The sequence below is a fragment of the Mauremys mutica genome, chromosome 2, assembly GCF_020497125.1.
Source record: "Mauremys mutica isolate MM-2020 ecotype Southern chromosome 2, ASM2049712v1, whole genome shotgun sequence".
NCBI classification, from domain to species: domain Eukaryota; kingdom Metazoa; phylum Chordata; order Testudines; family Geoemydidae; genus Mauremys; species Mauremys mutica.
In genome coordinates, this window is record NC_059073.1 from 24,257,597 (window position 1) to 24,401,775 (window position 144,179).

At 43.1% G+C, this 144,179-nt stretch overlaps 1 protein-coding gene across 1 annotated transcript; it reads left to right on the forward strand.

Annotated features, from left to right (window-relative positions):
• Positions 1 to 23,336: 23,336 nt before the first annotated feature.
• Positions 23,337 to 71,527, forward strand: TMEM65 (transmembrane protein 65). The gene is made up of 7 exons (XM_045007178.1): positions 23,337 to 24,031; positions 44,520 to 44,564; positions 49,655 to 49,722; positions 50,972 to 51,026; positions 52,655 to 52,697; positions 62,848 to 62,953; positions 65,987 to 71,527. Exons 1-7 carry the CDS (start codon positions 23,695 to 23,697, stop codon positions 66,080 to 66,082), a joined length of 750 nt encoding a protein of 249 aa, XP_044863113.1. The 5' UTR covers positions 23,337 to 23,694; the 3' UTR covers positions 66,083 to 71,527.
• The last annotated feature ends 72,652 nt before the right edge of the window (positions 71,528 to 144,179 follow it).

Sequence of the window (144,179 nt, forward strand, 5' to 3'; positions counted from 1 at the left end):
CCCTGAGCCATTAGCTGCTTTTCACAATCCTGTTTTATCTTCACCCAATAGATCTGAGGATATTAGACTCAATCTACTGCTAGCCATTTCAGGAAGTGGTGGGAGCCAGCAGCTTGATTCAGTTTTTAAGGCTTATTCATTTTATTAGAGGACAACTTTGAAGGGACACTGCTGTGTTACTGGAAGTGAATACTCTCCCTTTTCACCCACCCTTGACACACTTTACGAGGAAGCATGGTCTAGAGGTTAAATCAGAAAACGAGGGATGAAATCCTGGCCCTATGAAGTCAATGGGAGTTTTGCTATTGGCTTCAATGGGGACAGAATTTCACCATAGGCATTAAAAGATGGGTCTCCTTCCACTAATTTGCTGTGCGATTCTGAGGAAGTCACTTAACTACGCTGATGGGTAAACATGGGTGTGACACTCTATACCTCAGGGGAGCACCCTGTAACCTCCATATTAATCATTTATATATAATTGTGATATTTCATATAAAGCATGCCATGTAAGCCATAGGTGCCATCTTTATGCGTTGCTGGGGAGTGCTTGACCCCCCACTCCGCCCCAGGCCCATCCCCCACTCCACCTCTTCCCCCAAACCCTTATCCCCCCTCTGCCTCTTCCTGCCCCTGCTCCACCACCACCAAATTCTGCCCCCTCCCCCGAGCACGCCCTGCCCTGGCTCCTCTCCCTCCCTCCCAGCACCTCCTGCATGCGCTGAACAGCTGATCTGTGGTGGGCAGCAGGCACTGGGAGGGGGAAGAGCTGATCAGGGGGGCTTCTGGTGGGTGCTGAGCACCCACTATTTTTTTTATGTGGGTGCTTCAGCCCCAGAGCACCCATGGAGGTGGCGCCTATGATGTAAGGAAAGGTTATGATCTGCTGAAAGCCATTGTTCTATCTAACTATGTATATTATTAGTGCATATGAAGTTATGAGATTGTTATGGTTTGTCACTAAAATATGTTGTGAGTTAGGGAATTGCCCAGAGACAACAAAAAGGGAGGTAACCAGCACCTGAGCGGGTGTTGAACAACCATCAACAGCCATTGTCCAGCAAGGGAGTTACAATTCAATGACTCGCTTGTACAAGGCCATACCAAGGGAATTGCTTTGCCTTGCCTGGTGACTCAGCAATGCCCACCAGACATGCCTGGACTTGTGTTCTCCAAGCACATGAAATGAGGATATAAAATAGAGGACAGAGGCTGCATGGTTTGTCCTTTCTCCTCTCCCACCTACACTGAAGGCAATGAGAATGCTGGAGCTGAGGAGACTGGTCCTCAAGCTAACAGGGAGAGCCTGTGTATGAAAGACTGTAACCAACTTGCAGTGTCCAGTAGGGTGAGAAAAACTGCTTAATCCAGCTATTCCAAGTCTAATAAAATTGAGACTTTAGACTGCGTGCTTATCTTTTATTTTCTTTTGGTAACTACTCGGACCTTTTGCCTATCACTTATAATAATTTAAAATCGATCTTTTGTAATCAGTAAACTTATTCTAATGTTTATCCTTACCAGTGAGTTTGACTGAAGTGCTTAATAAATCGTCTCAGGTTACAAAGGCTGGTGTATGTCCACTATCCATTGACAAAGTGGTGAACCAATTAATAAACCTGCAGTTGCTCAAGAAAGGGTCTTGAGAAGTGCAAGACGGTATATTCCTGAGGTATAAGGCTAGGAGCTGGTGGTGGGAGGAGGGAATTTGGCTAGTGCCTTTCACTGTGTGTTTCATGAGTGACTCTGGGAGCGTTCATGAAATCTAGCTGGGTGTAGGGCTCCACATGTAGTTGTACTGAGTGGTAAGAGCATCTGCAGGGGTTTGCTGCTTGACACCAGTAAGGCATTGTGAGAGACAACCTAGATTCGTCAGTTAAAGGGGCACAGCAATCTCACAGTCCCAGATTGCACCCTGGGGATCCCGTCACAATGGGAATCCATATTTGAAACTTGGGAGCTTAAAGCCTTCCTTTGGGTGCTCTAACCACCATTTACAAGGGTTGCCTAAAAGGGCATTTAGTGTCTCAAATGCTTTGTAAGTGCTCAGCTGCAGGTTTTAGGCACACAACTATGAAAATTGAGTCCTGTCTGAACAGGAAATAGGTAGCAAAAAAAAATGAACTGCTTGAGTTGAATATGAAGAGAAGATGGGAAACAGACAGCTGTTGTTTTCTGAATGACATGATTATATTCATGACAGTTATTTTCAGTGATTTAATATAGTTAAGGGCAAGGTTTCCTGTTTTTGGGAAAATTATTTGTGTGTATATTGGTGGAACTTCTCAAAATACTTGAGCTGCTAGTGGTACACTGAAATGGACAGGCAGGTGTGTGGAAGCTGCATGACAGATATTAGGAGAATGGATTTAATTGGTCATATATGATTTCTGTTTGGAAGCCAGGAGGATTTCACCCCCATCTGTCCTCAATCAGAGGATCTGATAGTCCACAGCAAATGTTGGTAAATTTGCCTCCCCCTTTTCCCTCACCCCTGCCAGGAGTCATCTCACAAAAGATGATCATGTGGAGACTAGAATAAAACCGCAATTTAATTTTCACATATGACCAGAGACAGGACTTGAATTCAAGTGATAAACTAGTGCATTAACTAACCCCCAATGCCATATCAAGAATTAAAACCAAGCAATCAGCATTTTAATAGAACATCCCTGATTTCTGATAAGGGTCCAAAAAGCACTTGGCAACCAAGGTCCAACATTAAAATCAATTCCAAGACCAGGAAATTTACAGGAAAGCAAGCTTGCATCTACCACACAGTGCAAAAATTGGGCTTCTGAATCAGTTACTGCCTCAATATGCATAAAAGAAGTAGTCACTTTCAACGTATTGAGATAATTACTCTTCTGTGCTCAAAGACACAAATGTTTAAAGACCGATATCGGTAAGGATGCATGTCACAAACTTTCACAGGAAAAACATTGCCAGTAGGTTTCACTCCTCCTCCCTATCTTCCCTCCTCCATAATCAGCTAAAATAACATGAAATGTCAAGCGGAACACCAAGACTAATTCAAGGGTAAATCGTTCCCAAAATGTTTATAGAAGCATAAAAAGTTACATTTTATTTTATTGTGTGAATTTTCATATCATGCAATGACAGCTATTGTGGCAGATTCCATCCAGTTATTGTGAGTGATCTTAGTGTAATCCAAACATACACAAAGACCTAGTCTGGGACCCAAAGTACTTATATTCTCAGAGGGACAGTCAATACAGTATTGCCACAAAATCCACAAGTTAGCTAACAGAAACCCCCAAAACGAGGAAGATGGAGATTCCTTCTGTAAGATGCAGTTATGAGTAGGGTTCTGTGTCCATCATGGAGGTTGCGGAAGTCACGGTTTCTGTGACTTCCCATGACCTCTGTGGCTCTGGGGCCAGTTGCTCAGGTGGTCCCCAGGACAGCCACACCAGCCACTGCTCCGGCGGCCCCATGCAGCAGTCCCCGGCTGGCCAGCCGAAGCAGCCTTGATCTGTTGGTCCTGGCAGCGATCCCCGGCCAGCCAGAGCAGTCCTGTTCCATTGGCCCTGGCAGCGGTTCCCAGCTGACCGGCTGGCTGGCTGGGGCAGCCATGGTTCACTGGCCCCGGCAGTGGTCCCTGGCTGGCCGGCCGGAGCAGCTGTGATATGCTGGTCCTGGCAGCAGTCCCTGACCAGCTGGCCAGAGCAGCCTCTCCCCACCCCCTGCGGAAGCCCTCCCACCCCCCAAGATTTAATCACAGGTATTTTTAGTGAAAGTCATGGACAGGTTACAGGCCATGATTTTTTGTTTAATGCCTGTGTCCATGAATTTTACTAAAAAATACCTGTGACTAAATCAGAGCCTTAAATATGAGATATGAATTGTGGAAGTATAAAGAGACAAAGGAAGTGGTTAGGTGGGCCAGTTGGTGGAAAGACTGCAAAAATGTAACCTGAAGTGGAGTTGTGCAGGGTCCTGAAGCTGAGGACAAGAAATCTGAACTTAATGCAATGGACAGTGACAAGATGTAAATAGGGGAGTGACATAATCACACTGGTGAGAAGATTGTTTTCACAGCTGCATTCTGGATGGGCTGGAAGGTGGCAAGGTGAAAGGTAGAGAAGCCAGAGAAGAGAGGATTGCATTAGTCAACACCACAAATGACTAAGGCAAGGGCTACCATGTTAGCTGTAGGCATGAAAAGGAAAGGATGAATTCTGGAGATGCCTTGGAGATAAATACAACAGTATTTGGCAAAGGTCTGGATTTGTGTGTGTGTGTGTGTATGGCAGGCAGAATGGGGAAAGGAAAGAATAAACAAATGACATCCAGTTTGGAAAGCCAAGGTGGTGGAATCATTGACAGTGATAGGGAAAGGAGGCAGATGGAAAGGCTTGAGAGGAAAGATAAGGAGTTCATCTTCTATCATATTGAGTTTCAGTTTGTGGCTAGTCATCCAGAATGAAGTATCAGAAAGTCAGCCAGTGAAAGAATTGTATAGTCTGTCAGTGGGAGAACCTTGTCTTTATTCATGAGTTGCAGAGTCCTTCAGTAGAAAATTTTCCATGCCTCTTATATGTGGGTTGATGGATCTATAAATCTGGAGCAGATAAAATAAACATGAGAAACAAAAGTTCATGTCAGTTAATATTATATAAAATGTATTGCTGCAACATGTCACTGAGTCCAAGAACTTAGCAGGCTACAGAGAAGAATTAAACATTTATATTGATAATGTTACATTAAATAGAATAAAAATCGAGGGATATAAATCCTCATGCTTCAGGGTGCAAGCCAACCATTGGTGACCTAGGGTTAAAAAGAAATTTCTCCTGTGGACAATTTGTTCCATAATCATCTCTTTCTTGGAAGCAGTCTGGCATTGGTCATTGTTGGTGACAGAACTAGGTGGACCACTATTCTGATTTGGTACGGAAATTCCTATGTGGCTTCGGAAATGAATTTATTGACAGTTTTTCATGTTTACAATTCCATCTTGGAAGTTATGCAAATATTAAATTAAAAATATATCATAATTCCATAATCAGCTTAATACCAGTGTTCCCTGTCTTGAATGATTGCTGTGCGTGAAACACACAAAACATAAAAATTCTGCATTTAGAATGAACAGATTTAGTGGTTGGATGTAACATAGGTATATTCTAAATAAATGATTCTTAATCTTTGTATTCATCCATCTAGTCATGAACAAAATCTCACTGTATCCAACTTTTAGTTCTTTAGCTGCAGTGGAATGAGGATATCTGTGCACAGAAAGCACTTACTCTCTGTGAAACAATGTAGACTAAAGATCATTTCTTCCATAGATGTTAGGACGGTTGTGGTTTACAAATCATGATCATGACTATACAAAATAATTAAATGGAAATTCTTGATTATCAGCAACACATGTTCTTTCTCTCTAGAATACTGATGAATAAAAACCACCCTCATCTTTACTGTAGACAAAACAAATAACAGGCAAAAATAGATTCCTGTATGTTAGAGGTTTGAAGAAGGGGACTTATTTATTTTCATTCATTTTCTGCCTGTATTTTCCAAACATTTTGCCAGACAAAGACATGACGGCAGGAGGCATTGTGTAGTGTGTTGCACCCACTTATTTGTGTCTTTTATAAGACACAACTTTTTTGGTAGAGGATGGCCTATTGGGAGGATAGACATTTTGTAAACACTCTGATATTCCTTATGTGTTAAAGAACAACCTTCCAGAAGCAGTGGCTGTATGGCTTATCTTGCCCATGCCTCCCATATGTCTATGAAAGGGTTTGATGTTGTGTATCGTGTAATAAAATGGAAACTAGAATTTCACTCTGAGGGTGGAATTCACCTCTGTGTGTAAGGCTCTCCAAAGCGCTTAAGTCTTTGGGCTGCACTCAGAGGATTTGGTGGCCATGTAGGAGTTAATATGCACACCCTGTTGCCTCAGGAAGTGTCCCCACATTGGCCCTATACAGGCTAGTGAGGAAGGTCACGCTGTGGTTGGACAAGAGGCAGAATGGAGAGGGGCCGCAGATCTGCATTTTCATGGCTCCAGTGGCCACAGGGCTTGTTTAAACCAGTATTCCAGCCTATAGATAGATTTCACCTCCATAGTTTCCCCATGCTCCACCTGCACAGAGAAATACTATCCAGACAGAGTGAATTTCTTTTTCAGTCAGAATGGTACCATGCACATTAACCTGTTTTCCTGTTAAATAAGATTTATAGTCATTAAAATATATATTGAATGAGCTGTGTTTAACATCAGTATTCATTATATCAAATTATATTAATAGAAAAAATTCCTACTCTTACATACAATATATATGCGAGTGTTAAAAATAAAGTGAATGGAAGCCTTTTGAAATCTATTCTCTATCAGAAACGTAATGCAGTATACTTGACTTACTCCACTTCCTTATAGTGCAAAGGTGGCGGCATTTAGTGCACTAAACACAGGCCAGAAGCAATGAGCCCCAGTAGCAAAATCCTGGTCCCACTGAAGTAAAGAGCAAAACTCCCATTGACTACAGTGAGGACATGATTTCACCCCTAAGTTCTAATAACAGCTCTTACAGGTCTGGTGTACAATGGGGAAATTTCCTCCCAAATTCTAACTGGTTTTAAAACTAGGTCAGCTAAACAGATTTTAAAACTGGTGGGAGCTGAGGTGTAGACCAGGCTCCACTGTTTTTACTGATGTTGTTCAAAACCACCCTAAGCAAGTTTTGAATTTGGTTCAGGCTGCCTGGACCCTGACCTATTCTATGGCTCCAACCAGTTTCAAAATCTGTTTAGCTGAACTGATCTTGAAACTGGATAGAGAAAGTGTGTGTGTGAATGCGTGTGTGGAAGGTGTGGGTGCTGCTAAACTTCCTGTCTCAATATTTTACCTCAGGCAAGTCCTCTGGCAAGCTGCCCCGCACTACCTGGCTCTGGCTTCCTGCCTCCGACCTGGCCGGGGGCGGGGAGAGGAGATGGTGGGAGGAGGTGTGGAGCTCTCCCCTGGACTGCTGTGCTCTTGCGCTGCAGTTTGGGGAGGAGAAATGCCCTCCATGTCCCCAACTCTGCCCAGGGGCTCAGGGCTTCTGCCCCACAGGGAGCACCAGGGCTCAGGGATCCGGGCTTCAGCCCTGTGGGGGGCGCTGGGGATTGGGATTTCAGCCCCGCCCCCCCCCAGCTTCAGCTCTGCGGGGGGCATTGGGGATCAGGACTTCAGCCCCACGCCTCCCGGCTTCAGCCCCATGGGGGGCACCGGAGATCAGGGCTTCAGCTGCAGGGCCCTGCGGCCCCCTTGAAAGGGGTCTGGGGGTCCGTGGACCCTGGTTGGGAACCACAGATCTAGATGAGTTGGTGAACCCCCTGGAAGACCTCTGCTTATCTCCCAAGAGCTGTGTGTGTGCCCCTGGTTGAGAACCACTGAGCTAGAGAGACTTTTAGAGATGTCAGTAATACAAAGGTCTTTCTGTACTCGGTGAAGCATAGGAAGGAAGTTACAGCTGAAGTGGAGGAGGGACAGGCTGAGATCTGTTAATTCTGGAAAAGTGACAGTCTGTCATACTAGGAAGGAAAATAAAAGTAGCTGACGGCCAAAATGAAAACTATAAACGTCTATGGGCCTGGTCTAGCTCCAATTGACTTGAGTGGTGTTGGGCCAAATCTCCGTGCCGGAAGCTTACAATCAAAACTAGATGATCTAGAATGGCTGGAAACAGAAGAGGACCACGACATAACAGGCAATATTAACATCTGATGAAAAGACAAAGATCATTGTAATCCGTGGTTATAAATTCTACAGGAAGGGCAGATTATGGCTGTTCTCAATCTTGGTAAAAGTGGTCAGATTTAAATGGTGCACATTGGAGACAAGACTTTTGTGCAGAACAGGGGCCTGGATTTCTGTTGTTTGCTTCTCGATGGTTTATCAAAGCTTAAACTGGTTGATCTACAGGGCATCATGCAAGAGCTACCTGAATGTATTACATATGGATTTGAGTAAATTGTATTTGTGGTTCAGGGTGTTTTTATTTTTTTGGTATTTTTATGGTACTAGATAACACAGGCGCTGGCTTCCTCCTTTCCCCAGGGGTGCTCAAGCCCCACTCAGCCACCGGCCCCACCCCGCCATAACTTCACATACAATGATAGCACATATAACTTAACAGGATATTAAATGTTCAACAGATTAAGACTTTTACAATGATACTTAAAAGGCATACTCTGTGCAAAATATATCACAATTGTACGACAGTGGTGAGTATGGGAGTACGAGGGTGTTGCTTTGGGGTACAGAGGGTCACACTTATTCTACTTATTCACTAAATACAAATTTATAAGTAATACTTAAAAGGAAAAAAATGCCTTTGAGTGTGGGTGGATGTGGGGGCGGGGGCGTTTGTTGGCTGTTTTTTCTTTTGGCTAGCAAAGCTCTTCATGAAATAATCCTTGTGTGGTGTTATAGTACATTGGGAAAATAGGCCATAAAGCAATCAAAATGCTTTTAGTGTTTTTATAGTACTTTCTGTGAAATGCATAATTTGCCCATATGCATATTCAGTAGGTCTCTTCACTCCATGTTTGAAAAGAAGGGAACGAAAATGAATTTTCAGTGTAGAGAGAAAAATACAAAAGCACAACAGTGCTGTACTACAGGTGGAATAGACTAAAACTTGATCTGCCATTTCTTCACTAATAAACAACAACAACAAATGGTGACAGCTTTCAGTTCCAAAGAAAACAGGTTACTTTTTTCAGTACCGCTTTCCCACATGTTATTGATGTGTTGAAACGTAGGCAGGTTACAAACAAGACAAAATGCTCAGACTTCACAGGGGAAATGGAAAGGAGGAGCAGCAAGCCTTCCACTCTATCACACAGAATTGTTTATCAGTTTGTTCACCTGAATGGAGAGAACCCCTTACTGAAGGCATTGGAAACAATGGAATTGCCATACTGGAGTAGAGCTAAGGTACTCTGCTACAGATAGGGTCCTGCACTAGGCCACTGGCAGGTACTCCAGAGAAAGGTGTGAGAATCCCACAGTAGGCAAATGTGGCCTAATCTGCCCCCATCATTAGTTCACTGCCTGGTCTCTAATAGAATGGTTTAAGACCTGAAATATGACGTTTCGTAGTCTTTCTAAAATTTGTTATAATTAATTATAACTGTCCAATTAAATGTCTAATCCTCTTCTGACTCTTGGGTGGGCTTGGTGAGTTCTGTAGCATGGCCTTGGGAGTTTATGGTGGATAGGCTTCATAACCCCTGCAATGCCCTCTGGTGGCACTCTCCACAGCAGAATAGAGGAAAGTTAGAGGCTAGAGATAAGTATGAGCAGTGTGGCCAGTGAATTCAGGATTCATTGGCCGAAACCCATATTTGGCAGCATACACAGAACAGTGGCTCTCAACCTTTCCAGACTACTGGACCCCTTTCAGGAGTCTGATTTTGCTTGCGTACCTCCAAGTTTCACCTCACTTAAAAACTACTTGCGTACAAAATCAGACCTAAAAATACAAAAGTGTCACAATACACTATTACTGAAAAATGTCTTACTTTCTCATTTTTACCATATAATTATAAAATAAATAATTTGCATATAAATATTGTACTTACATTTCAGTGTACAGTACATAGAGCAGTATAAACAAATAATTGTAAGACATTTTAGTTAGTACTGACTTTTCTAGTGCTTTTTGTGTAGCTGGTTGTAAAACTAAGCAAATACCTAGCTGAAATGATGTACCCCTTGGAAGACCTCTGTGTATCCCCAGGGTACATGTTCCTCTGGTTGAGAACCCCTGACATAGAACACTGGCGATGTTCCACCCCACCTTTGAATCAAGAAATATTTCATATCCTCCAATCCCAGCCGCCAGCATTGGTCTCCTATGTAAAGGCTGTTCACTCCAGTTTGTAAATTGGACTGGATTTTGCCCATTGTATATTTTGAAAATGCAATTTTTTAAATTAAACCCTGTAAAATATGCTATGAACAGTATAAAATAAGTGCAACTAGTATAAGTATCTTGTAACTGGTAGTGAACATTTTAATATCAACTTCCCTAAGGTCTCTTTAAAGTTGGTGCTCACAAAAGTTTTGAGGTGTATATTTTTGGAATTCCCTTTTTATACACAGAATTGGTACAGCATGGATACTTCTTCAGTGTTCCTTAACAGTGACCTCAGGAAACCACATCTGAAGATGAAATAATACTTCAAGTTTCTATCTCCATGTACATTCAGTTGCAACAATCAGCTAGGATGCCATTGTGTCAGCTAGGCATGAGCTGAGACTGTCAGTTCAGATACTGAGATGATGAACCCAACATAACAGATTTCACACAGGCCACTTGTCAAGCTGTCTGCAGTGACTCAAGAGTGTGAGTACTAACCTCAGGACAGACAGTTAGGGAGCAACAAACCCCAAATTGGCTCTGAGTTCTATACATAGACTTCACCAACCAATTATCAAGTGTAAACTCCTCAGGCACTCTAACTGCCTTAACATGGAGTCACAGGTAGTCCTCCTGGATTCTCCAATCTGTCTTGTGATAGATGATGCCTTACACCAAGAATCACAACAATATTCAGGTTACACTCTGTCGCAAAAGACCCATCACTTACCACAGGTCTATCGCACCTTAGATCTCACACCAAAGACTATGTTGGTAGCTAATCCTATAATAACTATATATAGATTTATTAATAGGAAAAGGAAATGAGTTATTTACAAGGTTAAAGCCGGTAAACATATATACACAAATGAATTACAATATTAAGTCCTGAAGATAATAGAAGCTTCTGTAATAAGCAAGCTCTGTATGTCCTTTAGGGTTAACCCAGGCTAAACAACTAGGGACCTCTTGCTTATGCCTAGAATACCTTGCTCTCCAGAGACCAAGCAGGATAGAGATACAGTTTTTCTTCTTGTTAGGGGTTTTTATCCTCTTCCTCCCTTGTATTCTAAGATGCAAATTCAGCTGACGGGAGGAATCCACTTGCATGATTCATCTTTATGGGGCGGTGATAGAAGAACAACAAAGTCTTTAGTCCTCTTTAATGTCGCACAATAATCCATCTCTTGTTGAAGGACCTTCCCTATTCGGCAGGATGTAACACATTCTGTTGGAGACCAGCACTTCACAATAGTTAATGTCTCTTTCCTGTCTGATGATGATTTACAGAGGCTTACAATACAAATGCTCAAATATTAGCTTACAATATGGAATACAGATGTTATAAGCAGGGATCCTCGTTTTCCATGATAAAAAAACCCCAAATTCGCTAATTAATAATGCACAAATCCATGTTTTTCTGCGATTAAAATGAAATGCTGAACTTTAGTGTCCCTAGCCACATTGTATAAAGGTATCAGTTGAACACAGTGTTTTGTTGATATATTTACAATTTCAAAGCAAGTTCGAAGCCTACTAGTGCCATGAATCATTATAATAAAATAAAATAGAATGATCCAGTGACAGTGCATTGTTTCTTTACTGTTGTCGATGACCCCACTGTTTCAGCCTCTTGTTTTCATTTCTTTTCATTGTTTGTTTAGCACTTTCCATGTTTTCTACAATTGTCTGCCTTCTAACATAATCTACAGCCTTGCTGCATACAGCACAGCACATTACCATCAATGTGAAATTTGTCCTTGCCAAGCTCAGTGACACAGTCTTTAGGGGTGATTTTAAAAGTTTTCAGCATCTTTTCATAACTTTAATTACTCATGTCTGGAGGCTGAAGTGAAATTTGAGATGCATTAAATAACCTTTATCTTTACTTCCTGTTTGTATGCACTAAAGCGTTGTTTCAAAATATTCTTTTTATGGGAACCAACATTGTTAAAAGAGCCACCAAGCTTCCACTTAGAGGTGCATAGTGTTATTATGAGATGTCTACAGAGGAGACCATATTCGGGTGGTTAAAGTTACCTTAAATGGAATTACCCACACAGTTCACAACACTGAATTCATTTTGATTAAAGAACAAAAAAGTTTATTTAACTACATAGAGATTTTCAGTGAGTACAAATATTAAGGCATTAAAGTCAGAAATGGTTACAAGAAAAATAAAGAGAACACGCTTCCTAGTACTTAACAAACTAGACTTGGTTCAAGGTAACATTTTTACCACATGATCTCAAAAGCATTACTGACCAGTCTTCAGGTCAGGATCCCTCCCAAAGTCAAAGAGCTGGATTCTTTTGTCATCTTACATTCAAGAGAGATGGGTAAGAAGAGAAAACTTGGGGTGTTTTTGCCATTCACTTTTATAGCTGTCACCCTTTGAAATGCATTCCCTGAAAATGACCCCTAGATAAAGTTATTTTTAGCTGACAGCAAGGAGACATGGAGTCTCGTGGGTTGTTGGTTTGATGCTGTCCCCTCTCTCCCCCCTGTTGGCTAAGATGCAGATTTTCTTTGTCTTCTTCCTTCTTTTTGCTGTCAGGTCTCTGTTTACAGCTTATATGCAAATTGAGGTAAACACACATCTCTTTGTTTAAGACAGAGGTCGTCAACCTTTCAGAAGTGGTGTGCTGAGTCTTCATTTATTCACTTTAATTTAAGGTTTCGCGTGCTGGTAATACATTTTAACATTTTTTAGGTTTCTCTCTATAAGTCTGTATATAATATAACTAAACTACTGTTGGAGGGAAAGTAAACAAGGTTTTCAAAATGTTTAAGAAGCTTCATTTAAAATTAAATTAAAATGCTGATCTTAAGCCGCCGGCCTGCTCAGCCCACTCCTGGCCTGGGGTTCCGTTCACCTAGGCCGGCAGTGGGCTGAGCGGGGCCAGCGACTGGGACCCCAGCTGGCAAGGCGCCAGCAGCCAGAACTCCAGACTGGCTGTGGGCTGAGTGGGGCCGGCACCCCAGGCCAGCAGCGGCTCACGGCAGGGGGCTGGAGGGATACGCCCCACTCCTACCCCCCTTCCCCAAGGCCCCGCTCCTGCTTCCCTTCCCCACTTCCCTACTGGTCTGAGCAGCAAGGGCACTGGGGCTGCTCTTCTCCCTTCCCTCGCAAGGGTCATCGGCGGCAGGGAGGGAGAGGAGGTGGGGCTCAACGCAGCACCCTGGGGGAAGAGGCGGGGTAGGGGGAAGCTTGGCTACCGGCGGAGCCTGCACTACAGCAGCAGCTGGCAGGACCAAGCAAGCCAGAGAGAGTGGTAGGCGGGGGGCGGAGAAGAGCGGGCTCGGTCGGGCAGCGTTTTTAATGGCACGCTGCTGCCTGCCAGGGTCTGGGGTTCAGCAGCAGGCTGAGTGGGACCCCAGAAGGCAGCAGTGTGCCATTAAAAAATCAGCTTGCGTGCCGTCTTTGGCACACGTGCCATAGGTTGCCAACCTCTGGTTTAAGACATGCTTGATCAGTTTTACTTAATCAAGGCTACTTGAGTTTGAACATGTGCCTTTATCATCATACAGGGGGATTTTATAACTTTGCACAAGAATATTGCTACATACCTTTTCACCATGGTATTGTTGACTAGTGAATTATTAATTTTCAAATGGTACCCTTGAAAGCATATTTTGTACAAAGATTATTACAATAGTGTGTAGGGCATGAATACAGGTGCATCTGATCACAGTATTTCAAAGAGGGAGCTTACCAAATTTGTCAGTTATTTACTTGAAGATTTGTAATGGTGCCTGGCATTACACATCCCCTCCACCTCCCCCCAAAAAAACAAAAACAAAACCCTCCAGCTTACTAACAAAATACTTTTCAAAGTAAAAGGAAACATTGCAGTACTGTTTTCTCTTATGTTTCACATACAAAATTGATGGCTATTTCAATTTTTCAAAGTGGCCACTGATTGGGGGGTGGGTCTAACTTGAGAGACCTTAAATCTGATTGTTTCAGAGATACTGTGCATCCACATATCTTGCTGATTTCAATAGGAGCTGAGTGATCAACTGCTCTGAAAAATCAGATCCAAGGTCTTTCAAGCTGGGTACCCAAAGACAGAGACACCTAAAATAGATGGACGCTTTGGGACATATTGGCCATAATGTAGAAAGAGTATAGAACCCAAAAAGTATACAATGCATAAAGGCAGAAGAGCTTCCTGAGTTTCATTTCCTTTGTTGCATGCATTGGCATTGCACAGACACAAGCATGAAAATATTAATACATTTCTATAAACAGGAAGTTTTCAAGATTTCAAGAGCGTTTTTACCTTAGGAGTCTGCAACAATCCAGGCCGCCATTAGAAGTCTCCTTATTTCATTATTGTTCAGGGTGAGTAAAATATCACTCTTTCTCATCATAGTAAAGAATGGGCAATTATGTTTTGTGCCTGGGCTGCTAAATGTTTAGACAACTGAGCAAGGCTACTCTAATATCTCATTCCCCTTTTAGTGCTTATAAGTATATTCTTCATACCAACATATGAACTCTGACACCGTAAACTACCCCAAATATTCTAAAATGTATTGCTACGACCCTGTTCTTACTTCACATGGTTGCACCTCTGGCAATGTACATAGAGATGTACATAAAACCTTTCCTCTTCTGAAAGACTGTACACATTAAGGCCCTAATCCTTTTGTTGTATGTGAGCAGACTGCTGGGCTCTGTGCAGATGCAGCAGTTTGCCCACACAAAACTAACTGCAGGATTGAGTTCCAAGTTTGTTAAACGAGCAAGATCCTCTTTGGGGATGCGATGCAAAGAAAGACAGCTGTGTATGCCTCACCAGAAGACCTTTAATTATTTTCATAATGTGTAATTTCTTGCAAGTTAGATGTATACAAGTTTAAATATCAAAAACAACAATAGAGATTCTATTATATTTACAGATACATTCAGTACCGAATCAGAAAAATGTACCCATAACATACATAATTTCAAGTTATGGTGTTATAAAATATTTTACGAAGTTATGTTACAGTTTAGGGTCTTGGTCTCTTTTCAGCTAACATGGCTTACCTTTACCTACAGCAGGCATGATACCACCCAGGAATTCAATTTTGTAAGTGTAGCCAGCACCGTCCAGACTACTACTGCTGCTCAAAATAAAAGGTCCTACAAACTTCTGGATGGACTAGGGAAGGCTAAGAAGAGGAACCAATCCTGTCCTGCCCCAAACCCTGGCTCAAATTCACAAAAAGAGCACTTCTTTTAGCTGTACCTCTTAGAGTTGGCTATATGTCAAAGCTGTAGTACTTTCATGCTGGCATTCTGTGGAAATCTTTTTGCACTTTCCAATATATTTTAAAATAGTCTTCAGACCTTTTCCGAGTGATGAAAGGTAAATTATTGACACTGCTTTATCAGTTCTCATTTGCTTCCTACATAAACACTTTTCCCACCTAGGTGTTAGGCCTGGACACTGCTTTTTCAGCTGCATTATTTTAAAACATCTCCACTAATTATGTCAACTGTTATGTAAATCAGCGTTCATTGCGTTGGTCATTCATCAGTTTTTCCCTGTTATGAGAAAATTAAGCTATCAGAAAGGAAAAAGGAAATAAAAAAACGTCTTCACTTTTCAAAAGGCTGTGAGACTAGGATGATGTGAGAATAGGATGGAAAGTCCAGTCGAAAAGATCTACTGACCAGACACCCAATGTCTGGTTACTGTGAGCAGGGGAGGCAGAGAAGCGGTGAGTCATCACCCGCACCTGCCTCTACTCAGCATAGGCTGCCTCCTACCAGTGTCGGGCAGCTGCAGCTCCTAGCCCAGGTAAGTCCCTGCTGACCCGGGCTGGGGGGTGGATGGGAGGTAGGGTTGCCAACTTTTTTATTGCCAAAACCGAACACCCTTGCTCTGCCCTGTCCCGCCCCCACTCACTCCAGCCCCCCTCCCTCTGTCGCTCACTCTACCCCACCCTCACTCACTTTCACTGGGGCTGGGGTGCAGGAGGGAGTGAGAAGTCCAGCTGGGGGTGCAGGCTCTGGAGTGGGGCCAGAAATGAGGGGTTCAGGGTGCAGGAGGGGGATCCAGGCTGGGGCAGAGGAGTGGATGCGGAAGGTGGTGAGGACTCTGACTGGGTGTGCAGGCTCTGGGGTGGGGCTGAGGAGTTTGGGGTGCAGGAGGGGGCTCAGGGCTGGGGCAGGGAGGTGGGGTGCGGGAGAGGGCACAGGGCTGGGGCCAAGGAGTTTGGAGTGCGGAAGCAGGCTCAGGGTTGGAGCAGGGGGTTGGGGTGTGGGAGGGGGTGTGGGCCCTGGCTGGGGGTGTGGGCTATGGGGTGGCATTTGGGAATTTGGGTGCAGGAGGGGGTTCCAACTTGGGGTAGGAGTGTGGGCTCCAGCCGGGCGGCCCTTACCTCAGGCAGCTCCTGGTTGGCGGCGCAGCAGGGCTAAGGCAGGCTCCCTGCCTGCCCTGGCTCCACGCTGCTCCCGGAAGTGGTTGGCACGTCTAGCCCCTAGGCGGAGGCACAGCCCCCGCTGGCACTGCCCCCACAGCTCCCATTGGCCATTGTAACCAGCCAATGGGAGCTGTGGAGCCAGCACTCGAGGCTGGGGCAGCGCACAGAGCTTCCTGGGCCACCCCTCTGCCTAGGGGTCATAGGGACATGCCAGCCGTTTCCAGGAACTGCGCGGAGTCAGGGCAGGCAGGGAGCCTGCCTTAGGCTCGCTGCGCTGCTGACCAGACTTTTAACAGCCCAGTCAGCGATACTGAGCAGAGCTGCCAGGGTCCCTTTTCAACTGGGCCTTCTGGTTGAAAATCAGACACCTGGCAACCCTAGTGGGAGGGGAAAAGCAATGAGCAATAGTGGGGAGGGTGGAAGAGGGGTGGACAGCATTATGGGGCCTTGAGGGGGGGAGGAGGGGGGGTAGGGGAAGAGGCGGGGCATGTGTGGGGCCTCAGGGAAGAGGCTGGGCAGAAGAGGTTCTGGTGCTTCTGCTGGAGTGTCTGTTTTGTAAATACTACCAAGTTGGCAACTCTGTGTGAGAATTTACCTTTGTAGCAAGCTCACAGATCCTGCTGGAGTCTCAAAGGTTAATCAGAGTTACTATACATCACGTGATGAATCAGGTTAAAAATAAGGTCTGGTTAATCAAAATGTCTGCTTGCCAAAGGCTTCAGTTCCACTTTCTCTTTAAACAAAAGTAATAGCAATGAAAGATATTACATCATTTGGCCCATTCCTTGCCAGTGCAGGATTGTTGCCTTCAATGTTTTTATACTGAATTTATCCTATGCAGTTTTGCATGGAACCACTGCTATTCCCTTGAGAGACTCCACAATGTACTATACTTTCTGACTTTGAGCTATAACTTGATATTCAACAGAAGATTTTTGTTTTCTTAATGTTATTATAACATAACTAGTTTAATCCCCTTGACTTCTCTTTTGTCTCCTGGTGTTGTGTTTATAGATCTCAACTATCTTTAGGCTGTTATGTCTATCTCCTTAAGATCCCAATCCTGCAATGAGTTCCACGATTGAACCTCCATTGATTTCACTGTTGTGCTGCACAGGGCTCTGCCTGTGCGTGGCTTTTCCCAGGATCTGGGTGCTAGATTGTGAGTGCCTTCTGAAGAGAACAGACACTTCTTGAATGTTTGGAAAGCCTCAACCACATTTGAGCTCTGTCACACCACACCCAACCATCATAAATAATAATTGCAGGAAAGTTTGAGCAATACTGGGAGTTTTGCAACACACTATAGAAAGGACTGAGCCCAAAATCTAATCAGTTTTCTCTGGTAGATCATTCTATAGCAGGGATTGGCAACCTTTGGCACACAGCCCATAAGGGAAATCTGCTGGCGGGCCGGGCCTGCTTGTTTACTTGCAGCGTCCGCAGGTTTGGCCGATCACAACTCCCTCTGCCCGCAGTTCGCCACTCCAGGCCAATGGGGTCTGCGGGAAGCGGCGTGGGCCGAGAGATGTGCTGGCCGCCGCTTTCCACAACCCCCATTGGCCTGGAATGAGGAACTGTGGCCTGTGGGAACTGCGATCAGCTGAACCTGTGGACGCTGCAGGTAAACAAACCATCCTGGCCTGCCAGCGGATTTTCCTGACGGGCTGCGTGCCAAAAGTTGCTGATCCCTGTTCTATAGTCAAGTGCTCTTCATGGAGCATTCCTTATCTCTAGCTCTCAAGTCTCCCCTCATAATGGTCACTTCTCCAAAGATGTGACATTTGGCTGAGTAAATCCTGCTCTGGTACTCTGTTGCCCTCAAAATTCTCAATTTCTTCATAAATTAAAGATAGAAAGATGCCTACAAGAAGAAACAAAGGGCCAGGAGTTAGGGCTCCTGGGTTTGTTTGGTTCTCCCATAGTGCCGACTCAGCATCCACTGGTAGTGCCCCTATCAGCACCTCCCCCTCCAGCACGGATCAGCTGTTCCGCAGTATGCAGGAGGTGCTGGAGGGGGGAAGCAAGGGCAGGGCGTGCTGGGGAGTGGGAAGAGGCAGTGTGAGGGGGTCTTGGGGGAAGGGGAGGAGTGGTGGCAGAGCAGGGGTGGGAAGAGGTGAGACAGGGTGGGGCATTGGGGGAGGGAGTGGAGTGGGGGCGGAGCAGCCCCTTGGCACATTAGATGGTCGGCGCCTATGGGTTCTCCCACTGACCAGTTCTGTGACTTCAGCCTCTCTTCCCTGTCTGTTTCCTTATCTGTAAGATGGGGACAGTACTTGCCTCACAAGGGTGACATGATTTAGGACTCCATCCTACAATTAAACCCATGTGGGTGGATCCCTGCACCTCCATGAAGCACCATCATATTCAGTAAGGCTCCTTCCAGGCACAGGGGTCTGCCTGCAAGAACTCATTGTAGAATCAGGACCTTAATTAGCACAGCTAGTTGGTAAATATTCTCAGGAAAAGGAGAAATTATAAAAAATGGGGAAAAATTGTCAAAATTCTTCTTCAAAAGTTCTTAGGATTTTGCAAAAAACATACACCCCCCCAAAATGAAACAAAATTACGGTAATAATTGGAGATATACCAATCTCCTAGAACTGGAAGGGACCTTGAAAGGTCATCGAGTCCAGCCCCCTGCCTTCACTAGCAGGACCAATTTTTGCCCCAGATCCCTAAGCGGCCTCCATAAGGATTGAACTCACAACGCTGGGTTTAGCAGGCCAATGCTCAAACCACTGAACTATTTTTCTTCGTTTTTTCATTTTTCATCTGAATTTGTTGAAGTTTTCACTTTCTTGGCAACCCCAATTTTCTCTTCACCCTTCAGAAAAAAATTCCTAATATGGGCACTTCCTATGGAAACTTCTGTTGTGGTGAAAAAGCTATTTTTGGCTGAGAAACATTTTTGAATAAAAAAAACATTGACCAGCTTTATTAATTAGTTAATATTAATAAAGATCTCTATATGTGTAACATCGATTTCAGCATAACTCACCAGATAGTTATGTTTTTAATAAGGCACCACAGATACTAAAAATGTGCAGAGGCTATCATCAAAAGCTTAAGTTTTCTGGACCAGGAATAAGAGCTAGGAGAATGGATTATAGAACAGTGACATTTTTCTTGCGTTTCAGACATGAGTTAGTGCTCCAAAACCAGTTGACTGCCTGATAAAAACATGGTCAACTGGAAATACAAGCCATCTTTTTCTCTCTGTGTTTCCCTTAGCAGGCTGAAAATTACAAGCAGTGCATCATATATTATATATGCACTGTAGAAGAAACCTCACTTATTGTGACATCTTTGTCTCAGAACTTGATATTAATCCTCTGCAGCGGCTGGGCAGGACAGGCAAATGCTGCTGTTGCATTTACAGTCACATGCTTCTAACTTCTCCCCAGAGTGGATGGAGAGAGGAGTGGCCTTGGCACTCTCCCCAGGAAAAATAGCAGATACGATGCTGCACCATCTGAACTTGCTTTCACGTTCCATAAGTCTTTGTTATTCTTTCAATTAAAAGAACCAGCAGCAATATAAATAACTTTATAAATAAACCCCTTGTAGAGGAGGTGCTTGAGATCCTGCACAACTAAAATGTAAAAACCACTAATTGCAATAAGTGTGTCATTTTTTTTTTTAAAGCAAGCTTAACAACTAGGTTGCCACCTGTCAGGGACTGGACACTCCTGACTATGAATTTTGGCCTGGCACTTTCTTTGCACATAAATTAATTCCCAGGACAATAAAAAGATCAGATTGTGTGTTAGTGTATTTAAAAAGCTTCCCAATTCCTTTAAAATTTTGACACATTTTTCCTAGAGTGTTCTGTTGAAAAAGATTGCACTTTAGGATCATATTGGATAGTTAGTATTAATTTTAAAAAAATGTATTCATTTGCGAATTTTGCAAAATCTAATTGAAAATCTGAAATCTTTGTGTTTATAAAAAAGAGCAACTATCTTTAAATTTAAAAAGAATTCCCCTGCAGTGATTGCAATCCAAATGTTGAAGCACTGTCCTGTTGCATGGGGGGAGGGGGGCGAAGGAGGAGGGAAGAGAAAAGGGATGAAAAAACCAAAGTGAAACAGTTTGTTTTCCACTGCCTAAATCAGTGGTCCCCAACGCGGTGCCCGCGGGCACCATGGCGCCCGCGTGGGCATCTTAATGCGCCCGTGTCCTGGCCCCCGGGAGAGCACCTGCCGGCATTTCGGCGGGGACGCCTCTCGATGACATCACTTGTCGGCGACAAGCGGTGTTGTTGGTGTCACTAGGCATAAATCTAGGTAACTTGGGGGGAGTGGAAGACCACACGTGTCAATGAGGCCCCTGCTCAGGGTCTAAGTGAGCCACAGTAACTCCATTTTGTAAACTTTAACCAACCTACATGCTAACAGCCTAAAAGCAGAATATGTAAAAGTCAGCTTTTCTAGCAGACAGCTGCAGTCCTGCTTAAACTAGGAAAAGCAGTAGTGATAAGAGGGGGAGGAAAGGGGGAGAAGTCTTCATGTGCCTGAGCTGACAAGGCCAACAAATAAACATGCGGATGAGAACTTTTCTAACACGCTATAATGTAATGTTTAAAGTAACTGCTGTTGGGAAAGGAGGGGTGAGGGGGAAAACAAAACAAAAGGCTTACACAAACAGCTTAAGATATAAATACTGGGACCCCGCCTGCGCGCGGGTGTGCAGGATTTGAGAATACTTTTTTCTCCCTGGCACCATTTTTGGGCTCAAATAAACTTGGTTTGCTTCTCCACCCTGGTGTGTTAATTAGTGTGACGCACACCGGGCAACGAACCCCCGCTGTTGCTCCTCCTCGGTCCCTTTGAGCCGGCAACAGTGTCATCGAGAGGCATCGCCCCCGAAATTCAGCAGGTACGCCTCTCGACGCCGCTTGCCGTCGACAAGTGATGTCATCGAGAGGCGTTGCTCCCGAATTTCGGCGGGGACGCCTCTTGATGACGTTGCTTGTCGACGGCAAGCGGCGTCATCGAGAGGTGTCCCCGCCGAAATTTGGCAGCATTTCGGCGGGTGCTCCACCGCTGCAATGGTCCTTTGGCTGGCGCCCACCAGCCAAAAAGGTTGGGGACCACTGGCCTAAATGATAGGGTCAGGGCCAGCTCTAGGTGTTTTGCTGCCCAAGCAAAAAAATTTTTGGCTGCCTCCCACCCCAGCCCTGGGCTCTCACCCCCCCCATGCCGCCCCAGCCCTGGGCTCTCTCTCCCCCCTACCGCACCCCCTGCCGTCCCAGCCCTGGGCTCCCCCCCACCAGTGCTGACTCCGCCCGCTACCCCCTTGCCTCCAGCTGGTCTAGTGCTGGCAGGGTTGGGGTAAGCAGCGGGGCTCCTGGGCCGTGCCTCAGCCCAGGGTCCCTCCAGCCAGGGCCCCCGCCTCCAGGACCAGCCAGGACCCAGGAGGGCAGAGCCAGGGGACTGCCCCGGCAGGGGGCTGAGGAGCCGGGGCAGGGTAGCCCCAGAGGGAGCAGAGCCCTGGAGAGCGGGACACGGGCCCCGCACGGCAGCGCCCTGCCCTCTATGGCCCCGCTGCTGCTTCTGGCTGCCCTGCCGCAGTACCTGGACGGCTCGGGCTGCTTTGCCCAGCTACAGTGCTGGGAGGGGCAACCGCCCTGCAGCACCTGCTGGCGGCTCCGTGCTCCCGGTGGGGTGGCCCCCAGTCTGCGTGTCCCCAGCTCAGAGCCTGCCCTGCCCAGTCACAAGGTGCTCCCCTGCAGCGCTAACCACAGCAGCCCCAGGGTGCCCCCCAAGCACGATGTGCTGCTGCTGCCAGCTCTAGGCTTTTGCCACGGAAAGCAAAACAAAAAAAAGCCACCCCAAGCACGTGCTTGGTTTGCTGGTGCCTAGAGCCTGCCTTGGATAGGGTATTGGTTTGCTGATGTTTGTAACATGTTTTGATTATGTAAATCAATGTTAAGCTATTACTTATCAAATGTATTAGTAATAACAGGAAATAATTTTTTTTTTTAAATCTGGTTTGTATCTGCCAGTTTTTAGTTACAACGATGACACTCTTCCGATGATTCATGCTTGCCCAGTAGCATGGGTTTCGGAAATTCAGAAACCACGTGCCTAAGCCTGGCACACCGTCTCTCTGTGTAATCTACAGAAAACAGAGAGCACAGCGCTCTGAGCCTCGCTGCCTGAAACTAGTTCTCCAGACTCCTCCCCCGAGGGAGAGAGGGGCACCCCATGAATGTGATGGGTAAATAGCCTCTTAACTCAGCCCCCGGGGAGAGCCTGCACGCAGAGCTTTGTCCCCCAGAGCACGTGTCAGGTCACGCAGATCCCGCCCCTCCACTAGGGACAGCCCCACCCGCTAAACAGACGCGAACTCACCCGCGATCCCGGGGAAAAGGCACGAGGGTGCCGGGATGACTCCGTGCTATGACACCCCGACACGGGGTAATGACCCCCACAAGCTGCACTAAGAAGCTCTTTCTATTTTCCGGCCCCGAGCTTTGTATCTTTACATGCTGGCAAAGCTCGCCGTGCCCACAGCAAGCCCCGCTCCCACTGGGTCCGGGCTCGCTGCAGAGACACACCCGGGCTGCCCACCCAGCGCTTCCCCGCAGCAGCGGGCGCTTACAGCGGCTCGCTCCCCTGGCGCTGGCGGGCGGGGAAACACCGCGGGCAGCGCCCAGTCCCCCCGGAGATGGCAGAGGTAGAACCGGGCACTAACCCGCTCCTCGCAAGGGACTGAACCAAGGGAGCCGGGAGCACTGGGGCCGGAGGGGAGCGTGCCCAGGCGGAGCCCGGCGGGAGGAGCCCCCTGGGCCTGGCTTGGTGCGGGGCTGAGCGCCCCCACTCGCGCTCCGGAGCAAGGCCTGGGGGTGGGACACACACGGGGGGCGGGGGCCGGGCCGTGTCCCGCACCGCCTGGCTGGGCAGGGCGCCTGCCGCTCGGCTGGGCGGGACCCTCCTTCTCTCCCGCTGTCGCTCAGGCATCGGCCGGGCGCCTGCGCGGAGCCGCCCCCTCGGCTGTCCGCGGGCGCCGCCGGTGTTTGTGCGGGGCGGCCGGGGTGTTCCCTTCGCAGCCGGCTCGGGGGCCGTAGGCTAGTGCCGCTGCCAGGAGCCTCCATGGGGCGGCGCAGGGAGCTGTGACTGACTCGCCCTCCCCCAGCCCGGAGCCAGCCGCAGGAGGCGGCTGCGGAGAGAGACCGAGCGGACCCCCCTGCTCCCCGGCCGGCAGCCCATGAGCAGCGCGTCCCGCTCCCCAGTCTCGGTCACCGGCGCAGGAAGGAGCCGAGCCCGGCCGCGGCGGCTCGTTTCCCGGCTCCCGGGCTCTGCCCTGGATGGTGCCCGGCCCTGCCGCGCGCGGGGCTCCCGGGCGGGGATCGTAGCTCCCTAGCGCCGCTCCCTGCCTGCTGATGTCGGCGTGGCTGAGCCGGGCGGCGCTGCTGCTGGGGCGGCCGGGGGGCCCCGCCGCCGCCGCCCCCTTCTGCCTGGGCTCCTTACGGGCCCCGCGCTGCTGCCGCCGCCTGGCCACCCTGCGCGGCGGGGCCGAGGGGCTGCGCCTTCCCCCGGCCTCGGGGCTGGCGCCGCCCGGCCGCCCGCGGGCGCTGGGCACCCACCCGAAGAAGGAGCCGATTGAGGCGCTGAACACGGCGCAGGGCGCCCGCGACTTCATCTACAGCCTGCACTCCACCGAGCGGAGCTGCCTGCTGCGGGAGCTGCACCGCTTCGAGTCCATCGCCATCGCGCAAGGTGAGCGGCCAGCGCCCCGCTCCCTGCCCTGCCCGTGTCGGGGCCCAGCCTGGCATCGCCGCGCCCTGTAGCCCCCTGCGCTCGGGGGGGGGGAGGCAGGGAGACGCCGACGCGCCGCCCTCCGCTAAACTCATCCTGGACCCGGCCCGTGCCGCGTCCTGCCAATGCACCTGGGTCTGCAGCTGCATTAGCCACGGGGGCCAGGCTGCCACCGCAGCCGCTAACGCCTTGTTAGCGTGACACTGCCCCCAAAGTAAGCGACATGGGATGGGTTCCCCATCGCCTGCTCCCCCAGCCAGGTGTCCCGAGCAGCCGGGCTGGGGTGATTGTGGCGGTGTCACGTACTTCAGGGTGCCTTTGGTGAGCCGGGCTGTGCAGTGAAATTAGATGCTGCACAGGGCTCAGTGTTACTCACGGAAAGTTTTCCGTAAAAAAAAAAAGTAGGAACGACACGCCTAGTGGAATGATTACTCTCTTGCCTATCCCTGTTCATTGAAGAATAAAACCTATTTTGGTGGAGGAGGGTGTGTTTGAAGAGCTTTAGGAACAGGAAGGAGAGAATCTCCAGAAGGTATTAGGAAGCAGAAGGGTAGAGCAGAGGTGGTCATACAAGTAGACAAGATCAGTGAATGACTTGAAAACAGTCCAGCATCAAATTGGGGAAAGGTATAGTGAAATAAAGATGAAAGCGGGCTGTATGCTGACCAATTAAATTAATACTAGCTTGAGGTTGTTGGTAAAGAGGGACAGGGAGAAAAAGCAACATCTTTACCATATTACAAAAACAAACTTAATGCAAATAGAAGCAGAAAATAAAATGTTAAAACTAGGACTTGCTATTATATTCTAGACTAAATTGTCTATTTTGATCTTTTTTAATTGTGGTATTTAAAGATTTGGCATGTCAGATTTTAGAGAGGCTTCTTGGAACTCCAGGAAAAGAGATGGACGCAAAATGACAGACTATGGAGAAAAGGAATAAAATGATTCCAAGGAGCCCTTTTCACACTCTAGTTACTCAACTTATGAGTTTTCTGGATGTTGATATAATTTATTGATTCAATGAAGCATTCAGGTCTGACTTAGTAAGAATTCAGCCTTTTCTCCCTCCTATGCATTAGGCTAATTGAATCCTTAAAAAGCAATAGAGTAAATAGGAGACTCATGTAAAATGTGACCTCAAAAATGTACTAATATATAAAAAAATATAAAAATTAAGTAAATTTGTCTTTGTTATACAGTAGCAGTGCATAGGGACAATGTCCTCTGCCTTCAACACCCGGAGCTCGGCAATTCTTGGACAGCGTTATGTTTGTGTTTGTTAAACTGTTATGGAGCTAGAGTTCATAAGCTTCCAAAGATGCCATAGCTTTGGTCTCAAAACTTGATGTAACACTAACTAACCAACCAACCTATTAAGCCTAGTACTGAATTTGAAATTCTGACTCTTATAATTTAACCTTTTTAGGTACCATAAAAATTTTTTTATTACAAATACTCAAGATTCTGTAACTTATTAAAGAAATCCACTCATATTTGAGGTAGGCCTCTTTGTGGTTTCAGTAGTACTGTAATATATGTCCTTGGAAAGGGCACTTTTATGGCCTGTAGCTGTACAGTGCAAGTCTCAAGGAAACATTGCAGTAAATGGAAAACAGCTACAACAGTCAGCCCTAGAAGCACTGTTTCACTGAAGAAATAATGTGCTTTTCTTATCTTTGTTATGTAAATGTGTAAATGAATGCTATATTTATAATATACTATTCTCTGATAGTAATCTTTTAAAATGTCACTTGCTTTCTATGTGAATATCTCTTGAGAAAATTCAAGCTTTTGTGGAGCTTTACTGCTAGCTTTTGAGAAAGCAATACATGAGTCTGAATAGTTGTATTCTTTAGCATAGTTGCCAAAGCACCTTATTCAATGATAAATAGGACAAGAAGAAATGTTGTTGTTTTTTTATTTCAACATAATGTTTGAGGATTGATACAGAGATAAACAGATTGCAGTTAAGTAGTTTCCTAAACTACTGCTAGATGCATTCCTCTATAACTGCATTTCTATAAAATCCATACTCTGCATACCTGTTACCTGAGTATTTAGAAGACTAAACAGAAACAAAACAGTCAGGCCATATTAATCTTTATTGTATTTGAATTATGACTTCTTTATTACAGATCTGTAAAATTACCAGGGGCACCTCTTATACTCTTGGCACTCATGAAAATTAGTTAATAGCACAATTAACATGAACAGAAGACTCAGCAGAAACCTCACACAGTATGACCAAAAAAAAAAAAAGACCGTACAGTATAGATAAAATAGCTACTCCATCCTCAGTAAACATTACTCCTCAAATAGCATTTGTCTCCAAAAATCCCCCTCAAATTTTTTGGAGACTCTCCTGCAGGTCAACATATCCAGGCTATTTTGAGTTGGGTGTGTGTATTCCAGAGGAAAGGGTCCCTCACCTAGAATGCCCTTCCAATTTAGTGACAGGGATCTTTGGCTGGAGTGTCTCCACAGGTCTCGACTTCAACAATGTGGCATGTAGAGAGAGGCAGTCTTAAATAGGCTGGTCTTGAGTCATTTAGGGATTTGTATATCTATAGTACCTTCAGCTCCACCTGGAAATCTGCAGGCAGCCAGGACAGGCCTGCTGTAACTAACAAACTTTCTCCTCCTTGATGAGAAAATAATAAAAGGTGTGCATAGTTCTGTCGTCATATACACTTAAGCTTGGTTCATGTCTGTGGTCTTCTGATGTGTCCTGAAGCTTCAGCTCTTGACACAATGCACCTTTATGGAAGAAGAGCCTTTAGTATGTGCCCCTTTTGACCAAGAATTCCTAGTTAAGGTAGGTTTTTGTCTCCCTTGCTGCACTATCTCTTTTGTGCCCTCGCCGAGACTCTCATTAGTTAGGGGAGACTGTGAGCAGACAGGAGACTTGTTCACATCAAGAACCAAAGGAGGCCTGTTTCCCAATTAATTACCAAGCCCATGACCAGAAGAATATAGTCCCGTCTATGTCCACCAACTGCCTTACAGCTAGATAGGGCAGGATGTCTTCCCTGCAGCTTCCACTAACATCAGAGGCTGAGGAATAACCTACCTATTGTCACCACTGCTGCACTGAAGAACAATTGTCAGATAGGTGAGCCAGAGCCACCACTCTTAACATTTAGAAGCCACCAATCCGAACAGGTGGGCCTGTGAAAAACGTTTGTATCTTTACTATTCCAAAACATAACACGTTCCTGTCCACCGTGATCATACAGCTATGCACAGGGATGTGCTGAGTGTATAGGATAATTCCTTCCAAATATAACTGATTTGTTTGATGTTAGGTGTTTGGTTGGAGAACTCTAGGTGCCCTCCAGCTCCCTGTTGCTGAAGTGGATCCCAAGTTCTGTTTGGTTTACACTGGTTGACGTTATCAGGCCGATCTAGAAAAGGGCTAGAAATGTACTTTAAAAAAATAAAAACAGAAGTTCTCCTTTATACTTTTAGTCCTCAATCAGAAGGCCTGTGTCTGTGTGCTTGGCAGTGCCCTGAAGGGAGCCACATCGAGCTGTGGTTCTCAACCTTTCCAGACTACTGTACCCCTTTCAAGAGTCTGATTTGTCTTGCATGTCTCAAGTTTCACCTCACTAAAAACCTACTTGCTTACAAGATCAGACACAAGTGTCACATCACAATGTTACTGAAAAATTGCTTACTTCCTCATTTTTTATCATATAACTATAAAACAAATCAATTTAGAATATAAATATTGTACTTACATTTAATTGTGATATTTGAGCCTGTTTTTCACTTGAGAGCCTTGTCAGAAGCCTGAGCCCCAGGCAGTGGGTCTGAAGCATGCTACTTAGCTTTGCAGGGATCCCTGTGGTGTGAGGCCCTGGGCAATTGCCCTGCTTATCACTTCTTAATGCCGGCCCTGCACTTGCAATCCCCCTAAACCTGTCTCGTGACCCCCCTGATGGCTTCAACCCCCAGGTTGAAAAACACTGATCTAGATGAGCTGAGTACCCCCTGGAAGACTTGTGTGTACCCCCAGGGGTACATGTACCCCTGGTTGAGAGCCACTGACATAGAGGAACCTCTCACAGGAGCAGTGGAGTGAGAGCATGTAGCTCTGGGTGGGAAGACTGGGAGGAGGATAAAGTAAAGAACTGGATTTTTGGGAAGTGTTGTCAGGATACTATTTTACCTGACGATATGTCCTGCCAATTGAGGTAGAATACATTTTTTTAAAGCGTTCCATGTTAAAATTTTGACAATACATCACTAGATAGTGTGCTGTATCTACAACATTAATTTTATATTTTTTCTTGTAACATGGAAATCCTTTGCAAGTTGTTCTCAGACAGAGAGGCTTGAGGATTATGTCCCTGAGTTTCTATTCTTCCTGGAAAATATAGTTTGTAAATAGAATGCCTGTCCCTTACAAACATTATCTTAAAATCATACAGATGGACTGGACTTGCATCATGTTTCACTTCCTCCCTTTATAATTCTAAAAGCACTAAGTGGTGGGGCTGACAAATTCTTCTTTTTTTCTGTTTTGAATATATCTGAAATGCTTCCAATTTTGCTTTATTTTCTGAGTAAAAGGGGTGCCCCTGGTAAGCTTTGCTTAGCAGTGGGACAGAGTTAATTCCTCCTCCCTGTCCCCTCCCCCCCTTTTTAAACATGGTCAGAGGAGGAAGGTGTCACTGATTCCACAGTATTGGAAAAACTTACAGCTAGTGTGAAAAATCTCTTTACACAGAGACTCATGTACACTTCTAAATTTTCTTTTATGTAACAAAACCATCTTTTGATGAAAATTAAGAAGTATCTTTGTAGAAAGAATTTGTTTTCAGCGAAAAGATTGTTACATTCAGGTTTTCTTTCAGTTTGACCAAACTTAAATTTCTAAAGTGACTTTTATGAAAACACCCTTGCGCGGTGTACTAAGGCATACCAACACCAGTGGGTTTAGTGCCACTCTTTGACCCGGTGACCACTTACATGATTCTGCTGGGATCATTTCCTCTGCAAAATAAGCTGCTTTACTGTGTTTTTGTTTTTGTTTGTTTAGACTAATTGATCTACTGTGGGGAATATTCCTGACAGTGTAATATTGCAGATAATGGTTGAAGCTGAAGAGAGGAGTCTTCTGGCGTCCCTTTATGGCTATTGTGTATATGTGCAGGTGAATTTTGAGCTAGGCATAGATGGAACCATCTGCCTCCTGGCTAACTCTTACATAGTTTAGTTTATTCAGTGGGAGAATAAATGGTTAGTTTCATCGTTATTTTGATAATTGGTGATTGTGCAGATTTTGTGCTTGTGCTGCTAAACATTCAGAACATTTTTGCAAGAGTAAGCTGCTTTGACTAGTGCAAACAGTTCTAATCCAATATGACAGCAAGCTCTTTCAGTTGGTAGGTTTGCAAAACCCACTAGTGAGTGCAAAAGGTTAATTCATAGAATGAATGAGACTAAGATATTTCAGATGGAAATATACATTTCCTCCACCATCCCACAGTGCTTTTTCTTTTCAGACACTGTAAGACTAGTGTCAAGTCTCTGTATAAAGGAGGCATGTACAGCAACTGCTGTATAGCTTGTCTAGAATGTTAAAAGAAAATACAAGCAATATTGACTTTGAACTTCGGTCAATCTTACTTGTACTCTGAATGTATTTTACACACAGCATCAATTTATGGGAATCTAAGAATTACTATTTATGATAGTTTATGTTAATATTTCTGTGTAGAAGATAAGCAACATACATTAATGCTAATGGTCTTTTGTGGTTGAGAATATATTTGGTAAGTATTTACACCAGAGTAGAAAGTCAGAAGCCTTTCATTGCTATTTTCTGTTGACATGTACAGCAGTTAGCTCAATTATCAGCAATACATCATATTAACTTTAAAAAGTTTGTTCAGTTTTATGTTTAAATACATTCTTTGATAATTTGTTCAAATAGCAGAAGTTGTGGGTGATAAGATGTGAATAATATACATGGCCTTCTTGGCAAAAGAGAATGTGTGTGTATATAATGCATGCAAACTAGCCCGACCAGGGGACATTCAGAGTTAAGTGTTGCTTTATTTCTTTGATACAATATTTGGCCTGAGGGAAAAATGCATTTTCTTTGTCAGAATCATGAGACTGTTCATCCACAAAATTGTCACAGCAGCTTTTGAGTCAAAGTATTTAATGAAGTAAGTTGCTGTGCAAAGCAGATATGGCTTCTGTTGGTCTGACCCAGCCACGCCCCTTTCTGATGGCTGGAACTGTGGATTCTGCCTTGTTTAGATAGGAACTCTATTGTGGAGTTTAGCCAGGGAGAACTGAATGCTCAATTGAGCTTAAAAACTCCACAGTTTTAGTATATAGAGGCCTGGGTCAGATCTCTCATCAGTGAACACCACAACTACCCCACCAAGTAAATAGGGTCAAAAGTTGGATTTCTTCACTCTCCTGATCCCTAGATGAAACTATTTTGTCTTGTAAAAATAGTCTGGATTAGCTTTCATGCTAATCTTTCCCCTCCACAAATTGGGTGGCACTAAGGTTATAGCACCTCTGGTAGCCTGCAAAACAATCAGCACCAGATAGATGCAGGTGGAGCAGAGAGAAAAGATTGAAGACTAGGCATTTCATTGGATACCTCAGTTATGACCCTTCTGAGCTGAGAACTTGAAAAATATTAATCTACAAAGTTAAAAAAGCTTTAACATGTACTGCTCTTGAGGAGTTGAAAATCGTAGTTTCTAGTTGCATAACGACCTTTGGTTGCACTACGGAGCTGCACAACTCAGCAATTCTTCACTTAGTTTTCTTTATTCCTGTATTCCTCTACATTTTTAATCTTTATTTAAAAAAATACAAAACCCTATGTCAATCCAACAATAAAATTGCAAATTCAAATAGTTGGGAAACTCAATTTTAAATTTCTCATAGGAATGTTATCTTACCCTCATTAACATGTAGTGTTTTTGCTAGATTAAATGTTTACCTTAATATATATGTTGTGTGCCATATAGGCAAGTTAAAATTGCTATGAGAACTTTAATTTCCTGACTTGTTCTGTATTTAAACTTGCAAACCTAACATTGTGTTGATTTTGTTTAGGACTTGAACTTGGTTCCACGTGTATAACCTGTGAAAACAGGAGCTTCTTGTAGAAAGCACTCCAGGGTGAGGCTGTTGATATGTTAGAGTACCAAAAGTGGGGTAGGGTTTAATAGTCTAAATTACAAAGGAAGCATTTAATAATTTAAAACGGAATTAGCCTGGAATTTGTCTCAGAAAATGGCTAAATAACATATAGCTGTCCATTTTTACCTTAGATTCAGCAACAAACTGTTTAGTGCAATTTAACTTGTTTTATGACTCATTCACCTGATTTTGCTTTGTGCTCCATTCTGCAGTGTTCTGTCAGTATGTTTTTATGAAGACCACTTCTTTAATTTGATATTGCATCTATTTCTCTGTTCTCAGTAGTTCTCTATGTACATCTAGAAATTCTCAGCGCCTGATGCTGCAGACTTTACTGTCACAAAAACATCTTTATTAAAGGCAATGATGCTGCAATCAGTGGGAGTTTTGTATATGGGATTAGGCCTCTCCATCAGTTATAAAGGCCCTATCCTTTCTGGCAGGTAAATTATGGTAGTTTGGAATGGTTTTAAATAATATAAGCTACTAAAGAATGACTTGTTCCTGTTTTTGCTTTTTAAAATGTTTAGCATCCAGATACCCAAAACCACTGGTACCCTTTGAGAAGGCAATGAAGCAGGTAACATCACCAGAGACAACTAGTACTTCTGGTATGGTAAAATCTCTTATGTTTGCTGGCTTTATGCAGCACGAAAAATGTAGGGAATTATCAGTTTGACATACTTCTGCTTGCTTGTTTTGAAGCAGTTGGCATGTTTTGTTAGCAGGAATAAAGTTTGCAGTTCTGTTTATAATTCAAGAATGTCAGCTAGGCCCAAGAATTATTATGGGAATTTTTTATCTCAATTTTAAAAAGTTGTTCTTTTCCTTCTCCTTGTGGAGAGGCTTATGAACTGTATCTTAACTTTTAGTTAATGCTGAAACAGGCATGCTTTTTTGAAATAGCTCTGTTCACTCTGTAAACATTGGCAACATGTATCTTATACCATCAGCATCACTTTGCTAGAAAAGAGCTACATCTGATACACTAAATGTTCAGTACCCTAGTACTGAACAACTTTCACCGCTAAAAATATTGTTACTTATTTTAAAAAACAAACAAACCCCAAAGCAGTAATTACCGTTCATAGGTGAAATGAAATGGAATATTCTAATTTAGATTAGGCCTAAATTTTCAAAATTGTGCATGTGCAATTTTGCATATATATTTTGTGCCAAGTTACTTCATAAATTATGCTTGCACACTTTTACATGCATGTCTTTACAAATTTGAGCCTTAAGGCCTGGTCCTGCAGATGCTTACTTGTGTTTTAACTTCAAGTATGTGAGTAGTCATGTTGAAGTTAATGGGATTACTTAAGTTCAGTATATGCATAAGTGTTTGCAGGAGTGGGGTCTAAGTTTGAAAATATATGTAAAAGTAGTAATCTTATATCTGTAAAAGGAATACATTTATACCTGTAAGAAGTAAGATTTTTAACTAACTTTTCTAGAGGAAAATATGCTACTTTTTGATATAGTAAGACTTTTAGGAGAGATTAACATTCTGCTAACACTAAATGTGTAGTTTGATTTTTACAGTTCACATTACTATCCTAGTTAAAAACACTTTAGCAGCCATAAGCGGTATTCAAAGTGTGCATATGCTCAGTTCCTTTATTTTCTTCATCAGAGGCTTAGTTCTGGTGTGTCATCTAAATTAAAATAAAATAAAATGTGGGGTTTTACTTAAGCAAGGAGAAAAGTTTACTCTGTATTGCCAGCTCTTAGCCACTGCTGATTTTATTTAGCCAAAGTGTACTAGGTGCTGTACAGAAGGAGGAAGAAATAGTCTGTGCCCTTAGGAATTTACAGTATAAAAAGACAAAGTAGACAATGGGATGCAGGTAGATATGGTTTACAAGGAGAGTAGTCAGGGCAAATGTCACAAATCTTGTTGTTAGTTCGATTTTTAAAAATATATAGAAATGGCTAGATTAATAGACAGTTGAAGATCACTTTTTAAAAAAATATCATGGAACTGTTTCCAACACCAAAAAATATCTTCTTTTAGTTTACTCTTACTCTATGTGAAACTTTCCTTCATAACAAATAATATGCTTGCTTGAGTCTTGGGACATGTACTAACAATGCTTGCAATTAAACTTGTCCTTTCATTTCTGATGGCTTTTTGAATTTTCAGTTTTTGTCCCCTATAAACCATATTTACTTGGTTCTAAAGGCAGAAGTTCAGAAAAATGTTTTATTCAATGGATGTGATTTTTTTTTTTTATCCAAAGACTCTGTCAATACTATCTGAAAGAAGTTGACGGTACTTCCGCAGTGTTCATTGCAATACTTTATTCTTTAGATAGAGATATGTGCTTTTTAATATATAGCCCAGGTTTTGCTAAACTTTAGCAGAGCCATGGCACATGTCAGCATTTCTAGTTTATTAAATGGTGTTTCCTCAGCCTGTCTGCCACATTCCGTTGATCTCTGATAGTCTGTTTACCCTCTGTTCTTTAGATTCCTTTGGAAGACATGTTTGAATTATTCATTTTGTACTGCTTGTTTTTAAAATGGTGAGGATAGATGTTTGTTGTGCCTTGGGGAAGGACGCACTAAGGAAAGGCACTCTATTTGTAAGTCCTTTAAGAAGAGGAACCAGATAGTTAGAGACTTAAGATTGAAGCAGCGCCTTCTCGAGCAGGCAGTGAAGCCTGCCTAGACACTGGGGACCGCTTTGGAAAGTCAGGCCCCTCAAAGAGCACCAGAGCTGGGGCATCTCAGCCAAGCCCAAATTACTCAAGCTGAAGCAAGAGGGACCGCTCCCTTTCATTGGGCTATCTGAGAAAAAAACCCTCATAAGACAGCCCAGGGCTATTCCAGAGGTTGGACTTGACTTCTCTGCCTAAGAATAGTACTGAACAGCACTGGGAGTCTCCCAGTCCACAGGTTAGAGTGGGACTGTTAACCCACTCTTCAGTACCGAGGTGGGAGCAAAGAAAGCCTGTACTGTTGACTCAGTACTGCCTCAGGCACTCATTGAGACTGTTGGTCTCCTCCCTGACTGTACATCAAGCAGCAGCAGATTTTCTGTGTCTCTCTATCCCTGACTCACCGCTCATTCAGGACCAGTTGACTACAGTGCTATCATCCTTGGCATCCTCAGATCCCACCGTGGTTTGGTGGCAAACTTACTATTGTTGCTGATGCCATCCTCGGAACTGCAGTTTACCCTTGGTGCAGGGTTGTTATCGACTTCCTGCTTGGCATGAAGATCATTGTTGATGTGCATAGAATCTTTGTTACTGATGCCGTCTACAATGCAGCCTGCATCTGTTGTCCTTGGATGATCTTCGTTTTTGGTAACGATGCCTCTTTTGGGACCCACTGTGAGGTTGTTTGATGGCCCCGTTGAGTGACCCCACTGACACCGTCAAGCTATTTGGAGGGATCCTCGCAGTCAAGCTCAAAACATCTCCCTCCCCTTTCCCGTCGCTCTCTATCTCAAAGGTCATCAAGACACAGCAGGAATCACAGTCGATACTGGGTTCGGTACCGTTCCTGCAGTAGACACATGAGACCTTGGCTTAGTTCTTTCTGGTTGGCAAGGTATTATCCTTATTCACAGTGGCCTCTGTGGAAGTCCTTTGTTTGGAGAAATGCTGGCTGTCTGTTCACTGTAGAGTGAGTTCACCTGTACCTACAGTGGGCTCCCTGCCAGAACCACCTGGCCTGCAGCCATCGGCTCCCTCTGCCATGGGGTATCCTGAACCATTACGGCAGTCAGATGTTATTTCTCAAGGGATTCCATTGGTCCCAACTATATTTTTCTCCTCATCACCAAATGACACAGAAATACTGAGTCCTTATCTTCAGTGCTGGATGACTTCAGATTGTATCATGATTAGCTTAGGTGCATGGCATCGGCCTTAGGAATTCAGGCTGAGTTTGTACAGGGAAATACCTACACATAGGTGGCTATTCTCCATCAGTTCCTTGGATAGTTGTTCTCCCTATAAACAAAGCAATACTAAAGCCTGGTAAAGCCCTGTGTAATGCCCTGGCTTTGTTAATGCACACAGCAAAGCTCACTGTCAGAAGATACTGTGTGCCAGTGCAGGGCTCTGAGTCTTTTTTCTGTCATCCAGCTCCAAATTCTCTGAGATAGTGTCAGTTGAGAAAGTAAGACAGGGAAGATATAAATCGCTGCCTACAGAAAGAGTCCAAAAGGCTGGATTTGATGGGGAGAAAGATCTACTTGACTCCCACTTTGCAGATGCACATTACAAACAAGTAAGCTGTGTTATTGAAATATAATTTAGTGAACTGAGATGCTATGTCCAATTTTGTGGACAAATTGCCAGAATCTTCCAGGCAGGAATTCAAGGCCTTTGTTACGGAAGGCCATTTAGTGGCCAAGACATTCTTACAGTCCGCCCTGGATGTCGTTGGTGCTTCCTCCAGGCTCAGGGCCTTTGCGTAACAGTGAGAAGAAATCATGGTTACAAACTCTGGCACAGCTCCTGAGGTCCAGCAAACCATAGAGGACTTGCCATTTGGTTGCTTCCTATTCTTGGAGAAAACTGAGGAGACATTACATTCTTTCAAGGACTCCCAGGCCACCCTATCCTCATTGGGGATTTATATGCAGGCCTCAAAGAGATGTCATTTTGGGAACCAACAGCAATATCATCCTCAGTCCTCCCACCCTGTGAGGCATCAAGATTTCCCCAGAAAGGGGTACAAATCATGGAGAAGGAAAACTTCTGCGTCTAGTTTTTCTCAAATGGCCCATCCGCCCACTCTTTTGGCTAGACATGTTGTTTGGGCATTTTGAGAGCAGTGCCTCAGTTGTCAGCTATGCTGGGACAGGCTTTTTCACTTCTGCGGTGCTTGGGGGACAGTAACTGTGGAGAGATGGGTCCTCAGCACCATGAGATTGGGTTATATCATTCAGTTCCTCTCCATTCCCTGCTCCCATCCCACTACCCCATCTGTCTTCAGGGATCCCTCTCAGAACTCACTGCTGTCACAGCAGGTATGAACGGTGTGTACTGGGGAGGGTATCAAAGAGGTTCCTCATCACCATCACAGAAAGAGCTTTTACTCCTTGTACTTCCTAATCCCCATATCCAAAGATGGGAATGAGACCTATTCTCGATCTTGTGCTCTTAAGACACATCAAGTACATTAGATTTTTGCCTGGGTACTCCGGTTACCATTCTCCTGGCTTCGAATCACGACCTGTTTGCTGCCCTCGACGTCCAGGATGCTTATTTTCACGTGGCAATTTTCCCAGGCCACAGGAAGTTCCTCAGATTCCTTATTGCTGGCCACCACTACCAGTATATGGTCCCTCCCCTTTAGCCTATCATTAGCTCCCGTCATGCAATTTTACCAAATGCATGTATTGTGCTGGTGGCCTTTCTCAGGAGGATGGGACTTCATATCTTCCTGCACTTGGACCGATTGGTTACTGAGAGACTATCCAAGGAACAGGTCCTCAGTCTTGTCAACTTTTCATGCTAGACTTTTTTGATCGTCTAGGTCTGTTCTCAAAAGGGCAAATCAACTTTGCACCCACCTCAGAAAATCATGTTCATTGGAGCCTGACAGTTTCTATGAATTTGAGGGCCTTCCTTCCATCTGAACAGTTCCAGTCAATTCAGCAACTTCGCTGAGATCTCCAGTTGCACCCTTTGACCACAATCTGAGTATGCTTGAGGATACTGGACCATATGACCGTATGCACATACATACATGCAGTATGTGAGGTTGCGCCTTTGCTCTCTTCAGTGGTGGCTGAAGTTACTCTATTGCCCAAGCTGCAGACATGGGGCACCTTTGTTGAGGTGCCTCCAGAGATACTTCACTCTTTACAACGGTGGATGGAATATAACGTGGGTCAGGGAGTCCCCTTTTCCTGCCCTCCGTCAATCAAAGCAGTGGTTACCGAATGCCAATGCAATAGGTTGGGGAGTGCGTCTGGGAACATTTAAAATGTGGGGCTTTTGTTCAGAAGAGGAAGCTCCCTCGATGTCATCCTGCTGAAACTTCGGGGGATATACAGTGCCTGTCGGCTTTTCGGGATCACATACCTACTCAGTTAACATCATGGCCAGACATGTTAAAAGGTCAGGCTGTATCTATCCAGAGGTTATCTAAGTAGGTGACTAATTGCATTAACACTAATTAGAAATAATCCGTTTAGATCCTTCGGTTCAGATTAGGGCTTATTCCATTAGAGCTCAGGCAACTTCTGCTTCCCTGAGAAGCGTATCTGTTTCTGAGATTATTTTTTTTTTAAAGTGGCGATGGGATTAGTCCATACCATTATGAGATGTTGTTTCTTGGTTGAGGTTTTGAGATCTGATGGTTGTTTTTGAAGAGTTGGATGGCAGACTTTATATAAATTGACTATGAGCACCCTCCTCGTACACATCAGATTACTGATTGAGAGTCACCAGAAGTGGAATACATATGGACAGTTGCACCAAGAAGAAAACTGTTACTTACCCTATAATAACAGCGAGATGTTGTCCATATGTATTCCATGACCTTTATTGCACCTGGATTCTGTATTGGCAAAGGAAACTGAGAAGCTATTAGGACCGCTTTCCCCTCAGTATGGGAGTGTGAGGGCACAGCTCGAGTGGATGCTGTTGACTAAAAGATTTCAATTGCAAATGCATGGGGCTCATGTGCACCAGAAGTGGAGTACGTATAGACAATACAACTTGAAGAACCAGTTAATATAGCGTCAGTAAAGGGTATTTGGTATAAAAATCCAGCATATTTGTTATGGATTTCAGTGTTGAGAGCTTCTTTCTTCATGGTTGCATACTGCATTCTATTTTATTAGGCTTCGCTCCTCTCAAGGAGCCAAGGAAATTGTTTTAAATACTTCTGTATGACCAAATTCTATTGAACATATAAAATAGGCTTTTTAAAGAACCTGTATAATTTTAAGGGTATGTCTACACTACCCACTGGATCAGTAGGTAGTGATCGATCTATCGGGGGTTGGTTTATTGCATCTATACTAGATGCGATAGATTGATCCCTGATCGCTCCTCCGTCAGCTCCAGAACTCCACCACTGCAAGAGGCGGAAGCAGAGTCGACGGGGGAGCGGCAGCAATCGATCCCGTGCTGTGAGGACGCGAGATAAGTCGATCTAAGATACGTTGACTTCAGGATTCTCGTAGCTGAAGTTGCGTATCTTAGATTGATTCCCCTCCCCTAGTGTAGACCAGGGCTCAGACTAAAAGAATGAGATATTGCATATCAAAGCTGGCTTCCATTAGGCTGGCCTTCTAAATTAATTTTTCAAAGAATATTCAAAGTGTGGTTCTGCACTGAAAAATGAAATGACATCTTCTGACTTGATAACAGTTTCCGGTTGGCATTTAGAGTAATATTTGCTTCCCTTAATGACAAATATAAGATTTACTCCTGATGCTGAAGGGCTACGAGGGAGAGAATAGAATCCAGCTCCTTCTCATGAAGCATCAACAGAATTGTTAACTAATTTCCAATTGCCATGCCAATATTTGCCCTCTTCTTTGTGCGAGCTCATGTATACCACAGAAGCTGAATTTATAATGATGCATGATGCAGAAAGAAAAACTTGATTTTTCAGAGTCCAGGTTGTCTGCAGCACTGGCAGTTAGAAAAAAAAACAAAACAGCCGCTGTCTATATTTAAAACTAGCAGATGTGTTCTGGCTTTGGAGACATGAAAATGGAAGCATATGATGCCACTTTAGTTACTTGTCATAGTGAAACCATGCATTAAGTGCACATGTCTTAAGAACTGAAATGCCATCAGGCCAAACCTGACCTTAAAAAAAAAAAAAAAAAAAAAAAAAGAAACAAACAAATCCCCACTCCCTTAATTTACCTTCCAGCTTTCTCAGCCTACCCTTTAATTACTTCCCTTTCCGAAATAAATGTAAGACAAGGGAGGCAATTGTCTCACTCTACTCGTCACTAGTGAGTCTCAGCTGGAGTCTTGTGTCCAGTTCTGGGCACCACACTTTCAGAAAGATGTGATAAATTGGAGAGAGTCCAGAGGAGAACAACAGAAATTATAAAAGTTTTAGAAAACCTGCCCTGTGAGGAAAGATTGAAAAAAAAAAAAACTTGGCATGTTTAGTCTTGAGGAAAGAAGGCTGAGGGGAGCCCTGATAAGTCTTGAGATGTGTTAAGGACTGTTATAAAGAAGACTGTAATCAGTTCTCTGTGTCTACTGAATGTAGGAGAAGTAGTAATGGGCTTAATCTGCAGCAAGGGAGATTTAGGTTAGATATTAGGGAAAACTTTCTAACTATAAAAATAGTTAAGCACTGGATTAGTCTTTCACAGGAGGTTGTGGAATCCCCATCATTGGAGGTTTTTAAGAACAGGTTAGACAAACATCGGCCAGGGTTTACTTGGTCTTGCCTCGGTGCAGGGGGCTGGATTAACTGACCTTTCGAGGTCCACTCCAGCCCAACATTTCTATATTCTGAGATTCTAAAATAAATCTGTAAATTTAAGGTACTGAAGTAGAGTTAGACGAGAGAGGGAAAACTGTTCCATTGTTTTAGGTGCTAGCCTGGGATTTGGGAGAACTGGCTTAGATTCCCTGCTCTGCCTCCTTGGTAGTGATTTGCCCATGATCAAGTCTCTCTCTGTGTTAGTTCCTCATCTGTAAAATGGGGAAGAATAGCAGTAACCAACCTCATAGGAAGGTTGTGAGTGTATATATACATAACTGAAAAAAAAAAAGGGAGGTACTAAGTTACTTTGGTAGGGCACATCATAAGCACTGATGATAGAAGTCGGTACCCAAAGCTCTGTATATTCTGTAGTAATATACAACATTTGAATTTTGTGTGTGATTTACAGAAATGTGCAGACTAATGAGTTTCTTAATCCTGAACTATGTTTGAGAACATGACATAATGTAGGTTTTTTTCAGGGAAGGAGCCTTATGTTAATGCATATGTATGAGGTGCCAAGCACACGTTTGTCACTACCGTGCATAAATATAGAAGCTTGTTGCTTTTCCTTGTGTAATCACCCTACATGGTGTGACTGTCTCCTTCTAATGGCTAGTCCACATATATGGGTTTGTCTGCTACAACCGTTCAGTTAAGGAACCTGATTCTTTATCTTAGCCAGTAGGGACTCAGGGTTTTAGTTCTGGGTTCAATCCCCATCACTTATATGTAATACACTTATAGTAAATATGGGGTGTTATGTTGTTATTACCTTAAATGTTTTTGTTCTCATTGTAGTGCGTTCTGTGGAGATTGTGCAAAACGTGGACCAGTAGCACTGAAGGCAGTTTAGTTTAAATATTTATTTTTTAAAAATAATCCTCCTTGTATTGTATTATACAAAATTTGATATTCAAATGTAAGAGTGGGATCAAGTAAACAGAAACATTGAATAACTGTAGAAACTTCTCAGATTTTGAGGGAGGGATGAGGCACTCTCTTGAGATGTAACTAAAATTCTCTGATTAAGAGCTCTGTGTATCTCGAAAACATGTCTTTCTCACCAACAGCAGTTGGTCCCATAAAAGATATTACCTCACCCACCTTGTCGCTCTAATATCCTGGGACTGACACGGCTACAACAACACTGCATATAGAATTCTCTGCAGATTTCCATTATTTCGGTTGATTGTTCGCCTTTATCTGAACAGCACCTCAAATATGCAGAGTATTTTATGGATGTAAATATCTTTTTCCAGTGGTGATGTGGAATCACATATTTTCTTATGTTCTGTGTATCATGTGAATACTTTGCTAAGCTTTTTTGCAGGGTGGGGGGGGACGTAACTAAATAGTTAATATGGTACAGCATATATTTAGGCACAGGGGCGGCTCTAGGAATTTGGCCGCCCCAAGCACGCTGGTCCCGCGGCTCTGGGGGACCTCTTGCAGACGTGCCTGTGGGAGGTCCGCTGGTCCCGCGGCTCCGGCGGACCTCCCGCAGTCATGACTGCGTAAGGTCCGCCGGAGCCGCCTGCCGCCCTCCCGGCAAAATGTCGCCCCAAGCGCACGCTTGGCGCGCTGGGGTCTGGAGCCGGCCCTGTTTAGGCATTTCACTAGTCAACATCCTTCCATGCTTTGACTGGTATAACAACTGGAAATCATTTATATTATGTACAACAAGTGGCTGAAGTTTTTTGTTTCTAGATACTGTCAGCTTGTGTTTTGGCTTTTCCTGCCTGAAATGTCTAAGATAACCACTGGAAAAGCAATGAACTTGTTCACTAAACATTAGAGTCAAAGTGTTTGCTGTACTTCCATCTCATTTTTAGGTTTTAGAGATCTTCATACTTTTACTGTCTCATGAGGCTATCCCAGTGAGTTAAATTAACAACTGGTTATCTGTCTTGCCTTATGCTTAACAGTTATTGTATAGAATCCACCTCCTTCAGGATTCTCAAGTAAGTGTTATCTGGTTTCTGTGCATCTTATCCACCAGTCCAGAATTTTTCCCTAGCATAGTCCCTTTCCTCTTCATGGATACTTCTACAAAGGACTTTAGATTACCTTTCTGATAGGAAAATACTTTTGGTTCTTTTGTTTTGTGTGTTTAAAGCCCTCACTGTCCTGATGGTGATTATCTTGGCAAGTGATTTGCTGGCTTTGCCTTGACAGGCAGGTCGGAGAGAACCTTGTGTTCTGGATTGATGGATCTGAGGCACAGAAACTAACTTCCAGGTAAGAAATTATCCTTCACTCTGCGTATGGTAGGGGTACTAGGTCCAGAGTATTAGTTTTTTCCTTGATTGTTCATATTATTTCCTCACCCTTTCCCAGCATCCACTGTTAAACGGCTGACAATGATTTCTTTTCTGTTCTGCTTTGGAGGAGACAATTAAAATATGACCTGTACAGTATCTGAAATTATTCTTTCTTACAAAATGTGCTATTTCGATTTTTAACACTTTTACATGGCTTGATATTGCCCAGCTGTATCTTATGTATTTATGGGAGCATCCATCCCCATATCAAGTATCACCAATAGCTGATTGCAGGATTGTAGTAGTAGAGATTGATTCTAATATTTTTGTATAAAATTATAAGACGTTATGACTTGGATTACCAGTAGACCCTGTGTATTTCTTCAAGGCTGCCAGTTTCATTGTATCCTTATTTCTTAATAGTTTGTTAATTTACTAATTTACTGAATATCCCCAGCTATCACTCATCTAATCATTTTCCTTTCAGATGCAAGGAAAAAACCTGGATCTAAACTGCTGAATATTGCTTGAAAGAGTATAAATCAGCCCCAGTCAGCAGATTTTATGTCATTTTGCTGAACAAGGAACAAATTGGAAAAACAGTGCTGTATTAGCATTCGGATTTATGTCCTTCAAGCTTAATCCTTTTGCGATTAAATCTAATTTTGTTTTAAAACAATTTATCAGTTATAAACATGTAAAGATTTTAGATTTGGTAAGTTGTTGGGGAAAAAAACCACTTCCCTAGTTAATTGCTGGGCCTCAGTTATCAGAAAATATAGAATGCCTTCCACTTCCACTTCTACAGGTTATTCCAATGGCATGCTAGTAAGGTTCTCTTTCCATTTCATTCCTCCTGCTGCAAGACACACTCTGGTGTCTCCTTCAGTTGTGTGCCTTAGCCAGAAGATCTGGTGAGATGCTCTCTTGAGACCTGATGCCAGGACTGCTTTCATTTTTGAGACACACATACTCCCTATTTGTGTATTGAGTTTATAGTATGATGGTAACTCTTAAAACTGAAGCTTCTGCATGAACATTCTATTGAGGTTCCAGGAGTTACTGGGGTTTTTTAATGGGGAAAATTAAGGACCCTTTGCTTGTTTTTCCTTTAGTATTGATATGTAAGGTTTCAATTTGTCCCTTTCTAGTTTTAAAAAAATCAGACAGACCACAGCTTGTATTCATTATGCTAAAGCCTTGAAAATTCAAAAGGTCAAAACCAGCTTTTGTATATGAATGTACTGTGAAATATATTTCAAGTTTTTAATTACATCTAGAATTTTGGTCTTTCAACTGTTGGGACTATCTTGCTGATAAGATAGTGACATTAATGTGGTTACAGTCTTACAGTTTCTGTGCTTTAAAGCAGTGGTTTTATACACTACAAAGTGACTCTGCAAAAAATGGTATTCTGGAGTTTCATGGCTGTGTCTCAATTATTCTAGTTCAAACTTGCTCATTGTTAAAAGAATATTTTTTTTCTGCCAGCCTTAAACTCAGACGTGGGCTCTGAGAATAAAGCTGGGTTCTTTCCTTCTCAAGCATCGTCATCTGTAATAAAAGTACTGCAGGCTTTAGCCAAAGTACAGGTGTGCATGTTGGAGCATGATTGGGTGATCAATCAAGAATTCCCTTGTGCTTTCCTATGAAATGCAATTCCTGCAGGCTTGCTGTAGCAATCTGTAGGAGAGAGCTTTAATGTCCAATGCCTGGATAACATGCCCAGTTTCAGGCTGTGTCCCTGATCCTGGCAGAGGTAACATCAGGGTGGCAGTGCCTGCATATTCTGAGGGTCAGTGGTTGCTGATCTGCACTTAATTTCCTGGGCTTAAGTCCACATAACACCAGTTGAATACCACCACCAGTTTCCTTTGGGCCTCGCAATCCAAGGTTGGATTTCTTTTCATAACCTTATCATCTTGGTCCTTATCTTCAAGGTTGTTAATGGTTTGGGCCCAGGATATATAAACGGAACTCAGGAACTCAGTTGCTGCTGCCTGTGCCACTATAGTATTGTTTACTTTTAATCTTGCATCAACAATGAAAAATCTATGCTATTTATTAGATATTTCGAATATCTGTATACAAAATGCTGTCTGCTATATACTTAGAGTATCTTTTTTTAAACGTACTTCTGTAAGGGATTCACTGGTGCACCATGAAATGTACTGTTGTTTATTTATATAGACATATTACTGCCTTATTGCTATTTTCCAGAACTTTCCTCCCTCAATTTTAAAACAAAGGTGCTCATCAAATTTTTTGAATATAGGCAAATTACTTTGCATAATTTTGATATTTTTAATAATGATATGGAACTAGTCTAAGGCTTTCCTATTCTATATTTAAAAATTACTAGAGAGCATGTTAGTCATGATATCTTGAATCCAATTTAGATGTATCCTTATGTAATATATTGATGTATGCCTGTATTTTCATTACTCCACTACAATCACATTTCTTTATATACCCTAGAAGGCAGAAAATAGAGAGATACCGTAAACGTTTTATATTGCAATGAAATAAGTATGATTAGACTAACTTTCTAATTTCTTTTTGACCCTATCTAGAGAAGTTGGAAGTTGCACCACCATCCCCAGGACAGCTGAAACACGGTAAAAGAAAAAATATACTTATTGAATGTAGTTAATAGTTGTATATATTCTTTGATTCCTCATACTTGAAATACTTTGTCTTATTCTCAGAACTGTGCAGATTTATTCTAACTCCTCCTTTCATTAATGGGAGCTATCTACATAGTTTCCTTAGAGACTAGTGAGAGAACCTACATCTGGAGTGCACTGAGGTATTAAAAAAGTATCTGCAACCGCCGTTCTGTTGTTTCATAATATTCTAATTGGAGAAATGACCAGATATTTTTGATGTGCTTATTGTCCTTAATGTCTAGTTTACCCAAACACAAATTATTACTGCATAGGAAAAGAAATTCAGAGCCAATACAGAACAGTGTATTGGTTCTGAGCTGTGTTGATGCAATAGCTTTTTTCCCCTTCTTTTTTCAGCTTCTTATCCCACAGAAGTAGATTGTCATCTGCGTGTGGAGCGGTGGTGGGAGACTAGAAAATAAAAACTATAAATATAGATGTTGGATAAAATTTCTGAGAATTTAGTAGTCAACACCTATATTTATAGTTTTTATCCAACATCTATATTTATAGTTTTTATTTTCTAGTCCCCCACCACTGCTCTACACACAGATGATAATCTACTTCTGTGGGATAAGAAATAATTTACTCAGACACCACTTCCTGCCAAAAAAGAGATTCATTGAATCTTAACACCTAACATTTTTAGCCTAATCCCAAACCTACATCTATAGGAGAGAACACTGTGCTATAACCAGGCTGATGTGGATAAAATTTCTAAGTCAGCCTGGTTATAGCACAGTGTTCTCTCCTATAGATGTAGGTTTGGGATTAGGCTAAAAATTTTAGGTGTTAAGATTCAGTGAATTTTTTTTTTTTTTTTTTTGGCAGGAAGTGGTGTCTCTGAGTAAATTATTTCTTATCTCACAGAAGTAGATTATCATCTGTGTGTGGAACCGTGGTGGGGGACTAGAAAATAAAACCTATTTGTATATACTGGGTTTAAATATTTTAATTTTTTCACTGTGTTTACATCTGCTTAGTGTTGATCTTCCATAAACACTTTAGCAAACAGATTTACTGGCAGGAATGTTTGCCAAAGCAATTTATATTTAAGCAAATATTGCAGTATATTAATGGAAAGGAAATTTCAGATTATCAAAAGTATTCATGCTGTTAACCTGGAAAGAGTTAGTCGCATGCAGTGGCCGAATTGAGTACTTGAAACAGTGAACAAATACATAAAAACTTCATTTTCATCACAGATAATTCACGAACAGGGAAAAAACCCACCCCACTCCAAATTATTATTGACAAATTATGTGTTCAGCTCTGTTTATTAACAGAAAGAATGTAAGTACCTTTTTCTTGTATATCAATGAACAAACACACTTCTATACCTTTTTCCCTTTTTTCAGTTGTGTAAGTTGTTTGTAGTGTTACTCGTTCAGGGACCCAATCTAAACCCTATTGAAGTTGTTAGAATCTCATTGACTTCATTTAAGAGTTTGATCAGGCCTTTGCTACAGATCCATAGTTGGCAATACAGATCTTGGAAGGCACTGCAGTGTGTCACACTTAGGGTACGTCTACACTACGGGACTATTCCGAATTTGCATAAACCGGTTTTGTAAAACAGATTTTATAAAATCGAGTGCGCGCGGCCACACTAAACACATTAAATCGGTGGTGTGCGTCCACGGTTCAAGGCTAGTGTCGATTTCTGGAGCGTTGCACTGTGGGTAGCTATTCCGTAGCTATCCCATAGTTCCCGCAGCCTCCCCCGCCCCTTGGAACTTCCGGGTTGAGATCCCAGTGCCTGATGGGGCAAAAATCATTGTCGCGGGTGGTTCTGGGTAAATGTCGTCAGTCACTCCTTCCTCTGGGAAAGCAACGGCAGACAAGCATTTCGCGGCTTTTTTCCCTGGATTGCCCTGGCAGATGCCATAGCATGGCAATCATTGAGCCTGTTTTGCCTTTTGTGACTGTCACCGTATGTGTAATAGATGCCGCTCACAGAGGCGATTCAGCAGCGCTACACAGAAGCATGCTTTTGCTTTTGCATGACAGCAGAGATGATTACTAGCCATACTGCACCATCTACCATATCATAAATTGGTAATAAGATGGTCATGGTTACCAGTTCTTTTGCACTGTGCCATTTGCTGCTGTCATAAGTGCCCCTGGCCGATCAGCCAGGGGCGCAAAAGCCAAAATTGGGAATGACTCCCTGAGTCAATCCCTCCTTTTTGGTATCTAAAAATAGAATCAGTCCTGCCTAGAATATGGGCAAGTGTACTAGAGAACCACTGTATCATAGAGCCAGAGAGCACAGCTGCTCTGTGTCAGATCCCACAGAAATTATGAGCTGTATGCTATTCACAGGGGGTGCTCCTGCAACAACCCCACCTGTTGATTCTGTTCTTCCCCCAGCCTTCCTGGGCTACCATAGCATTGCACCCCCACTTGTGTGATGATTTAATAAAGAATGCAGGAATAAGACACAGTGACTTGTTAGTGAGAAATGAGTGGAAGGCAGCTTCCAGCTGCTATGATAGTCCAGACAGGACAGTAAGGAGTGTGGAGAAGAGGAGCCCAGCATCCCTCTGCTAGTCCAGGGGCAATTGAATCTTTTCTTTACACATGAAGGGTGGGGGCTGATGGAGCTCAGCCCCCTGTTGCTATTATGAGGATGGTTACCAGCCATACTGCACCATCTACAAGGAAAAATTAGGGCCAGGCACCCTTGATTGACCTCACTGATGCTAGTCAGCATCGTTACCAGCCCTTTTGCACTGCCCCATGTGCCAATAGACTGATGACGAGGACGGGTATCAGTCGTATTGCACCATCAGACACCCACGGCGGGGGGGGGAGTGAGGATGTTAGTGTTGACAGCTGCAGCATCGCGTCTATCTGCAGCATTCAGTAAAGATAGGGTGACATGTAAAAGAGTCAAGAGAGGATTGTTTTCCCTTTCACTTCTGGGGGTGGGTGGGGGGGTGCGTAAATTGCCGAGCTATGCCCTGACCCACCGCGGACACAGTGTTTGACCCTAGAAGCATTTGGAGCTCAGCCAAGAATGCAAATGCTTTTCGGAGACTGCAGGAACTGTGGGATAGCTTGAGTCCTCCAGTCCATGAGCGTCCATTTGATTCTTTGGCTTTCCGTTACACTTGTCACGCAGCAGTGCGCTGAGCCCCTGCTATGGCGTCTGTCTGGAGATTTAAAAAAAATGATTTTGAATTTCGTTTTCTGTAATGGAGCGCTGATAGAACAGATTTGCCTGCCCTTACAGCGATCACGTCCGCATGGTCCATGCTGGAGCTCTTTCTTTATTTTGATTTTTAACTGCATCGCCACACGTGCTGATCGGAGCTCCATGCTGGGCAAACAGGAAATATTCAAAAGTTCGCGGGGCTTTTCCTGTCTACCTGCCCACTGCATCCGAGTTCAGATTGCTGTCCAGAGCGGTCAGTGGTGCACTGTGGGATACCGCCCGGAGGCCAATACCGTCGATCAGCGGCCACACTAACCCTAATCCGATATGGTAATACCGATACTAGCGCTACTCCTCTCGTTAGGGAGGAGTACAGAAACTGGTTTAAAGAGCCATTAAAATCGATATAAGGTGCCTCCTAGTGTGGACGGTTGTGGCGTTAAATCGGTTTTACGCTCCTAAAACCGATTTAAACGCCTAGTGTAGACCAGGCTTTAGTGTTTTCTATCTATTGCCTTTTTAATGTCCTCAGTGTTCAAGCTTGCTAACATACCAGATGTTTACAGATCACAATCCACTACACATTTTCAAATGCTGATATAAAGAGAGAGAGTTTTTACTGTCATGTAGAATAGTTCCAGAATTCCAAACTAAACCTTAAGTATTTGGGGGCAAAAAAAAATTTATTCAAGTATGGTATTTTAGTTCCAAAAATTGGATTATACCTAGGTGCCTCTACTGGGTAGTATGAGTTGACTGTACCATTCACATTTTTATTATCCGTTCGGTTTTCCGTCAGTGTGAAATCAATACTCATGGGTTTTCATTTTTCCCTTCTTTCTTTCTCTGTCTCTCCCTCCCACATGTGGTTGTTTGTATGTTTACAAAATAGTGTACATTTTAAAAGAGCATAGATTTTAAGATACTATTGGGGGGAAAAGTGTCAAAGGGCAGAAAGATTGAGAATATGCCAAAAAAGATGTTAAAATGAGTCTATTCCCCACATTTGTGTTTTAAGTTATATGCTTTATTCTTCAATTCCCTATTTAATATTTATATTATAGTAGCACCTAGAGTTTCTGATCAGGACTGAGGCTCCACTGAGACAGGTGCTGTATAAATACATACAAAGACGTACTCCTTTCCCCAAAGTGCTCACAAACTAAGAACTATTGGGGCAGAACAGATGGGAATGATAGCAGAAAGAAAGAATTGTGCTGTAATGAAAGCCCTTGCTTATTGAAGGAAGCTACTCATGTCATAGTCCATACCAAGTTACCACAATATTGAGTTATATCAATTTCTTGAACTATCAGAGGAAAGGTGAGAGGTAGAGAAAAAGGGAAGGATTGGGAACGCAGAAAATGGAGCTGAAGCTCAGTTCTTCAAGCAGGAAAATGAGGAACAGATTTAAATGTAGAAATATTAGCACTAGCCAAGAAACATAAAGGAAGACATACTCCTTGATCTGAGGAGTTTACAGTCTAACAAAACACAGCTCCAGGAACATGCTAAGGACTCCAAGATAATGTAGATAACTATAGGCCCTCGCAGGGTCTCCGAGCCTGGGCTCCAGCCTCAGCTCAAATGTCTACAGTGATAGTTTGTAACCCCACAGCCCAAGTTAGCTGACCTGGGATAGCTGCAGCCATGCTGTGGGTCTTCTACTGCAGTGTGGGCATACCCAGTGAAAACAAAAAGGTCAGGACAATGAGACCAAGCTATAGAAAAGCAGCTGGGAAAAGACACACACATGCAGTAGTCTTAATTTGTCTTTTAAATCTGATGTCTTGCAATTGAAGAACAGTTGAAACTTAGATTTATTTAAATTAGTGAACTCAGCTGTAGATTCTTACCTCTTATTACTCATTTCTTCCAGTGTTCTTCCACAATGCAATACCTTTTGTAGGGTTTGGATTCTTGGATAATGCAATTATGATAGCTGCGGTAAGTTTGTTTTTCTGTCTGATTTTGATAAAGGAACTGTAGTGTCTAGGATTAAATAAACATTTATTATGATTTCCAGAAGACTTTTTTTCTACCATGTTGCTAACTTCAGTCCCATTTTAGTACTTCCACTGGCAATATTTTCACATTTTATTTATTTATACAGAATATTTTCAAAATTTTTTTTTTTTTTTTTTTACTGTTCAGAATAGTGATGTTCATGTCTGAAGGGGCAAAATTAGAGCTGATCTTATTTTGGTTTGGTTTGAAAAGAACTTGCTTTTTTTTCTGCTCTTAAAGATCCGTGCAGTGTGAGCAGTCTTAATATGTGAAGAATCCTTCATTCTGTTGACTGACACTGGCTTGTCGTGTGACGTTAGACATGTCATGAAACATGTCTGTCTTACAAAATGGTTATAATACATCATAACACACAGGAGTGATGTGATGCTTAATGTTTGTAAAGAATGTTTGTGACTTGCTGATAAATGGTCCTAGAGATATGCTGTAAATGCTGTTGCTTCTTTTTATTACAGTATTTTATTAATCTAGATGGGTTTAATTGGAATAGCACTTTCAAATATTTCTACGTAGTTCATAGATTTCAAGGCCAGAAAAGATCATTCTGAACATCTGTATAACATAGGCCATAGAACTTCCCCAAAATAATTCCTAAAGGCAAAATAAACTAGTGGAGTGGGAACAGGAGTAGAGGCCAAAAAAATCTTTCTTCTAATCTTGATTTTTACCTCTGACCCTAGGGGGTTGGGCATGCTACTTAATTGCATTGTGTCATCTTCCTCATTTGACAGTTAAGGCCCTAAGTAGCTCATGTGGTGCTGACTACTTACTATTTTGATTAGCATTTGAAGATGTAAAAGTGTTAGAATAATTATAACATGCATTAGTTTTACATTTAGCTAAGAGAATTAAAATAGGAAATTAGTGTGCTGAGATTGGGGCTCTTGTTTTCCGATGTCCGGTAGGTAGCCACTGTGAAACAAATATATAGGAGTTACTAAATATATGAAGCAGGGACCTGTATTTAAGGGAATGGGAAAGGCTGGAAGGAGATGTATTGGTCAAGTAGAAGCTATGGTATTACCTACCTCTGTACTTCTAAATAACGAAGCAAGCAGCCGTCAGTCTGTTATGTTAAGTATGAATGTTCTTAACTTGTTGGTTTCAGAGAAGCTTGTGGCTGACAATTAATGCCTCAAATAATGACAAGACAAACTTTTATTTTCAGGGAACCCAAATAGAATTATCGATTGGAGTTGTCCTGGGAATAACAACTATGGCAGGCAAGTAATATAGACACAATAATAAATGTAAACGAAAATGGCAAATTCCTTCAATCTAGACTGAAAATGAGCCACATGGATTTGAAGTAGCTGCTCGTTGTTCCATAATTGAATCTTGGTTATAGAGAAACAACTCTCAGTTGTTAAAAGTAAGTATTCCATCTACAGTAATGGAATTTTCAACCGAAATAGCCTCTAAAGATATTGATAGATTGCAGTTGTTGTGTTACTTTTTTTTTTTTTAAAGTGGCATTTGTGTAGGACAGCTGTAACTCACTAAGGGCCTGATTCTACAAGCTGCTATGTGCCTGCAACTGCAAAGAAAGTACACAGGAGTTGAGGGAACTCACCTTGCAAAATCAGACCCACAGTCTATAGCTCTTAAGTATGTTTAAATGATCTTGTCTGTTTACCAGTATTTGCAACACGTTGTTTAATTCTGTCATACTATTGGAAAGAAGACTCTAAAGTTCCAATTGCAGAGAAAACGGCACTTAAATGCTGACATGAAAGTAGGGCTGACTTTGTCTTGTATAAATCTAGATGTAATTCTTTTGCAAAATTCTGCTTTACTACAAAATTATCAAAAGTTATTTATTTTTGTTTAACTCAATAACGGTGGCCAATGCCAGATGCTTCAGTGTTAATGAACAGAACATGGCAATTATTGAGTGATCCATTCCTTATCATCCAGTCCCAGGTTCTGGCAATCAGAAGTTTAGAAACGCCGAAGGCATGGGATTGTATCCCCAAGCATTTTAGCTAATAGCCATTGATGGATCTATTATCAATAAACTCAAGTAATTCTTTTTGAACCCAGTTATACTTTTGGCCTTCATCCCGTGGCAAGGAGTTCCACACATTGACTGTGTGTCGAATGAAGAAGTATTTTCTGTTGTCTGTTAATTTCATCGGGTGAACCTGTAGTTTTAGTATTTTGTGAAAGGGTAAATAATGCTTCCCTGTTCACTTTCTCCACACCATTCATGATTTTATAGATCTCTATCATTTTGGAATGCAGAGTGTATAGTTTCTCCATCTGGGTGTTCTCCTCAAATACTAGTTAATAGGACATATAATGAGTAGTTTCCTTCTCTGTTTTTAGGAAAATACACATGAGCAACAGGAATTTAGTTATAAATCCAATAGCATTAGCAGACCTTTTTGAATGACTTTCTTACGTGGCTAGTATAGACCTAGAAAGAATGCTCAGTTGGAAAATCAGCAAAGAATCCTGTGGCACCTTATAGACTAACAGACGTTTTGCAGCATGAGCTTTCATGGGTGAATACCCACTTCTTCAGATGCAAGTCAGTTGGAAAATGTCAAACATAAAAGCCACAAAAATGTGACTAAAAATAACTATGGCCATTGTTAACTACAGTCTGAAAATTTGTTATGCCGTGTCCCAGGTCTGAGTGAATTTCCTGAATTTAAAAATTCAAGAAAATAGGTGCACCACCTATGATGTTAAAGCTCTGCTAGACCTATTGTTACAAATTGTGCTGCTAAAAGAAATCCTAGTGTAAGAGAAGAAACTTAATTCTGATACTCATGCTATATATCTTAATTACTCTTTTGTCAGTGGGTTTTGTAAAATAATGCTTTTCTGTTTCTCAATTTTTCAGCTGCTGCTTTGGGAAATCTTGTTTCAGATTTAGCTGGACTTGGGTAAGTTTGGGTTTTGCTGTAAGTATGTTATTGCTTGATCTCAAAAAAACAAAACAAAAAACCCCACCCAACAAAGCTTAATACACTGTAGAAATCCCTTTGGGTGTTTCTAATTCTTGAAATATGTATTAACCAACCAGATACCCATAAAGATACCAAAATAATTGCCCTTCTCTCCTTGTGTTGCTCAGAAATAAAGCTGTGTTCTTTGAATTACTGCATATGTGGCTCTCAATTATGGTGTTCATGTGCCCCAGCACAGGGGTTTGGAACATTTTCAGTAGCAGTGTCCAGGAGGGGGTTTCCTGGCATGCCCTCATGCTCCCATTCCCCAAATACATAAAGGGCACAGTGATCCCAACTGCCACTCAGTTCCTTCTAACTGCCTCAGCCAGTGAATCAGAACAACTATGGGTGTGTCTACACTGCAAAGAAAAAAAAACCCAGGCCAGCAAGTCTCACCACCCAGGACAACTGACTCAGGCTTGCAGGGCTCACGGTACAGGGCCAAAAATAAAAGCTAACAATTTCTGGATGGGCTTTGAAACCCAGCAGAGAGGTGTGGGGGAGGCGAAGGGAGGGGTTGTGTCTTAGAGGCTCAGCCGGAGTGGGAAAGTCTACGCTGCTGTTTTTAGCCCCTTAGTACAAGCCCAAGTTGGTTGACCTGGGTTCTGAGAATTGCTGGTGTGCATTTGCTTCTCCCCACCAGCCCTCATGTAGTACGCATAGTGTCCCTTTGTAACCATTTTATTATTTAGTAATTGGTCTGATAGTTAAGGGTTAATTTGTTGATAGTTGCTTTGTTTATATTTGTGAGTATATTGGTTATCCTTTCAATTAGCTTGTTAGCAGTAGTTGTTTTTTTAAAGGCAGCAGCTTATGGCAGAGCCCAGATCTTCAGGCTTCAAGCCACGTCTCTCCTGGGGTGGGATCATTCCTCTGACTGACACCTGCGATAGATGCCTTTACTGTCTGAGTGAGGAACATGGCCATGCTGAGTGTGTGATTTTGCAAGTCTTTCAAGCAGCGCACAAAAAGTAGAGGCAGTCCAGACTTTTTCTTATGGTCTATGAGATCTGTGTTGGATGTTCACAACTTACCTCTCCAGTGCTCCGGTCAGCTGAAATGTGGCACCTAATGCAGGAGAAATTAAGACATAAGAGACTCAGAGGAGTCCCTCAGAGCAGCCAGGGACCCCTGCTGTCAGAGGACTAAGGCCAGGTCTACACTAGGAAATTAGGTTGGTATAACTACTTTGCTCAGGGTTGTGAAAAATCCACATCCCTGAGCAACATAGTTAAACTAGCCTAACTCCCTGGTATAGACAGCGCAAAGTCAATGGGAGTATTCTCCATTTGACATAACTACAGCCTCTTGGGAAGGTAGTTTAACTACACTGACAGGAGAAGCCCTCCTGTTCACTGCAGCGTTTGAAATGTAGACTTGCTCTGAGTGACTCTGACTCTTACGGGCTGGTCTACACTAGAAAACTGGGATTGATCCATCTATGTCACTCAGGGTATGAACAATCCACACTGCCGAGCAATGTAGTTGAGCCAACCTAACTCTCTGTATAGACAGTGCTTCCCTTCAGTTTTTCCATTGATGTAGCTACTGCCTCTTGTGGAGGTGGATTACATATGCTGACAGGAGAACCCCTTCCATTGGAGTAGGTAGCATCTACACTGAAGTGCTACAGCTGTGCCACTGTAGCATTTCAATTGTAGACAAGCCCAGGGGTGCCATGGCACAGCTGTACTGCTGCAGCACTTCCATGTAGACACTGCCTACACTGACTGAAGGGGTTCTCTCATCGGCGTAGTTAATCCATCTCCCAAAGAGGTGGTAGCTAGGTTGATGGAAGAATTCTTCCGTTGACCTAGCACTGTCTTCACAGGGGTGTGGATGTTGCACCCCTGGCTAGTGTAGTTAAACTGACCTACTTTTCTAGTGTAGGCCAGTTCTCAGTTTCGCAGCATCGAATCCTGTCTCTGTGGCTGGGAGGGCAGAGGAGTCCTTCAAAAGAGCTGTTCTGCCAGTGCTGAGAGTGTAGTGGAGGTCTGTTGTGCTGCAGCACAGCACAAAGCTGCGACAGAAATCTTCCTCTTCAGCTAAAAGATCTCAAAGGAAGAAGAATTCAGACAGTCGCCTGTTTTTCTTCTCTTCAGCACGGGCTTCAGCAGCACTCTCCCTTTCAGTGTCAGAGTGGTCAGGACAGTCTTCTGCAGTACTTCCCTCGTTGGCACCGCAGCTTTGATCAAAGCCCCTTCTGGGCAAGTGTTTCAGCTGCTGAGGAAGCTTCAGAGCAGCGAGAGGCATCTACAACACCCTCACTGCAGGGACCTTTCTACAACTAAATTTGCAGTTCCAAAAGCTTCTTTTGTGTCTTCGCCAAACCTCAGGGTCACTCCAGATCCTAAATCACCAATCCTGGAAGTTCCCCGATCTTGGTACCAAACACATCCCCTCCTCAGAACGAAGCCAGGGTACTGCTAAAGAAAATTGCTTTGAACCAGCATGTCAATACAATTAAGGATTTAAGTCCCACTCAAATCCTTCCACCTCCTGTTATGGCTTCTGCATTAGAGGTTTCTTCATCCAAAGACTCTGACTCCTCTTCAGACTCTGACAGGAATCCTCCACCAAAAAGGAAATTGCATGAACGGAAAGAAAAAAGTCTTGGCAGACATATGGAAAAGACCTTCCTATTTAACCCAAGGATGCTAATTATTACTATGCTCCTTGATTCCTTCCACTTCTTTCCATGTGGTCCACAATCACGGCCATATTTGTCCCTCAGGGCCTCAATAGTTGCAGTTTTGAGGAACAAGTTCTCCCACAGTATATGAAATCTATTCATGGGTCACCTGCTACAAACTTTTATAATTCTGATCACTCTCCTCATTAAGTTCAAGATGCAGAGGAACAACAAATTGTAAGTGATGGTGAAATACTAGCCCAACAGGACAAATCTTCTGATCTTCTTTCTTACCTGATGAAACCATTTCATAGGCTACACCACTTTCAGCTGATGATCTTAACATCTTTGAGGAATCATTGAAGCATATGACAAAAACACTAGAAGTTACTATGGTGACTTCTATGGTGACTTCAGGAAAAACATAAACTTTTTTATATTCTACAGTCAGCATCCCAAAGCAGGTTTGCACTACCTATTAATGAAGGAATATTGGATCCAACAAAAGATCTCTGGGCTACCTCTGTTTCCATTTCCGCTGTTGCAAAACATGCTGATCATAAATACCGGGTGCCCTCCAGGATTTGAGTATCTTTGTCACATCATCATCTTGCTTCGTCACCACTGGTGGTTGCTGCAGCCAATGAATGTTCAAAACAGACTGGAAAATCTATCCCTAAGGAGATTGGATTTTTATTTATTTTTATTTTATTTTTAAGAAAATTTACTCTTCAGCATTTTTTCGGATCAGGATAGCAAATTATCAAATCATGCTATCTAAATATGATTATGTCCAGTGGGTAGACTGTCGGAGTTTAAGGACAAATTGCGCTCAGAGTAGAGATGAGTTTAGAGCTATTTGTGAAGAAGAGCAGCTTATTGCTAAAACCTCTCTCTAAGTTAGGTTAGATGCTGCTGATTAGAGTGCTTGTTCAGTGGCTACAGGTATCATGATGCAATGCTCACCATGGTTCTCTGCATCAGGTTTACCAAAAGAAGTGCAAGTGACAGTTGAAGATTTGCCATTTGATGGTCAGAATCCATTCAGTGCCAAGACATGAATCTCTGCATTAATTAAAAGACTCAAGTTGCACACTCAGGACATTGGGTTTATATAATCCTCCTTTCAAAAAGAAATTAGTTTCATCCTCACACGCATATAGGAATGCGCAGTATCCTTCTTTTCCATGTTCCTGACACCAAAGGCCCTTCTGAACAGTTTAGAAAGAAATCTAGATATCAGAAGTAGTAGTCAATTCCACTACCCTCTTCTAGAATTACTCAGTTGGGTCAGACACAAAGACATCAAATTTGATCCTCTTTTACTCCACCCTTTGGCTCCCATCTATTTTATTTCCTGGCGGCTTGGTAGCAATCACCATAGATTGATGGGTCCATTAAGTAATCAGGGATGGTTATGCCATTCAATTTCAATCCTTGCCTCCTTCCCAGTCCCTTTTCAGGGACCATTCTTACGCGAGTGCCATGCATCAGGAGATGGACGAAACTGCTCAAGCTTGCAGCAATAGAGTTAGTTCCTCAGCAGTATATGGGAAAAGGCTTCTATTCTCCCTGTTTCCTCATATTAAAAAAGAAAGGTGACTTGCGTCCAATTCAAGATCTCAGGAACCTCAACAAATTCATTTGATATGCAAAGTTCCAGATAGTAACTCTTGCTTCAGTTATCCCTGTGCTGGATCGGTTCATTATCTTTGACTTACAGGACACTTATTTTCATGTATCAATACACCCAGCACACAGAAAGTGTCTGTTTTGTGGCATTAGGGAGTCATTACTAATTCAGAGTACTACTTTGGAATTTCATCAGTGCAGAAGACATTTACAAGATTCCTGTCAGTAATGCAGCCCATCTCCTCAGAGAAGGGTTGCAAATTTACCATTACCTAGAAGACTGGCTTGTGTGGGGGAAGTGACGAACACAGGTCATAGTGGCAGCAAAGAAAGTGATTTGTTTATTTTCATTCCTGGGTTAAAGGATCAACTTTAAAAAGTCTACTCAGATTCCGTCACAATACATAGAGTTCCTCAGAGCTCTCTTAGACTCAATAGCAGTGAGACAGTCCTCACACCAGACAGATTTCAAATAATAAAAAAAATCTGATTCTTCACTTCCATACTTACCCTCCGACAACAATAAGGATATGCCTGAAGCTTCTAGGCCCTATGACTTGTGTACATTTGTAATCCCATTTGCCAGGTTATGTCTGGCTGTTTCGAGCATGGATCCGAGTCTGTTTACAGACCAGCAATCCACATTGTCAATGAAAGTGCTGATCCTAGATCAAATTTTATTCTCGATGGAATGGTGGCTGATACATGGAAATGTATGTGCAGGAATTCCATGTGCCCCTCTGATTGCATCCAAAACTTTGATAACCTATGCATCCAAGATGGGCTGGGGAACACACACAAATCAAGACCAGAGGCCATGAGTCTGAATATATCTAGAATCCACAGTTCACATAAATGTACTTGAACGAAGGGTGGTAAGCTTAGCTTGCAAAGCATTTCTACCTGTCATAAAGAATTATTAAATCCAAGTTCTCATGGACAATTCCATGGCTGCCTATTACTTAAACAGACGGAGGCACAAGATCAGGCCTTCTTTGCCAAGAAGCCATAAAACTTTGGGAATGGTGCATTCAGAATCACATCAGACTGACAGCTCTTCATCTCCCAGAAAAGAAAAAAACGGTCTAGTGGCCTCACTGAGCAAGAAAATGTACTTATCTCACAAATGGGAATTTAAAAAAAATGCAATAAAAAACTGATTTTTTTCAAGGGTGGGGACTTCCCCAGATAGACTTGTTTCCATCAGTTCAAAATAGGAAATGTGTGATATTTTGCTCTTGAGCAGGAAAGAATCTGGAATCTCTAACAGATGATTCATGATTTCTTGGTCACACTGTTTGATGTATGCTTTCCCTCCATTTCCACTAATTCCAAGAGTGTTAGACAATATAGCAAGAAAAGACTTGAGTTATACAGGTGGCTCCGGCTTGACCTTGCCAGTTTTGATTCTCAGATCAAATGCTACTGTCATCACTTTATCATCATATCATCAGTTTATCACATTCACAGTTCTGGAAGGCCTGTTACCATAGAATCAGGGTCTGATTCTCCACTCAAATCCAACCTCTCTGCCTTTCCCAGCCTGGATGATATCTGGATGTCCTCAACAGACAGAGCATTCTTCAGACATACAGAGCATTCTCCTTCAGAGTAGAAAAATATCCATTAGGGCTAAATACCCAGCCAAATGGAAACATTTGACTTTATGGGCAAGGTTTAAAGGTTATGCTCCATCTCAGTGTTCAGTTCCAATAATACTAGATTACCTCTTATCTTTAAAGCACTCAAGACTATTTATCTCTTCAATCAAAGTCCATTTGGCAGTGATACCTGTATTTCATTCTCTAGAAGAGGGAGATGCATTTTTTTCTCATAAATCGGTGAATAGATTTATTAAAGGGCTTGTTTGCATTTTTTTCCTTCTGTGAGAAAGATTGTTTCAATATGGGACTTAAATTTAGTGCTTTCTTCAGTTAATGACATCCTCACTTTGAACCTTTATCAAATTGTCCAATTCATCTACTAACGTTGAAGGTAGCATTCCTGATGGTTGGTAGAAAAATACCAACATCAGTTGGTATTAACTGTAGCATTCCTGGTGCCTTCATAGATAGCGTGCTTAAGTCAGGTTCTAATGTAGAACAGCTACCAGGTCTTCAGCACACACATTTACGAAACATTATTCGTTAGTTACTGATTCAAGATTTGACCCCCATTTTGGTAGAGCTGTTCTGCAGTCTCTTTTCTGATCAGTCCCAGCTCTCACCTCTTACAGGTAACTGCTAGCTAATAACTATAAGTGGACTCCACATGTGCAGTACCACGGAGAAGGAGGAATGGTTACTTACTTGATATTAACTGTAGCATTCCTGGTGCCAATTAACATCAGTTGGTAGAAAAAGCATATTTCAAGCCATATGGATTAATCCTCCATACACATTTTTTCACATGGATAGAGTAACTGAGACTGCATCCATCTTTTATTTCCAAACTACTATCAGATTTTCATATCAATCAGTTCATGCATTTACCAGTTTTCCTCACAAAAGCCTCATTCTTCACCTGCTGAATCTAAATTACATATTTTAGATGTGAGGTCCCTGTTATATTGCCTAGATTGTACCAGATCTTTTCATAAAATGTCAAGATTTTTTCATTGCTTATGATGATAAATCAAAAGGGATGGCTATTTCATCACAAAGACCTTAAAAATGGGTATAGCCTGTCTTAGAACTGCAAATTTATATTAACAAGAAGAGACATCTGTCAGGAATTCAAACCACTCCACCAGAGCATAAGCTTCATAGATAGCGTGCTTAAGTCAGGTTCTAATGTAGAACAGCTACCAGGTCTTCAGCTCACACATTTACGAAACATTATTTGTTAGTTACTGATTCAAGATTTGACCCCCATTTTGGTAGAGCTGTTCTGCAGTCTCTTTTCTGATCAGTCCCAGCTCTCACCTCTTACAGGTAACTGCTAGCTAATAACTATAAGTGGACTCCACATGTGCAGTACCACGGAGAAGGAGGAATGGTTACTTACTTGATATTAACTGTGGCTCTGAGATTTTCTGCACATGTGGATCCTGTGATACACCCACCATCCCCACAGCTTAAAGTCTTATAAATGAGGATTCTGGGTGGCAAAAGGAACTGAATAGTGATTGAGGTTGCTGTAACCTTTGTGCCTTTGGAAGGGGCAGGGACACGAGGGCATGCAGGGCACATGTGTGATGCCTACTGGACATGGCTAGTGAAAATGTTCCAAATTCCTGTGCTGGAGCACATGGACCCCATAAATAGAATCCACATGTGCAGAACGTCTCGAAGAAGCGCAGTTACTATGAGTTAAGTAAGTTCTTTATCTGTTTCTTACAGTAGCTGGAATTACGATATCTTTACTCACATTGGTTTCTTTTCCCGTTTCGGAATGTATTTTAGCCTTTGCTCCATTCCGAAAATATAGCAAAGTAGCTAAAGTTGAGCTTTAAAAGTTTTGCTGTATTCATTAAAAGGTATATTCACATACCTTGCAGATAAATAGAATTTGCACCCATTATTGCAAACAGAACTTGCATTCACAAGACCCATTCATTTCAGTGTGTTCTGTAGATGCAAATATGAAATAGTTGCCTACTGGTAAGGGTTAGAATTGTGTTTGCACGAATGTTTGTACTTGCAAAATGTGGATCCATGTTTGTATGCATATATGTGTGTTTGTGCATGTCTAAGTGGAGACTCAGTAGAGAACCAGCTGAAAACTTGACCCTAAGGTTAGTTCATTAGTGTTCAAATTACATTAATGTAATGAAATGGCCAGAAAGTGGAAAAACTGTGTGCAGATAAGAGAAACATAACTAAAATGCCATAAATCCAACATTTTAATATTTTTCATGCTGTTTTTTTTTTGTTTGGGTTTTTTTAGAGCAGTTTCTTAAAAATGTCCTTGATCATCTCAGCATGACATACATTCTGTGCTAGAATATGAAGTTGCCACCAGCAGTGTGTAGGGTCAGTATTTGAGACTTTGGGCAAGATCTTTGGATAGCATCATGTGCTGTCTTAGCCTCAGTTAGTTCAACACTGTCTCATTCTGGAAGAACAAAGCCCATAGTGGGAATCCTTTAGTGTTAGTATCTTCAAATAACTTTTCATATACAGGAAAAAATATGGAAGTTGTTATAAACTGTTCAGTCCTAATCTATAAACTTGACTTTATAGTATAGTTTGAATAGACACTGCATCTGTCAGTCCATCTAATGTAGTTTACTAGTGTGCCTAGACAGATGAACTGGAACATCCCAGTCTGCCTTCAGGCAGGTTTGTTCAGTTGGCCTGCATCTGTGGAGTACACTCCTTTTTATGGTGTTTATTTCCAGAGGACTTGTGCAACCTAGAGCCCCCATAACTATTTTCTTTGAGGCTTATTTGTCAGGCCAAGTGCTTCCCAAACTCACTTCCACCACTTTTACTGTGTAGCAGCCCACTATCTGCACCTAACCATAAAAGCGAGACTAACCTCCAGGTAGATAAGTTGGTTAAGAGAGAAAAAACTTTCCTAACTTGCATTCCTCTTCAGTGGGATAACACTGCACTGATAATACCAAGTGTTCTCCAGCAAGTGGCTATAGTTCCAGACAAGCTTTGGAATATTGCCCAAGCTTTGACTAGCGGCAACAGGTTTTTAGAATCTCTACATAGAGAATTTCATGGTAATAATTTTCTCTTTGAAAACTGAAAAACCTGAAGAGTTGCATATAAACTAGTAATTCTTTGCAATGACTTAGCTATATTGGGAGGGGCAATCGACAAAGACAGGGCCTCATACAATTTTAATATATTTTACAAGTATTAATGTGCCTTGAGAAGTACAAAAGTGATAGTGGGTGAGGTAATATCTTTTATTGGACCAACTTCTGTTGGTGGAAGAGACAAGCTTTCAAGATCTGTGTAAACACGGAAGCTTGTCTCTTTCACCAACAGAAGTTGGTCCAATAAAAGATATTACTTCACTCACCTTGTCTTTCTAGTATCCAGGGACCAACACAGCTATAATGCTGCAAAAGGCTAAATAGATTAACTCTGCCAAAAACTTTTCTCCGAAACCCTTATTTTTTCAGTTCCATTTAAAAAAAGATAACTTTTGTTTGCCATGTAGTTTCTTGTATAAGGGTTATGGTAAATATGCTGAACACTCAGTATTAAAATGTAATGTAACTTTTATTTTACAGTGGTACTGTTACATTTTAAGAAAAAGGTATATAAGAGGGGAAAAGATGCCTTTAGACTCCAGACTTGAGTAGTTATCAATGGTAAATTAGTATGTGTGAGACTTTTCGGCTTTCTTTTCCATAGGGAAAAAAACATATTGAACATTAATTTCTGCCTCAGCAACTGATTATTAAAGCACAAATATATGATATGATAGAATGTTCCATGAATAATTGTTGAGAGGAAAGCTCTTATGTATGTACTGGATTTTTTTCTAGTACTGAAAAAGACGTTGTTGAATGGTGAAATCTTTTTTTCATAAATGTTACTGTAAAATGTGTCAAACTACAATAATGTCCAGGTCTTATTACATGAAGGTTTGTTTTTTTTGGAAGGCTTGACTAATTAGGGAGTGAATTAGTCAAAAGTATTCACTTACCATGTAAATGTGAACTTTCAAGTCTGAATATTTTCTTCTATATGCCAAACTGGTGGGTTAGCAGTACAGCATGCAAGAAGAAAAACTTTTCAGTATAAATTAGTATTACTTTTGCACAAGTAATTTAACTTCAGTTGTGCGTTACTCCAGCTAATATATTTTCAAATCCAGAAGCCTGAGTACTAACATGTGGCTCTTTTTTTTTAGTCTTGCAGGCTATGTTGAAGCTCTGGCTTCGAGAATGGGCCTGTCAATTCCTGATCTGACACCCAAGCAAGCAGATATGTGGCAAACACGTCTTAGTGCACACGTGGTAAATATATTTATGTATAGTTTGTGTGTACTTTTCACTGGTCATTAGCAGGGATGGGCAGAATCCATTTTTTTTAAACTTTTGACAAATATCAAATATTTAGCTTTTGGTATTTGGTAATTACTAAATATTGTTGTGTCAAGTTGAGGGGAAGCAGATCTGGGCCAGGGAGCGGGGGCGGGGAGGTAGATCTGGAGGAGTTTGGATGATTAGAGGCAGGCTGCAGTAGGGATGATGGGGAAAATAGCCGCGCACACTGTGTATATCTGTGAACTCTGGCTGTGATGGTAAGATTAGGTGGGTGTCTGTGAAGTTAGTCAATGTGATGGGTGGCAGTACTTGTCCTTTAGAAAGTTTGGAATTCATTGTCCATGTCAGACTTACTAAATGCTTTCTGGCAATATATCTGTAGTGTGTACAAACTAATTCCAATCCTTAATTTATATATAAATCTGGATATGAAAAAAACTTTCCTCTAAGTAAAATGTGCATGTTAAAGGAATATCCACTACCTATTAGGATAGAAATCATTTTCAGAATTAGTAGATATTCATCATCTTTGGCTATTTTATTTTATTAAAAATTGAAGTGGTTGATATTGACTCATTTAAAATGGGGGGAATTAATTGCCACAGAAATAAACTGACTAATTTCATTGTGATGAAATAAATGGTACAGCTGCAAGATGAAGGAAATATCCAAGCAAGAGCTGAAAAAGTAATGTAGGAATAGTTTACCTTGGTAGAAATTAGGGTAAAAAAAAAGTACAGCATTTATCTAGGAAGAGTAGTTATGGAGAGGTGTGTGTTTGTATGTAACACCACCAGCAGCAAAAGAAGCAATGAATCCTCTAGCCTTATGTACAGGTACTAAACGTTTTCAATGGCGCACTCATCAGCCTCTAGCATTTAGGGTTTTCCTATGCTAATTGCTAATCCCAAATGTTAAAATTGTGAGAGTCTGACTCCTGGAACTTTAAACGAAGTTAACTGTAGAGTTACTCTACTGCTCTTCCTACACATCTTTTTGTAAGATCTCATTCATTCACATAGATTCAGCTTCCATTCTCATGCCGATGACTCTCAAATCTGTCCTTCTGCGGTCTCCCTCTAGCCAATCTGGCTTTACAGCATCTCTGTTTGACAGCATCTTCTGGGTCTCGTACCATTAATTTAAACCTAAAATGGCCAAAATTAAACTCACTATTTTTCCTCCCAAAACCGTCCCACTCAACCCTTATTTGTCACTTCACAATATGACCGTATTTTTTTGCTCAAAGATCTAACCTACACATCACCTTTGACTTCTCCTTTGACCTAGACATGTGGGTCCAAATCTTGCGCATGGGTGCCAAGTTTGTAGAATTTTTGGTGGTGCCCAGAACCCGCCCCCCCAACTCCGCCCCCACCTGCCTAAGGCTCTGGGAGGGGGCTTGGCGGGGGAGGTCTGGGGTGCAGATCCTGGGCTGGGGATTAGGGTGCAGGAGAGGTGCTGGGTGCAGGCTCGGGGCTGGGGCAGGGGGTGGGTGTGCAGGAGGAGGTGAAGGGTGCAGGCTTTGGGATGGAGTTTGGGGTTGGGAAGGGGTGTGTGGGAAGGGGGAGGGGGTGCACCTTCTGGGGAGGGAGTTTGGGGATAGGAGGGAGTACAGGGGTGAGGGCTGTGGGGCTGAGGATGAGGGATTCATGATGCAGGAGGGGGCTCAGGGCTGGGGCAGAGGTTAGGGTGCGGGGGGATGAGGGCTCTGGCTGGTGCTGAGGTGTTCATGATGCAAAGGGGGCTCAGGGCAGAGGGTTGGGGTGTGGGGCTGAGGATGAGGGGTTCATGCTGTGGGGGGGGCTCAGGGCTGGGGCAGAGGATTAGGGTGCGGGGGGATGAGGGCTCTGGCTGGTGCTGAGGTGTTCATGATGCAGGAGGGGGCTCAGGGCTGGGGCAGAGGATTAGGGTGCGGGGGGATGAGGGCTCTGGCTGGTGCTGAGGTGTTCATGATGCAGGAGGGGGCTCAGGGCAGAGGGTTGGGGTGTGGGGTGAGGGCTGTGGGGCTGAGGATGAGGGGTTCATGCTGCGTGAGGGCTCAGGGCTGGGGCTGAGGATTAGAGTGCAGGGGGATGAGGGGTTCATGATGCAGGGGCGCTCAGGGCTGGGGATGAGGATTAGGGTGCGGGGGGATGAGGGCTCTGGCTGGGGCTGAGGATTAGGGTGCAGGGGGATGAGGGCTCTGGCTGGGGCTGAGGATTAGGGTGCGGGGGGATGAGGGCTCTGGCTGGGGATGAGGGTTTGGGGCATTGGAGAGGCTCAGGGTAAGGGCAGCCTGCCTTGCCATTAGTGGAGGGCAGGCACTAGGACCCTGGGGCAGCAGACCGCCGTTCTGCCGGGAGCCTCTGACAGCTCCAGCAGGCAGGGGAGAGGCGCGGCTGCTTTTTGTCAGGCAAGGACGCGGCGAGGGAAATCTGACCTACTTCTTTGTATACATGCAGCAAAATCTTACAGGCCCTCATCTCCCATTCTGATTACAATAACCTCCTCTTCTCTGTCCTCCCTACTAAGATATCTTCCTTGCCTGTCATGACCATGCCACCCCTTTTTTGAATCTCTCCACAGTTGTCATCTTTTCCATCACAAGAAATTCAAGTTCTTGGGCTTTGGTTCAAGACCCTTCACAGTTCTGCCCTCACCCCCCCACTACTTATTTATACTCTCTTCTTTTTATTATGGTGTGTATCCAACTCTTTGTGCCTTGCCACTGCCATCCGTGTCCACTTGCACATATATACATGTCTCTCCACCACTCTTTGTATGTTGCCTGACTTGGGGCAAAAAACCCCAACCCACTGAATTAATTTGACATGTTACCCTGATTGCTGTCATTGCACGTTCATATCTTTTTTGTCTTCCTATATTGTAAGCACTTCAGAACAGGGTTGGTTTCTAATTATGTGATATTGCAGTGGCTAGCGTAATAGGACCTATTTCCTGATTGGGGGTAGCAACTGGACTATGAAAACCCTGGTAATTTCTCTCCATTTTTTTCCTTAGGGTAAAGCTATTGGAGTGACCATTGGCTGCCTTTTAGGAATGTTTCCTTTGTTCTTCTTTGGAGATGAAGAAAAAAAACTGGAAGAGAAAAATTAACCTTTTTACAATACAAATAAAAATGTAAACTAATGTACCTCAATTATTCAATTATGCTGTCAGAATATTTAGGAATTAACTGACAGTAACAATGTATAGACTTGGGAACAAAACATTCAGCATGTTGTTTTATGAATAGACTAATTTATTGTAGCTGTGTCTTATTCAGTACATCTTTTTATAAGATACCATTTAGCTTTTTATTTAATGTAAATTGTTGAAATGTTTTCACTTATAGTAGCAACTGACGTTTACCGATTCCCTCTCACCTTCATCCTGTAACAGGATTATTACTTAATTGCCTGCTCTGGATGTACTGTGCAGATTTTGGGTTTCCGTGACTGCTGCCTAACTTGTAAGTGCATGCCAAAAAGGGTTCTTTTGCTGCTGCTCAGGTCCTCCAATCCAGACTGTCAATGGGGCCAGTTGGCGAGTGATTTGGAATGATGTCATTAAGCATTCTTGCAGTTACTTTTCCCTTTGAGCTGCCATTTCACATTGCCCCAGGATAGACCTGTTTTAGCTACCCCCCACGGTTTGGTTTGCACTCCTACACAATTCTAGCTAATATTGCTTGCAAGCCATCCATTACACGCCATCACTTCTTGAGGAGGTAAGTATTTATTTATAGTGGTGCCTTGTTACCAGGTTCATCCTTCAGTGTTTATACACAGTCACCCAATTTTTTTTTTCCTGAAGCAGTATTTTGAGAATCAAGTTTAAAGTTAGTTTGTGGAATATCCCTTCTTTCATCTAACCACCCACTCAAGTTACAGCACCTACTTCCAGTGAGCATAACTTTCCTCTCTGCCTGAACTTTAACCAAACTCCAGGAATTCCAGCTGAGCCCCTAATGGAGTAATTATGTGCTACTGGCAACTGGATCAAAACAATAAAACTGTGTTTTGTACAGAATAGCAGATAGGTTGAGAAGAGCTGTAGACAAGGGGGGATGTCTTAAGATGAAATTGGAAAAGGAGAGTTATATTTGAGGTGATGATACAGGAAGTCTTTTCCAGATGAGTGCACAGGACAAAAAATGAGGTTGCTCCCTTATTGTTTCGAACACTTTGTGCAAAGGGTATGAACCAATGCTGTGTTCTGTCCGAGAAGGATATAACTTGAAGATCGGTTTCAGTCAAATTAAATCAGATTCCAGTGTGCCAACTCTGGACACTTTCCAGATCTGCCAGTTCTACATGCTTCCCTGTAGACTACAGATTTTCAAACCATTATATGGATTTGTGGGGAAAACCTCTAATATATGGGGAAATAGCCTCTGTTTGGTTGCCTTTTCCTATTCATCTGCATCATGGGGAAGGAGAGCCAATTGGAGCTGCTACACAAGCTGATGGATAGTCTGTGGAGCGCACAAGAGCTCTGCTCCGCTATCTGTTAGCTGGTGAAATGCTCAGCTCTTTGGTTTTAGAACTGACTGGGGAGTTGCTGCTTCCTGCCAGCTCTGCAGCTCCCCATGTCCCCTTGACCTCCCCCATCTGCCTACACGCATTTGCCCTCCCATGAGTCTCTAGCCACTGACATCACCCTACCCACCATGTCCCCAGCTTCTCTCTTACTTAGGTGTCTTCTGGGACAGGCCCTGATGGCCTGCCCCTCCCCTCCATAGGTCTTAGTGCGGTACCTGGCTGACTCCCCACCTCTAGTCATTGGGAAGCTGCAAACAGGGAACCCATTGCCTCCCAAATCCCACAGAGTTCCACGGCCTTTAGAGGCAGGGACGTAGCCTCCCAGGCACTGAGCTCTGCTGACTTCAATCATACTAGCCAGGAGTAGCTCTACCCGGGGGGGGGGGGAGGGTTCCACCTATTGCTGGCAAACTCCCATAGGGGTGGAACTTTCTTCAGCAGACAGGGCTGGAGCCATCTGAACTTAATGCCTGCAGAGCCAGGGTGTGGATTAGGCAGTGTCCCCCCACTTGGCAGTCCCCCAAACACGGGAGAGAGTGGGTAGCAGGTCCTCCCAAAGGCACATAGGTGTGGGAGGCCATTGGGGGAGTAATGGGGGAGAGAGGAAAAGAATAGGGAATCATAGGCCTGGGATGGAACTTCCACGCATGGAATCCCCGTTCTTACCCTGGGCTCTGTCTATGAATGGTGAAGCCTATGGTATGCTTTCCCTCCTCTTGTGTAATGTGGGAGCTGGCTTGGTGGAGGGTTTTGTGGGTGATGGGATGACTGCATGGACTGAATTGGGTATGAGGTGCAGGGGTGTGTGTGTGTAATGGATGGGTGATATTGTTCAGCACGGGTGGGTGGAACATACATGGGTGTGTGAAGTGGGCAGGTGTGCATGTACAATTGGAGGATGTGGGGCTGCATGCATAGAATGAGTGGGTATTGTGTGCGTATGCCGAATGGGTGAAATGAATGGGGGGGTTGGTGGAGGAGTGAGTTGTCTGGGTAGTATATGAGTAACGACGTTGGGTAGGAAGATGGGAGGGAGTGAAAGTGGGTTTGAGATGTATGGAATGAATGTATGAAGTGGACATGCATAGAACAAATGGACACATGTATCTGAATTTATGCATATTTATGCATGTTCATGCAACTATAGCTAAATTAAAATCTACTGGGTTTTTTATTTGCAAATGTTTGCAGGCATGGTTTCCTAATTTAGAAACTCAATCTGGTGGTCTCTCAATCTTTCTGTTGAAAGCTGTTTTAAGATGAATGAGTGCTCATGTCAAAAATGCTTAACGGGTGGTTTCTCTGATCGTCAAATTGGAAAAAAAAATCAGTCTGGATTAGTGGATCTGATTTGCAGAATATAATTCACAGTTAAAACTAGACCTTTGTTTATTATTTTCGCTGTGAAGGCATTTATTGGAAAAGCAGATTTGTGGGTTTTTTCCTTTTTTGCCTTATTAATTTTACTTATTTGCATCCCTGTATAATTTTTTATGTTTGTTGGTGATTGATAGTTGCAATTACCATATGAAATATTTTTAATATTTCAGTATATGACCCATCTGTACTATAACTATAAATTCCTAATAGTTGCTTACAAAGGAGAAGATCCTCTCTATGTACAATATGGAAGAAGATACCAAAAGCAGGGTAGATCTAGGGCACTTTATTTTGGCAGCTCTGCATCCTTAGATGAGTTTTTCTAATCTGTAGAAAAATAGTAACAATTACGTTAAATCCCATGAAACTAAGTGTTTTGTTTGCTGTTGGAAAGACTTTATTATTGCAGCCCTTATTTGTTTAACATGTTTGATTAGCAGCTCACCTCCTTGGTGGTAAATCTGATCCCCCTCTTGACCACCTCCAGAGGCCCTGCCCCAGCGGTACCAGCCCTTTAATCCTAATGGATGAAGAAGGAACAAAGAAATGCTATCAACTTTTTAATAAGCTTTGAGATAGTACTGCTAAAGCAGTGTCTCAGAATTGCACTTCCCACAAAAAGATGACTTTTCATAAACTTTGTTAGTATCCCCTTAATATGTAGTATCAATTCAAATGTCCCTTGTTGTAGGATAGTATAATCTTCCTTCCAGTATAAGTTTGTGTTTTATGTTGTGCTTGGATGCTTTAAAATTGATCATCCAGTAGTAGTTGTCTTGCCTGGAAAGGACACTTTGGTTTTCTTCCTCTGCATATGTACTCAGTTTGCAAGAAGCTTTTCTTCTTTTGACTACTGTTCTTTCCTATTTTTTTCTTTACAAAGCTATTAGTCCTTTTTTTTTTTTTTTTTTTTTTGTTAAGATGGAGAACACACAAAATGCATTTTGGATAGCAGTATTTTTATTTTACTATGGACATGCCATAACTCATCAAAGTGTAACATGTTGCTGAAGATAAGTACCATACTCTAATGTATGGTACTTTGCACAGAGTAGTTTCAGCAATGTTTCCCATTACAATATTGGCATTGGCATTGAAATTTTTAGGCACTACTCAAGCTTCTGTACTTCACTAACTGATTAAAATTGGAACACTAACTTCATTCTCATTATTTTTGAGAGCTTGCAAGAACAAATACATAGCTAAATTCAGCTGTTGTAGTAGTGGTCATTTAAAAATGACTATTAAGTCTATGTACTATTGTTTATTACCTTGTGCATGTAAATTGAGTGCATTTTGTTGATACTGTATGGTAAACTATTGTTCTGCAACCAATGTTTTTAACAAGAAAAGATGAACTAAAAGATCTTCAAAGAAGTTAATGTGATTTTGTTTTAAAACTATTGAGCTGGCCATGAAAAATTATAATGGGCAGGCAACACTGTGGTTGGAAATAGACTTGTGTGTTTCAGACCAGCCGTGGACAGGGAGATCATGAAGGTGACTCCCTAGGTCTCCCAGGATTTGGGAAAGGAATAGTTAATACTGTGGATAAAATCCTGCCACCTTTGTCACCAGTGGGGAAGCTCTCACAGTTTTCAGTGGGGCTAGATGTCACCCTGTATATGGGATGGCTCAACAAGGCTACAGGATTAACCCTTGTGTACCTCAGTGGTGCGAAAATAGGGGTTTGTGCCTATTCAGTATTGTGAATCTCTCAGCATGTGTTTTTAGTAAATGAGTATGGGCAATCCTGAGTGCTCTGGCCCTGTTCTTAAAAACACAGATTTGAAAAGACCAAGCATATAACAGAAGAACTACCATGTTGTCCGTACAAGTTTTTTAAGAGACTTTGTTCTTACTCCATTCATTTATTTCTATCAGTTTTGTACTGTATGTAAAATGGGCCTTTAACATTAAAAACTTGGTAGACGTGAAATTGTTTATATTCTGAAATGGTATGTCTTTTATTGTAACTTTAAATTTCATTATCAGTGTATTTTTAACAAATGATTCAAGTGATTACTGTAGTTTGAGTTATTCCTTTTGCTTCCATTGCCCATGATAGATTCAGGGACATTTTTTAGAAATAACCAGCAAAGAACATGCATTTGATAGTATGGTGTGTGCCAAGCTGGGAAATACCTCTTATTTTTTATGAATATTGTGCATACGTCAGTGTGTTTATGATGCATTACTTGCTGTGGGGTAAGATCAAAAGGGGTTGTTAGAGGAACCAAGCAGGAAAAGGAAAACAATCAGCTAGATAAGGAATGGCCCAGCAAAACACAGTAGCCAGGTTATTAGTTGTAAAGAAGCAACTTATCTGGTGCCAATAAGGTTACACAGCTGCTTTGTCAAGGCTGATGAGAGAGAGAGCTGAAAAGACTCGGTCAGTTAAAGGATTTGCTCTGCTGAAAGAGATGGGGAGAAAGGAATCCTCAGCAGACTGAGGCTGACAGGCTGATAGAGTGAGAGGGTCTGTGAAGATGCGAACTGACTCTCAGAAGCGGGGTCTGGAATAAGCTGGACCTACCTCAGCTATGCATAGAAAGGCTGCGCGTCGGTAAGTCAGGATACATATAGGACACTTTTTTGCTTTAATCCCTTTTCCTAAATGCTGAGTTCCCTTTGGCAAATAAATACTACTTTGTTTTGAAGAAGCTGTTTCAGTGTCACTACAAACTTATTACGTCACAGGCTCCTGGAGCCAACCCCAATTGGTGCCTCTCAGGTTAACGCAGCTGGTAAACGGGGCTGCAGCCCAGAGGTCAGTCTGAGTGGTAAGACTGCCTGGTTCCACCCAGAATGAGGTGCTGGAAGCTAGGCCTGTCACCTGAGGGGAGCACTTAAGAGGGACTGAAAGGGCTCTAAAGCGCAGCTCACTCTGTAACCGTGACACCAAAGCATATCTTCGTATTTTTCTCATTCATAGAATCATAGAAGATTAGGGTTGGAAGAGACCGCAGGAGGCCATCTAGTCCAATCCCCTGCTCAAAGCAGGACCAACCCCAACTAAATCATCCCAGCCAGGGCTTTGTCAAGCCAGGCCTTAAAAACCTCTAAGGATGGAGATTCCACCACCTCACTAGGTAACCCATTCCAGTGCTTCACCACCCTCCTAGTGAAATAGTTTTTCCTAATATCCAACCTACACCTCCCCCACTGCAACTTGAGACCATTGCTTCTTGTTCTGTCATCTGCCACCACTGAGAACAGCCAAGCTCCATTCTCTTTGGAACCCCCCTTTAGGTAGTTGAAGGCTGCTATCAAATCCCTCTCACTCATCTTCTGCAGACTAAACAATCCCAGTTCACTCAGCGTCTCATCTCCAGAGCCCCCTAATCATTTTCATTGCCCTCCGCTGGACTTTCTCCAATTTGTCCACATCCTTTCTGTAGTAGGGGGCCCAAAACTGGACGCAGTACTCCAGAAGTGGCCTCACCGTTGCCGAATACAGGGGAATAATCACCAGTCCAGCATGCTATTAGCCTTCTTGGCAACAAGGGCACACTTGACTCATATCCAGCTTCTCGTCCACTGTAATCCCCAGGTCCTTTTCTGTAGAACTGCCACTTAGCCAGTCAGTCCCCAGCCTGTAGCAGTGCATGGGATTCTTACATCCTAAGTGCAGGACTCTGCGCTTGTCCTTGTTGAACCTCATCAGATTTCTTTTGGCCTAATCCTCTAATGTGTCTAGTCACATTGGACCCTATCCCTACCCTCCTGCATATCTACCTCTCCCCACAGCTTAGTGCCATCTGTGAACTTGCTGAGGGTGCAATCTATCCCATCATCCAGATCATTAATGAAGATTTTGAACAAAACTGGCCCCAGGACTGACCCCTGGGGCACTCCGCTTGATACCAGCTGCCAACTAGACATCAAGCCATTGATCACGACCTGTTGAGCCCGACGATCAAACCAGCTTTCTATCCACCTTATAGTCCATTCATCCAATCCATACTTTAACATCCTGGCAAGAATACTGTGGGATACTCTATCAAAATCAAGGTATATCACGTCCCTCTCACTTTCCCAATATCCAGAAAGCCAATTATCTCATCATAGAAGGCACTCAGTTTGGTCAGGCATGACTTGCCCTTGGTGAATCCATGTTGACTGTTCCTGATCACCTTCCTCTCCTCCAAGTGCTTCAAAATGGGTTCCTTGAGGACCTGCTCCATGATTTTTCCAGGGACTGAGGTGAGGCTGACCATGTAGGGGTGTGGATAGGGGTCGGGGGGAAGGGTTGGATAGGGGCTGGAGTCCTGGGAGGGGGCAGTCAGGGACAAAGAGTAGGAGGGTTGGTTGGGTCGGGGTTTCTGAGGAGGACAGTCAGGGGGTGGGAAGTGGGAGGGGGCAGATAAGGGGCAGGGGCAGGGGCCAGGCTGTTTTGGAATGCATAGCCTTCCCTACCCGGCCCTCCATACGGTTTTGGAACCCGATGTGGCCCTCAGGCCAAAAAGTTTGCCCACCCCGGTGTAATACTTGCAAAAAAACCAAAACATTCTGGGATGTATTACCAGAAGTGTTCTTAGCAAGACACAAGAAGTGATTCTGCTCTATTCCACGCTGATTAGACCTCAACTGGAGTAGTGTGTCCCATTCGGGGCATCATATTTCAGGAAAGATATGGACAAATAATCCAGAGAAGAGCAACAAAATGATTAAAGCTCTAGAAAACATGACCTCTGAGGGAAGATTGAAAAAGTTGGGTTTGTTTAGTCTGCAGAAGAGAAGACTGAAGGGGGACATAACAGTTTTCAAATACATAAAAGGTTGTTCTAAGGAGGAGGGAGAAAAATTGTTCTCCTTAACCTTTGAGGATAGGACAAGAAGCAAAGGTCTTAAATTGCAGTAAGGGAGGTTTAGTTTGGACATTAGGAAAAACTTCTTAACTGTCAGGGTGGTTAAACACTGGAATAAATAGCCTATGGAGGTTGTGGAATCTCCATCATTGGAAATTTTTAAGAGCAGGTTAGACAAACACCTGTCAGGGATGATCTAGATAATAGACCTTGAGTGCAAGGGACTGGACTAGATGACCTTTCAAGGTCCCTTCCAGTCTTACGATTCTATGATTAAACTACTGAGTTTTATGTAATGTTTTAGTTACAGTGAACTTCTTTTGTGTTCCTTTACTAGACTGTTGTCCAGTCCTTGGGAGAAATGCCCATTAATATTCAGGCGAAATGCCCATTGAAATAAGCAATTCAGGAATTGGGCACTTAAGTTATAACCGATTACCTTGGTTCCTTTCATATGAGGTACTACAGGTGAGCATGTTCAGTACATTCAGGTTAGGGCGTTCTCACCTCTGGGGAGGTATCTAAATGGGTACTAAATGTGAAAACTTTAAGGAAGTAAAGTCAGCCTAACTGACAAATATATAGGCAAAAAGTCCAGCTGCACTTTAATTTTGTACCTGATAACATGCATACAAACATAAACATTCAGTTTAATGAGCCTTTGGAACTCTGCATTAGTCATTTTGGCTCTTTACTTGATTTACTACTTGGCTCTCAGTAATTGAAGCACAGTAACAAATGCCACAGATGCCATTCACTTTAATAGAAGTGACTAAAATAAATATATTGAGGAATTTACATGGTCTCATTTAAAATGTATTAGTGTCTCTGGTATATGAAAGATCACACATTTCACTGGCACCACTAGTAAGAGCAATAAAGTTTATATAAGAATGAATGAATGGCTTTACAAATTAATACAGAGAAGTTCAGTTACATGGATGGCATCTACCATCATTTTTACAGTAGCAGGCACTGATATCAATGGGCGGATCTCTTATTTTTGCTTCTATACTACAGACATTTTCTAAAATTCTTCCAGCTCAAAAGAAATCTTGGTTTTCAGTAGTCAGTGAATGGCTGAATATTTTTTCCTTTGAAATCTTTCTCGTTGCTGCTGTTTAGCTCTCATTCTTGACAGGTTTAATGGAAGAGTATGAATGATTTTGTACAGATGTTGCTTCTTCTACCAGTTGGGTGTTAGCATTTTTGTTCTCTCCCAGTAGCCAACCCTGTTGAACTACTTTAGACTTTTAAAGAGAGTAAAGGGCACATGAGAAAAGGAGCCAAGGCAAAAAAGCATGCTTGCCATTCTTAGATATTTTTTTTTATTCCAGAAAATACTTTTAGAAGCATCTAGCTGAGCAGTGTCAATCTGCACACTGTGAGCGAGATGGGCTCTAGCCAAGAAGCGGTTAGTTACAAAATTAAGCTGTTTGGAGGATGACTTCTGTGAAGCCTTTATGTTCATTGCAAGACTTACATGCATAGCATAGCATTACTCCTACCAGATCAGACCACTGATTGATCTAGCTTGAATTCTAGCCTTTGGCAGTTGCCGGAACATGAGTCTTCAAAAGAGTACAAACATCATCCCAAAATATACCTAGTCATTGGAACAATACATACTAGTACTAAGAAGTTCCCTCAGGCAGTTAATTTATGCCATAAAGCATAGCAGAATTACCTCTAGCAATATCCTGCTTAGATGTATCAACCATAAATATGGAAAAAATCATATTGTTATAGTGTGTTTATAAGACACGTCAGTTCTTGTAGTGTATAGTTGCCATTGCCCACATTTAGAAGTCCATCTGTACCCTGAAGGAAGAGAAACAAACTTCCCATTTCCCCTCTTGTATAAAGTTGAATATCTTAGAATACCCTACAGAACTTTGCCAAGGAAGAGTACAAGCGTTGTTTAGCTAGAAGGGATCTTGAGTATATATTTAACTAACCCATAAGCCTTTCATGTGAATTGCATCTTGAAACATAACTAGACTGTATGAATTGGTTTTGTTCAATTTAAGATTGTCCTTATCTGTGCAGATATAGTGAGTTTAAATGTATTATTCATGTTTATTACGGTAGTGCCTAAGGACCAACCACAAATGAGGAGCTATTGTGCCAGGCGGTGTTCAGGTGGACACTGCCTGAAGAACTTAACATCTAAATTGACAAGACAGACACAGGGTCAAAGGTGCAGTTAACCCTGAAACTGGCAACACAGCAGGAAATGTTATGAATGGTCCCTAAACCAGTTAGTGTTAGTTTAGTTTTTGGGTAGGGTCAACCCCAAATTGACCTGCTCATGTCCATTCAGAATTCTCAGTGTCAGCTGTATTGATCAGGCTCAGAGACCAATTGCTATCAGATGCCTTTCTGCTGAATTGAAGCAGTCCTCTCTGTGCCTTCCCTCCATTCCTTTGATGCCCAGAATCATAAGGAAAATCAGGGAGGACTGAGCAAACAGTATCCTCCTGGCAGGACCTTAGCAGTATCGGTACACAGACCTTCTCCAGCTGACCAGAGAACTGCTGGCTCTCTGAATTTTCCCTCACCCCGGACCTCCTTTCTCCACAACAAGGAGAATGTGTTGGATCTGAGACACTTCACTTAGCCACTGGGAGAATAGTCTGCTTGTTTCTATGGCTTGCTTGTGTTCACAGAGAATTCAAGCAGTACTGTTACAGTCTAGCAAGATCTCTACCTTGACGTGTTGCAGACTAAAATGAGAATTTGGTGTTTGGTGAAGGACAAGAAGTTATCTGTCACAGGTGGGAGTCTCTGCAGGTTCAGTGCATCTCTTGCATTTAAAATCACAGAGTTTTGATAGTAGATTCCCTAAAGGTGCCTCTTGCAGTTATATCTGCCTCTCAAATATTGATTAGAAACAAGCCTCTATTCTCCCACCCCACAATCTCTAGGTTTTTTTATGGGAATGACTAGTGCCTCTCCTGCTATTAGAGGCCCTTCCTGAGACTCCAACATTGATGGGCCCACCCTACAAGCCCCTTGCTCCAGCTTCCTTAGAACAGCTGACTATCAAAATGGCATTTTTAATAGTCTAGACAAAGTCATTTGAGAGAGACTTCACCCCAGATTTATGCCTTAAATGGATTCAGATTTTCTGCTGTCACAGTATGTCTCCGTCTGTGTTCTTCCACAGACCTCATGCCCATCCAGGAGAGTTCCATTTAATTTTGTTTTAGATGTGCAGAGCCCATGTGCTATTATCTGGACAGGACTAAGCCCTTCAGAAAGTGTAACATTATTTGCTGCCTGTGGGGAAAGATGTAAGGGACAACCTATTAGTAAATAGACTCTCAGAATGGATTAGGAGGTGTATTAAACATTATTTGGTGAGAAAATCAATACCTGTATGATTAAAGATGCACTCCAGGGGGGCCCACAGCTGCCTCTTTAGCTTGTTTGAGGCCGATTCCTTTTGCAGACATTTGCAAAGCAGCAACACGGAGTTCTGGTCATACTTCCACTAACCACTGTCCATTGGACTTGGCATTGCGATCCGATGCTCGGTTTGGTAAGGGAGTCCATTTGTGCCTAAAACTCTTTGCCTGCCATCCTCTAACAGGGGCTGTGGCTTACTAATTCCCCATAAGTGGAAAAGCACAGAGGCCCTTGAATGGGGTTGGTTGCTTGTAACTGTTCAAGAGTTGCTGCTGTGCATTCACACCACCCAGCCACCTTCTGCCATGCTGCAGAATTCTTTGTGTGTCAGGCTGGAGAGAAGGAACGGGAGTGACTCCGGTGTGGGGCAGGTGTACTCTTTTCTATACACGGCTAATGACAGCATCACAAGAGAGTGCCTCTGCACCACTTCCCTCATCACCCCCGCCACAACAGCCATGGCTTTCTATGCAGTTCTGCAGCTCGATGCTAGAGGCACCAAATCCCAAAAGTGTGACTGCACAGAGGCAGCTCTCAGAGAGCAGCAGTAACTAGTAAATAACTCCTCTTTCAATCCAAAATTCCCTGAGGGGGAGAGGCAGGTCACATTCTGTGCTGTTATAAATGCTTGTCTTCGCACTGGGGTTAGGTTATTCATCAAAGAACACATTCAAGGCCAATCAACCCTCAAAAGGAAGTAGTATGCGGCGGGTGGGGGGGGAAATCATACATTCCCTCAGTTTTAATATTCAGGCTTACTGTGACACTTGCTTTGGATTCCCAGTGCTGGGAGGCACCTCGCTATCTCTTGCCCTTAGTGTGAGGAAGCCCTGTAAGTGCCTGCTGTAGGTCAGCTCCCGAACTCCACTGGCACCACAAGCACTGCCTTGCAGGCCCCACTGTTACTCTGCCAGTTAGCAACAGGCACACCCTAAGCCTTGAGCTCTCCGAGCAGCTCCTTGGAGCATCCAGCCCTTGGTGCACCAGACACTTGCAGTACAGTAACTCCTCGCTTAACATTGTAGTTAAGTTCCTGAAAAATGCTACTTTAAGTGAATCCAATTTCCTCATAAGAATTAATGTAAATGGAGGAGGGGTGTGGGGTTAGGTTGCAGGGAATTTTTTTTTCCTCAGACAAGACTATATTTTATATGCGCGTGCGTGTGTGTGTGTGTGCGCACACACACAGTCTAAGTTTTAAACAAACAATTTAATACTGTACACAGCAATGATGATTGTGAAGCTTGATTGAGGTGGAGTCAGAGGGTGGAAGAGGGTGGGATATTTCCCAGGGAATGCCTTACTGCTAAATGATGAACTAGCACTCAGCTGAGCCCTTAAGGGTTAACATGTTGTTAATGTAGCCTCACACTCTACCAGGCAGCATGAATGGAGGGAGGGGAGACAGACACACACACTATGTGTGTGAGAGAGAGGGGGAGACGCACTTTGCCCCTTTAAGTACGCTGACCCCAATCTAAGTACACTGATTTTTTTAAGTAGATCAGCAAGTTGAGACAGTAGCTGCTGCCAGCAAGCTCCCTCCCTCCTGAGCCTTGTTGTGTCTCCCCCCATCCCCACACTGTGGAGATAGGATAAAGGAGTGGGAGGGGGGATATGGGGGGCACCCTGACATTAGTATGATGGGTTGGATTACAGAACCCCCTTGGGAGCTGCCAACTGATGTGCCAAGACTATTTCTGCTCCTGCCTACCCTGCCAGCTTGGGACCCCAGCACCCTGTCTTGCTGAGCCAGACACGCCCGTCTGCTCCAGCACAGACCCAGGGTCTGAATTACTTGCCCCAAAGCTGCAGACTTAACTGAAAGCAGCTTACAGGAATGTTCCTGTCTTTAACACTTAGATGCCCAACTCCCAGTGGCGTCTAAACCCAAATAAATCCATTTTACCCTGTATAAAACTTATACAGAGTAAATTCATAAATTGTTCACCCTCTATAATGCTGAGAGAAAGATATGCACATCTGTTTGCACCCCCACCCCCCCAGGTATTAATACTTACTCTGGGTTAATAAGTAAAAGTGATTTTATTAAATACAGAAAGTAGGATTTAAGTGGTTCCAAGTAGTAACAAACAGAACAAAGTGAATTACCAAGCAAAATAATATAAAACACGCAACTCTATGTCTAGTACAGTAATAAACTGAATATAGATAAGATCTCACCGTCACTGATGTTTCAATATGTTTTTTTCACAGACTGGATGCCTTCCTAGTCTGGACACAATCCTTTCCCCTGATACAGCCATTGTTCCAGCTCAGGTGGTAGCTAGGGGATTCCTCATGATGGCGGCCACTCTTTGTTCTGTTCCACCCCTTTATATATATTTTGCATAAGGAATCCTTTGTCTCTCTCTGGGTTCCCATCCCCTCCTTCTCAATGGAAAGTCACCAGGTTAAAGATGGATTCTAGTTCAGGTGACATGATCACGTCACTGTAAGACTTCATTGCCCACTTGCCAGCACACACGTATACAGGAAGACGTGCAAGTACACCTCTACCCCGATATAAGCTGGCCTCGGGAGCCAAAAAATCTTACCGTGTTATAGGTGAAACCGCATTATATCGAACTTGCTTTGATCCACTGGAGTGTGCAGCTCCGCCCCACCCCCCAGAGCGCTGTTTTACTGTGTTATATCCAAATTCGTGTTATATCGGGTCGCGTTATATTGGGGTAGAGGTGTACTGTATAACCGAGCCATCTGCAGTGAATTGTCCTAGTTGATGGGAGTCATCAAGATTCCAAACCAACATTAATGGCCCACACTTTGCATAATTACAATAGGCCCTCAGAGTTATATTTCATATTTCTAGTTTCAGATACAAGAGTGGTACATTTATACAAATAGGATGACCACACTCAGTAGATTATAAGCTTTGTAATGATACCTTACAAGAGACCTTTTGCATGAAGCATATTTATATTCACACTCATTAGCATATTTTCATTAAATCATATAATATGCATTACAATTAGCACCCCTATTCCCCACCCCCCCACACACAGCAAGCGGGACGCTCCCGGGAGCAGCTCCCAGGCAGAGGGCAGGAGCAGCACAGGGCAGTGGGGGGAGGGACACCTGAACTGCCAGCAATTGATAGTCTGCTGGGCAGCTGCTGCACAGGGACCTTAGGGGAGGGGCGAGCTGATAAGGGGATTGCTGGCCCACTTTGTTTCTAAGTCCCCACCAGCTAGCTGCAACGGGCTGCTCTTTCTGCAAACAGTGGTCAAATCAGGCAGCTGCCAAACAACGTTATAATGGAGCATTGCGCAACTTTAAACATGCATGTTCTCTAATTGATCAGCAATGTAACAACGAAACAACATTAACTGGGACGAGTTACTGTATTAACATTTTTGTTGCTTCCAAAGAGACTGTACCCTCCATCTACCAGTTCCACTTCAGATCTCCTCTCTGCTTAACACACTGCACTTAGGTAGGTTTATAGTAGGGATGTTGATTAATCGCAGTTAACACACGATTAACTCAAAAAAAAAATTAATCGTGTTTAGTCACACTGTTAAACAATAGAAAAGCAATTGAAATGTATTAAATATTTTGGATGTTTTTCTACATTTTCAAATATATTGATTTCAATTACAACACAGAATACAAAGTGTACAGTGCTCACTTTATATTATTTTTATTACAAATATTTGTACTGTAAAATGATAAAAAGAAATCGTATTTTTCAATTCACCTCATACAAGTATTGTAGTGCAATCTATCTTGAAAGTGTAATGTACAAATGTACAATTTTTGTTACATAACTGCACTCAAAAAAAAAACAATGTAAAACTTTAGAGCCTACAAGTCCACTCAGTCCTACTTCTTGTTCAGCCAATTGCTAAAATAAAGAAGTTAGTTTATATTTATGGGAGATAATGCTGCCTGCTTCTTATTTACAATGTCATCTGAAACTGAGAACAGGTGTTTGCATGGCACTGTTGTAGCCAGCATTGCAAGATATTTACATGTCAGATGCGCTAAAGATTCATATGTCCCGTGATTCTTCAACCACCATTCCAGAGGACATGCTTCCATGCTGATGATGCTCATTTAAAAAAATGTGTTAATTAAATTCGTGACTGAACTCCTTGGGGGAGAATTGTATGTCTCCTGTTCTGTTTTACCCACATTCTGCCATATATTTCATGTTATAGCAGTCTCGGATGATGATACAGCACATGTTTGTTTTAAGAATACTTACAGCAGCTTGACAAAACACACAGAAGTTACCAGTGTGAGATTTCAAAAAATAGCTACAGCACTTGAACCAAGATTTAATAATCTGAAGTGCCTTCCAAAATCTGTGGAGGGATGAGGTGTGGAGCATGCTTTCAGACGTCTTAAAAGCCCAACACTCAGATGCAGAAACCACAGAACCCAAACCACCAAAAAAGAAAATCAACCTTCTACTGATGGCATCTGACTCAGAAGATAACAATGTACATGCGTCCGTCTGCACTGCTTTGGATTGGTATTGAGCAGAACCCATCAGCATGGAAACATCCTCTGGAATGGTGGTTGAAGAATCACGGGACATACGAATCTTTAGCGCATCCGACATGTAAATATCTTGCGACGCCAGCTACAACAATGCCATGAGAACATCTGTTCTCACTTTCAGGTGACAGTGTAAACAAGAAGCAGGCAGCATTATCTTCTGCAAATGTAAACAAACTTGTTTGTCTGAGCGATTGGCTGAACAAGTAGGATTGATTGGACTTGTAGGCTCTAAGGTTGTACATTGTTTTATTTTTGAATACAGTAATTGTACAATACATTTGTAAGTTCTACATTTGTAAGTTCAACTTTCATGATAGAGATTGCACTACGGTACTTGTATGAGTGAATTGAAAAATATTTTCTTTTGTTTTTTGCCGTGCAAATATTTGTAGTAAAAATTTAAAGTGAGCACTGTACACTTTGTATTGTGTTGTTATTGAAATCAATATATTTGAAAACGTAGAAAACATCCAAAATATTTAAATAAATGGTATCCTGTTATTGTTTGACAGTGTGATTAATCACAATTCATTATTTTCATCGCTTGACAGATCTACTTTATAGTAAAATCAGGTGTAAGTTTGGTTTTTTTAACAGCAACAGAGATTCATGTAGTAGCAACTGGAAGTATTGGAGACAAATGATTATGTATAAAACAAAATCATAACACACATTCTAGAGCCTAGACCTAATTAAAAAGACACTCCTCAGTCCTGTAGAATATTGTTCACCCAAAATCCTTGTGGCACTTTGCAGCCAGGCGTGGGGCTGTGACCTCCTTTCATGAGACAAGCATGCTGTAAGATGCCTGCTCGGTGAAGGATCCTGTGTGTTTCCAGCCACTCCCACATATACCCTAACATTCCTTTGTCTTTCTTCATAAACAGGACATTCCCCCATCTGTTTGCTTCATCCTGTGAATTTTCTTTCTGGTAAAACAGGCATTCTTTCATTCTGCCTTTGGCTCCATATGCAAATATGCATACATTTTGAGGCGTACAATGCACCCATGGCTAGACAGGGAGTTGGTTTCTGTTACCTTCTACTTGAAAGGAATATCCCCAAGGTATGCCACCTCCCAGTGATCTTAACTATCATATTTTAGTATGTAACTCCTTAAATATTATTTGTGTATACACTTTGCAATGATTATGATGCCCAGTGGGCTACCAGTTCTTGGCAGAGGCTTCACATGCCACCCTTTGGTGAACTATTATGCAGATATCTGACTCAGGGACCCCTTCCAATTGGCACCAAGAGCTCGCTTGGTCACCCTTTGAATATTTTTCCATTCCTCTTTCGTTCACACCTTTTCTGTTAATAGTTCTGATATAGACCAGGACCTGGCTAGGTATGGGAGTGCTTTTTTTTCTTTGCACCACACCACTTCAGCTGCATTATGGGTACTCCAGCAGTCAGCCCTGAGTTTGCATTTGTAGTTGGTGAGGGTAGTGTTTCAGCCATGGCATTAGCTACCAAAGGCAATTTCAGGAAGACCATAGCAGCTTTATGGCAACACCCATATTCATTTCTTTATTTAGGGTTTCCCTCAATAATAGCTGCAGCCTGGCTCCAGCAACACTTCTCTGGAACGATAACGCAAAAGCTGAGCCCACTCAAGACAGTAGCCCTGAAAGAGGGGTACCTGTAACTAGAACATGGTACCTTAAATACTATGGGGATGTATGTTAGAAATCAGTATACAGAGAACAAGAGAGAACAAGTAAATGGCTGAATATCTCCAAACCACACTGAGGCTCTTGTGACAGACTGACAATATCCTGTGTTACAAAACTTATGGAATTAAGATAAACTTTATTGAATTAAGTTAAACCTTATTGAATTAGTGTTAATATCTTTGGGGTACATCGCATTAAAAATGCAACTGTGTATGTTGCATTGTATGTTCCTTCTCTAGTAGGGATGGGGGATGCTAAGGTACTTCTGCCATTACCAACTCTTTGAAGGCGACCTTGCTGGAGAGACATGCATATACTAGTTCAAAGTGGATTCTCCATAGACTGACGTAGAAAGGGTTTTTGGATAAATAGGACTGGGCTTGTGAAAAGGCAAGTTAGGGTTGGGGATAATTCTGGTATTATTACTGGCATGCCTGTAGGTACTTTTATTGCTCTTAATGTTTTCTCTGAAGTGCTTTTTACCTTAAGAATAAAATAGCCTTGCGTAGAAAGAGCTGTGTGGTGACTTGTAGCTGTAGCCATCAGTTTATCAGTCTCTGAAGATAAAGCAAGCGTGTGTCCTTGGGCAACCTGTCTATGCTGGGAAATACACAGTGAAGGCAGGGAACTTTGCAGACTGGGTATATACCAGTCAGAAGGGAGAGAGACATGGGTCTCCACCCAGAAAGAGAATGGCTGAGGAGCTGGAAACTGAGAGCAGGTGTCCTTGCTGAGCCACCGAGGGGCAATACAGGTGCAATTGCCCTAAACTGTGACAGCTCTTATTAACCTTTGTGCAAATTCCACACATTGCTTATGATCTGTTCACCTTACCAAAAAGTAGAGAGGATGGAAATCAATTTATTAGCACCTGATGCACAACTGCATTTGTTATTCCAGGATTATACTGGTATGATTTCAGAGGAGTTAGTCAAGTTTTCCCAGTGTAACAGAGTGGTGAATGAGACCTGGAGCATAATTATCAGTCCAAATACTGCTTTGTCAGCAAATAGAAATATGGCAGCTTATGTAATTGATTTAAAGAAGCCATTTAACTTAATTTTCAAACCAATGTAAACCATTAGTCCACTTTTAGAGTAATTACCTGTAAATGTTTCCTTGAAATGAAGATCAATATTTAAAACCTCCATGAGTGAAGTTCACAAATTAGATGATCATGTCACATGGAAGCTTAACTATAAAAAATTGGAGACAGAGAGAGGGAGTTTAGTTGTTGTTTTTTTATCTATCATTTTTAAATTCCAAGTTGATTTAAGAGTTTGGAAAGAAATGACTACATGTCCCCTTCTGTGTGGAAACACTTGTCTACTGTAGCACCATCTGATTTAAAAGAGAACCAGCCATACATGCCTATAAAACTACATATGCACAAAAGGTGCATTGGTCTCGGGATTGCAGGGCAGTGCAGTACGGGCCCCTAGGTTGCCTTGTTGCAGCAGTCAGCCAGTGCAGGGAGGAGGAGGAGAAGGAGGAGAGCTTTCACTAGATAGTCATGGTCCATGAAAAAGGCTCTTGGCTTGGCTGGGGAACAGAGCAGCTGATATTACCAAGAAAAGCAAAGAAAGGCCCATTCCTGTTCTGCCCTCCATTGAAAATACCACCTTTTGTTCCCTATCCTTGGTGGTTGTGTTGGAGGTATTAATGAATGTTCAGTCTGTTTATGCTTGCAAGTCGTATTTTGAGTTTCACAGGACACTTTGGTTCCAGGTGGTATTTTTCACAGGTCACCCGGGGTGTAACAATTGTGTGGATAATGTGCCTGAATACTCTCAGACTTTGTCACTGGTATGGAGATTCTTGGATCTGGAAAATTTCATGGGTGTCTTGCAGGCACTTTGGAGACCTCTTATCTGTGAACTTTGACTTTTCTAGTTTGTTGGCCTTGGTGCTTTGAGAACTTTCATGGTTGGTTTGTGATGTACAGCCTGAGACTGTGGGATTTCAATATCAAAAGGGTGAAGACGGGTGACAGAGGGATCATCAGAGCCCTTTCTCCCTTTTCACTGCTACCAGTGCAGGTTGGCCCAAGAAGTGTCCTGTCATGAAATTAATAAAGTTGTGGCCACTTGGCCACAAATTCCAGACGTCTATGTCTGTCCTTTTTGGCTTCTGCCATTCTCAAAAAAGATTTTAATTACTCAGAATATTCAGTAGTTTCATCTTAAAATCCAACCGTGTGTACACTTTCTGACCTACCTTGTCTTTATCTCATTGTCTTTGATTAGTCTCTCTAGGTGAAGCTGTTAATTATGCAAGCATTAAGCAAATATAGCTCTGCACTGGATCAGTGGAAATAGCATTGAATTTTAATTGTAAGTGGAGTAGCTTAATGACAAAGGGGCTGACACATAAACAAATGACTTCTTTTGAAACTTTCCAGCAGGGAGCAGTTCCTTATTTCTATATGATTGTTCCTGGTGACATTGTATGTGGGCAGCAAATTGCAACTTTTGTTTTCATTTCAGCTGCTATGACAAACAGTAGAAGTGTCAAATGTTACAAAATAGCTCGTAGTTGTTAAGGCTTTCTGTGAAGAATAGTCTACTGAAATATCTTTGTGATGTTCTTTCCCAATCTGCAGAATGCATTATCATTTAACAAAATAAACATTTATTAATATGCTTATAATTAACATCATCGAGCACTGTCAGTTTAGCATTGTTGGAAAACGCTACAATATGGTGTAGAATAAAAAGGGGAATTTTATGGTGTTGAGCACCAAGTAATTTTATCACAAAAATTACTAAACATTTGTAGCCTAGAGAAGCAGCTCCCAGACTTTATTGGTTCCTGCACCATTTTAAATTTGTTGTGAAGTAAATGGATGGAACATCACATCATGCTCACATACCAGAGGTTGGGACTCTCTGGTCTAGAGAAACAAGAAATGGTTGGTCAAATCTTAATTGACTCTCAATGCCAATTCAGGAATTGTGATTCCTGGTATACCAGTCACATGGAGTTCTGCACACCAGGCCTGAAGGAGCACCGTGATCAAAGACAGACAAAACAGAACACAAGCAGTAAACACTAGTTACTTCAGATACAGTCTCCTCTGTCTGTCTGTCTGGAAAGCTTTCAACAAAGATTGCACCTTTAGAGGGGTACGCTCTGGTGGGGACACTCTTCTATACTCTTGGATGATTTAGTTGGAGATTGGTCCTGCTTTGAGCAGGGGGTTGGACTAGATGACCTCCTGCGGTCCCTTCCAACTCTGATATTCTATGATTCTGTAGGTCAGATAAAACCAAATTATATTATTCCCCAAATCAGTAGCGAGTCCTGTCTGTGTATCATAGATAACTAAAACAATTTATAGATGGGCAAAGGAATTTCATTTAAGGGTTGGTGAATCTTGTTTGAATTATCACAGATAGAATAAACAGTTTATAAATGGACAGAAATGAGTGATCATAACTAAGACCCAGGAAACCAAAAGTATTTAACTTGGTTACTCAAAAGAAGCCATTCAAGGAGTAGTCTTAAGACAGATAATTAATGAATATAAAGAATCTTAAATTCAGATTAAATCCCATGATATCTCTGTGTACCAAGGTTAGCTGATGGCTTCTCTCCAGGAACATAGTTTGAACAATCTGGTCTTTAACAGGAGAATCTGTTAGTACCCGAAATTACAATAGCATTTCAATTCCCCATTAAAATTTATTACAAGAAAAGTTTAAATCTAAAGCCTTGGCCATGGTTTTGCAAACTCCCATCTCACCAATGATGCTGAAGTCTTGGCAATGTCATCAAGTTGTAGAAGCAAAAGTGCTGGACGGGAAGGTTGCTGCTTTAATAATCTGTGCTGGGGCTTCTTTCTTCATAGCTGTCTTGTTGCTGCTGTTTGTTTGCTTGAGAGATGAAATGTCAAGGCTGAATCCTAACTCTGTCACTCCGAGTACAGAAGTGGGGGCCCGCAAGGATTTTAAAGATTAATACTGGCCACTCCAGGCTTGTATTACACTCACACGGTTACAGCTTTTCTCTGACCTTGGCTTGGTAAATACTGCCACCACCCAAATGCAACAAAACCCCCTTTGAGCCCAGGAAGGAGCATTTGGGAATTCCTCCCCATGGGATGCCCTCCAGCCATTTCACCCCCGCACCAGGGAAGAGCTGAAAAAGGAAACACAGGAAATTAGCTGTGGCTACCAGCTAATCAAACAACATGCACAAACCTCTTAGGCAAAAATCCAATCCTGTTCTTTAAAAAGGTAAATGTTATTAAAAACAAAGAGAAAGTAAGTACACCTGGAACTTAGGTTTTTGCTAGATTTTAAAAGAGCAATTCCAAAAAATCAAGCACCCAAAATAGCTTTCTTGGGGGTTCAGCTTAAAGGTTACAAGCAAACAAAAGCATCTGGGGTTAGCACAGAGGCATCCACAAGCCAATAAGAAATAAAAAAAAATCCCTAATCGCATGTAGCTAAACATTCTGATCTACTTACACACTGGAGTTCAGATAAGTAGTTCTAGGCAAGATCTGATGACTTATAATCATACCTGGCTTAGCTGCTTACAGCATGGCTGCTTTGTCCCCCCAGCCCAGAAAACAACAGACAAAGGGAACGTTTCTTTCCCAATTTTAAAAAGTTCTACCTCCCCATTGGCTCTTTTGGTCAGGTGCCCACTTTTGTTCTTTACCTGGGGGACTTTTTAACCCTTTGCAGGTAAAGGAAATAAAGAACAGCTACCAGGAAGGATTTTACAGCTAACTGACTGGCTGGGTGTCCATCAAAGGGAGCTATCCATCACTTTATTTATTACAGATGTTTTTTCTCTTTACAAAGCAGCGAGGTAAAGAAGGCCCACTTTCATGACCTAGTTTATAGCTCTGAAAACACATCCCAAGCATCACTCCTCTTTGAAGTATTCTGAATAAAGAACATCCTCATTTTCTTTTATACAACCAGGTTTCTTTCTAAGATGGACCTAAATATCTCACAAAGTTTGCTTTCGTGAGATAAAGATAATATTTTAACCAAAACAGTGCCTTGTGCAAGGGGAATGTGCCCAGTTCTTTTGGAAGACACACTTGGTGACAGTTTGCCTTTTGATCAAATAGTTCCTTGCTTTGCAACCTAGCACATGTAATACATTTACACCTTGCAGTTAAGAACTCCTATCCGATGTTCGATACAAATCACAATAACTAACACTTGCATACATTTTTCAAAACCTAGAATAAAAGAAAATACTATAGAATGTTAAAAGCAAAATAAAAATTATAAAACTTCATTCTTGAGTTGTGTAAACACACTTGGAGGTCACAAATGTGAGCTTTTATGGGAAAGGTGGTGTCATCCTCTTTGACCACCTCTTTGGTGGTGCTTGTCACTGGTTGGAGAAACCAGAGAATTCCTAGGAATTTCCTTAATTAGCTTGAACATTTCATCTAATTAAATAAGCAACCAAAAACATAAACATGCAAGCTATCCATATTTTCTCTAGCATAATACATATGAAAATAATTTTATCTCTTAAAATTCAGCAAAGGTGAAGTCAAGACTGTAATAATTGTAAGATTGTAAAATTAGAATAAGAAATTAAAATATTAACCATTTGTGCATCAATATTGAGATCTATTCCCCCAAAATGAGTTGCACAGTATAAACATCTAATGGGGGGAGAAAAATTGCTTTCCTCTGAAAGTAATTGTAAGAAAATTAGTTATTTTGGTGAGTTATAGTTAATATACTGTATTACTATTGTAATGCATTACTAATTACTAATGTATTACTATTGTAGAATAGGCTGTGTACATTCTTATTGACGTACAGCTGGAAGTAAAAACCAAAGCTGCTGCTTTATTAGAAAAATAGAGAAATATCATTGGCAAAATTAGAAAACTCTGTAGGGAAATAACCTTTCTCTTCAGACAGGACAGAGAGTTATAAGCACTCTAGCTAAGTATTTTATCAGAATCCCTGAAGACAACGACGAAAACAGTTTTTGGCTCCATACTAACATCTTACTTTACTTTCTTTCTGGTTATCCCTTTTGACACTAATAAGGTAAAGAACAGTGGTTCTGATCTCCCCTAAGCCAGTTTTGCACATGGATTGTTCCACTGACTTTAAGGGAGTTAACTGAGAGCAGAATTAGTGAATTTTACAAATGTTTTAATTCTAATCATTTTATTCTGTAATTTAGCAGAGTTCCTGATTCAATCCATTTGTACAATGCAGTCTGTGAAAGAAGAACAGTTACTGTTTCTAGTTTGTGCTTGCCAGTGGGAAGAATTACTGAGGAGATTACAGCAGGTTTTGTGTCTACAACACAGCAATATAATAATGCTGACCATAGATTTTTTTTCATTTTATCACCCTGTTCCTAAGACAATGCTGTTAAGAGGTCACTGTCAGGTGCAACCTCATAATTTTTTTAACAAATAGCTTTACTTGTATTTTTATACCTTTAATTTACTGAAATAGAAAGAAGTTTTACAATTTAATTTTCTTTTCACCATTCATATCTGTTTGCATGATTAGGTGATGGCAATTGACTAATTCAGTTGTTCTCAAACTTTTTCATAATATGTGTGCCTTGTTAAGAGAGCTTCCAGTCATGATCCCTGTAGGTAGCCAATTGTTCACTGTACATATATAACAGTGCAGTGAAATTAGTTTCCAAAGTACATTTCTCAGTGTATGAATCTGCTTGGAAAAGATAATATGGAGTGGAGATGTGATAGAGGTCTATAAAATCATGAATGGTGTGGAGAAAGTGAAGTGGGGAAGTGTTATTTACCCCTTCCCATAACACACACATCGGGGGTCACCCAACAAATTTAATAGGCAGCAGATTTAAAACAAACACATGGAAGTACTTCTTCACACAATGCACAGTTAACCTGTGGAACTCCTTGGCAGATGATGTTGTGAAGGCCAAAGCTATAACTGGGTTCTAAAAAGAATTAGATAAATTCATGGAGGATAGGTTCATAAATGGTATTAGCCAAGATGTCAGGGATACAACCCCATGCTCTGGGTATCCCTAAACATCTGACTGCTAGAAGTTGGGACTGGAGGACAGGGTGGATCACTCGATAAAGTGCCCTGTTCTGTTCACTCACTCTCAAGGATCTGGCACCTGTCACAGTTGCCACACCTGTCACTGGTCTATCAGGACCATTGATCTGACCCAGTAAGGCCAGTCTTATGTTCTTATTTCACTGTAGCAATTATTTTGTATTGGTGAGGGGAGTGTTGGAAGTTTCTAAGCTGCTTTAGAATACGTCTAGTTGTAGTTCTGTGCAAAAATAACATAGGCTATTTGTGGCTTCAGGCTTTGTAAATTAAACACAAAATATCCCATTACAAACCACACAAAAATAAAGTCTCTAGTAAAATCAGATTGTAAACTCACCAACCTACTCTATATGTATCAGTTTTATTTGTAGTCTGGCCTGATAGCCTAATATTATGGCTTTGCCTTTCTAAGCACAAGACCCAGCTTTGATATGTTTCCAGTTGTGCTTCTCCTTGTCCTATGAGGCTGAGAGTGGTTATCTAACCTCTGCCCTATACAGGAGAAGGTGAAAAGTACTATTGCACCATAATTGGACCAGTCCTGGACACTCTTTGTAAAAAGAAAAAAATTGTCACAAACATTGATAGAAGAAAACCTTGGGGTATATCTTTCTTCCTCTGTTTCTCTCTGATCACATTACAGAAGACCCAATGCCTGGAAGCATGTTTACTATCTTTATCTCCAGATTTTCAGAAAATGTGGGGCAAATGCCAGTGGCATAGAGATAGTCAGTGACATCAATGACAATATGGGGAGTTCTTCCTGGATTCTTTTCAATTAACTTTCCCTATCCTTGCTAAAATGCCTTATTGAATCATAAAAATTAGAAATAGAAAAAGGCGTATTAGCCGTCTCCAAACCAGTTCACAATTGTTCTTCAAGTGTATTGTATTGGGCAGTATTTTGTCCAGTGTCTTTTTGAATTTTCCAAGTATGTGGCTCCCACTAGTTCCCTTTGCAAACTAAATTCTACAACTTGATCTATTTTTTACTTTTAGGAAGTTCTTCCTGCTATTCATTCTTAATGTCTTTAATTTCATTCCATTACTCTTAGTTCATTCCCCTGCCTCCATCATGGGTATTTACACATTTACAATATTTGTAGGATGCTCATATTCTTTCCTTAACCACTTCATAGGCAAGTTATTCATATTTAGCTCTTATTAACCTATACTTATGTCAGTTTTACCAACCCCCCTATCTGATGATGTTCTCTGTACTTCCTCCAGTTTGTCTGGTAATGTGGCCTGAATTGAACACAATATTTCACAGCATACAAACAGGGAAATTAGATAACGTAAAATACTCTTGCTGGAAGGTTGCAATGTAACCTTAGTAACCTTCTTTCTTAGAATTCAGAATAACACAAGAACTCCAGAACAGATAGTGACAAAGCAGGCTGCTCCCTATAACAGGCAGGCACTACTCCATCCACGTTACTCGAGGGCCGGCTGTCTGTGTGCTGATTGACTCTATTGAACACTTCCCTAAAGAGCCCCTTCTAGCCTACAAGCAGGACAAGAAAACCCCTTACAAATTAAATGAATAGTCTACAGTTTCAACACACTTTTCAAACATACCATATAGTATTCCCAGGATGGCCACATGATAGAGATACAGAGAGGGTACTATTATTTCTCTATCCTCCTCCTCCTAATATTTCTGTGTATGCATCCAAAATTGTGTTAGCCTTTTTGGCTGCCATCACCCAAGGCAAACTTGTATCTAATTTGCTGTCAGCAATTGGCAAGATCTTTCAGCATTCCTTGTTTCTACCACTGAATACTTGTTGCAGATTTCCCACAGATGCTAGTTAGTATTTTTCCAAGGTTCACTAGATATTAACATCTACCAATGTTTCATACCTCTCTATATCCCTATCGTAGTATTTCTCCATTTTTTTTTGCTAATATTAGAAGTAGTTGAGAGATGAACACATTTGTTTACTTATTTCTTGGGGTATTAAAATGAACGTGTTGGTTGCTCCTCTAAAAACTTTTAGAGTCTACATCATTCTTGGCATGTGAACAGAGGACCTGTTGGTCACCACCACTATTTTTTGTTGCTTTCTCCCTAGTTGTCATCCTCCATTTCCTTTTTTATTTTTCTAGCCCTTTTGCTGGATTTTGAGAGGCTGTAAAACATACATTCCGCATGACAAACTGTACCTGTGTTTAGTTTTGACCATGCAAATAATGAACCATCAATTTATAGAAGCTGTCCGCTTCGTTCCATGGTGACATTACTGGAGATTCTACATCACAGCAACCCGGTGCTCAACAAGAAGTGTCTCAGAACAGTAGATCTCCGCACAATAAGGGTTACTGAAGTGAACAATACATAGGGAAATGATGTACTCTTTTGTTACATGACTATACTGTTCAGACACTAAAGCGAGCAACACGCTATAATAAACCTTTCACATTAAGGACTATTAGATAAAAGCAAGGGCATTATTTTTGGCTTTGGAGTGAACCTTATTATTTCCTGTCACCTTATTAAGCTCTCAGCATAGAATTTGCACACGCACATGCATTTCTATTGGTAAGCAATGAAAAAGTTGCCATTTATTTGAAGAAGGATGAAGATTTCTGCATTCTTTGACAAAAAGAAATACAGTGTATTATCCACATCACAGCTTGGCTTCGGTGTCTTAAATCAACTGGATTTGAAAAAGCTGTATTAGGCTTCTGGTACTAAGCCTGCTTCGTTACAGTTTGTGAGATTGGACAGGGCTGGAGATTGATAATGGGATATAAAATCTTTCTCCTATGGCACTGGTTTGAATCAGGGTTAGCATGAGTGTGGCCATATCTCATTACCAAGTGGAAATGGCACTGAGATTAATATGAAATTAGTTGCTCCTCCAAAGGCTTAGTGGTTGCAATGCACTAGCTGGGGGGTAAACACTGAGTGACTGAGACAATTTTGGGCACAATCAGAGTCATGGTTTGATCGCTATATCCATACAAAAAAGTTGGTAGAATGTCAACCTTAAGAAATCCTGTTGTTTTTTTAGGGGGCTGTATACGGAGAACCCCTTCCCCATAAGACTCCAAATTTGGATCACTACCCCTACCCTGGAGCCCCATGATGCACACCAAATGTAAATATATTATGAGTAAGCATGTAGATATTAGAGCACTTAAAAGAATCAACCTTTAAACAGAAAGGAATTTTGAACCTTAATTTATGCAGAGCTATAATACTGTAAAAAGTATTCATATACCTTATTTTGCAGATTGACAGGTATATTAAAATGTGTTTTAGTGCAGTATAGTGAATGTTGTCAATAGAAGGGATTCCTTATCAATAGCAATTTATCAGTGGTCAAGGTGTCTTCAATTTCTCAAGACTTCATCCTCATTCCTTTTACTCAGGAAAGCAAGTATTAAATAAAAGCATACTGTAGAATTGTGAGAATAAATTAAATTATCATGCTAATAAATTAAAATATTAGCTATTTTCCCCTGTAATTTTGGGTGTATAAGTTATTGTCTTGGCTAATACTTCGTTTTGTTTTGTTTTAAAGTATATCTTGTTAACACTGTTGCTTCTGCCAAACGTGTCATGATCTTTAATCACCAACACTAGTTAGAATCTCTTGTTTTCCATTTCATGGGATGGACAGAAATTCCAGAAATGTATCTGCCTGATCCATCCAAAGATCCCTTAACCCTGCTCATCTCCCAGAGCCCTTCTCTCCCAAAACATCTGGGCCTTGCTTTCCACACTGGCGATCCACTTGATGGAGTTCTCCAGGTACATCCCCCCAGCCAGCCCCACTCCACTCAAACTCAAGAACCCTTACTCAAGGCTGATCTATGCATGGTTTTTGTACCAGTGTAATGTTTTCAGTTAGGGGCATGATTTTTTTTTGTTTCAGCTGTAAGCATAGTACGAATGAGTTTGCACCTGACATCTAGTGATGAGCTAGGGAAAAGACATCAGGAGCAGACTGTATTTGCATAAACACACCTACTCTGCCTAGGTGTGCAGCAGAGGTAAATGCTCTGCCAAAATGATCAATTTGCTGGTGCTGGGTTACAAATCACTCTAGTATTTTAATGCAGGGTAATGGAATGTTGTTATCCTAACTGGATGAGTAAAGGGCAGTGGAACTGCTTAATCTGCCCTGATTGCAGAGAGTCACCCTAAACTGAACCTCACTTACAGGGTTACAGCAGTGCAATAGTGCTGTAGTGCAGGTGCTCCTATGCTGGCAGGAGAGCTATTCCCCGGGCATAGTTAATCCACTTCCCTGAGAAGTGGAAGCTATGTTACTGGGAGAAGTTGTCCCAGTGACATAGTGCGGTCTACGTGGAGGGTTAGGTTGATATAACTATGTTACTCAGGAGTGTGGATTTTTCACATGTCTGTGTGATGTAATTATATCCATATAGGCCTGTAGTGTAGACCTGGCCTAAATCCTAGAGATCATTTGACTTTCCCCCTTCCCATGTTTAAAGACTGAGCTGATTGGACTTAATTGAGAGTCTTTGTTTTAGGAAGAGATCACTAGGGCTGAAATCCCTGATAAGCGGCTGCTGTGCCTTAGACCTGGTGTGGGATGGTGTTGCAGTGAAAGAGACTGCACAGCCTGCCATAGCCGTGAGGTTCCCCATGACTCACTGAGAGCTGGGTTAAGTGGCGGAACCTCAGAATGTAGCATCACAGGGTACGTCTTCACTACCCGCCGTATTGGCGGGTAGCAATCGATTTCTCGGGGATCGATATATTGCGTCTCATCTAGACGCGATATATCGATCCCCGAATGAGCTCCTGTCGACTCCAGAACTCCACCAACCCAAACGGCGGTAGCGGAGTCGACATGGGGAGCTGCGGACATCGATCCCGCACCATGAGGACGGTAGGTAATTCGATCTAAGATACTTCGACTTCAGCTACGTTATTCACGTAGCTGAAGTTGCATATCTTAGATCAATTTCCCCCCGTAGTGTAGACCAGCCCACAGTTGGCAGCGGAGAAGCAGCAGCAGCAGCACCAGAGAGAAGGATGGTGGCAGGGTGAATGCGGCAGACAGTAGTGCCAGAGTCAATGACGGAGCAGGTGGCAGAGTTAATGACTGTTGCAGTGGGTGGTGACGGAAGAGTGAAGGGCAGCAACTGTGAGTCAGTTGTAGAGGTGTCAGCGGCCGCTGAGGCATTATTCAATGTTCCCCTCCCCAAATCTGAAGGTGGGACATGGACCCATATGAATGCACCTCTGAACGCTGGGTCTTTGCTGACTAAGCACAACCAATTGTGAGTGGGGTGCAGTGGAGTGAGAGGGGAATGGTGCACTAAAGGGACACCATATGGGAAACTGAGGCAAAGGACACTGCCCACCGTATCGTGGGGTTGGTTTATGATAACATGTTTTTCAATGTTAGTTGTGTTTTCCCAAACTAATGCTTGGTTCCCTTTCCCTTTTAATAAAACAGTTGGGTTTTTTGTTATGCAGACTTGGTGCTTGTGAGTGAGGCAGTATTGCCTCTTAGAGACGCCCAGAGGTGGTGTTAAGGTTCCCCAGGCTACTGGATGCGGGCTCAAGCCAGTTCTGTGTTGTAGTGTTAAGAGGAACCCCTAGCTACTGAATCTAGCCCTTGTTAGTGCTGACTTCAGCTGGCAGAGGGGTTACATAACTGATATAGCTATTCCACTACCACAGCTAGTGTGGATGCAGTTATATCACTATAAAGGGGTCTTATATGTACAGTTTATTGCTCTTTTGCAAACTCTTTTTGAGTTCAGAACTCTTCATCTCTACAGCTGCAAGATTTGGTGGTTGGAAGTTTGAAATTTGGCCTTGAAATATCCCCCCTGAAGGAGAAGTACATAACCGGAGTGTTCCAGGGAAAACAGTCAAACTAGCAGAGCAGATGAACTGTACGTGTGTGTGTGTGTGTGTGTGTGTGTGCACGTGTGCTGCTGTAGCACTTTAGGGCTTGTCTCCACTTACTGGGGGATCGACGCATGGAGATCGATCCACTGGGGGTCAGTTTAGCGAGTCTAGTGAAGACCTGCTAAATCAACTGCCAATCGCTCTCCCATCTCCTCCGATAGTCCAATGGAATGAGAAGCATAAGATAAGTTGATGGGAGAGTTTCTCCTGTCAACCCAGTGCGGTGTAGACACCGCAATAAGTCAACCTAAGGTATGTCGATTCCGAGCAGGTCTACACTACGTGGCTGTCGACCTCAGTTATGCAACTCCAGCTCCAGGGCTCTGCTTGTTAGAGATCTGATCTCTGTGGAATGAATTCCTGCGAGCTACCATGAAAAACACATTACTTGTGTGACTGGTTCCCCCTTTTCCTTCATGCCAAATTTCTCACTGATGCCTCTGAATATGAAGGGGGAGAAAACCTTCTGACATTTCCTTGCCCTCTGTTTCACTCTCAGTTTGAAGCAGAGAATTTAAATCAGTCCCAGAGACTATCACTCACTTTGATAGAAAACCTGACATTCTTTGTGTTTTTCTATGATATATTATTTGAATTAGGAGTGAGAGCCATTGGGGCTGGCATAGCTAGTTAGCTGCAGGGAGAGTAGAGGGAATTTATTAAGTTTATTTTAACCATCTGTGAACAAACAAAATATTAAATTATAACTTAAAATGTGGCTGGGGATGGGATGGAATCTTCAGTTGCCATGGAGAGAGAATAAGAAATAGATGATTTGTATTACAGGTCAAAAAGAAGTTAGTAGCAGGAACTTATTATTTAGCATGTACCAAGCGCTGTCCAAATAGCACTGAACAGCTGTATACAAGAAAATAGAATAGAATTAATCTGTGAGTGGGTTGTGGGAGGGGAGTTGGAGAAAGGAATTTTCTTCTAAATATATTTAACATCATGGCTCAGAAAACTTAGAGAAGATTTATTGCTATAAAACCTATTGCATGTCATCAACTTAATAGGAATAGTAAATAAAACATGTCTCATGCATCATGAAATCTCAGAGTTGCTGGAAGCATTCAATTCTATCTGTAAATCCACAGGAGGAAATAAGTAGACATCTGATTTCAGATTAACACTGATTTTCATTAATACTACTGCTCTTCATCCCCAAACTGCTTTACAAAGCTTTTCAATATCTGTGTGAAGTAGCTAAGTATTATTCCCATCCTAGAGCTGGAGTAACCAAGGCAGAGGTAAGTGGCCTGTTTAAAATCCTAGGGCAGGTAATGCCAGAGAAAGGACTAAACCACAATAACCTCAAGTTGCCAGTCCTCTGCTTTTGGCCACTAGTCCACACTTCTCTTTCAGACTCAGACTATTAGACCCTCCTCAGAGTCACCTTTAGAAGCATTTTGAATTCTCTTTCACAAGGAATAAATCCAGTGGGAATTCTGGAGTTGTTCACAAGCCTGAAGCTTGTGATACTTAAAAATGGTAGTTAAAGCTGATTTGGGGTATGAGTTTCGATACAGATTGTTCTAAGCCAGGGGGAGGATCTTCTTGGTGATGCCAGCACCTGACATTGTAGGGATGGGATCTCTTCACAGGGGACACCGAAAGAAATCCTTATGTTCTACTGCGTGAACAGGGAGGAAAGGCTCTATTTTTCTTCTTCCCTCATTTCCTTTCAACTATTTTTTACAATATTACAGACTTTGGCTGCAAAGAAAGTTGCTTTGCCTGCCATCCCCATATCTGGCTCCTTCAGAGATGAAGGCACACTACTCCTAGTTCCCTTTGACCTTTCTGTAGAGCAAGCAGCCAGCATTCTCTCCCCAGGAAAGGCTCATTTTCCTGCTGCTGTCAGAGCAGCACAGAGCCTTGTCGCAGGGAATTTACTGTTTACTGTGTGATACCATATGCAACATGATGACGTTAAGGCTCGGGGCAACTCCACAAATGCCTATTTTTGCTGGCCACCCTGAAGATGTCAGACATGGGAGCAGCCCACCCAGTGCCCTAAGATAAGGGGGAGTTGGGGAGAAGAGTGGGTTTGGGCTGTTACAGTTCACTCAGCTCTGGAGATGACGCATGGAAGGTCTAGGGCCTGTAGTGGGAGAAAGAATGAGGGGTGAAGGAACTTCCCACATTTGCTATGAATGTGGCCTGTCACATGGGGTGTTCACGTGGAGTCTGAGTGTACGTGAACCTGAAACTCAAAGGAAAACGGAAGCATTGCAGATCTATTGAAACCCATAAGAACTGCAACAAGTAGGATTTGTGCAGCCCTGCCTAGGGGTTACCAAGCACCATTAAGCCAACATTTCCAATAGCTAACACTGCAGGAGAAATGGGTATTTAATTTACAGTTTCTCACCCTTGCAGTAAAATAGTCAAGCGGCGCTTTCTATAACAGACACAAAGATATCTTATCGCTAAGTTCTCTTAGGCCTTGTCTACACTACAGGACTATTTCGAATCTACTTAATTCGAATTTGTGGATTCGACCTTATGAAGTCGAATTTGTGTATCCATACTAAATACACTAATTCGAACTTCTGAGTCCACATTAACGGGGCCGGCGTCGACTTTCGAAGCGGTGCACTGTGGGAAGCTATCCCACAGTTCCCGCAGTCCCCGCTGCCCATTGGAATGCTGGGTAGAGCCCCCAATGCCTGCTGGGGGAAAAAAATGTGTCGAGGGTGGTTTTGGGTAACTGTCGTCATTGAACCGTCAATCACGCCCTCACTCCCTCCCTCCCTGAAAGCGCCTGCGGGCAATCTGTTCGTGCACTTTTCTGGTCAGTGACAGCGTGGACGCCACAGCACTGCAAGCATGGAGCCCGCTGCGATCCTCGCCGTTTTCTCCTCCTCGCACTTTATCGTCCACCTCTTCCACATTCAGCTGCTGAGAAATTGGGCTACTTTTCAATGGTTCTGCAAGCACTGGGGGACCATAGGGGACGTTTTACCAACATGAACGTCGTATGGCCGGGCAAGGTTCCTGATGCATGTGTTCTCAGGAACTGTGGGCTGCTCAGACGCCTGCTGGAAGGTAGTTTCTTCCCGTACCACGAAATAACTGTTGTGGATGTGCATTTGCCTATAGTGATCCTCGGTGACCCAGCCTGCCCGCTAATGCACTTGCTCATGAAGCCCTATACAGGCGCCTGGGACAGCGACAAGGAACTCTTTAAATACCAGCGAGCAGCGTGACCTGTGACTGTTCAGTTTCTTTACAGAGAAGCTGAACCTGCCCCTGTTTCTTTACCCAGTTACTGTTGACTCTCCTCTTCGGTTAAATACCCCGTTCTCCCCGTTTCCTCCACTTCCAAGACACGTGTAAAAATAAAATACATGTCACACTGTTACTGAGGAGAGGTTTCTTTATTCATGACTTTTCGTTAAAGGGTCGAAACTGGAACGCAGACTGCGGTGGGTAGGGTGTGCGCTGATGTAAAGACCGCCTCTAAACTCAAGGAATGACAGGCTCCTGCTCCTACAGCGGTCCGCATTGCCGGACTGCTTGTTTCAACGGAGCCTGCCATCCCTCCTTTTTGGGATTCTGTGTGCGGGGGGCTATGTGGCCTTGTGGCGGAGGAGGACGGATACAGATTCCTCTGCTGCGTGACTCAGCGGTCCACGACAAGGACCGCTGTATAAGATCTGTACCTGCCCTCCCCCGCTAAAAAGTCACATCCCCACCGCCCACACAGAACCTGGAAACCACCTCCCATACCGACCACGGTGCCTGCTGACTGCACTGTGTGTGTTACCCGCTGCTGATCCGGCCCCCGTGTCTGTACCCTGCGAAAGGTGCCTGTCCTATGCAATTAGCAACGCACTTCCCCACGCACCCCATTCAAACACAGTCTTCAGTGAAGAAACATGACGGAAACAGTACTTAACAGCAAAGTATTTTTATTACTTAAGTACACAGTTATGGGATGGGACTGGGATTGGGACTTGTTTGAGTCCGGAAGGGAAGGACTTATGCAAATGTAGGGTAGGAGAGCTTTTGGTTACTTGAGCACTCTGCTGGGGTGCAGTGACAGTATTCATGGCCCAGGGCGGGCATCCTCCTGGTTATTTGAGGTGAGGGGGGAATGTGACTTTGTGGCGGGGGAGGGCAGTTGCAGAGATACTGCCGGGGGCTCTGTCCTGCAGCGGTCCTGCAGAACATACACAAGTCGCCGGAGCGTGTCCGTTTGCTCCCTCAGTAGTACAAGCATTGCTTGAGTCGCCTGCTTGTGTTCCTCACGCCACCTCTCCTCCCATTCGCTGTGTGAGCGCTGGTACAGAGAGACTTTCTCCCTCCACTGCCTCTGCTGGTCCGCCTCGGCTAGGTAGCAGCCCACACATTCATCGAAAATCGTGTCCCTTGTCTTTTTCTTTCGCCGCCTAATCTTCGCCAGCCTCTGCGAGGTGGATGCTGTGGCAGGTCTGGAGACAGTGGAAGCTGTGAGATGGGAAACAGTTAGTTAATTCCTTGCAATGATACTTTTTTGCGAACAATTAACTGAGTCTAGGCTGTCTCTGTGAATTTTTTGTTGAGACCCCTGTGCCTGCTGTTGCACAAATCATTTGCGCGGTGGATTCTGGGTACATGTCGCCAGTCATTCCTTCCTCCGGGAAAGCAATGGCAGACAATCATTTCGAGCACGTTTTCCATGAAATGCCCTGGCACACGCCATAGCGTGGCAACAATGGACCCTATTTTGCCTTTTGTATATGTCACCGTATGTGTACTGGATGCCGCTGACAGAGGCGGACCAGCAGCGCTACACAGCAGCATGCTTATGCTTTTGCATGACAGCAGCGATGGTTACCAGGCATACTGCACCGTCTACCATACCATGAACTGGTAAGAAGACGGTAATAAGATGGTCATGGTTACCTGTCCTTTTGCACTGCGCCATTTGGTGCTGTCATAAGTGCCCCTGGTCGATCAGCCAGGGGCGCAAAAGCAAAATTTGGGAATGACTCCCCGAGTCAATCCCTCCTTTTTGGGTATCTAAAAATAGAATCAGTCCTGCCTAGATTATGGGCAAGTGTACTAGAGAACCACTGTATCATACAACCAGAGACCACAGCTGCTCTCTGTCCAATCCTGCATAAATTTTGAGCTGAACGCTATTCACAGGGTGTGCTCCTGAAACAACCCCACCTGTTCATTCCGTTCTTCCCCCAGCCTTCCTGGGTTCCAATACCATTGTCCCCCCACTTGTGTGATGAAGTAATATAGAATGCATGAATAAGACACAGGTAGTCGTTTGTGAGAAATGAGTGGAAGGAAGCCTCCAGCTGCAATGATAGTCCAGAGATGACATTAAGGGGTGTGGAGGAGGGAGCCACTCATCCCTCTGCTAGTCCAGGGGCAATTGAATCTTTTCTTTACAATGAAGGGTGGGGGCTGATGGAGCTCAGCCCCCTGTTGCAATGATGAGGACGGTTACCAGCCATACTGCACCATCTACCATGAAAAATTAGCAACAGGCGGCCTTGACCGACCTGTTCCAAGCAAGTTGGTACGGTCGTTATGGTTACCAGTCCTTTTGCACTGCCCCATGTGCCAATAGGCTGATGATGAGGATGGATTTCCATCTTATTGTACCATCAGCCATCCATAGCGTGGGGGGAGCAAGGATGTTGGTGTTGAGTGCTGCACCATCGCGTCTATCTGCAGCATTCAGTACAGATACGGTGACATGTAAAAGAGTCAACAGAGGATTGTTTTCCCTTTAACTTCTGGGGGTCGGGGGGCTGCGTAAATTGCCGAGCTATGCCCCGACCCACCGCGGACACTGTGTTTGACCCTAGAAGCATTTGGAGATCAGCCAAGAATGCAAATGCTTTTCGGAGACAGCAGGAACTGTGGGATACCTTGCGTCCTCGTTCCCCCCTCCCTCCATGAGCGTCCATTTGATTCTTTGGCTTTCCGTTACGCTCGTCACGCAGCTGCGTGCTGAGTCTGTGCTATGCCGTCTGTCCGTTTATTTATTAAAAATACTTTGGACCAGGCGTAACGTAACATTTCTTCCCCTACTTAGATGCAGGAGTCTCCGAGCGAGATCACCGTGAGGACGGGCACTGAAGGAGATAGAGAGCGCATGCTGCGTGAAATCTAGCACGAACCACGGACCTATGCAGCCGTGCTCTGGGAGGCAGTGCTCCCTGAATACCGCGTGAAAGCCTCGCGCGGAAAAGTGTGCTACCACGGAGCACCCAATAAGGCAGCTCTCCCCAGGAACCTCCTGCTGATGCTTATCGATTAACGGCAGGAGAGCTTCGTGGCGTTCTCCCAGGAGGATTTCTGTTCTATCACCATATATACAGAGACCTCCTTTTCACACACTTCAGATTCCTGTTATATTAAGAATAAAAGTTAACATGGTTAAAGCACTTACCGACAGATCCTACCCCTGATTCAGGATCCGGGTTCCTGGCCGGGGAGGGTTGGTAGGGGATCTCCGTGACGGTGATGAATAGATCCTGGCTGTCGGGGAAACCAGCGTTGTAAGCGCTATCGCCTGCCTCGTCCTCCACAAACCCTTCCTCATCTTCCCCGTCCGTGAACATCGTCGAGGAACTGTCCGTCGACACTGTCCCATCATCAGAGTCCATGGTCACTGGTGGGGCAGTGGTGGCAGGCTCCGTAGCGTCCGTTGGCCGCTTTGATTTTTTGGTAGGCTTGTCTGGGGTCCTTGATTTTCACGCGGCGCTGCGTTGCATGACGGCTGTATCCTCTGTCTGGATCATGGCTTTGGAGACCTTCTCGTAGGTCTTTGCATTCCGTTCGTTGGAGCGCAGCTCCGAAAGCACAGACTCCTCGCCCCACACACGATCAGATCGAAGAGTTCCCGGTCAGTCTATGCCGGGTCCCTCTTTCTATTCAGAGATTACATGAACTCCTCTGCTGGAGAGCTCTGCATTGCTGCCGGTGCTGCGGAGCTCGCCCCGATGTGCAACCAGAACGTCAGATTCAAACCGCCCAGACAGGAAAATGAATTCAAATTTTTGCGGGTCATTTCCTGTGTGGCTGGGCAGAGAATCCAAGCTCGGGCTGCTGTCCAGAGCGTCAACAGAGTGGTGCAGTGTGGGATAGCTCCCGGAGCTACTAAGTTCGATTTGCATCCACACCTAGCCTAATTCGAACTAGCCATGTCGAATTTAGCGTTACTCTACCTGCCGGGGTGGAGTACCAAATTCGAACTAAAGAGCCCTCTAGTTCGAATTAAATGGCTTCCTGGTGTGGACGGTTGAGCGGTTAGTTCGAATTAACGCTGCTAAATTCGAATTAAAGTCCTAGTGTAGACCAGGCCTTAGTTCTGCAGTGACTCCTATCTGTTTCCCACACAAGCATCCTTTGTGTGTCCTGAAAGGTTCCCAAGGGCTGACAGCTGTGAAAGAAAAAACTCTCAGCTGGCATGGATTGAGCTAAAATTTGCTGTGACGCAACACATTTCTTGCCTCAGCTGGTGGTGCTGGAAATTGAATTGCAGTTCTTGAAAATAGAGCCCTTTCATGCCAGTTCTCAAGAGTGTCTGACTCAAGACTTTTAAGATTTAGCATGGGCTGAGTTAGTCTTGCTAGTGGGAAATGGCTCATGATGGCTGTCTGTGACACTGAAGACAATTGGAATGTGGAATAGGTGTACCTTTGCTTAATATTTCTTTTTAAGAACCCAAAGCACAGATAAATAAAAACCTAGAACAAGCTGCTTGTTATGCACTTGGTGAATCTACCATATGCTGCCCCTTATGCTTGGGAGGAGCTCTCCATAAACACCCATAAAACTAATTCATTAGCCTCCTTCAAAACCCTTCTTGAAATTCTCCTTTGCCATGATGCCTGCAATGAACTAAACAAAGTCTAGGCTGCTGGTGCCCTGAGATCATTGACTATCATGCTGAGCAATATTGTCTCATTATTTCCTTGTGCTTTCCTGTCTGTCTGTATCCATCTGCTGTCTCTTGTCTTACACTTAGATGTTAAGCTCTTTGGGTCAGGGGCCATCTTTTTGTTCTGTGTTTGTACAGCACCTAGCACATTGGGCTCCTAGTCCATGACTAGCACTGCAAGGTGCTATGGCAATACAAATAATGTTTGTAAAACCTCCTATTTGTCATAATATTCCATTTTGTTTTTACAGTGTACAGAAGTTTTTGATCTTTTAACTTCTTTAGGTTTACTGTAGTTTCTGAATCTCACAGGATTAGATGAAAGGATGGATAAAGTCCAGAGATGAGCAGGTACAGAAATGCCAGATTAACTCGGGTACCTGTTGGCACTGTACTATCCATGTGGCATGCACTTAGGGACTAACAACAAGAATTTTTGCTAGAAACTGGGGACGTATCAGTTGGAAGCAAGAGAGGAGGAGAAAGACTTGGGTGATTGGTCCATCACAGGATGACTATGAGTGACCAGTGTGATGTGGCCATGAAAAAGGCTAATGCAGTCCTAGGATGTGTCAGGCAACGTATTTCCAGTAGAGATAAGGAAGTGTTCATACCATTATACAAAGTACTAGTGTGACCTCGTTTGAAATAGTGTGTGCAGTTCTGGCCTCCCGTGTTTAAGAAAGATGAATTCAGACTGGAACAGGTGCAGGGAAGGGCTACCAGGATGATCAGAGGAATGGAGATCCACCTTATGAGAAGAGACTTAAGGAGCTTGGCTTGTTTAGTGTAACAAAACGAAGGCTGAGGGGAGATATGATTGCTCTCTATAAATACATCAGAGGTATAAATACCGAGGAAGGAGAGGAGTATTTAAGTTAAGGGCCATTGTTGGCACCAGAACAAATGGATATAAACTGGCCTTCAATAAGCTTAGGCTTGAAATTAGGCAAAGGTTTCTAACTATCACAAGTGAAGTTCTGGAACAGCCTTCCAAAGGGAGAATAGGGGGCAAAAAACCTAATTTGCTTCAAGACTGAGCTCAATAGGTTTATGGAGGGGATGGTGGGATGAGATTGCCTACAATGGCATATGGCCCTGTTGCCCTGGTTTTAAGGGGTGTGTATATCCCAGAATGTGATCAAGCTAATTGCAACCATATTATGTGCATTCAGCCATCATGAATTAAGGAAATAGAACACCACAGAGTTAAGGGTTAATTGGGAGACAGGCTTTCAGAAGCAAGGTCAAAATCTAGCTGGCAGTTTCTGCTAATCGGAATGGGAAGAGGGGACAGACAAGTAAACAACTGAGACTGAAAACCTTGGTGGCTGAAAAACCTTGAGTCTAGGTGCCTCTGATATTAAAAGTTTATTGTAAGTTAGAAAAGTGATGGGGTCATTATGATCTATGCGTTTTGTAGAAGTTAGTTATCAAAGAATAGCTACTAGAGTGTACTTTGGAGCAGTTCTCTGAAGCCATCTTGAGAGATGTTTTTCCTGGCACTTTTTTCCCCCAGCAGGTGAGCAACTTGCCACTGTGAACCTGCTGTTAATTATGCAGCACTGTTCCAGATGTTAGGTAAATATCTGGGATGTTCTAAACCTATTGCTTATGTCTGTGTATGCTTAAATCTAATAAACTGCAGTGTTAGATAGGAGCATAGGTTATTTGCATTTAGTCCTTGATCAGACAGAATTGCTGTGTTCCTACTGATTTATTCCTGACATTGCTTGGAGTGAAATAGTTAAGTTGCCCCTGCTGGGGGTTCTGAATACCCCGAGTAACACCCCATCCGTGACTGTTATTAGCAAATATCTCCAGTGGCCAGACATGGGATGCTAGCTGCCAAGGTTTGAGTTACTACAGAATTACTAGCTGCAAAGATGGCTGGCTGGTGGGTCTTGCCCATATGCTCAGGGTCTAACTGATTCCCATATTTGGGGTCAGGAAGGAATTTTCCCCCAGGACAGATTGGCAGAGACCCTGGTTGGTTGTTTTTTTTTGCCTTCCTCTGCAGTTTGGGGCACAGGTCACCTCCTGGTTTGAACTAGAGTAAACAGTAGATTCTCTGTAATTTGAAGTCTTTAAATCAAGATCTGAGGACTTCAGTCACTCAGACAGAAGTTATTTGCATGTTTCTTTTAAGATAGTTTTTCTTTGCAGCTTTTTATTTTATTAGTTACTTTTTGAACAGTACATCCTTCCTACACTACAAGTAATAAGTAATACCACTAATTATTATCACAGCCTTCCTTTACTCGCTGATTGGGGCCTTTTCCTCACTAGCCAGAAACCATGAACCATATATTTTATTTTCTTAACCAAACTTAAGCTAACTTTAATTTCATAACTATCCCCTCTATTCCCCACCTTAAAACCCACATGCACCTTGTACTATACTAAGCATTTAAATTACACTGATAATGACCACAATTTGGAATGACAATCTCCACCCTGGATGTAACCCCACACTGTATGTTTGCAGGGCTGCCCGGGGGGGGGGGCAAGTGGGGCAATTTGCCCCAGGCCCCGCAGGGGCCCCCACAAGAATATAGTATTCTATAGTATTGCAACTTTTTTTTTATGGAAGGGGCCCCCAAAATTACTTTGCCCCAGGCCCCCTGAATCCTCTGGGCAGCCCTGTATGTTTGTTTCCACCGGTAGGGGCTAGCCAATTCCCAGATTCCTTGTTCCACCTTATTATTTTGTTATTGCATTTCAGTAAGGAGTTCAACGGTTCTGGCCATTACACTTTTAAGATCCATGGTAAAAGGAGGAATAGGGTGCCCAAACTCAGGTACTGCATTTCAAGCATCCTTCTGCAATTTTAACTTTGCCTATATTTCAGTTACATAGTGAAAAACCGATAGGGGATATAACTTTTTATCACCACCGGAAATTCCATTGTGAAAACAGCAAATAGGCCAATTAAAATAACATTCCCTGGGTCTATACTGGAAATGGTCCTTTCCAGTCACCACACGATATTTGCCATTCCCAGTATAGGTAGTTTTTACTTCACCAGCTTTCCAGCATCTCAGCTGTACTGTGCAATGTGCAGACTGTTCCCCCAAAGCAAATCCACATGCTGGCATCTCTGTAAGACATAACATATTAGTGTCCCCCTGGTGCAAACAGCAGTACAAGTATGGGGCTTTCCAGACCTTGTCATTGACTTGCAACAGTATTTGAGGATGGAAAACAAACTTCTTCCACACCTTATGGGCTGCAATGGTTTCACATTTAACTTCGTGGTATTGGATCCTTGTTAATTTCCTTACCCTGCACCAACTGGTGTCACCTCTCTTGTACCAAATTTTTAACATTTCTGCTGTGTTAAGAGGGCAAATTTTCTTGCTCCTTCTCACTGAAGTCTGCTTTCACTTTGTATAGCATGCATCTCCCATACACTACACCCGTTGTTATTATTAGAACACAGTGACTTAATCCCATACTTCTTAAAAGCAAACACAACATATAAATTATATACAGTTAACAAAGGTTCATTAATGAGTCCTTGGTTTTGCTCAATCAATGGATGCAGTCCTGCTGCTGCTAGCTTCTACTGAAATGCTGGGTCATGTTCCCACAGCATCTCTGTCAGCTTGGTTTCAGAGTGACATACCAGTCACACACAGCTCAGCTCCCAGGCCAATTCCACCAAGTGACCTTCGCTTTTCTTGCTTCCCCCTTGGCAGGCTCATGCATTTTAAAACACAAGTTTTGTTCAGAAAGTCCTTTCAACAGTTCACAATCACATTCCATCAATCAAATTCATTAGGGAACTGTAGATTGGTAACATTCAATGACACTGGCACATAAACTGAACATCATTGTACAATATTTTCTTAGTAGCTTTTACCCTAAGCCATTAGTGGGATTTGTTTCCAATCTAGGGCATTTCGATCTTTTATACAATTGCTTAGTTTTAAGCCCTGACAAAGCCCTGGCTGGGATGATTTAGTTGGGAATTGGTCCTGCTTTGAGCAGGGGGTTGGACTAGATGACCTCCTGAGGTCCCTTCTAACCCTGATATTCTATGATTCTATTAATACAATTCTTCTTCTTTCATTCACAAAACATGGCTGTATAGCTTTTCACTCCCTAATAACATTCACTTTACATCACAGTTAATGGTTAAGCTCCATTTCTTATATTCACCGATCTTCCCTGGTGTTGGGTTGGTTTCTGCTTCCAAAGCACACAGCCAACTGAAAAAGAAAACACAACCTATTGTGGCTCCTCTCTGGAGCCCTTTTTGGATTTTAATTAAGTAGCATGTTTTGTTTACACTTCTTTTATCCCTATTACTGTACACACTGCATGATCCATGGGAATGCACACTCCGTCCATAATTTAATTCCCTCTCTTTATTTGCCATAACATTATATTAGCCATATTAATTTGCACATAAAGTGGAACTGTGTATTTTGTGCTTATGGAGTTTTCATGTCCCGCTATCAGAGTGACTGTGTGATCACCCAGAGCCACTCAGTGTTCTTAACACTGCTTCTCTTGTGCCCCGCTCCTAGGTGTGGCTGTTATTATTCATTTATTTATTTTCCTTCTGCAGCTCTTTCAGGTGTTACTTTATTACCAACAAAATGATCCCGGGTCTTTCCCCAGTATCCTAGCTCTGGCCGCCCTGTTAGTCCCTATTTGCATTTACTAATTTGTCTTTAAGATTGATAGCCTAATTTTAAAAAGCCATTGACCTTTGTAAAAGCATTGAGTCACCCAAAGGGTTAACTAACGAAATTAAAACTACCAGGAGAGGTTGACTGCTCCCCACAGAATGTCTGTCAGCTTTGCAGCCTTGAATGAAAGATTCAAATGGATTTGTAATGGAATCTTTTAAAAGCCAATTCATTTTAAGCATATAAAATAGGGTTTTGAAAACCAGGAGTGTTTGTTTAGGTCCTTTAAAACCTTGCATAATTACACAAATGTATTTGTGTTTCTTTTAAACATTTTGCTCAACACCCCTTATTTTTTACACAGCTGTACCCAGATTACTTTCCCTGCTTGTACTTTTGGAGACAGGCATATTCAGATGGAAGTGCTTGTATCGATGCACAGTGAGATGCATCCTGGGTAGGTATCCCAGTGTGCAACTCACCACCATCCAGTGCACTGTCTTGGGACGTTTTGGTAATGCATGATGAGCCCAAAATGAGACGCACAGGGGTGACTGGGAACAAGGGGCCAAGTTCTGAGTTTGCAGCTGTCTCCATCCCACAGTGTCATCTGTGTCCCATAATTTTCATGCCTTTTTTCAAATCCCACAAAGCCGTGTGGCCCTCCTCGCTGTCTGCCATCTCTGATAGAAGTTTGGAGCCTGCACAACTCTGCACTATTCTCATCAGCGTTGAAAGTGCAGAGCGCACAATCTTGCAGAGCTGCAAGAAGAAGTGAATCAGTGATGAATATGACGATTTCTTGGCGCACAGTTTGCTGTAGGACATAGCGAGAACCAACTCAAATTGTTGGCAGCATTCACGGAGCAGCTGCAGATGGTGAAGCACCACTTCTGGGCCCAAGAAATGGGCACTGACAGGTGTGATCCCATCGTAATGCAATCTCTGGATGACAAGCAGTGACTGCAGAACCTTTGCATGCTCAAAGCCACATTCCTGGATCGGTATGCTGAGCTCACCCCAGCCTGTCAGCACAGAGACACCAGAACGAGAGCTTCACTGTCAGTGGAGAAGCCAATGGTGATTACACCGTGGAAATTTGCAGCACCAGATTACTACCAGCCAATGGGAAATCAGTTTGGAGTCAGGAAATCCACTGGGAGGGGGCAGTTATCATGCAAGCATGCAGAGCCGTTAATTGCATCCTGCTACACAGGATTGTGACTCGTGGAAATACAGAGGATGGATTTGCTGCAGTGGGGTTCCCAAACAGTGGTGGAGTGATAGACAGCACACGTATCCCTATTTTGGCACCAGACCACCTTGCCACAGAATACATCAACAGAAAGGGCTACTTTTCTGTGATTATGAAATCATTGATGGATCACTGGGGACACTTCAGCAACATCAGTGTGGGCTGGTCAGGGAAGGTGCACGATGCTCTCATCTTTAAGAACACTGGACTTTTTAGAAAGCTGCAAGCAGAGAATATAACATTGTCAATACATCTGTTAATTTTGTGTTTGGCTTGTCCTATGTGTTGTATCACGTTGTCAGTAACAAGTAATTGGGTGCTTTTAGACCTGCTAAGCACTTGGTAGCAGATGTTGAAAACTAATAAAGATGTTATGTTTTAAATAACAGACATTTATTTTGTAAAAGAATTCAGTGCCAAAAAAAACCCCTCTCACTGCAACGTTTTAGAACAAATATGTTTAAAACTTAATAAAAACGTAATACATTTAAGAACACAGAACTTATGAAAGAGAAAGAAAATGTATGTGCATTTCAGCTATACATACACCTGTGTACAGGAAGCTGTGATTGTCTTTAACTTCCCCCAGGGAAGGGCAGTGACCCCTGATGCCACATGGAATGTTGAGGGGGGTGTAGGAAAGTCCAGATGTTGAGTTCTCAATGGACTTGCAGAGGGAAGTGAGACTGGCTGAAACTGCAGGTCAACCAGAGTCTGCAGCATTTGTGTTTTCTGCCTGAGGAGCTCCATTATGTCCTGGTTCAACTACCTCTCCTTTTCCTGCTGGGACTCCTGGGCCTTTCTCCTCTCCACTCTTTCCTTCTCCAGGCTGTCTGCAATGTTCATCCTCCAGGCCCTGTGCTCACGGTCTGATGCAGCACTGGCTTCCAGGATCTCACTAAACATGTCCTTCCAAGTCCTCTTCTTTCTTCTGCTTATCTGATTCAGGTGTTCTTCAGGCGTGGAGGGGGGAGACCTTGAAGGATGCAAAGGAAAGTGAAAGTTACGATGCAGAACTTACTCCCCTTGCTCCTCTGAAGTTGTGAGCACTACATTCTCACTTCTGCTTGGGATTGCTTGAGCACAGCACCAGTCACAGCACCAGCCATGGTAAGTATGGACCACTGAGGGTTAGGGAAATGAGGAGGGAATTGCTCAATTGAATGAATCTTGTAGTGTAGCCCAATGGCACTGAATCCTAGCACTGTTTCCCACTGGCAGTGGGGATTTTAGCTGATATCTCACTCCTGAGGGTAACAGGTGCAGAGAGAGCCCAGCTGCTGCTGGCGTCCCAAAGCCACCCAGACTCGTATGCTGCTAGCCTGTGTACTGCAGTGGTGTCTGCTCTAGTAATCGCTGATTAGCATGGGAAAGTGTCCTGCCATGGAGGAAGAAATAAGGCAGCCCTCCCTAGATATCTTCAGCAGAGGATTGCAGAGTACCTCCATGAAAGTTTCATCAAGATCTCTCAGGAGGATTCAAGGGACATCCCAGTGCATATAAACAAACTGCTCCATGGGTTCCCCCTGCCTAACTTTAGAGGGGAATGAAAAGCAGGTAACAACTCAACATCTCTTGGTTGTACAATATGCATTCTAGCATGAATAAATTATTGAAAAGTCAAAAGCTTTTCCTGCTATTTTGAGGATGTCACCCCCTGCAATGGGCTCACCCGTGCTCAACTGGCAGGACTGTCTGGACTGCAGTGGAGTCAAGAACATATCCTGGCTTGCTGTGCAGCTGGATTCTCTGGTCACCTCCCCCACATCCTCCTCCTCTTCCTTGTCCACCTTGTCCTCACTTCACAGCAGGTCCCTGTGACTCAAGCTTCTTGGAGATCTCCCCGGTGCTATGTGTGCATGATGGGGTCTTCGCCGAGTATGGCGTGCAGCTTTTGCTGGTCCAGGTCAGACCCCTTTTCTTGCATCCCCTGAACAATCTGCTCATAGAAGGACATGTTTTCGTGGCTGGTTCGGAGCTGTGCCTGACAGCATCTTCTCCCCACAGGCCCAGGAGATCCAATATCTCCAGTCTACTCCAGGCTGGAGCATGTCTGGAGCATGTAACCAGCATGAGCAGCTGGACAGTTGCACTCAGCAGTGGAGAGCTGCTTGGTGTGCTTGCCAAGCTGGGCCATCAGGAAAAGGAATTTCAAAAATACACCGGGCTTTAAAGGGGAGGCGGGACTTCCAGTCTCTCTGACCTCAGGCAGTGGAGCTCACAATGGTGACCAGAGCTGTCAGGGTCTAGTATTTTGGGACAGCTGCTGGAGGACTGTTAAGGTCAACATAGGTAATGCAGTATCTGCACTTGCAGTGCGTCGACCTCAGTACATCAACCATGGCTCAACGCCACTCGGGGAGATGCCGTGATTATGTTGGCATAATGGGGCATTCACATTGGTGGAGACAAATTTTAATGTAGACACATGCATGACTAGGTTGATGCAAGGCAGCTTACATCAGCATAACTTCTGTAGCTTAGACCAGCAGGGCCGCCCAGAGGGGGGGGCAAAGGGGGCAATTTGCCCCGGGCCCCGGGCTCCGCAGGGGCCCCCAAGAGAAGAGCAGAGGCTCCCGCCTCCGCCCCTCTCCTGGAGCCTCAGCGCATCAAGCGCCGAGTCTCCGGCCGAGCCCCTGAGCCCCGCCCCACTCAGAGCCGCGTGGGGAGGGGGTGGGGCAGCTGCCTCCGCTCGGCGTGGAGCTCCCAGCCCCGCCCCCTCACCACGCGGCTCTGAGCGGGATGGAGCTCAGGCCCCGCCGGAGACGCGCTCGGGTAAGAGGCGGGGCGGAGGGGAAGCGGGACCGGCCGCCGCAGCGCAGCCCGGTCTTCGGCGGCGGGGGGCCCCTTCTGTTCCGGGACCCGCCGCCGAAGTGCCCCGAAGGCCCGCGGCAGGGACCCCCCCCGCCACCGAATTACCGCCGAAGACCGGGCTGCGCTTCGGCGGCGGGTCCCGCTTCGGCGGTAATTCGGCGGCGGGGGGCTCCCGCCGCGGGTCTTCGGGGCACTTTGGCAGCGGGTCCTGGAACGGAAGGGCCCCCCGCCGCCGAAGACCCCGGGCCCCCGGAATCCTCTGGGCGGCCCTGTAGACCAGCCTCAGTACAGTCCTTGAAGGACTGCTGCTTTTTATTTGGATTTATGCAAGTAGGTAACAGACACTGTTTTCTCCCTGATCTCCCAGGAATCTTTTCCATGTACTTTGTTTCTTCCTCTACAACAGAGGTTGGCAACCTACAGCACGCAAGCTGGTTTTTGATGGCACGCGGCGGCTGGCTGAGACCCTCAGCCCGCTGCCGCTCTGGGGTTTCCACCGCTGGCTCCTGCCAGCCAGGGTCCCACTGCCAGTCCCATTCAGCGCCCGCTGAGACGCTCAGCATGCCACCGCTCTGGGGTTCCCGCTGCTGGCCCCTTGCCAGCCAGGGTCCCGCCGCCGGTCCCACTCAGCGCCTGCTGCTGGCTTGGGTGAAGGAAACCCAGGCCGGCAGCAGGCTGAGTCGCTGCTCTGGGGTTCCGGCTGCTGGCCCCTTGCCAGCCGGGGTCCCTGCTGCAGCCCCACTCACCTTGCTTCCAGTTGGAGTTCCAGCTCAGGCCCCCTGCCAGACAGGGTCCAGGCCTCCGGCCCTGCTAAGCCCTACTAGCCGCCAGCTCCACTCACCTCAGCTGCCGATCTGGGGTTCCAGCCGCTGACTTCCTGCCAGCCGGTTAACAACTGATCACTCAGAAGCCTGTGTGCAGCTTAAAGTATCCAAATACGTGCCAGACATTGGAAAGCTCAGCAAGGAAAAGCAAACTAAACTGATAAGATCTGCATTCTAATTTAATTTTAAATAAAGCTTCTGAAACATTTTGAAAACCTTGTTTACTTTACATATAACAGTAGTTTGGTTATATAATATATAGACTTATAGAGAGACCTTCTAAAAAACGTTAAAATGTATTACTGGCATGTGAAGCCTTAAATTATTAGAGTGTATAAATGAAGACTCGGCACACTGCTTCTGAAAAGCTGCCAACCCCTGCTCTACAATTTTAATTTGCCTTTTATGCTTTTACATTCATCCCTCAAGATGGCACATTTTGTTTGCAAAGATTTAGCCACCAAATCCAATCTCTATATAACACAGCTGCCTTAGTCTGTGCTTTCTTTACTTTGGAATTATTTAAGAAGGCAGTATTAACATTGTCACCAGAAAATAACAGAACACCACTAGCTGTCACCTTCAGCCCCCAACTAAAACCTCTCCAGCGCATCATCAAAGATATACAACCTATCCTGAAAGATGATCCCTCACTCTCACAGATCTTGGGAGACAGACCTGTCCTCGCTTACAGACAACCCCCCACCCTGAAGCAAATACTCACCAGCAACAACAAAAACACTAACCCAGGAACCTATCCTTGCAACAAAGCCCGATGCCAACTCTGTCCACATATCTATTCAAGTGACATCATCATAGGACCTAATCACATCAGCCATACCATCAGGGGCTCATTCACCTGCACATCTACCAATGCGATGTATGCCATCATGTGCCAGCAATGCCCCTCTGCCATGTACATTGGCCAAACCGGACAGTCTCTACGCAAAAGAATAAATGGACACAAATCTGACATCAGGCATCATAACACTCAAAAACGGATGCAAGAGGCAAAAACCAGTAGGAGAACACTTTAACCTGGCTGGTCATTCAATAACAGACCTGCGGGTGGCAATTTTGCAACAGAAAAGCTTTAAAAACAGACTCCAACGAGAAACTGCTGAGCTGGAATTGATATGCAAACTAGATACAATCAACTTAGGCTTAAATAGGGAATGGCTGAGCTATTACAAACATTGAATCTATCTCCCCTTGTAAGTATTCTCACACTTCTTATCAAAGTGTACTGGGCTATCTTGATTATTACTTCAAAAGTTTTTTTTTTCTCTTACTTAATTGGCCTCTCAGAGTTGGTAAGACAACTCCCACCTTTTCATGCTGTCTGTATGTGTATATATATCTCCTCAATATATGCTCCATTCTATGCATCCGAAGAAGTGGGCTGTAGCCCACAAAAGCTTATGCTCAAATAAATTTGTTAGTCTCTAAGGCACCACAAGTACTCCTGTTCTTTTTGCGGATACAGACTAACACGGCTGCTACTCTGAAACCTAAAATATCTGTGGCATTCCAGGCTCTTCCACTGTGCTATGCCAACAACCTTTCCATCTAGGTATCCAAAGTACAGTACCTTCCATTTCCCTTATGTTACGGATTTTTCTCTTTAGGAGAGAAATTATAGTGGCCCCAGAGGACAGGTCACTACCTCTTCACTATGTGGTTCAGAGCAACTGAAATTAATGTCAGGGGTCCCTTCATGGTTGCCAGAAATATTGGAATTATTAATAATTGAAATTAATGTTAATATGGGAGACCACCAGACACTAATTTACCCATGAATTCCTTTATTACGTCCAAAGGCCAAATGGTATTTTACACAATTGCTCTAAACATGCCCAACAGCCTAAAAATAAGCAGTCACCCCAGTCTGAAGCAGTTTATCCTGCTACTTTCCTTCCTCCAAGCCCTCCCCTGCCTTGCTTACCAGAACAGTGTTTCTTTTCAGACAGTTTTCCTTTTTCTCATTACTGCAGCTTTTTATTTTATTCATTACTTTTTGAAGCATACATCCTTCCAACAATGCAAGTAATAACAAATGCCACTAATTATTCTCATGGCCTTCCTTTGCTTGCTGATCTGGGGCCTCGTCCTTGCTAGCCACAAAGTGTAAAGCAAATATCATTTTTCTAAACCAAATTTAAGCTAACTTTAATTCTTTAAAACTATCCCTACTCAGCTCTTTGCTTATGAAAACACACGCCCAGTGATCTGTGCATACACAGTGGGGAAGTGTAATGCTGCCTCAGGAACAAGAATTAAACACAGGTAAACTAGAAGGCTCAATGGCTTGGTTAGGATTAAGAGTCCTAGACCGTGGAGAAGAAGCCAGGGAGTTAGATGCAGAGAGATTTTTCTATGTGTTTGAGATGGCAAGCTCTCCGGAGCACAGAATGTCTTTGGCACTGTACAAGACAAAAAATAAATGCTTGGTTCATGTGTAATATAGCTGAAATACCCAGAGACTACTGGCCGCCAGGGCACACTGCAAGACATGTCTGTCTATATGTGGTGGGTTGGGAGGGGAATTTGACTTGTCGGGGTAGGGAGTCTGGTGTTCTGTCAGCAGTTTAATTGTACTTGCTTTTGTAATTTATGGCAGAGGTGCCTAAAGCCTTGGGTAGATGCCTCTTTATTTTTTGTATAAATCTGAATAAATGAATAGTAAATGGTGAGGCAAAGCTTCAGAAGTCAATAATGCACGAATCGTTTAACTCTCCATTCACTTTGGAAGAGAAAGCAGCCTCCTGGCTCTAACTAGACAATTCCTTGGGGATGACAGTGCTAGTTGCTTCATGGCTGCTTAGCAGCCTAGCTCTTGGGACAGACATGAAATGTTCTTGCAACTAATATATGGGAAGTTGCTTCAGTGTATTCTTGAAAATGATTGGTTGATTTCACTGGTACGATGCAGCTCATCAATTCTGGAGTACCACAAAGCAGCCACTGCATACTGGTGAATATGGAATAGATGTAGGTACTTAAATTTATTCTTTTAATGTGTTCCTTACAGCAGTTTGTAGATAGCTATAATTATAACTAGAGCTATTCAAAAGTTTCTGTCAACAGTTTTCCACTGAAAACACTGCAGTCTCATTAAAATTGAAATGTTTGGGAACATGTCGATTTTTGACAATTTTTCAATAGCAACCAGTATAAACATTTTTAGATGCGTGTTTCATTTTGACTTACTGTATAAACTATTAATTTAAAAATATTAATATACATGTTATATTTAATATAATGTAAACATCTAAATGAAATTAATCAAAACGACACAACAAATGTTTTGACTGAAACAAAGTGTTTTTCAGAATGTTCATGTCATAGCAAATTTCAAAATTTCAGCCTTTCATTCCTAACTGGAATTATTATTATTATTATTATTTTAAATGTCAGAATTTCTCATGAAAAGAATGTCAGTTCCCAACCAGCTCTTCTATTAAGAATATTTTTGTTCACTTGAAAGCATTCATTTTAAAAGGATTTATTATCAATACAGTGTGTACAGAAGCTGGCTAATGTGCAGTCTATTTGATCTTCTGACTATGGTTTATTCAGAGATTGTTAAGGCCAGAAGGGTCATTAGATCCTCTGACCTTTTGTATAATGCAAGCCATAGAATTTCACCCCTTTACCTATGTATTGAGCCCAATAGCTTGTTTGACTGAAACAGGCAGTTAATGTGGTGAATTGAATGCCCCATAATGTAGCAAGGCTGTGAATCTCAATAAATGCTCTATCATACTAGCTAAGGAAAGCCTCCCAGGCCACCTGCTATGTCAAAAAGATAAGGGAATGCAACTAATTGTAAAACACTAACAAACCCATCAGATACAACTGTTACCCTGAGAGGTCCTGGTGACTGCATGGATAACAAACTTGTTTGAGATGGGGTGTGAACACAGCCTTCAATTGTCATAACTATGGGGATAAATTAATCACAGATCTCCCTTCCCCTAAGACAAAAGGGTTGTGAACCTGCACAGGGGTTTGGATTGAGTGTAGGGAGTGGGGTTTTGCTGAGCATTGTTTGGGTAAGTGTGTGTGTGTGTGTGTGAGAGAGAGAGAGAGAGAGAGAGAGAGAGAGAGAGAGAACACAATGCAGAATAGAAACTGAGGACTGGTCCGCACTACAAAGTTGGGTCAATATAAGCCGCCTTGCATCAATCTAGTTCTATGTAACTCTACACTAAAATTTGTCTCCCACTGGTGTAAACTCTTCATTATGCTGGCAAAGTAACACCACCTCCCTGAGCGGTGTTGAACCATGGTCAATGTACTGAGGTTAATACAGCACGAGTGTAGACACTGCATCACCTATATTAACTGTAAGAGTCCTCCAGCAGCTGTCCCACATACCCAATGTTGACTGCTTTGGTCACCATTGTGCAAGGAACACAGAGGTCAGAAGTGCACCCCCATACTCTTTAAAACTCTGTGAATTGTTGAAATGCCCTTTCCTAATTGTACATCTTGGTGAGCACCCCTCTTGCAGCTCTCCAGTGTTGTGTGCAACTGCCCGGATGACCCTGCCAGCTACGTGCTCCGACCTGGAGTAGACAGGAGATACTGGATCTCCTGGGCCTGTGGGGAGAAGAGGCTCTGCAAACACAGCTACGAACCAGCCATAGAAATGTCGACGTCTATGGGCAGATTGAACAGAGGATGCAGGAGGAGGAGTATGACAAGGATCAGCAGCAGTGTCACATACAAGCAAAGGAACTGCAGCAGGCAGGGAGGCCAGCAATCAATCTGGTGCCGACCTGCCGCTTTTACAAAGAGCTGCATGCCATACTCAGGGGAGACTCCACCACTACCCCACACGCCACTGTGGATACCTCCAAGAAGCCTGAGTCACAGCCTCCAGCCACGGACAGCGAGGATGAGGAACATGTGGAGGTGGGGTGCTGGGACAATTTTTAGAGTGGGGATGCTGAATCATACTGTAAACCCTGTATATAATGGAAAACACTTCAAACCAGGGGGTGCAGCAGCAGAGGGGATGGAGAACTTATGACTGCAGGAGGCCCAACTATGCCGCGAGCCAGGACCTGTTTGAGACTCCATTGCAGTCCAGTCAGCCCCAGTAAATAAGCATGGATGAGACTGATTCAGAGAAAGAAACCTTGGGTAAGTGTGTACATTTATTTCCCATTAGAGTGATGACACCCCCAACTTAGCAGGACACAGATATGGACTTCACATGAATTTACTCATACTAGTAAAGGTACAGCAAAGAGAGGTAGAGTTGTTTGGTTTTCATTCCCCTGTAGAGTTTGTGGAGAGGCCATGAGGAGCAGTTTGTTTATAGACACAGGGATGCCACTTGAATTCTCCTGAGAGATCTCAATGAAACTTTCATGGAGGTATTCTGCAATCCTCTCCTGAGGGTTTTGAGGGATGGCAGCCTTATTTCTTCTTCTACAGCAGGACATTTTCCCATGCTAGTCAGTGATAACTTCAGCAGGCACCATTGCGGTGCCCAGACTAGCAGCATAGGGGCCTGGGCAGTTTCAAGATGCCAGCAGCAGTTGTGCTGTCTGTGCCTTTGTTATTTTCAGGAGTCAGACATCAGCTAAAATCACCACCGGCTGTGGAAAATGGTGCCAGGATTCAGTGCCATTGCCCTATGCTCCTATATAATGTCATGCAACCAAAGAATTCCTTCATTTCCCTCACCCCGGCGGGCCATACTCACCATGGCCTGTGCTGTGAGTGCTGCCCTGCACAATCAGTGTGAAGCAGAAGTGTCAATAAGCACGTCTTGCTTAAAACTTTAGGGGAGCCAGGGAAGGGGGTTCTGAACCTTAACTTTTGATTTCCATTGTGACCATACTGACAATGGAACTTCTGAGTGTTGTAGCTGTAGCTGCTGCCATTGCAGCCTTGAGGGTTTTCGTTTCCACACAAGTGGAACACCTGAGCCAGATACGGAGGAGAAAGAAGAGGTCTTAGGGTGATCTGTTCTGTGAGATGCTGCCAGTGCTGCATCGGACCATGAACAGAGGATTTGGAGAATGAATATCACAGACTATATAGAGAAGGAAAGAGCGGACAGGAGAAAGGCCCAGCAGGGAGGGGAGAGGAGAGGGAGATGCACCAGGACATAATGGGGCTTCTCTGGCAGCAAACATAGATGTTGCAGACACTTGTGGACTACAGGGTCTATAATCCTGGGCTTTCCTCTCTTTCCAGTTCATGGAGAACTACAGCACACGCCTTCCTACACTCCGCCTAAGCACTCCACATGGCATCAGGGGCCGCATGCCCATCCCTACCCCTACCACTCCACACCGGGAGACAGTAAGGACAACCACAGCTTCACATACACTGACCTGTGAGAGCCACAGTGGATGTATGCATAGCTAAAATGGACATGGATGTTCCTTCCTCTTCTTTATGCTCTGTCCTAAATTTATTAAGATTTTAATGTATTTACTTTTGAGTTGTGCAGAATTTTGGTCAGTAAAACTCTCTTGTTTGGAAAATAATTCATTTTTATTAGTTCCCAACAGATGCTGCATAATGCCTGGTGGCAGTGAAAGTAGGGAGCACAACCCGTAGGATCAGTGACACACACACACACACACACGCATACAGAGTGTCATAATAAAAAATGTATAGCACATACCATGACATTAATAAGTGCATTGTCGGTGTTACGTTCCTAGATGTGCAGCGAGCACCACGCAATTCCTACCAGACCCTCAGCCTGCAGGACCTGATGGAGCATGGCACAGCACAACACATTACTGTGGCTCCCTGTTAAAGTACTTTCAACGCCTCCCTGAGCCGGGTAGCTCCTTGCTGAGCTCTACTGATAGCCCTTATGTCCAGCTGTTCAAACTTAGCAGACAGCTGTTCCACATCACCGTCCACCCCAGCCAGGATTTACACCTGACGTGCCCCTAGGCACAGCATCTTCAGTGCCGCCCCCCACTCCTAGCCTATATCTCACCTTCATGTTTTCCATAAAAAATGAAAAAATATAAGTAATAGATTTTAAAAACTGGTAAAAAACTTACATAACTTTTTTGGCCTAAACAAAAATGTTCTCGCTCAGAGGTCCAATATCTCAGAGACATCTCAAGGCTCAAAGCTAGAATTGGGTATCACAGTGGGAATATCTCCTGCCTAGTGATATACATCTTGTGTTTCTAGAGGCACCTGCCACTGGACAAAGAGTGAATATTGCCCTTCCTGCATCCCAGATTAGTGGAATATGCAGGGAAACAATATATTTATCTGGGAGGTTACTTAAAACTTCTTTACATGGTGCGCCAAATCATCAGTCGGTGTAAATAGTGTAGGGCTCCACTGAAGTCTACAGGGATTTACACTAGGTGAGGATCTGGCCCACTATGTCATTTTTATGAAACAATTCCTTAAACTAATCTGTGGAGGGGGGGTTCTGCTCCCCTTTACATGGTTAGAGGGGTCTTCGCAGCAAGGAAGACCTTAACTGTCTGACTATATACAAAGTGCTGACAAATGTACAAAATCAACTGAAATCAATTAGAAATGTTTTTCGACCACTTGAACAGTAATTTTCTGGTGTTGTTTCTAACTAGAGTAGGGACACAATTTTAGGGCAGAAACGTGGTGGGTTTTTTTTCATCCATGAACTATTATTCATTACTTCCTTTCCCCTCATTTTTTATCCACACCCTTTCCACTCCCTGTAATGTCGTGGTGTCTAGTCCCTGCAGCTCTTTACTTGTGTGGCTATTTCTCATTGGAATTACTCCCACTAAAATCCATGGATGAAATCCTGGCCCCGCTGCGGTCAGTTTCAAAGCTTCCACTGACTTCAGTGGAGCCAGCATGTCACCAAAGTGTTTCAGGATGCATAGCTTATAAAGACAGAAGGGACCACCATTGTGATCATCTAGGGTGCCCTTCTGCAATGGGCTTCTGTCAGCAAAACCCCAGCACCTGCACAAAACTAGGGTGAATAGATGTTCCGATTTTATAGGGACAGTCCTGATTTTTGGGTCTTTTTCTTATATAGGGTCCTATTACGCTCCACCCCCTGTCCTGATTTTTCACACTTGCTGTTTGGTCACCCTACATAAAACCCCATTGACCTCAGTGGGGCTCCACATGCAAACAGGCAAGGAACATTTCAGGATCCAGCCCTGATGTTCATAAATGCCTTTTCTTATGTTTGTAAAACACCATACCCCCCTCTGGCACAATCTAAATCATCAATAACGGCTGGATTTTGTACATTCATTTGAAATGACTCAGCCAACAGCACAACATTCAGGGCCATAACACAGCTCTTATGAGACATTCATTTAAATCAGAACCGCTGTCTTCTTTTCAATCCCCACAGCTCAGCAGGCAACTTTTCCAAGTAAACAGTTCTTACATTTTTTTTGTTTTTTTGCCTGTGAAAGCAAGTTTAAGTAACTTTTGAAATTTTGGATTTAAACTTCCAGTGGCATGAAAGAAAAAAATGATTTAGGGTCATAGAAACCTCTCAGATATTCAGATTAATTTGAAATGAAATACAGAAACTAAAGTAATTACTTGTTTTTTATGTTTTGTGGGTATGTTAATGTGACACACAAATGACAATGGACATCATAAAGTTATACCGAAACACTGTAGGTGATTTTATATAAAATACATCAATGAAAACTCTCTTACAATTCTTTAGAATGACTTGTTAAACTTCAAATATAAAAAAATACTATGGCTAATGATTGCTGATCTGGTTTTCTTATGGTTAATAACACATAAGAGTTATCGTTAAACACTTTGACTTACCTCTGTCTTTCCAACCCACTTCAGGTTAAATGTTTATTTTATTCCATTAAAAGTTTATTACTATATAGCCATTAAAAGTAATGAGCAAACAGCCCACATGTGGAGCTACTTCTGTGTTATTGGGGCAAGATTTGATTTTGTTAGGTTCACTGACCAGCTTCATAGAAAGTTTAGTTCCTCAGCTACCTGAACAGAATTTATTGTCTCTTCCAAAATTTTATCCCTCAGGACATGGTGATTTGGTATGAAAACTCCTAAAGTCCTTAGCTATTGTTTAGAATTTGTCTGTTTGATTCTAGATCTCCAATGTTTTCTTTGTCAAAATTACTAAATTTAGTTTGTTGGTTTTTTAAACAAGCTATTTACTCAGATGAAAATATTCACTTCTGCAGTTTCTTAGCAAGAATTTCAAAATGTTGCTGGTGATGGCTCTTTATTTTAAAGCTGTTCAGGGTCTCTGTTCCTGGACAAAAAACCATCAAGCTGTATGCATCATCCTTCTGCCAGGTGTTGTCAGCAGCAGTGACAAGGACTGGATTCAGGTATCTAGGGGTTCCTTTTAAGATTCTAACAAACAGCACAGGCCTGAGGCCACAGGGTTTACACCAGTAAGGATGAGTGACTTTTTCAGAAAGACTTAAGTAACTTGGGCCCTAAGAAACTAAGGTGCGTTTGAACATTTTACCTGATGTTATGCTGTGGCCAACCTGCCTATTAGCCATGCCAGGGACTGACCTGGCCCATGAAATGCCTGAGCTCCCATGGTTAAAGGTGTGGTTTAAAATACTAGATAGGCAAAGTGCACATTTTCCAGCTGCCATAGGCTAACTCATCCTTCTTCCAAATAAATGGCTTCTTGCAGACAAAAAAGCAACATGGGTTCTTGCAGCGGGAGTTTTTCAGTGCTAAGATGGTTTGCAAATCACTTTCAGTGTTGCATTGTCTCATCTCAGAGAAAATCTGCTTCCTTTCCACTTCACTTCCTAGTGCAAACACTACCCAAATTCTCACCCTTCTTATGCAGATTTCTTTTCCCGGATGGGACAGTCATCAGTGGTTGAAGGCATCCCATCTCCCACCCCTATTAAAGAATGTCTCTACTATACCTGCAGTAGGGGCAGCAACTTTGTTTTTTCCACTAAACCTGTGTTTTGGTTCTAGAAGTTCCATAACAGCTGATGAGAAACTTAGCTGTTCAAGGGGGAGTGAACGGAGCTGTATCTCAAAAGAAAGTGGTTCTGTGAGAATTCCCTTTCATGTAGAGACACCATGTAATTAATATAATTTGAAAGGTTCCACGTTGTCTTCCATAGTCTTTTAGAGGTTGATGATTTCAAATTTTGGCTCTGGTTTTGCCAACGGAAAGTCATCATGTAGAAACCGAATAGATTCCAGTGCCATTTTGTCGAGGTAAAACTCTAATATACTGGTAACTGTGTGTGAATATCTCCTGGCTTTTTCAGTTTGATATTGGGTCTTTTGTGCACCACTGCCTTTGTCAGCTTTTAAGCAGCATTTTGACAGCATGATTGAAACAATTTCCTCTGGTGTTACATTCCACAATGCAAGAACATTTCAGAACAGCAGGGTCAAACATATAATGCCGAAATGGGCTCAGTTTAGTCTTCAGCTATTTTGTAGCTCAATCTGAATAATTTTTTATCATCAATTCCTCTTGCAGGATGGATTAACAAACTGATTTTATACTGCTATTGGGTTTATTCTTTGTTCCGCACCAACTTATTATAAAGATATATCTAAAACTCACTCTTGCTGCCCTACAGATTATTAAGTAAAAAACCTGCTGGTTGTTTGAAGTTAATTGTACAAAGTCAGAATCCATTATGGGTATAAATCACGGTTAAATTGGTAGAGATGACAGCAAAGTAAATGCACCATGTACATTTTCAATCATTTTAAGGAGCTGTAAGTGTCTTAAAATTTGCATTCTCTACATGGATCCTCAGTTGTTTTATACACCTCTACCCCAATATAATGCTGTCCTCGGGAGCCAAAAAATCTTACCGCGTTATTGGTGAAACCGTGTTATATTGAACTTGCTTTGATCCGCCGGAGCACACAGCCCCCTGCCCCCCGGAGCGCTGCTTTACTGCATTATATCCGAATTCGTGTTATATCAGGTCGTGTTATATCGGGGTAGAGGTGTACTTTAAAAATAAAAGGCTTACTTTGTATCTACAAAACAGGACACTAAAATACAGGTAGCAGAAAACAAGCATTGTCCAGAGGTGAGATTAAAATAAGTGCCCGAACCAAAATGACCTTCATTGACATCTTATGCTTTTACAGGTAAGCCTCTCAATCTGTTCTCCACTGTGGAAGCTGTTTTTCAAGAGCTTTGTTTTATCTGAAGCAGTAACACAAAATACCTTATTTTGAGCCTGTAAAAGAATACGTTGCAAGTCCCTTTCTATGTTATGTGTTTTTATGTGGTATTCCAGGCCTGAGGCGCCATCTCTTTGTATGGTTCACTGCCTTGTAAACAGTTGTGGTTCAGGCCGCAGCACCATTAAGTGATTTTGCTAATGTAAATAAAATGCTACAAAGCAAGTAATGGGCCAGATTGTGGAGCCTTTACTTACACTGGTGAGTAGTCTCGTTGCTATTAATACTTTGTGGGACACAACATAAATATTTCACAAATATCTGAAATAGGTCATAAAAATAACTCAAATAATGTTGTTTCAATTAAAAAGTGAGTGTCCTAATACCCTCCCTGCAGGCACCTAATGCATGATCTTAAAGCTGAACAGAACTGGATGTCTAAGGGATAGTCTACACTACCACTTAAGTCATTATAAGTTACGTTGCTCAGGGGTGTGAAAAAGCCACCCTTTTGAGCGACGTAAGTTACATCGACTTAAAGCTGTGTCTACATAGTTTCCACCTCTCATTGAGGTGGAGTAATTATGCTGCTAAGAGAGCGCTCTCCCATTGGCATAGTGCGTCTTCGCCAGACGCGCTACGGTGCAGCTGTGCCAATGTAGTGTGGTAGTGTAGACTAGCCCTAAGAAATATGGCCATGAATCAGCAATGAATTTAAACATGTGCTTAACTTTAAGCACACAAATAGCCCCATTTGCTTTGGTGCTTTGCTAAGTCAGGACCAGCTGAGGCGAAAGGATAGAGTCAGGAACGACAGGCTGATCACTGTAAGTGTTTTGTAATGATACGCTTTTACTCCATGCACATGTTCTGGACTTACCACTTCACCGTTTGTCACGTCATTGGCTCCTTAACTTTTAGACTGTGTTTCAAGGTCTTGTCCATCAAAGAAATACTGCCCCAACCAGTCAGCTAGACTTCCCTTTAAATAGACAAGGTGGGTGAGGTAATATCTTTTTTAGGACCAACTTCTGTTGGTGAGAGAGACAAGAGCTTCCAGCCACACAGAACTCTTTCTAGGGTGCGTCTCCACTGTAATCAGAGGTGTGGCTATGGCATGTACAGACAAATCGAAGCTAGCTTTGGTCTAACTAGCTCTAATAACAATAGCAGTGATGTCGTGGCAACACAGGCACTGGCTATACAGGCTTGCCCTTTGAGTATATACCCAGGGTCTTGGGCAGGCTTGTGCAGACCATGCCACTGCCTGTGCTGCACCAGCTTCGTTTCTATTGTTATTCAAGCTAGCTAGTGTGGTGCACTGAGGATTGTGTTGGAATTGCAAGCTGTCACTTGGCCAATATAGAGTTTCCTGGTTCTGCTTGCAGGCTAGGGAGCTCTGCTGGGAAACTCGCAATCAGAATCAGTTGGCAGCCAGATGTCTAGGGTAAGATGGGGTGAATTGTGCCTCTTTGTTTTAGGGAGCAGCCTACTTTGTCTCTCTCTGTTTTGGGGTTCTTTTGTGATGTCATTCTAAATGATGAGAAATAAAGTAGTGTTATATTGTAACTTTCTAGCGAGAATATTTTATATTTTATCTAATTTCTTGGTTTGTGCGCTATGAAAACATAACAGTCATATCCCTGACTGCTGTGTAGATATACTGATAGTTGCTCCCAACATTTTGAACACCGAGGAGTCTTATCATCAGACCAGATATTTCAGTTTTCCTTAATTGCTTCAGAGTACCAGATAAAATTTGAAACAAGAGTAGAAGCAATTTATCTGAAACCACATAATTCAGTCAGGCTTCATTAGTTGGTAGGTGTCTGGAAGATGATGTTGAAGTGTGACCCCACATAGTCTGGATGTATGAACAGCTAACCAACCATACAAGTTACCTCTTCCCATTATAAGCATATGCTGAGGATGAATTCTGTCTGGGGAACTAGATGGCACAGGGGATTGGTGTTTCAGATTCAAGTCCTTTTCTATATTATCCCTCATCTGAGAGCAAAGAGTCATCGTTGCAAAACTTGGATCCCATTTAAAGCATCAGCAGCACTGAACAAAAATGTCTCCAATCTATATGTTAAACCAGAAAATGGAAGCAAGGTTCAAATCTCATCTAGGGTTTCTCAAACAAGGTGTGCATGTCAATTACTAAAACCTCTGACATGCTCAGACACTACAGTGGTTGGGGCCACATAAGTTCCTGAGATAGTGATGTATGTGGCTGCCAGTTAGTGGGTCCCAGCAGACCACTTCCTGAGATCCATCAGTTACATTTGTTGATGTTTTGTTCCGTGTACAACACCACGCACACTGGAAACACTTAACAAAAAGCAGAATATAGACAATCCAGTTTGTGAGACTAGGCTAATCCAGACTAGTGTGAGCTATTTGGTTAAGGAGAGAGGAGAATCATCTGATACAGGGCCAAGGCTGATGTTCAAATTACAGGGAGAAATGGCAGCCTTGCTGTTAGCTTGCTTGGGTGAAAATGGGGGGCTATTTTGTGGGTTAGTAAGGTACAATATCCAATGGAATGCTCCATTGGCGTCTCCCGGGCCGGGTCAGGTAACTTTGCATACTGTGCTAGTGGTAAGGAATTGTCTCCAAAACAGATACAAATGTTTTTCTCATGAACTGCTTTCCCACCATGTTGTGCCTCTTGGCTCGCCAAGAGAACACCATGTTGCAAGTTTAACTGAGCATTTCTGAAGGCATTAAGGAGAGCAAGGGGGTGTGGAATTGTATGAATGGCAGCAGCTTCTCTTGAAAGAAACAAGACAGTTGATGAATCTCTGAATCCTTGGCACATAATTATTAACATGTCCAGGCAAATGAATAGATGAATAATTTCATTAGCTGATTCACAATGTTTTACCGCTGAGCTACGGCTGAGCCATGCTGATTTAAACAGCATTGGGAAGAAGGTGAAGCTATTTCCAGTGTCTAAGTAGAATCTGGATGTTCTTTACTTCTCGCTTTTACTTCGGTACTTTCAATAAAAATTTTCATTGAATTTAGCATCAGTGAAAGTCTCCAATCATGGGCGTGTATGGGATTTGAACTAGAGTCCGCTCGCACCCAAAGTGTGCCTCTTATCCTTGTTTTATGGACAGGGAGCTGAGGCACAGAAATTGATTAAAGGATACTACCCAGGAAACATATCTTAATAGCCCTGGAGAATATCATTCTCTCACATCAGGGCTTGTCTACATTAGGGATTTTGAATTGGTGTAGCTACATGACTACCGCACCACTGGGGCAAACCCCCAGTCTAGATGTGCTGCGACGGCGTAAAATGGGACTTACACCAGTGGAACTTACCCTACTTTGAAAGTGAGACTTCACATCAGTCCAGTGCATCTATATACACTGAGATTTGCCCTGGTGCATACAGTGGTGTAACGGAGAAAGAAAAAAGTGCTTAAATTAATCTTTTTGGTGTACCAGGCCCGGGAGTGCCATGGGAGGCACTAAGGGTGTACAGAGATGCACTTATTTGGAACTGGATTTAGGCTAGGGTGTCATTGGGATGAAAACCAGAAGTGCCATTAAAATTGCACTGCACACAACCAGGCTTTGCTTATCAGGAGAGAGAAGGAGTGAGTCAACACTTTATTCCTCAAATGAGTAGGGGTAATCTCTGTTTACTCATGTTTAGCTTCGACTGCAGTACTGGGTGTGTAGCTACATCACTGCATATGGCATGCAGCACTAGTGCAAGCTCTCCCACATTGTTCTGCTTGTGTGTCTTAACCAGGCCCTGCAAGGAGTGTCTTTAGTGGGTGAAGTGATAAATAAAGCCCTCCCTAGTTCGGAGCCCTTCTACTTAGGGTCTCAGTTATTGAGCTGGCTGGACAACAATTTCCTTTCCATTACAAATTTCAAATTTTAGAAAAAAACTTGTCCTGAGACAGCAGCCCAGGGAATTGGGCATGCTGGACAACATTCCAGCCCAGGGAGTTGGTGTGACAGATGTAGCAATTCCCTGAAATATTCTGGACAAACTTTATTGAATTAAGTTTAAGTATTTTAGGAGTTCACTGTATGAAAAGTGCGACGATTTGGATATTATTGTGGAATTGTATAGAACTTCTCTAGAGGGGAGTCATGGTTATTGTAAACCCTGGGAAGTGTTATGAGCATCAAAAAACTATTTGAAACATTGTGCCAGACAAGAATGGACCTTTTAAAGTGAAGTGGGTGTCCCAGGAAATCACTAGGGTCAGGTGTATGCAAATATAACCCCTCCAGTTATATAAGAAATCAGCCTTTTGACACTTTACCCTGAGGATGGGACCTTTGTCCTCTGTTATATGAGGACAAGATCAGCAGCCCAAACTGTATATAAAGCTAAACATGAGTAAACAGAGATTACCCCTCCTCATTTGAGGAATAAAGTGTTGACTCACTCCTTCTCTCTCCTGATAAGCAAAGCCTGGTTGTGTGCAGTGCAATTTTAATGGCACTTCTGGTTTTCATCCCAATGACACCCTAGCCTAAATCCAGTTCCAAATAAGTGCATCTCTGTACACCCTTAGTACACACTAGACTTGCAGCTGCTTGTTCTGGGCAGAACAACCTCTTCTGTAACCTCTGAAAAACCCTTTGGTGGGGTTTGAAGGATTGACTCCTGCCAGAGCCCTTGCTGGAGTCATGAGGTGATCTCTGATAAGTGTATTAGCATGCATGTAGGTTTATTTATTGTTTTAATAAATGCTGTAATGCTTTCACCTTAAGAATTAATGTGCTTGCTTAGAGAGCGCTGTGAGGTATCTTATACCTGTGGGACGTTACGCTGCTTATAGCTTCTGAGGAGAAAGCAGAACAGGCCTGCTTAGGCACTCTGATTTGTTGGACTATTCACAGCATGGGCAGGGAATGGAGCAGCTTGGAAAACCCCCATTAAGGAGGAGAGAGACATGGGTCTCTATCCAAAAGAGGTGCTGGCTGAGGAGCAGGAACCTAAGAGTGGGTGCCTGTGGTGGAGCAGAGAGGGGAAATACAGGTGCCGTTGCTCTGAAACACTGATAGTTGGGTCACCTGGCGAGTCCATGAGCTAGGCAGGCTGTCCAGAAAACAAGCAGACTGGCCTGGTTGCCATTGAAACTTTCAATGGAATTGGCATGTTTCCACAAAATGTTGGGATTCCATCCCAAACTTCTTATTCAATGGAAAACTTTTCCACTGGAAAGTATTCAACCATCTCCAGTCAATTATGATTCTGATTGTTTCTGTGATTGTTTTTTCCCCATCAGGAACTAAATTACTATCCCAACTCGGTTTCACATGCCTTTAAACTGATGTCAGACAGTAATAACATGTAATCATTACTGACTTGGGAGGAATTGAACTGGTGATTTAAAGGAGTACGATTTTTATAACTGTCTTACAACCTGGTTACAGCATCTTTATTATTTAAATCTGGTAGCAATTAGAGGTGATGACCAAGACTAGGTCCCCATTGCTCTAGGCACTGTACACACACAGTAAGAGACTGTGTCTGTACTGAAGCGCTTATAACCTAAATAAATACAGACAGAAAAGGGATGAGAGAAAGGCATTATTCCCCCATTTTACAGACAGGGAACTGATGCACAGTGATCTTAATTTGATTTACCCAAAGTCAAACAGGAAGTCTCTGGAAAATCTGGGCATTGATCCTAGATCTTCTGAGTCCCGGTCCAATGCATTGACCACAAAATCATCTTGCCTCCTTACTTGTTTTTGAATTGTCCAAATACTCCTCCTAGGTTGTGAGAGAAGTTGTTTTTTCACCTCTCTTTTTCTTTGTTTACTATTGATTAAGAATCTGCAGAATATACAGAAAAGTAATCACAACTTACACTTCTAGATTACATTAAAGCACTGAAGCAATAATAGTGACAAACAGTATAGTGATTAGAATCCATAATTCACCTTTTTAAACTAATCAAAGCCCTTTTATTGATTTATTTACACAAAGTGAAAGAGCCATGAATTCAGTCTCAGTGGTGGATCCTGGGAGTATAATGCACATGGAACTGTGTTGAGTATAATGGTTTGTGTTTGCATTCTAGCTGAAATTTGTGGCAGTTACTTGTAAGCTTCAAAGCTCCTCAGTGGATATCAAAAAAATGTGGAAAAACTGGCCAGGGTTCCGAAAGGAACTACAAGAATGATGCAAGGTTTTGAAAACATGCCTTATAGTGAGAAATTTAAGAATCTCATTCTATTTAGTTTATTGAAGAGAAGTTTAAGAGGTACTTAATGTCCACGGTACCTACACTTCACAGAGATTTGTGATGGTAATGGCTCTTTGATCTAGCAAAAAAAGGCATAAGGGAATCCAGTGGCTGGAAGCTGTAGAAATACGGCACACATTTTTAACTTTGAGGGCAATTAATCATTGGAACAGCTTATCTGGGGGAATGATGGATTCATCATCACTTGAAGTCTAAATCAAGACTGGATGTCTTTCTAAAAGAGATGCTGTGGCTCAAGCAGAAGTCATGGGCTTGATGCAAAGATTACCGGGTGAAGATCTTTGGCCTGTGTTATGTGTTAGACTAGAGGATCACAATGAGCTCTTCTGGACTTAATATCTATCTATCCATTTGTCAAGTTGCTAGCCTGGAGTTCTCCTGCCTCAATCTCCTGTAGTGGCGGTGTGTGTGATTCCTGAAAGTCCACTGGGGGGTGGTGGGGAGAGGTGTCTCTGCATATTGCACCTGAAACGTTGTTAGAAAATACTAATGCTGAGTAACTGATCTCTAACTGCACCTTCAGTTTATCAATGAGCAAATTATCATTTGGTTTTGTATAAGGATTCACGTAAACATCACGACACAGGAGTGTATTATTAGTAGCAGGATTGGTCACTCTGAAATCTGCTCAGGCAGATGTTCAATATGAGTTCTTTTCAGACTAGAAAGATACTTTCTTCCCTTGTACCCCAGAACCTCAGTCATACTATGAATACTTCAGTTTATAAATCATGTACAATGAAATTATCATTGCATGAGCAACATGAAGACTTTAGCCCAATACTTAGCTGTGGGCTTTCTCTGCAGATACTAAAGAGATCAGCAGTGTTTGCCTATGCTTCTGCGGCAGTGCTTTAATGTTGCTACCCTTTCCTCCCCGACCATCAGCGGTTCTGCTGGTACGGACCCTACCGGCATGGCCACTGACAGGGGAGGCAAAAGGGGCAGGATTTTAAGTGGACATTCAGAGGTGGTCATTCCTGCTGGGCTGTTTGCCTGTGGCTGAACAGAAATCATCCCTGCTGTGTGCCATGCAGTGGGGGGAGGGGTGAAGTAATCACCCCGGAGAATAGGGGGTGGGTGTGTGGGTGGGGGGGTTAGTTTTCATCAATGAGAAACAAACAGAGCTTTCACACCATAGCATGGCCAGTCATGAAACTGGTTTTCAAAGCTTCTCTGATGTTCAGCGCACCCTGCTGCGCTCTTCTAACCACCCTGGTGTCTGGCTGTGCGTAATCAGCAGCCAGGCGATTTGCCTCAGCCTTCCACCCTGCCATAAATGGCTCCCCCTTACTCTCACAGATATTGTGGAGCACACAGCAAGCAGTAATAACGATGGGAATATTGGTTTCACTGAGGTCTTTGTCAGCAAACTGTGCCAGCGTGCTTTTAAATGTCCAAAGGCACATTCTACCATCATTCTGCACTTGCTCAGCCTATAGTTGAACAGCTCCTGACTATTGTCCAGGGTGCCTTTGTATGGCTTCATGAGCCAGGGCATTAAGGAGTAGGCTGGGTCCCTGAGGATAACTATAGGCATTTCAACATCCCCAGTGGTATTTTCTGGTCTGGAAAGTAAGTCCCCTTCTCCAGCTGTTCAAACAGACCAGAGTTCCTGAAGATGTGAATGTCATGCACCTTTCCCGGCCATCCCACATTGATGTTGATGAAACCTCCCTTGTGATCAGGGGCGGCGCTAGGAATCCCGCCGCCCCAAGCAGGGCAGTGCGCCACGGGGCGCGCTCTGGCGGTCGCCGGTCCCGCAGCTCTGGGGGACCTCTTGCAGACGTGCCTGTGGAGGTTCCGCTTGTCCCGCGGCTCCGGTGGAGCATCCGCTGGCATGCCTGTGGGAGGTCCACCCGAGCCGCGGGACCAGCGAACCCTCCGCAGTCATGCCTGCGGGAGGTCCACTGGTCCCGCGGCTTCGATGGACCTCCCACAGGCATGACTGCGGAAGGTCCGCCGGAGCCACCTGCCGCCCTGCTGGCAAAATGCCGCCCCAAGCGTGCGCTTGGCACGCTGGGGTCTGGAGCCGGCCCTGCTTGTGATCCACCAGTGCTTGCAGCATCATTGAAAAGTATCCCTTTCGGTTTATGTACTCGCTGCCTTGGTGCTCCAGTGCCAAGATAGGGATATGGGTTCCATCTATCACCCCACCACAGTTAGGGAACCCCATTGCAGCAAAGCCATCCACTATGAGCTGCACATTTCCCAGAGTCACTACCCTTGATATCAGCTGCTCTTTGATCGTGTTGGCTACTTGGATCACAGCAGCCCCCACAGAAGATTTGCCCACTCCGAATTGATTCCTGACTGACCAGTAGCTGTCTGGCATTGCAAGCTTCCACAGGGCTATCGCAACTCGCTTGTGAACTGTGAGGGCTGCTTTCATCTTGGTATTCTTGTGCTTCAGGGCTGGGGAAAGCAACTCACAAAGTTCCAGGAAAGTGCCCTTATGCATGCAAAAGTTTCACAGCCACTGGGAATCATCCCAAACCTGCAACACTATGCGCTCCCACCAGTCTGTGCTTGTTTCTCAGGCCCAGAATCGGCGTTCCATGGCATGAGCCTGCCCCATTGCCATCAGGATGGCCAAATTGCTGGAACCCGTGCTTTGAGAGAAGTTTGTGTCCATGTCCGCATCACTCTCGTCACCGCGCTGCTGTCGCCTCCTCGCCTGCTTTTGCAGGTTCTGGTTCTGCATACACTGCAGGATAATGTGCATGGTTTTACAGTGCTCATAACTGCCAGGGCGATCTGAGCGGGCTCCATGCTTGCCGTAGTATGGCATCTGCGTGGAAAAAAGGTGTGAAACGATTCTCAGCCGTTGCTCTCACTGAGGGAGGGGCGACTGACGACATGGCTTACAGGGTTGGCTTACTGTACTGTTCCCACAGTCTCCATTGTGGGCTAGCGATGACAGTGCAACGTTCTGGAAGTCAACGCTAGCCTCGGTACCGTGGACGCACTCCGCCGACTTAATGGTCTTAAGTGGGGATGCACACAATCAACTGTATCAAACTGATTTCTAAAAAATCAACTTATATTAAATTAAATACCTAATTTCGTAGTGTAGACATACCCTTGGACTAGGATTGCCACAAGTGACAAAATACATGTGGTAAAGAGGGGATAGAAGGGAGAGCTGGGGTGCTGGATGAGGCCCTGTTCACAATGGTGGGTGGGGAAAAGCAGGAGTGAGACAGGAGACAGAGACACTAGGACTGTGCAGGGTGGTGTTGTGAGTCAGTCTCATGCAGTAATGGAGTTAAAATGGAGTTCCTGCGAAAATCCTGTGAGTCGGTTGCTGGGAGTCTGGAGGCAGGAACTGGTGCATTAGAAAATCATAAAGGAAGCAAGTGGTAAAAGGCTACTAGACGGGGGTGAAGTTGCGTGGAGGAGGGAGAGAAAGTGGTAGCAAAAGAAGGGAGGGATGAAAGGATGACTGGAAGGAGGAGGAAAGGAAGAAGAACAGTAAAATGATCATTGGTTGTGGTTCTCACTTCCAGGAGATTTTTTTTAAAGCCTGCTCAAAAGGGTGAGAAATTCATTTTTGCCTTTGAAAACTTAAGAAAAGAAAATAAGTTACTTTCAGTGTGATCATTTCAACCCCACTGACCACTGACTAGTACCAATAGGAAAAGATTGTTACAAACAAAGTTTTGCTCTGTACAACTGAACCATGAAAATAAACAGTGATTAATGAAACTGCATTCCACTCTATGGCTAGCTCTACCTTTTACAAGGTGCTGGCTCCTAGCTCTGTCCTTATCTGGCAGTTTGTATGTATCACAAAGACTGTACGTGTAAGTTTTTAATGCAGATGTCTGAGGAGATGTGCCGAAGCATTAGGTACCAGTTTCTTAAGCATGGAAAGCTTCATGCCCAGGTCTATCACGTTGCTGTAGTCTAGCTGAGAGGTGATGAAAGTGTGCATTGTTGTGCAATAGGGAATAGAGACTCCTAGCCAGCTGAAGATGGTGGAAAGCATTACTCACAAATGCTTCTATGAGAAAGGAGACTGTACTATGGCTGCAAAATCTTCAAAATATTTTCCTCTAGTCACTAGCATAACCTCTGTCTTGCCTGGGTTCAACTTCAATCAACTGTTCTTCATCCATGAACTGATCTCCTGCAGGCCCTGGTGGTAATGGAATGGTTGTATGTGGTGATGGTTAGGCAGAGTTGGGTGCCATCTACATTTTGCTGGCACTTGAGTCCATGTCGTCTCACCAGTTCACCTAGTGGCTGTCTATAGATGTTGAATGGGACCAGAGAGAGAATTGATCCTGGGAGGACTCCACAAATGAGGGGTCTAGTAGTAGAGGCCATATAAGTACCATAGAGAGAGTTTGTGGGGCATATTTCCATCAGTACTCATTGGGTGCATTCCTTCAGGAAAGACTCAGGTCATTTTCCCTGTAGAGCTGGTGAGTTTCTTCTGTGGCTCTCATACACATCAACAGGGGAAAGAGAAGCATTTGAAAATGTAGGACAAGGTATGTGAAGGAAACCTGCAACTGGTTAGAAGACAGGAAACAAAGTGTGGGAATAAATGGTCAGTTTTCATAACAGAGAGGTAAACATTAGGGTCCCCCCAGGACTTGTGCTGTTCAACATATTCATTAATGGTCTGGTGTGAACAGTGAAGTGGCAAAGTTTTCAGATGATACAAAATTATTCAAGATAGTTAACTCTTCACAGTCAGCTTTGGATTTACAGAGGGATCTCACAAACCTGGGTGATTAGGCAACAAAATGGCAGATTAAATTCAGCATTGATAAGTGTAAACAGGACTATAACAATGTTTAAAAGGGGACTGGATAAATTCATGGTGGCTAAGTCCATAAATGGCTATTAGCCAGGATGGGTAAGAATGGTGTCCCTAGCCTCTGTTCGTCAGAGGATGGAGATGGATGGCAGGAGAGAGATCACTTGATCATTGCCTGTTAGGTTCACTCCCTCAGGGGCACCTGGCATTGGCCACTGTCGGTAGACAGATACTGGGCTAGATGGACTTTTGGTCTGACCCGGTACGGCCTTTCTTATGTTCTTATGTTCTTATGTAAAGTAATGCATAGTGGAAAAAATAATCCCATCTATACGTATGTAATGATCAGTTCTAAATGAATTGTTACCACTCGAGAAAGAGTTCTTGGCGTCACCATGGATAGTTGTCTGAAAACTTCAGCTCAATCCAAAGCAGTGATAAAAAAGGCTAACAGAATGTTAGGCACTATTAGGAAAGGGATAGAAAATAAGATGGAAAACATCATAACACAACTATATAAATCCCTGGTGTGTCTTCACCTTGAATACTGTGTCTAGTTCTCTGGTCACCCCATCTCAAAAAGGATATAGGGGAAGTGAAAAAGGTTCAGAGAAGGGCAACAAAGATGGTCAAGGGTATGGGATGACTTCTGTATGAGGACATGCTAAAAAGGTTAGGACTATTCCACTTAGAAAAGAGATGACTGGGGGGGATATGATAGAGGTCTGTAAAATCATGAACGGTATGGAAAAAGGGAAGAGAAGTGTTATTTACCATTTCCCACAATACAAAAACCAGGAATCACCTGATTAAATTTATAGGCAGCAGGTTTATTACAAACAAGAGGAAGTTCTTTTTCACACAATGCACAATTAACCTATGGAACTCATTGCCATGGGACGTTGTGAGGGCCAAATGTATAATTGGGTTCAAAAAAGAACCAGATAAGTTCTTGGAGGATAGGGCCAAGGTTTTCAGGGTCCTGGCTTTGTGGCAGCCATCGAGTCAGGTGAGCTGGAAGGGAAGCAGGCCTGGCTTCTGTCACAACATTCGACCAAGTGGACATGCTCCTGCAACACATTTTGATGAATCAGATGGAAAAATGTCCAGTCAGAAAAGATCTGGCCTGTTTTAAAAACTACATAAATGATGGAGAATGGTGTGTGTCAGGGGGCAGTGGAGGGCGGGGGCGGAATTCTATTAATTTTTATGTTGATCTTCTGGAATTCTCCTTCTGTCTGTGAAGGATAATTATTGTGGATCTGTATCAGAGGGGTAGCCGTGTTAGTCTGGTTCTGTAGAAGCAGCAAAGAATCCTGTGGCACCTTATAGACTAACAGACGTTTTGCAGCATGAGCTTTCGTGGGTGAATACCCACTTCTTCGGATGCAATACCCACGAAAGCTCATGCTGCAAAACGTCTGTTAGTCTATAAGGTGCCACAGGATTCTTTGCTGCTTCTATTGTGGATCTGTTCACAGTATAGGTAACCAGCAGAGACAGCAAAATACTACTCTTTATTTCCTCAATGTGCTGAACAGGGATTTAACTTGCTGCAGTGATTTCAAAAAGGTCACCTAATCTTATCCTTCAGTTATAGCCATAAAAATTATATTGTAATCAAAGCAAATTTTATTAAGCACTGTTATACGAGACAGGCATGTGGGCTGGAGGGAAGGATATGAGCTTTTCTGCTTAAGGATGATATCGGTGGGCCTGGTAATGTCTAGTGGCTGGAATAACTCTTCATTTGTATGAGTACTCACATGTCCTATTAGACACGTTAAGTAGGGATTAAATTTCTCTACAACACCAAAAGCTTACCACACAACCTCTCCCAGCCACTGTTTTCTTTTCTCATGTTTTATTTTTCTCTGAAGTCTTAGCTGACCAGCCCACTGCCAAAAGCTATTAGTCTGGACCAAGGCTCAGTCTCACACTTAATGACAGAGAGACAACTGCAGAAGAGACTTGCCTGACCCACTGTTATGGGACTGACTCAACATGCTTCTGTGATAGCCATCAAAGTTAATTTGGAAGGATGTGCTGTTGCAGCTTCCTTTACCATTAGGAGAGGGATAAATAATAAGACAGAAAATATCATAATGCAACTATATAAATCCACGGTTCGCCCACAGTTTGAATATTGTGTGGAGTTCTGGTTGCCCCATCTCAAAAAAAGGGTATATTAGAATTGGAAAAAGTACAGAGAAGGGCAACAAAAATTATTAAGAGTATGGAACAGCTTCCATATAAGGAAAGATTCAAAAAACTGAGACAGTTCAATTTAGAAAAGAGACCACTAAGGGGAAATATGATAGAAGTCTATAAAATCATAAACAGCGATGAGAAAATGAATAGGGAAGTGTTATTTACCCCTTCACGAAACACAAGAACCAAGGGTCACCCAATGAAATTAATAGGCAGTAGATTCAAAACAAACCTAAGTACTTCTTCACACAATGCACAGTCAGCCTGTGGAACTCATTGGCAGGAGATGTTGTGAAGGCCAAAAGTATAACTGGGTTAAAAGAAGAATTAGATACATTCATGGAGGATTAGGTCCATCAATAGTCATTAGTCAAAATGGTCAGGGATGAACCATTTTGACTAATGACATGCTCTGGGTGTCTCTAAACCTCTCACTGCCAGAAGCAGAAACCGGATGACTGGGGATGGATCACTCAATAAATTGCCCTGTTCTGTTCTTTACCTCTGAAGCATCTGGCAGCAGCCACTGTCAGAAGACAGGATACTGGGTTAGATGGACCATTGGTCTGATCCAGTATGGCCATTCTTATGTACTCTGCAGTGATCAATGTCATGGGGCAGCCATCCCACAACAGAAGAACTTTTAAACAGCAGAGTGCCTGCGCTGAATCCCAGCTATGAAGAACTCAGGGCACATTATGCCGATGTGTTTAATTTTGCAAATTGTTCTCAGTTTACTTATTCTCTGGCTTGTGCTGCTGGCAATGGGGTTGAGTTAGTGGCTGGAACATAGGACTTGGAGCCAGGAATCCTGGGCTCTGTTCCCCACTGTCACCTTGGATCCAGTCTGATATCTTTTCATTGACTTCAATGGGCACTGGATCCAGCCTTTAACCCTTTTGTGCCACAATTTATCCATTTGTAATGTGGGTATTGTTTGTCATATCCGTCACAGGTATACTAAGACGTATCTACCTGATTGCAAAGTGTAATTACTAACTACTTATAAAATAACCTGAGAATGTTGGATGAATGTTCACTATCGTAAGGGATTTCACCCCTTTTAATGCCCTCACATGCATACTAATTAGACGATTGGTTCAAATCCAGCCATCCAGTTCCTTTTGGTTAGTTAGTCTGGGCTCCAGCTATCTGAGCTGCACTCTTTAGAGTGCCAAGTTAATCACTTTACAAGTGGGTATTTAGAAACCAACTGATGGTGCTTCCAGATGGTTTTGACTCTGGATTATTCCTTGATACAAAGATCCATTTGAAAACTGATCAAAGTACAAAGGAAGAGCAGACAACCCGTTCAGTATCCGGCCCAATATCCAGCCTGTTGGCCATCCAGAAAAGGAGCTGTGTGGTGTTTTGTTTTTGTTTATGTTTGAGCAGGAACTCAATGTTACCAGTGAAGGGCAGCATGCTGGACAGAGAATGGCATGTGGAGCATGGCATGCAGAGGCTACAAGGCTGTAATATTATATATCTGAAAGATCGAGGCTTTCAATATTTGATGGAATCTGATTTATTCTCTAAGCCTGAGCAAATTTGTTCTCAGAAATATTATTCATATTACTGTAGTGAGTAGAGTCATAGGTTCATAGAGTTTAAAGCCTAAAGAAACCATTAGATCACCTCATCTCAAATTTTACCCAGTTTCCCCTGTATTGAATCTAATAACTTGACTTTGACTAATGCATATCTTCAGTCTCCATCTGAAAACACCAAAGGATGGAGAATCCACAACTTCCTTTGGTAGTTTGTTCCAATGGTTAATCACCCTCACTGTTAAAAGTTAGTGCCTAATTTCTCATCTGAATTTGTCTGGCTTCAGCTACTGGTTCTTGTTCTGCCTTTCTTCACTAGATTTAAGAGCCTTCTGGTACCTGATATTTCCTCCCCATGAAGGTACTTAGACACTGTGATCAAGTCACCTCTCAATCTTCATTTTGATAAGCTAAATAGATTGCGCTCTCCACCTTTCTGTGCCCTCTGTTCTGCTCCCTCTCCAATTTTTCAAAATCCTTTTACAATTGTGGACACCAGAATTGTAAGCTGTATTCCAGTATCAGTCTCACCAGTGCCATATACAGCGGTAAAATCACCTCCTCACTCCTATCTCCCTGTTTATTCATCCAAGGATTGCATTACCCCTCTTTGACACTGAGATCTCATGTTAAGTTGCTTGTCCACTATGACCTCTAAATCCTTTTCAGAGTTACTGATATCCAGGATACAGCTCCATTCTGTAGGTGGCCCTTGCAGTCCTTGTTCCTAGATGTATAACCTTGCATTTGGTTGCATTAAAATACATTTTGTTTGAATCGACCCAATTTACCAAGTGATCCAGATTGCTCTGTGTGACTTCTCTCTCCTCACCATTTACCACTCCACCAATCTTTGTGTCATCCACACGTTTTATTTCATAGTGTAGCAGTGGCCCCACTGAGCGAGACATTGGGCAAACACATAGCAAGAGCAAATTCTTGCCCCAAACAGTTCAAAATCTAAATACACAAGAAAGACCAAGGAGAAAGAACGAGATGAAAGGCCTTACCCAAGATCACACAACAGATTAGTACTAGAGCCAGAAATAGAACCTCAGTCCCCTGACTCCATTCTAGTGCCCTGTCCCCTGAGCCATAGTTCTACTCCTTCAGTTACTTACATTTCCTATTTCACATTAAGGTGAATTTCAAACATGCTGCAAGTTAAAACTTTCTCCCCAAACCTGTGCATTTTATGCCAAGACGTCCATCCTTTGCTTACCTTTTCTGCACACGGTGAGTCGTACCAATGTGTGTCTGTTAAAAGGTCACACAACACATAATAATAATGTGACTCATCTGCACTAGTTGGACCAAATGTCATTTACAGTGAATTGTGTGTATGGTTTGACAGTAGCGTTTCCTTTAGAATTTAGGGCCAAAAGCAGTTTAAAATCAAGAACTCTGCATAAACAAACCATAAGTGAACCCACCTAGTGAATGGGCTGACTATTATTTCCAGTACAAAATTTCAGTAATATTTTCATATACAGCAGATTTCCAAAACCATATTGCGAGAGACTTCAGAGCTCTGCAGAGAAACTAAATTTCAAAAGCAATATGTACAGGAAAACAATTTCCCAGCATTCTGCTGCTTTCATCCATTCCTCAGACACTGAGAGCAGTACTTTGGCTCTTCCCTGACAAAACAGTCTAGACTTAAGCCATCTACGGCTTTATAGTACACACATTTTGGCACTAACATGCGAACTAGACTTCGGATTCATTTGTCTGCTTTAGGTGATAAAATCTGACAGGAAGACTTAGGGGGCAAAACCAAGAACTCTTCTGCCTCAGCTGTAAATCGGTTATTTTTTGTTACTCCTCTGAAGTAGAATTTCAGAAAAACACTTTAAAAGCCATTTAGTGTGGTGAATGGGGCTCAACTTGATGGCCCCGGAGACACAAGTCCTCTGTTTTCACAAGAGGTACAGGAAGCTTCTCCACTTTCCCCTGCTGTTGTACCCCAAACCCAGCCTGAAGAAACCACTTCTAGAGGTCACATGGATTTGTTGCTCATCCCCACTTCTGAGACTTCCAATAATTGGTGTAATAAACAGGGGCAGCTGTGACGACAAAAAACGCTATTTGGTGACGAGGACACCTTTCCATTAACAGCTAGACTGAGCTTACCAAACCCACCCAACTAAGCACCCATATGGTAGTGACTTTCAATCCCTTCCAACCTGGGCCAGTTTTACCCATCTGTTACCAATCCGTTGAATCATCTACTTCCATCTTGTCTAAAACACCTTTGATTCAGAAGTACCCTCCCCCGGCACACTCTTCAAACATACTGTTGTTTTTAAATACCGCTGCATTAACATCTGAGGTCCATGTCCTCTCCTCCCATGCAAAAGTGAGTGGAAGAGAACAAATTAATGCAAACCTTAAGTGGTTCAAAAGGACCCATGGAGCCTCAGAGTTCAGATCACTGAGGGCTGGCTTGGGTAGGACACAAGGTGACACTGCTTATCAAGAGATGTGAGCCTTCTACCCTGTAGATCCTGTCCCAGCTCTGCAGAGAGACGGCACCTTCACACTCCATTGCTGCCCCCACTCCTCACCCTGTGCTGGCATCAGCCATAGTAGCAGCTGTGCTGCTGCTGGCTCTTTGCCCTGCTCGTGGGCTGCTGAGGGAGTCACAGAGCACATAGCGGGAGTTAACGTTGCCTCAGCTTTGCAAGAGCTGAAGGAGTCTGAAGAAGATTTTTGGCGATGTCACACACTGTTTTTGACTCATGCTGAACTGAACCAAAGTTCACTTTAAAAATAACTTGCAGGTGCTTCACATGGATCTGTGTCTGCTGCACTTCATGAAACTGCCAAATTATTTAACTTTGCAAAGCAGCCAGGGTGCCCCTTAGCAACCTCTTTAATTTACACTGGGACGCTTCTGCTTCCATTGGCACCCTGTCATAAATCACAGCAATTCTTGTGTCATCATATTCCATCTGCCTAGATGTTCAGATATTTAAATGATTGGTAAACAAGTAGCTAAGTAACAGATGGGAAAATACACCTTGGATAAGGACCCAGCACTGCTCCAGTAATATCCTGCATTTATAGAACATTGCTCATGCCAAAGGGTCCCAAAGTCCTGTATTAATAATTATTTTTATTTACATCACTGTAATGTCTAATGGCTCCAACCAAGATCAGGGCTCCATTCTGCTAGGCATACCACAGACACAGTAAGAGACAGTCCTTCCCCCAGAAATCTTACAGCCCAAATAGACAAGACAGAAAGGGTGGGAGAAAGCAGGAGTGCTAAGTGGCTGCAAATTCTATTTCCATCCTTAGGGAAACACCAGGGGAAGTGTGCCCCAAATCAAACTTGTGTGTGTGTGTGTGTGTGTGTGTGTGTGTGTGTGTGTGTGTAAGGAATTAGCCTCAATCCTATCGACGGGAAGGAAAAGACTCCCTTTCCTGCTCCTGCACTACTTGGCGGGGTAGTGACACACTATCTAATGTTCCGTGTCATAGTTGGAGAACTCAGCAGGTTCCTCAGCAACCATATGCTTGTTGGTAAGCAAACTCAAAGGGTTCCCAGGCTATGATCTTCAGCTTGCTAGGATGCTGTCTGCCACGGCTGCTTAGTTGACGATGCTTAGACAGATTAGCCCATTTCAACATTTGTGCTGCAAGTATATCCTCCTCACCCAAACCCTAGGCCTCCCCAGGCTTTACCTCTGATGTCTTCTGCAGAGTTATTAATGACTCTCCATGACCATGTATGTTTTCCCCGGGCCTTTGCCAATTGTGGGAGGAGATGACACTGCTCTCCTCCAAGAGAAGAGATGGTTCATGGCTTGGAGCCTCTACAAAGGACTTGGATGGGGGCCTAAGTGCCCTGGGACACCTAAAGTCCCTGATGAGGGGACCACTGAGTCCCAGAAGGGGAGGAGAGATCATTAATAACCCCGCAGAAGACATCTGCAGTAAAGTGTGGGGAGGCCTGGGCTAAGAGGGAGGAGGGTAATTTTGTAGCAGAAATGTTGAAATAGACAAATCTAGTGATATTCAGACCTCAGTGGTTCAGGAGCCAAATTAGCCATCAACATTATCCAAAAGAGCCACAGTAATGTGAATTACCGGTAATGGTTTCATTTATGATAGTACTATTCATATTTAAACAGTATAATATGGGAAATATTTAGTTTATATATAATTCTCACAGCAAATAAGCTAATAACTTAGTGCAAGTTGATAATTTAATTGGTTAGTAACCTAGTAAAAACATCCTGATTGATTGGTGAATAACTTAGATTGGTTCATAATTAAATCCCACAGTGTTTTAATATCATATGCTGCAAAGAACCGCAGGAGACACATTAAAGAGCGACTTGTAGCTCATGAGCTGCAGTCTGAGTATCACTGTCTAATCTGTTTAAGCATAATGTATATCTCTTCTAGGACTGTATTAGGCTAATGTAAAAATGTGTCTGTCGCTCTTTACCTTGGATGGGCTTGGTAAGTAGCCCTCAGTCTAATATCTTCTATCACATGCATATTTCTTCAGGTTCCAAGTAGAAGTG

Bases quoted from the DNA above. Each gene is read 5' to 3' on its own strand.
- TMEM65 (XM_045007178.1), top strand. From the start codon at position 23,695: ATGTCGGCGTGGCTGAGCCGGGCGGCGCTGCTGCTGGGGCGGCCGGGG. The intron at 24,032-44,519 runs GTGAGCGGCCAG...GACCCTATCTAG, and splicing joins GTCCATCGCCATCGCGCAAG to AGAAGTTGGAAGTTGCACCA. The intron at 52,698-62,847 runs GTAAGTTTGGGT...CTTTTTTTTTAG, and splicing joins TCAGATTTAGCTGGACTTGG to TCTTGCAGGCTATGTTGAAG.